Below are 144179 nucleotides of genomic sequence, written 5' to 3'. Positions count from 1 at the left end.
AGGGCCGTGGAGGCAGGGAATATCAAGTTCCTGCTGGGGCTGGAGCCGGGTGGGTTGGGGTGGGAGGACAGCGAGATCCCCCTGGGGCCGGCTGGGGGAGGGAGGAGCGTGAGCTTCTGTGCCCCACCCCAAAAGGGGTCAAATTTAAATTCATGTGCATGCCCCTGCGAAGTGGCAAGTGATTCTTCAGATGGTTCTAAACAGATTGAACAAACCGCCTACTAGTATTAGAGGGGAAATGAAACTGCAAAAAAGATGTGGATTAACTCCTGGATTAACCCCTTTGGGATTTAGAAGCCCATTGCTCTGTTTTTTATCCCAATCCTTCCACATCTGTCCAGGCTATTCCAACTGAGGGCTTGGCTACACTTGCAAGTTGCAGCGCTGGTAGAGGCTTTCCAGCGCTGCAATAAGTAACCGTCCACACCTGCAAGGCACATCCAGCGCTGCAACTCCCTGGCTGCAGCGCTGGCTGTACACCTGGCCAGGTTGGCGTGTAGCGATTGCAGGGCTGGTGATCCAGCGTTGCTCATCAAGTGTGGACACACACCAGCGCTTTTATTGGCCTCCAGGGAATAAGGAGATATCCCAGAAAGCTTTTAACTAAATTACTCTCTTTGTTTTGTTATGCAGCCTCTCTTTGTTTTGTTGTGAACTCCGATTGGAGCTCTGAGCTCCGTTGAACTGCTTATCTAAAAAACAAACACTGATCACAGCAAACAGGAGTGTAGTGAGGCGGCCTGGCTCCCGGCCGCACCTGAGAGAGAGGAACCAGAACAGCCACCTCAGTGGGCGGAGCCACCACCACCTGTCCCCGCCCCCCCGGAAGTCAAGGGGCGGGACAGGAAGTATAAAGGCCCGGACCCAACGCTCAGTTGTAACCCGGCGGCCGGAGAGGACAGACGCTCCGGACCGCGCTCCTGCTGGACCGAGCCTTCCCCGAGCCAGGTATCCGGAGGAGGACTGGCCGAGCCTGCCCCGACCCAGGTACCCCGAGGAGCCATTTGAGCGCTACCCCGAACCGAGTCCTGAGGAGCAGCCCGAGCTAGCCAGCCCTCCACCCAGCGAGGAGCCCATGGTGTGGGACCCAGCGCCCGACCCCAGGGATGAGCAGGTACCCATAGAGGGGGAAATGGAGTGTAGCCCGGGGGTAGCCGACCCCTGTCCGGCTGTAGGCACCGAGGTGCCCATGTCAGTGTGTTGCGGTCAGGACCCCACTGACCAGCGGCAGTGATAGCCGCTAATAGGGCCCCGGGCTGGGACACAGTGGAGTGGGTGGGCCTGTGTCCCCCCTGCCACCCCACTCACGGGTGGCAGTCTCCCCCTCACACCAGCGCGCAGGCACAGAGGCCTGCACTTGTCTGATTGTTACTGCTCAGCTCCTGATGCAAGGACCTGAGCCCTGATCTCTTATTGTTGCTCAGCTCCTGGGACAAGGACCTGAGCCCCTTAAACTATTGGGTGTTGCCCCGCCCTGACCTAGGGCTTGGGCTTACTGACTATTGTTGCTTCTCAGCTCCTGATGCAAGGACCTGAGCCCTGAACTCTTATTGTTGCTCAGCTCCTGGTGCAAGGACCTGAGCCCTGAACTATTATTGCTGCTCAGCTCCTGCTGTAAGGATCTGAGCCTAGAACTGCTGTGTTGCTACCCCGCCCTGACTGAGGGCCTGGGCTTGCTATTTTCTCTGAGTGCTCAGCTCCTGTTGCAAGGCCCTGAGCCCCTTAAACTATTGTTTGTTGCCCCGCCCTGACTGAGGGCCTGGGCTTCCTGACTTTGTTATTGCTCAGCTCCTGCTGCAAGGACCTGAGCCCCTTGAACTATTGTTTGCTGCCCCGCCCTGACTGAGGGCCTGGGTTTATCTCACTGACTCTGTGCCGCTCAGCCCCTGACTGAGGGTCTGAGCTTAGAACTGTTATTTGCTGCCCCGCCCTGACTGAGGGCGTGGGCTTTATATGACTGCTTGCCTTTTGTTCCGCCCCTGCCTGAGGGGCGGAACCCCTGGACCTTCGGAGACTGATCACGAACTTAGGCCGTGTAGTGAAGCGGCCTGGCTCCCGGCCGCACCTGAGAGGGCCGAGCCCCCGCACCGGACTGTTACAAGGAGCTATCTGTACCTGTCTGTGAACGATCAAATGAGAGGCAGGGAGTGAATGTTTGCTTGACAGAGAAACAGCGTTGGAGGCAGGCTGTTTGCAATTAAGACCAAGGGTTCGCGAAAATTTTGTGATTTTTCAATCCAGGAAGCTAAACTGTTGGCTCCAAAAATCCACTCTCTCTCTCTTCCCCGCTCCCTGTCACAGTACACCACCCTCCACCCCCCTCTTTTGAAAAGCACGTTGTTGCCACTTGAATGCTGGGATAGCTGCCCATAATGCAGCACTCCCAACAGCGCTGCAAATGTTGCAAATGTGGCCACACACCAGCGCTGGTAGCTGTTAGTGTGGCCACACACCAGCGCTGCTCCTACACAGCTGGATGACGAGCGCTGCAAACTACCAGCGCTGCAAACCATAAGTTTAGCCAAGCCCTGACACTTCCGCAGGGTTTGGGCTTGCTAAGAGGTACTGGGATAATATAAAACAGCCTGACAACAAAGCAAATGTGATTACTCACCTCAAAAACGCTTCTAGCTAGTCTCCCAGAAGCCTGCAAGGAAATTGATGGGAGTTAATTGCTGCTGCTCTTTCTCCAATGCCATCAGAATTCCCTCTCATTGTCCATAGCTTAAGCACACCACGGCTATGCTAGCAGCGCCGTGTCAGTATGGTGATCCCAGCGTACTACTGCACTTTTGTCGGTGTAGCTTATTCTAGCTGTCTATGAGCAAAATGATCTAGAATGCAAATGCACGATTTTGCTGCTATGAAAGTATCTCCACTAGGGCCATTTGCTAGCAAAGCCACTTCAGTCTGATGTCAAATATCTTCGGTCCCCAAACCAACACGGCTTTTCCAGCAGAAGTCTGTGGTGTTGAGATATCTCCAGACAGCTCTGTGATGGGCAACGTTCCCACTGCCCTTCTTTCTCTGTGCTGGGATTAATCTCAGGAGTTTTACAGTTTCCCTACTTCTCGGGATAAGAATTCAAACTGGTTAGAATTATTACAAAGGAATTATTTTCTTGATAGACCTCCTGCATAGCACAGGGCACAGAATCTCACCCAATAGGATAATCAGATGTCCTGATTTAGTAGACACAGTCGTGAAATTTGGGGCTTTTTCTTATATAGGCACCTATTACACCCCGCCCACTGTTCTGATTTTTCACACTTGCTTTCTGGTCACCCTGTCACCCAATGATTCCTGCATGTAGCCCATAACTTCTGTTGTATTTCGAGCATGCCTTTTCTGAACATATCCCATCGAGATTTAAAGACTTTCGGTGATTTAGGCCCTATCTCCATTACCATTTTTCTTGGCAAAATGTATGTGGCCCGGGGTGTGAAAAAAACACCCCCCTACGTGACATAAGCTTTCCCAGCACAAACAGCAGTGTGCACAGCGCTATGTTGGTGGGAGAGCTTCTCCGGCGGCTCATTGGGGGTGGTTTCATTACATTGATGGGAGAGCTCTCTCCCGTCTGCATAGAGCGGCTACACGAGGGATCTTACAGTGGCAGAGCTGCATCGGTACAGCCATGCTGCTGTAAGGTCTGTGGCATAGACCTTGTCAGAGACTCCACCGCATCCTGGGTTAATCGTTCCAAAGATTAACTAAAACTGTTAAAATTAGCACCTTCTCTCTTGATTCAGTTTGTCTAGCTTCGGTTTTAGCTTATTGGATCTTTTCTTCCTTTCTTTGATTAAAGAGCCATCTCCCGACAGAAGTCCCTTCCCCCTGCAGTTATGTGTATACCAGGATCGAGTCACCTCTTAACTGTCTCTGTGGTCAATTAAATAGATTGCGCTGCTTGTCTTTGGACTCCCTGGGCTCTCTCAGCTAGCCTGACCTCTGAGCCCACCTCTGGAGGCCAATGGCCTTCCTATGCTTAATCTGATTTAAAGGTCCCAAACTAATGTAAAAGCCCCAAAGAAGAGTAAATTCTGAATACTCCCACCCAGGCTTTGTTCAAATCGTCCATCAAACTACAGGAAAAAAGCAAGTTACTAAAACATTAATTACTCGTTGCTGATCTTTCTCTGGCAGCAGTGAAATGAAAATGATGCCCTCAAAGGAACTGGACTCCTTCATTTAGTCTGATCGATCACTGTTAAATGAGACTTTACAGACACTCAGAGTCAACTGCCTCTGGAGTATCTTTTGGCAGAGCACCACCAGCAGGGCTCAGTGTGCCCCCAAACTGCTAGGCAGACAAAGGCAGGAGTGATTTAGTGCTGCTCTTTCTCCTATATCATTTTTTATGATGCTTGTTTTGGGGCAGTGGCTGAGCCAGGCAGCTTTTGGGGTGGGAAATTTCCGAGCTACCTGGTCGATTTCTGCCCTCCCTTCTATTCAAATATTTCCTAGATCCCCACGTCCTTCATTGGCTTCCATGTCATGAACCCTCTTTTTTCAAATGGGCTAAATTCTATACTGGTGTAAACTGGCATTTCTCTATTGATTTCAGTGGCGCGAGGCCGATTTACATCTGCTGGGGTGCTGCTCCCTGGTGTGGTTGAGACCATGGATACGATTGTCCCTGGTGATGCTATTATCCCCACTCCAGATGTGCAGAATGAGAGGAGTCCCAGTGAATCACAGCTGCCAGTGTGTCTGAAAAGTGGTTCTTATCATGGCGGTAAAGAGCAGAGCCCACAGAGACCTAAGAAATGAGCTCTGGGGATAATGGGAGAACTGACACTGCAAAGAACACCTGGATTAACTCTGACACCCCCCTCTGGGATATCCCCGTCTGACACCCTGTACTGAAATATCTCGTTGATGCCCCCACTTGCATGTTTCATTATCTGCCATGTTAGGAAACTCTTTTTCAAGTGGGCCCAGTTCTATACTGGTATAAACTGCCACTACTCTATTGACTTCGAGGGAGAGAGGCTGACTTCCACATGCTGGGGACCTGCTCCAGTGTATAGTTAAGCGTGTGTTTGTGACTGTTGTGACAATGTTCTGTGCTTGACACCATGGGTCCTGCATTTCCTGATGGATGTTTGCTAGCCTCAGAGGCTCACTGTGATCCTCCACGTAGCCCTTTTCTCTCTAGAGGCAAGGGTCACAGCTTACTGAGCCATTTTCATAAGCCAGCAAGGGAGGTGAGGAGAACCCTCCCTCGCATATTCTCTGTTGTCTCCCAGTCTCAATGATTAATCAAGGAGGGAAGGGGGCAGGGCCGGCTCCAGACCCCAGCGCGCCAAACGCGTGCTTGGGGGGCGGCGTGACGCGGGAGGGCGGCAGGCAGCTCCGGTGGACCTCCCGCAGACGTGCCTGTGGAGGGTCCGCTGGTCCCGCGGCTTCTGTGGAGCATCCACAGGCACGTCTGCAGGAGGTCCACCGGAGCCGCGGGACAGGCGACCGCCAGAGCGCCCCCCGCGGCGTGCCGCCCTGCTTGGGGTGGCGCAATTCCTAGAGCCGCCCCTGAAGTGGGGAGCCCAGGCCCGCCCTCTACTCTGGGCTCCAGCCCAGGAACCCTAAAATTAGCAGCTGTGGTAGCTGACTTTTTGAAAATAGGATGTGTACCATTCCCTGGGCCATTTCCCCATAGCAGACCCCACTCAATACCTCCTTCACCATTACCTCCGGGCCTCCTTCCTTACACCTGATATGGATTCGTACTGCTTCGTTCCTCCAACAGTGTCTCACTGACTAACTGGGAGGCTTTTAACTAATTCCAGCCAGCCCTTGATTGTCCCAATCAATCTAACTATCTCCGCTGCCTTCTAGAAGGATCTTAATTGGCGATCTTAACAGGTGTCTTGATTAACCTGGAGCAAATGCCATTTGGTTACCATGGTACCAGGGATTTGTTTAGCCTGGCGCTGACATACCTGTTCCTCACCACTTTACTGTAGCCATCTGGCCTTGCCCCATCACGTCGTCCATGGTGATACTATTATCCCAAGCCCCTGGAGCCGAATGACAGGATTCCCAGCGAATCACAGCTCCTGGTATGTATGATTCCAACTAGCAGGGGTGTGCGCATGGGGAGGCGATCAGGGTCACAACCCCCTCCCCTCCCCCCAATAATCATTGGGGGCACAAAACTTCTCCGCCCCAGGGCCGTGGAGGCAGCGAATATCAAGTTTCTTCTGGGACTGGGGCCAGGTGAAGGGAGGGGGGCAGTAAGATCCTCCCAGTGCTGGGTGGGGGAGGAAGGAGAGTGACCTTCAGTGCCCCCCCAGGGGTCAAATTTAAATTCCTGCACACGCCCCTGCAAAGTGGCAAGTGATTCTTCAGATGGTTCTAAAGAACAGGCCCACAGAGATGGTGCAAACCGGCTACAAGTATTCTAGGGGAAATGGAACTGCAAAAAACATCTGGATTAACTCCTGGATTAACTCCTTTGGGATTTAGAAACCCATTGCTCTGTTTTTGTCCCAATCCTTGCACATCTGCCCAGGCTATTCCAACTGACACTTTGCAGGGTTTGGGCTTGCTAAGAGGTGCTGGGATAATATAAGACACCCTGACATCAACACAAATGTGATTGTTCACCCCATAAACGCTTCTAGCTAGTCTCCCAGAAGCCTGCAAGGAAATTGCTGGGAGTTAATTGCTGCTGCTCTCTGTCCATAGCTTAACCACACCACGGCTACACTAGCAGCGCCGTGTCAGTTTGGCGTTCCCAGCGTACTACTGCACTTTTGTCAGTGTAGTTTTTCTAGCTGCCTCTGTGTGAAACGATCTCTATGGCAAATGCACGGTTAAACTGCTATGAATATGTCTCCACTAGGGCAATTTGCCAGCACAGCCATGTCGGTCAGAGATGAAATATCTTCAGTCCCCAGAATGACACCACTATGCCAGTAGAAATCTGTAGTGTAGACATGTCTCCAGACAGCACTGTGATGGGCAATGTTCCCACTCCCCTTCTTTCTCCGTGCTGGGATTAACCTCCATAGTCTGGCAGTTTCCCTACTGCTCGGAATAAGAATTCAAGCTGGTTAGAATTATTACAAAGGAATTTTTTTCTAGACTGACCTCCTGCATAGCACAGGGTACAGAATCTCACCCAATAGGGTGACCAGATGTCCCAATTTTAATGGAGACAGTCCTGATATTTGGTGCTTTTTCTTATATAGGCACCTATTACCCCCCACACTCTCTGTCCCGATTTTACACACTTCCTGTCTGGTCAACCTATCACCCAATGATTCCTGAGTCTAGCCCATAACTTCTGTTCTATTTCGAGCATAACTTTTCTGAACATATCCCATCGAGATTTAAAGACTTTCAGTCATTAAGGCCATATCTACACTACCATTTACATCGGCAAAATTGATGTCGCTCAGCGGTGTGAAAAAAATACCTCCCTGAGTGACATACGTTTCGCCAGCACAAACAGCAGTGTGCACAGCGCTATGTTTGTGGGAGAGCTCCTCCGGCGGCTCGTTGGGGGTGGTTTCATTACATCAATGGGAGAGCTCTCTCCCGTCAGCACAGAGCGGCTACACGAGCTGTTACAGTGCCACAGCTGCCTGGGTACAGTCATGCCGCTGTAAGGTCTCTGGCATAGACATTGTCAGAGACTCCACCACATCCTGGGTTAATCGTTCTGATGGTTAATTAATGCTGATAAAAGTTTTCACTTTCCTTCTTGATTCAATTTGCCTGGCTTCAGTTTTAGGTTATTGGATCTTTTCTTCCTTTGTTTGATTAAAGAGCCATCTCCCATCAGAAATCTCTTCCCCCTGCAGTTACGTGTATACCAGGATCAAGTCACCTTTTAACCGTCTCTATGGTAAATTAAATAGATTGCGCTGCTTGTGTTTGCACTCCCCAGGATCTCTCAGCTACCCTGACCTCTGAGCCCACCTCTGGAGGCCAATGGGCTTCCTATGCTTAATCTGATTCAAAATCTGATTTACGGGTACCAGGCTAATGTACAAGCTCCAAATTAGAGTAAATTCTGAATACTCACAGGAACACCCCCTCCAAATCATCCATCAACTTACAGGAAAAAAGCAAGTTACTAAAACATTAATTTCTTGTTGCTGCTCTTTCTCTGGGAGCAGGGAAATGAAAATGATGCCCTGAAAGGAACTGGACTCAAACGGCTGCTGGTTGGGAAACGGGAGCCAGTGTGGTCTGGTGAAAAGGGAGCTGGGCTGGGAGACAAGAGCTTGGAGATTTCTTCTGTTATTCCCTCTCAAATGACATGTGGCAAAATTAATCTGATAGTGATGGAGTCAGCCTAGGTATCCTTGATAGGATACAATTTACAGTGAGTTCCTAGGACTGTTGCCAAGAGCAGTGCATTCCGTGTCATTTCGGAAGGATCTCCTGTGAGATATTTAGTGGGTACCCAAAGGAACTGTGGGACACTTCATGCCTGTCCAGTGGACTTGTAGAAGATGAGATCATCCTCCCATGGAGCCATGGAAATTCTCATGAGGTCCTCAGTTTGGATGGGCATGTATCCCAAAACTCTTGGGATAGCTCCCAGGTGCAATGCATTCTGGGTAATGTCATCAACCCCCTTTCAAGATATTTCATGGGTGCCCAAAGGAATTGTGGAGAGGACAACCTCCCATCAACCCTGGCAATCTCATACAAACCTTCCAAATATGTGTTCACCTGGAGACCCTCTGAGGTAGCTCCCAGCAGAAGTGCCTCTGAGTGATATCAAAAAAGCCTCATTATTACCCCAGGGACCATGGGAGAGGGAGGTCAACCTGCTATAAGCCTCTGGAGATTTTCCTAAGCCCTGTGGAATGAGAGGACTTTCCATGCTGCCTTTGCAACATGGGCAAATGCAGCCAATGCTCCTCGGAGGCAAACGTTACCAGACATCATGGCGTATTGATTCCAGTGCTTCTCTGGACAATTTACACCAATGGGAAACTGGACCCGTTGATTCATACAAAACAACGTCAATTATACATGAACTAGGATCAGGGCTGGCTCCAGGCACCAGAGTAGCAAGCAGGTGCCTGGGGCGGCCAATGAAGAGGGGCAGCACATCCGGCCATTCGGCGGCAATTCAGCGGCGGGGACTTCACTCCCTCTCGGAGTGAAAGACCTGCCGCCAAATTGCTGCCAATCGCGATCTTGGCTTTTTGTGTGCGTGTGTGTGCTTGCAGCAGCAAAAACACTAGAGCCGGCCCTGACTAGGGAAGTGCCCCAACATCATTCTCATCCACTGGTGGAAACCAAGAGCTAATCCTTGGTAAAGCTCTGACATTCCAAGGCTGCAAATCTGTTATACAAGGCTGGACTGATGGGAGAAAAGGGTTCAGGAGGGCAGTTGTGTGGGGAGCTTTACCAGCAAAGGGTTCGGCTGTTAGTCAGCAGCAACACAGAATGCTATTGAGGCAAAGCATGACATCAAACTAACTGAAACGGGGTCCATTCACTGATGTGTGTGAAGCTACATCGCATGGAGAGGTAACCTCTGCTACTTACGCTGTTGTCGTCAAAGCTGCCATCTCCCACGTTGCCGGTGTTTACGCTACCAGAGCCCTGCAAGTTGAGTAATGTTTATTATGTTTATTGTGTAACGATGATTTATAGCATCTGGGGATGTGGTGTGTTGATTTCAGTTATGTGTATACCAGGAACAAGTCACCTCTTAACTGTCTCTGTGGAAAATTAAATAGATTGCGCTGCTTGTGTTTGGACTCCCCAGGCTCTCTCAGCTAGCCTGACCTCTGAGCTCACCTCTGCAGGCCAATGGGCTTCCTATGTTTTGTGATTAATTTAATCAAGAGTGTTGTCAAGCTTAAGATGAACAACAGCATTGCCAGTGTTAGGCCTAAAACTTCCGGAAGCTTTATAAAATGAGCTTTGCAAAATGATCTTTAAAAAGCAAGCTTGGCAAAATTAAGCTGCAACTTGTGGTCAAAAGATGCCTACAACCAGACAGCATGTTATGTTGACTCCTGTATGGTATAATAGGTCATGGCCCCGGGTACGGCTTATTGAAACCACCTTTGGAACTTGTGGTTAAGAGACGCTGCAGCCAAAAAACAAATTCCTATGTGGGTTTGATGGGCTAAGCCTTTAGGCATAGGTCATCGAGATAACCTCACCCACAATCAAGCCAATAGCCCATTTAGAGGTAAGTTACCTAGAAAACTAAGGAAAAGCACAGTTGAGGCAGTGGGCTATATAGAAGTAAGCTATCTCCTTGAGCATAACTTATAAACTAAAACAATAATTGGTTACAAAAAAATAAGTAAGCATGAATTATACAGCCAAAGAGATAACACTAAATTTGGACTAACCTGATTGGTTGACCTGCTTCAAAGCACAGCGGGCGGATGAGGTTAAATGTGAAAAAACTCAGAGGTGTGTATGTGTGTGTCTCGGGTTGAGAAGTTATTCTCTTTAATCAGTCTGATCCGCACCCCCTGAACCCAGGAAACCTGAACTGCACCGACTATCTGCACCTGGCCATTGCAAAGAGCGGTCGACTAAAGGGAAACGTATTCTCAGCAGGGTAAAGTTTTAAAGTAAAATAGTCTGGTTGCGTGCAAAATAAGGTAACAGAGTAAAGAAGTCTTGGTTGCTCGAGCTGTTTTGATCTCAAGTTGTACTGATACTATAGTATTAAAAAATGGTAGTGTTGGGATAATTTAATGCCAGATTATATTAATGCTGCAGTATTAAAAATAGTAGTAAAAGTTTACTTATACTTGTGCTTGTCTTCTGTGTTGCATTTCTAGCCGTAAGTCATTAAAAGCCTTTCTTGAGAAATAATCAGTAGTTCTCATTTCTTTATACGGACACCACTTAGCCTCATTACATCTGTGTTGGGTGGTGGGAAACAGTGATCACCCAGAGCCCCATTTGGGCCCTGATGTTTGTCTCCTTCTTCCTATATCTCCGCATGTTTAATCTGACTTAAAGGTACCAGGCTAATGTAAAAGTGCCAAAGGAGAGTAAATTCTGAATACTCACAGCCACGCTCCGTCCAAATCGTCCTTTAGGCTACAGGAAAAATGCAAGTTACTAAAACATTAATTCCTTGTTGCTGCTCTTTCTCTGGGAGCAGGGAAATGAAAATGATGCCCTGAAAGGAACTGGACTCAAATGGCTGCTGGTTGTGAAACAGGAGCCAATGTGGTCTGGGGAAAAGGGAGCTGGGCTGGGAGACAAGAACTCGGGGATCTGTTCTGGGCTCTGCTGCTGACTTTCCCAGTAACTTTAGGTGAGTCACTTCCCCTCTCTGTGCCTTTCTTTCTTCTCTTTGCCTTCCTTCATTTTGTCTGATTGGTCACAGCTAAATGCACCAGAATCACTTTTCAGACTCTCAGAGTCAACTGCCTCTGGAGTATCTATGGGCAGAGCACCACCAGCAGGGCTCAGTGTGCCCACAAACCGCTAGGCAGACAAGGGCAGGAGTGATTTAGTGCTGCTCTTTCTCCGATCTCGTTGAAATGATGCTGGTTTCGTGGCAGTGGCTGAGCCAGGCAGCTTCTGGGGTGGGAAATTTCCCAGCTACCTGGTCAATTTCTGCCCTCCCTTCTATTGAAATATCTGCTAGATCCCCACTTGCTGCACTGGCTTCCATGAGAGGAAACCTTTTTTTCAAATGGGCTAAATTCTATGCTGGTGTAAACTGGCATTTCTCTGTTGATTTCAGTGGCGCGAGGCCGATTTACATCTGCTGGGGAGCTGCTCCCTGGTGTGGTTGAGACCATGGATATGATTGTCCCTGGTGATGCTATTATCCCCACTCCAGATGTGCAGAATGAGAGGGGTCCCAGTGAATCGCAGCTGCCAGTGTGTCTGACTCCACTGGGAACTCGTTCTTATCATGGCGGTAAAGAGCAGAGCCCACAGAGAACCTGCAGGGATATTAAAGAAGGTACTAACAGTGATTCCCCCAAGTGACAGTGACCCCCCAGGTTCACCAAGTACAAAAATCTTTTAAGTTCTTATGTTGAAACTTGTAAGCTCCTGTCTGCAGAAAACACTGATTGTATCTGTCCTGTGAAATTACTATTACTATGTAAAACTTACAAACAAGTTAATTGACTTTGTTCTTGAAGTAAACACTATGCTAGCCTTAAGCTGGAATTGATACAATGTAAACAAACAGACTCCCACCCTCTGTAATTAAAGGGCCGGGAATCTCATAGGAATTAACACACACCCCAAAAGTGGTGGAGACAGTAAATTAAAATATGGTTAAGATATGGAATGTATGTTGATGAATGTTTGATGTATGGGAATGGTTAGGGAGGTGCCAGCCTGGAAAGGATCCATTGGCCGAAAAATGTGTCAAGTGGACCACCAGATAACCCCCGGAGGGTAAACTGGGATCCACCCCAAACACCTGGAAGGAATGCGCTTTCTTAGATAGTGTGGCGCCACCAGGAATGTGCCATCTGCTAATTGAGCCAACAACAGCAGGATGAAACGGTTCCCATAGACTAACATAGGAATTAATTCCTATAAAAAAGGACTCTAAAAACTGAGAATTTTGAGTCTCTGGTTCTGCAGCCAACCTCCAGGAGCATCAGGTGCATCTGACACAAACTCGGCTCCATCCTCATGACCAAGATACCTGGCCAGTAACTTGGCATGAGCAACTTCTAGGCTAATGAGAACACCTGACTCTAATTAACCTGTAAAGAGTCAGGTGAGGCCATTCAGTTAATGTGACCACCTGACTCTAATTAAGGCCCTGCTGATACTATAAAAAGGGCTCACTCCAGTCAGCCAGGGGAGTCAGGGAGCCAGAGGAGAGGAAGTGCGGCTGAAGGGCTGGTTACTGAAGACACCCTCAAACCATCGTTAAGGGAGCCCTAAGGTAAGGGTGAAGAAGGGAGAAGCAGGAGAGCTGTGGGGAAGTGGCCCAGGGAAATGTAGCAACTCTGGCAGTGAAAGGTTGGCTGCCAACAACTGCTACCATTAGGGTCCCTGGGGTGGAACCCGGAGTAGAGGGCGGGCCCGGGTTCCCCCCAACCCACCACTACAGGAACAGCTCCTGGGAGGGGAAGTCAGGTCCCTGTCAGGACAGGAGGCTGAACAGAGACTGTGGGAGTTCTCTCCCCTACCTCCTTGCAGCCTATGATGAAAAGGGCTCAGTAGACTGTAACTCTGGCCCTAGAGAGAGAAGGGCTCCGTGGAGGGTCACAGTGAGCCACTGAGGCAGCGTAAACCGCCTAGAAGTGCAGGACCCACGGGAGCAAGGTCCGAGCTCTGCCACAATGTGTGTGTGTGTGTGTGTGTGTGTGTGTGTGTGTGTGTGTAAGGAATAAGTAGTGATAGGAATGAGTAGTTAAACAATGTTGTTTATTTTTATCTTTTGCCTTATTATTATATTTACAATAAATGTGGCATCTTTGCCTTATCCCTTTTAATAAGGTCCTGCTGGTTTTTATTATATTGGTATAACAAACCAACAAACCGGCTACTGGGATAACGGGAGAAGTGACACTGCAAAGAACACCTGGATTAACTCTGACACCCCCTCTGGGATTTAGATCCTGCGCTTTCTCCAATAGCATCAACATGTAACGGATTCCCTCACATTGTCCAGAGCTGAACCGCACCATGGCTACGCTAGGAGCACCTTGTCACTACAGCTATCCCGGTGCACTTCTATCACTGCAGCTTATTCTAGTCCCCCCTGAGCAAAATAAGCTATTTAAACAACAGGACGGTTTTGCTGCTATAACTGTGTCTTACACGAGGGGCTTTTGCCAGCACAGCCAGGGACCAACTGGCAGGCTGTGCGAATGGGGGGCAATCAGGGTCACAGCCCCACCCCCCAATAATTATTGAGGGCACAAAACTTCTCTGTTCCGAGGCCGCGGAAGCAGGGAATATCAAGTTCCTGCCAGGGCTGGGGGCCGGGTAGAGGGAGGGGGGCAGCAAGATCCTGCCAGTGCTGGGTGGGGGAGGGAGGAGAGTGAACTTCTGTGCCCCCCACCCAAAAAGGGTCAAATTTAAATTCCTATGTATGCCCTTGCAAAGTGGTAAGTGATTCTTCAGACGGTTAGCAATGTATCTTCAGGCTCCCCCACTACTTAACACGGCACTCAGTGATCTCAGCTCAGTAATTTTAGCTCTTTTTAGTGGTTTCAGCTCTTAGTGATTGCACATCTGTCCAGGCGATTCCAACTGACACTTCCGCAGGGTTTGGGCTTGCTAAGAGGGGCTGGGATAATATAAGACACCCTGACATCAATGCAAATGTGATTACTCACCCTGAGAAGGCTTCTAGCTACTCTCCCAGAAGCCTGCAAAGAAATTGCTGGGAGTTAAGTGCTGCTGCTCTTTCTCCAATGCCATCAAAATTCCCTCCCACTGTCCATAGTTTAACCACACCACGGCTACACTAGCAGCGCCGTGTCAGTATGGCGATCCCAGCGTACTACTGCACTTTTGTCGGTGTAGCTTTTTCTAGCTGCCTCTGAGCGAAATGATCTCTATGGCAAATGCACGGTTATGTTGCTATCAATGTGTCTCCACTAGGGCAATTTGCCAGCACAGCCCTGTCAGTCAGAGATCAAATATCTTCAGTCCCCAGACTGACACCACTATGCCAGTAGAAATCTGTAGTGTAGACATGTCTCCAGACAGCTCTGTGATGGGCAACGTTCCTGCTGCCCTTCTTTCTCTGTGCTGGGATTAACCTCCAGAGTCTGGCAGCTCGGAATAAGAATTCAAGCTGGTTAGAATTATTACAAAGGAATTTTTTTCTAGACTGACCTCCTGCATAGCACAGGGTACAGAATCTCACCCAATAGGGTGACCAGATGTCCCAATTTTAATGGAGACAGTCCTGATATTTGCAAAAAGAACAGGAGTACTTGTGGCACCTTAAAGACTAACAAAGTCCTGATATTTGGTGCTTTTTCTTATATAGGCACCTATTACCCTCCCACCCTCTGTCCCGATTTTTCACACTTGCTGTCTGGTCAACCTATCACCCAATGATTCCTGCATGTAGCCCATAACTTCTGTTCTATTTCGAGCATAACTTTTCTGAACATATCCCATCGAGATTTAAAGACTTTCAGTCATTAAGGCCATATCTACACTACCATTTACATCGGCAAAATTGATGTCGCTCAGCGGTGTGAAAAAAATACCTCCCCGAGTGACATACATTTCGCCAGCACAAACAGCAGTGTGCACAGCGCTATGTTGGTGGGAGAGTTTCTCCGGCGGCTCGTTGGGGGTGGTTTCATTACATCGATGGGAGAGCTCTCTCCCATCTGCATAGAGCGGCTACACGAGAGATATTACAGTGGCAGAGCTGCATCGGTACAGCCATGCCGCTGTAAGGTCTCTGGCATACACATAGCCAGAGACTGCACCACATCCTGGGTTAATCGTTCCGATGGTTAATTAATGCTGATAAAAGTTTTCACCTTCCTTCTTGATTCAATTTGTCTAGCTTCAGTTTTAGGTTATTGGATGTCGTCTTCCTTAGTTTGATTAAAGAGCCATCTCCAATCAGAAATCTCTTCCCCCTGCAGTTACGTGTATACCAGGATCAAGTCACCTTTTAACCGTCTCTATGGTAAATTAAATAGATTGCGCTGCTTGTGTTTGCACTCCCCAGGATCTCTCAGCTAGCCTGACCTCTGAGCCCACCTCTGGAGGCCAATGGTCTTCCTATGTTTTATCTTATTTAAAATCTGATTTACGGGTACCAGGCTAATGTACAAGCTCCGAAGGAGAGTAAATTCTGAATACTCACAGCCACGCCCCCTCCAAATCCTCCATCAATTTACAGGAAAAAAGCAAGTTACTAAAACATTAATTTCTTGTTGCTGCTCTTTCTCTGGGAGCAGGGAAATGAAAATGATGCCCTGAAAGGAATTGGACTCAAACTCCTGCTGGTTGGGAAACGGGAGCCAGTGTGGTCTGGTGAAAAGGGAGCTGGGCTGGGAGACAAGAACTTGGAGATTTCTTCTGTTATTCCCTCTCAGATGACATGTGGCAAAATTAATCTGATAGTGATGGAGTCAGCCTAGGTATCCTTGATAGGATACAATTTACAGTGAGTTCCTAGGACTGTTGCCAAGAGCAGTGCATTCCGTGTCATTTCTAAGGATCTCCTGTGAGATATTTAGTGGGTACCCAAAGGAACTGTGGGACACTTCATGACTGTCCAGTGGACTTGTAGAAGAAGAGATCATCCTCCCATGGAGCCACGGAAATTCTCATGAGGCCCTCAGTTTGGATGGGCATGTATCCCAAAACTCTTGCGATAGCTCCCAGGTGCAATGCATTCTGGGTAATGTCATCAACCCCCTTTCAAGATATTTCATGGGTGCCCAAAGGAATTGTGGAGAGGACAACCTCCCATCAACCCTGGCAATCTCATACAAACCTTCCAAATATGTGTTCACCTGGAGACCCTCTGAGGTAGCTCCCAGCAGAAGTGCCTCTGAGTGATATCAAAAAAGCCTCATTATTACCCCAGGGACCATGGGAGAGGGAGGTCAACCTGCTATAAGCCTCTGGAGATTTTCCTAAGCCCTGTGGAATGAGAGGACTTTCCATGCTGCCTTTGCAACATGGGCAAATGCAGCCAATGCTCCTCGGAGGCAAACGTTACCAGACATCAAACTAGCTGAAACGGGGTCCATTCGCTGATGTGTGTGAAGCTACATGGCATGGAGAGGTAATCTCTGCTACTTACGCTGTTGTCGTCAAAGCTGCCATCATCCACGTCGCCAGTCTTTAAGCTACCGGAGTCCTGCAAGATGGAGAATGTTTATTATGTTTACTGTGTAACACCTATAGGGGTCCAATAGATATTCCATCGACCCAGTGGGCCATGGAGAATTTATAGCATCTGGGGATATGGCGTATTGATTCCAGTGCTTCTCTGGAGAATTTACACCAATTGGAAACTGGACCCGTTGATTCATACAAAACAACATCAATTATACATGAACTAGGATCAGGGCTGGCTCCAGGCACCAGAGTAGCAAGCAGGTGCCTGGGGCGGCCAATGAAGAGGGGCAGCACATCCGGCCATTCGGCGGCAATTCAGCGGCAGGGACGTCACTCCCTCTCGGAGTGAAAGACCTGCCGCCAAATTGCTGCCAATCGCGATCTTGGCTTTTTGTGTGCGTGTGTGTGCTTGGGGCAGCAAAAACACTAGAGCCTGCCCTGACTAGGGATCTGCCCCAACATCATTCTCATCCACTGGTGGAAACCAAGAGCTAATCCTTGGTAAAGCTCTGACATTCCAAGGCTGCAAATCTGTTATACAAGGCTGGACTGATGGGAGAAAAGGGTTCAGGAGGGCAGTTGTGCGGGGAGCTTTGCCAGCAAAGGGTTGGGCTGTTACAGAATGCTATTGAGGCAAAGCATGACATCAAACTAGCTGAAACGGGGTCCATTCACTGATGTGTGTGAAGCTACATCGCATGGAGAGGTAATCTCTGCTACTTACGCTGTTGTCGTCAAAGCTGCCATCTCCCACGTTGCCGGTGTTTACGCTACCAGAGCCCTGCAAGTTGTGTAATGTTTATTATGTTTATTGTGTAACGATGATTTATAGCATCTGGGGATGTGGTGTGTTGATTTCAGTGCTTCTCTGGACAATTTACCCCAGTGGGAATCTGGCCCCATTGGTTACTATGAAACTACAGCAAATTTAGATGAACTGGAGATCTTCACCAACTTCCTTCTCATCCACTGGTGGAAACCAAGAGTTAATTCTTGGTAAAGCTCCAACATTCCAAGGCCGTAAATTTGTTATACTAGTCTGGACTGATGGGAAAAAAGGCTTAGGATGGCATTTGTGTAGAGAGATTTGCCAGCAAAGGGTTGGGCTGTTAGTGAGCAGCGATACAGAATACTTTTGAGGCAAAGCATGATAGTCCGATAGGAAAGGTGACCGCTGATAGTCACCCGCTGACCAGAACTTGTTAGCAAAACATACTGTTCAGCTCCACACCAGGGTTTCAGGGGTTGTATCACTGAGTAATTAAAGAATTGACACACCCAATCAGAACAATGAGCCAGTCTATCTTAATATCCCTGCCTCAGCTGGGGCATAGAAATGAGTCCTTCTCCCATGAGGCTCCTTTAACCTACTTAGTGTTCACATGGGATGGGGACCTTCTGAAGTAGCTCCAAGCAGCAGTTTCTTCTGGGTGAAATTGGAAATCCGCTTGTAGCATATTTATAGGAATGCAGGGGAATTGTGGCAAAGGTAGTCATCCTGCCATAGTCCTGTGGAGATTTTTGTAAGCTCCCTGCAGCAGGTGGAATTTCTACATTGCCTTTGTAACATGGAAATGCTCCTTGCTTGGTAACCTTACCAGACAAGAAACCAGCTGTAGCAGGGTTGATTGGCCTGATATGTATAAAGCTACATGACGGGAGGAGGGAATCACTGATATTTATGCTGTTGTCATTAAAGTTGCTATCACCCATTTTGTCCTTACTGAAGCTACCAGAGCCCTGTAAGATGACGGGTATTTATTATGTGTATTGCGGTCTCTTCTAGAGGCCCCCTCCTGATTATCCATTGACCAAATGGAGCTACAGACAATTTACATCATCTGGGGGAGCTGGCCTTTTTGACTCCAGTAGTTGTAAGGGACATATACAACAGCTTGACCCTACTTCCAACATCATTCTACCCAATCCTGGAAACCTGTTCGGCCCCCCACCAGGCTACCAGAGGTCACGTCATGCAGTAACTTAAGAACTGCTGCTCCCGATGAGACCGATGGGCCAGTGTAGCCTTATATCCTGCCGGGGCTGAAACAGAGGAACGGGCCCCTCAAGTCTGGTATCCTGCCTCCTACATGGGCCCGTTTTGCAGTGCTGCCCTCATGGTGTGTCTGTGCAGCACCTGGCATAAGTGTCCTGATTGCAGTTGGGTCCAGGTCTGTCCCTCGCTCTCTGTCTGTTGAACAATGAATCCTCACCAGAGTGTGGGCAGGGAGTGTCTCTCCTGTGTCAGGGCAGTGCCCAGCAAAACGGGGTCCTGATTTCAGATGGACCCTCTAAGTGCTACTGTAATATAAATACTAGGTACATCATCTCACCAGTGGAGCTGCTCTGGGGCTCTCCAGGGAGAGGAGCCCGATGAGGAAAGCGGCCACGTACGACACCTTCATCTTCGCGTCTTTTCTCTCTCTGGAGCAGGGTTGTTTCTGGTCTGGCACGCTGAGTGGGAGATGGCAGGGCTGAGCACTGTATTTATACTGTATGCTGGGCTGGGCACTGCACACCCCATTGTTCCAACCCCTGATAACGTGATTGCCATGAGAGACAATTGTTTCCTCCTCCTCCCCTAGATCCTCCCATTCCTCCTTACCCCTGTCACACCCTCATTCCCTCTTAATCTTTCTTCCACCACATCCTGTGGTAGCCCAGACTTTCATCCACCACATCCTGTGGTAGCCCAGACTTTCATCCACCACATCCTGCTGTAGCCCAGACTTTCATACTCACTTTCTCATTCTGCAGCAGTCCCAGGTTTTTGAGACTCGAGAGAGGCTGAGTGAGGTCAGGCCGCAGGAAACAGGTCACAACCCCGGCGGTCGTTGGCCTGGAGCACACATCTGAAAATGGGAAGTAGGTTCCTAAGTCGCCCAGGCACTTTGTGTTGATATAATTGAAGGGATACAACTCCCCTAATGGTATTGCTTATTAGCATACAGAATTATTATGCAAGCTGTGTCTACATTACTGCCTACATCGGCAAAACGTATGTCACTCAAGGGTGTGAATATTCCACCCCCGAGTGACATAAGTTACACTGACATAAGCACTAGTGTGCACAGCGCTACGTCAGCGGGAGAGTTTTTCCTGCTGAGAGTTTTTCCTTTTCACGGGAGTGGGTTTTTTATGCTGGCAGGAGAGCGTCTTCACCACACATAAGTGTAGACATGGCCTAATTGTTCCTTCTCACTCCTGGAGTGAAGTGGTTTCATGAGACTGTGACGTTGCCCTCTATATGTTTATGGAAATATGCTTATGAGTGTTAATATGACATAACTGGAATGTGCTTTGTGCTAGATATGCCATGTAACATATCTTTTCAAAGGTTATGATTTCCTGAATATATTCATCCGATTTGTAGGCATGTATCATTTTTATATCTGAAGTTAGGAGTGTTGGCTCCATGTTTGTATTTGAAGTGTTTGCCCTAGAGTAAACATAAGGGAGGTTTGGGCAACATATTGTGAAGGGACAATTCAAGTATTGGGAGTGCTTAACTAACAATGAACTTGTAGAGACATTAATCCACATCTGAGCTTTCCCGGGAACGTTCAACCTAATATCTAAACAATGGCGTCAGCCTGCAAAACGCTGAATCATTCATGGACATGTGACTTGCCCAGGGGGCTACAAACTCCATCTTGTTGCTGTGATTTTGCACAGAAGAATAAAGGGGTTTCCATCCACAAGAGAGAGAATATAAAAGGCCCTGGAAGCCTCTCCATTTTTGTCTTCAGGTGGCTCAAGAGACAGCCTCTCCGCCCCAAAGAGATGCCTGAAAGAAACTGGAAAAAAAGGACTGTAACTACGGGGGTTGAGTGATTGCTGGACCCAGGCCATAAACTACAACGTTGGCCTCAAAAGGATTGTACCTGAGATAACATCTAGGGTGAGAAGTTAGTATTTGTAACTAGAGCCTTAGTGTATTAAGTTAGCCTTGCGTATTTTGTTTTATTTTGCTTGGTAACTTACTTTGCTCTGTCTGTTATTACTTGAAACCACTTAAATCCTACTTTTTATACTTAATGAAATCACCTTTGTTTATTAATTAACCCAGAGTAAGTGATTAATACCCGGGGGAGCAAACAACTCTGCATGTGTCTCTATCAGTGTTATAGAGGGTGGACAATTTATGAGTTTACCCTGTATAAACTTTATACAGAGTAAAATAGATGTATTTGGGGTTTGGATCTCATTGGTACCTGGGTGTCTGGGTGCTGGAGACAGGAGCACTTCTTAAGCTGTTTTCAGTTAAGTCTGCAGCTTTGGGGGCATGGTTCAGATCCTGGGTCTGTGTTGCAGCAGGGTAGCATGTCTGGCCCAACAAGTCATGGTTCTGGAGGCCCAAACTGGCAGAGAAAACGGGCTCAGAGGTAGTCTCAGCACATGAGGAGACAGTCCCAAGGGGGTCTCTGTGACTGAACTCATCACAGTGGCGTAGTCGGCAGGATCTGTGCACAGCTGATTGCTTTGAGATACTGGTAGTGATTGTAAGTGAGTTTTGAGTGTGGTGGCTGGAGAACAAACAAAGTGGTTACTGGTTTATTATTTTCTGTTTGTTTATTTCTGGTAAGTGAAATAAGCACAAAAAAGCAGGAAAATGACTACCAGTGAATCATCTACAAAACTAGAGCTGGCCAGACTGGAAGCGGAAGAGAAGGCAAAGGACAGTGAGTTTCACATGAGGCTAAAAAGAAGCAAAGGCAGCCAGGGAGGAAAGAGCCATGGACTTAAAAGACAAGGAAATTGAGGCACAGAAAGCTGCCCAGGAGGAGAAGGAAAGGGAGAGGCAACATGCTCAGGAGGAGAAGGAACGAGAGAGGCAGCTAGTCCTGGAGCTAAAAGACAGAGAAATAGAGGACCAAATTGAGACCCAGAAGCATGAACTGGCTTTAATAGGGTGGAAGAGACAGAACCCTTCAGCAGCTGGCTCTGCTTCCCCCAAAACCCACAAATGGGAACAATTATGGCCGCAGTATGATGAATCCAGTGATATTGCTGAATATTTCATCACCTTTGAGAGACTGTGCACTCTCCATGTGATTCCTGAAGATCAAATATTACTACTCGAGTTGCAAAATTGACTGATTCTTCAAACTGTGGTAAATTTAAGGAGCTGGTTTTGAAACAGTTTCAGATTACACCTGCAACCTACAGGGTTAAATACAGGAATCTTAAGAGGGGATCTTAAGAGGGGATCAGTCTTCACGGCTGAGGATGTTAGGGAGATTCCCAAACCTGAGCTGGCTTTTGTAGGTGACAAATCTGAGGAACTGTCACAGATTGAAGTGTCACTAGAGGAGGTTTTGGAATTAATTGATAAACTCAACATTAACAAGTCACCGGGACCAGATGGCATTCACCCAAGAGTTCTGAAAGAACTCAAATGTGAAGTTGCGGAACTATTAACTAAGGTTTGTAACCTGTCTGATTGACTGATTCTTCAAACTGTGGTAAATTTAAGGAGCTGGTTTTGAAACAGTTTCAGATTACACCTGCAACCTACAGGGTTAAATACAGGAATCTTAAGAGGGGATCTTAAGAGGGGATCAGTCTTCACGGCTGAGGATGTTAGGGAGATTCCCAAACCTGAGCTGGCTTTTGTAGGTGACAAATCTGAGGAACTGTCACAGATTGAAGTGTCACTAGAGGAGGTTTTGGAATTAATTGATAAACTCGACATTAACAAGTCACCGGGACCAGATGGCATTCACCCAAGAGTTCTGAAAGAACTCAAATGTGAAGTTGCGGAACTATTAACTAAGGTTTGTAACCTGTCCTTTAAATCGGCTTCGGTACCCAATGACTGGAAGTTAGCTAATGTAACGTCAATATTTAAAAAGGGCTCTAGGGGTGATCCCGGTAATTACAGACCGGTAAGTCTAACGTCGGTACCGGGCAAATTAGTTGAAACAATAGTAAAGAATAAAATTGTCAGACACATAGAAAAACATAAACTCTTGAGCAATAGTCAACATGGTTTCTGTAAAGGGAAATCGTGTCTTACTAATCTATTAGAGTTCTTTGAAGGGGTCAACAAACATGTGGACAAGGGGGATCCGGTGGACATAGTGTACTTAGATTTCCAGAAAGCCTTTGACAAGGTACCTCACCAAAGGCTCTTACGTAAATTAAGCTGTCATGGGATAAAAGGAAAGGTCCTTTCATGGATTGAGAACTGGTTAAAGGACAGGGAACAAAGGGTAGGAATTAATGGTAAATTCTCAGAATGGAGAGGGGTAACTAGTGGTGTTCCCCAAGGGTCAGTCCTAGGACCAATCCTATTCAATTTATTCATAAATGATCTGGAGAAAGGGGTAAACAGTGAGGTGGCAAAGTTTGCAGATGATACTAAACTGCTCAAGATAGTTAAGACCAAAGCAGATTGTGAAGAACTTCAAAAAGATCTCACAAAACTAAGTGATTGGGCAACAAAATGGCAAATGAAATTTAATGTGGATAAATGTAAAGTAATGCACACTGGAAAAAATAACCCCAACTATACATACAGTATGATGGGGGCTAATTTAGCTACAACAAGTCAGGAAAAAGATCTTGGAGTTATCATGGATAGTTCTCTAAAGATGTCCACGCAGTGTGCAGAGGCGGTCAAAAAAGCAAACAGGATGTTAGGAATCATTAAAAAGGGGATAGAGAATAAGACTGAGAATATATTATTGCCCTTATATAAATCCATGGTACGCCCACCTCTTGAATACTGTGTACAGATGTGGTCTCCTCACCTCAAAAAAGATATTCTAGCACTAGAAAAGGTTCAGAAATGATTAGGGGTTTAGAGAGGGTCCCATATGAGGAAAGATTAAAGAGGCTAGGACTCTTCAGTTTGGAAAAGAGAAGACTAAGGGGGGACATGATAGAGGTATATAAAATCATGAGTGATCTTGAGAAAGTGGATAAGGAAAAGTTATTTACTTATTCCCATAATACAAGAACTAGGGGTCACCAAATGAAATTAATAGGCAGCAGGTTTAAAACAAATAAAAGGAAGTTCTTCTTCACGCAGCGCACAGTCAACTTGTGGAACTCCTTACCTGAGGAGGTTGTGAAGGCTAGGACTATAACAATGTTTAAAAGGGGACTGGATAAATTCATGGTGGCTAAGTCCATAAATGGCTATTAGCCAGGATGGGTAAGAATGGTGTCCCTAGCCTCTGTTCGTCAGAGGATGGAGATGGATGGCAGGAGAGAGATCACTTGATCATTGCCTGTTAGGTTCACTCCCTCAGGGGCACCTGGCATTGGCCACTGTCGGTAGACAGATACTGGGCTAGATGGACCTTTGGTCTGACCCGGTACGGCCTTTCTTATGTTCTTATGTTCTTATGATCTGGATTAAGTAATGGGGCCTACTTAAATGAAATGAGAGATTTGTTAGACAAGTGGGTGAGGGGAAAAGGTATTACAAGCTTTGAAATAATGTGTGATTTGGTTACTCTGGAGCAGTTCCTGAATATGTGCAGTGATGATGTAAAACAGTATTTGTGGGAGAAATAGGTGGATGCAGTGGGAGAATTAGCTGAGTTTGCAGACTCTTACAAGTAGTCACAAGCTGCAATTAAATATAAACCACTGGCAAAGGGAAACCACTTGTCCCAAGTCTCCTGTACAAGCAGAGGAGCCCAAGAGGTGCTATCATTGTAAGGCCACTGAGCACCTGAGGAATAAATGTCCGAGGCTAAGTGGGAACAGGCAGCAGGTAACACATGAAGCTGCTGCTTCTCAGAGCACAGGGGTATCCTGGGCTACTGCCTCTTTCCAGGCAGGATTTGTAAAGGTTGCTTCTACACAGCCAAGCAGTGAGCCTGTGCATGCTGTGAAGCTTAATGGCAAAGTGCTCCAAGGATGGAGAGACACTGGTGCAGAAATTTCTCTGGTCAGGAGGGACCTGATCCAGGAGAAGGATTTGTTATCAGGAAAAATGGGAGAATTAGAACTGGTGGGAGGTGACAAAGTCCTTGCACCTTTAGCTAAGGTACACATGGACACTGGTGATTAGCAGCCTGAACTGACTGTTGCAGCGGTGGCACACAATTTTGCACCGTTTCTACTGAGGAATGATTTTTTGGATGTGGCAGAATCTGTCCCAGGGTTTGTTAGCAGCGAGAAGGAATCTTGTGCTGAAAATCCCAGAAGGGAGGATAAAGTCACAAGTGCTGCTGGGGGAATAGTAGAGTGTTTCTTTAATTCCTCGGTAGCAGCAAGGGTGGTCGTAAGCAGTTTCTGCAGCCCTGGGCTCAAGGCAGGTCCCTGCAGGAAGGGCAGGATACAGCCAGCTCTTTTCTGTGACCATCTCCTTGGAGGAAGGGGAATGTTTCTCCTTGCAACAGGGAGGCCGTCCCAACTGCTGACTGCCAGGAAGTTGCAGCTCAGCATGGGACAGGTCCTGCTCTGGGATTCACAGAGACACGAATCCCGGAGATGTTAGTTGGGGTCCTGGTGACCACTGTGGTGGGAAGGGGGTTGTAGCTGGAAGCAAGCCCAACCTGAGTGAAAGGGGGGATTTTGCTGGCCAGTGAATTGTCTGTCCTAGGTGGATCAGGGTCACCTTCCCTTTTGGGGGACACAGGGGTGTCTGTGTCAGAGGGAAGCCCAGAGAGAAAAGTCCAGATGGAAGGTGAGGGGGAACAGGAGGGTCTGCCCACCTTTTGTAGGGAGGCTTTTCCCCTGAAGGAGGGTGAAGGATCTGCATTTAAATGCCAGACCCCTCACCTGTGGGTCAGGTTTTAAGGGAGGACTGGGGGTCAGATCTCCTGGAGGAGAGAGTCCTCGCAGCTGACCTTTTGGGAACAGAGAGTGGGGTGACAGAGGGGATCTTACCAGTCCAAAGGTCTCCATTAAAAATGTTGTTCCTGCTACCCTTGTAAAAGATAAGTCTGTCTCTTCAGGTCTGGGGAAAGAAAAATGTTGCATTTGGGAAGCTTCACAAGGGAGTGGGGTCCAACCCAAAGAAATTCCAGAGGGAGGGGTCGAGGGCAGGCAGGGCTGCGGTGCATCCTTTCCTCACCAAAACCTCAAACACATGCCTGAGTTGAGAGCCTTCCCCAGAAAGGCAGGAGAGTCTGTGTCTAAGCCCCTATCATGGTACACAAAGGGATTAAAAAATGCAGTGGACACTGGGCAAGCCAGGCTGTGTGAACGGAATCTGTCCATCATAGAATGGCTATCAAGAGAAAGGAGTTAATACTGCAGAAAGGTTGCGGGGTCACATGCCACATGTTCCCCATCCCCTGGCTCAGACCCAGCTCTCATCCAGCTCCCCCTGGGGCTCCCACAGCCTCCCCGCCCAGGGCAGCAAGCAACGGGTCACCCCAACTCCCCCCTGCCCTTCCCTGCCACATAGCCGGCAGCCGGCAAGGGCAGGGGAAGGAGCAGCCCTGCTCAGAGCACGTCTAGCTCGGGGGCTGCAGAGGAGGCAGCAGGAGCGGTGGGCAGGTGGCGCCGAGTGCCTCAGTGTCGATCTGGGACAATGACCTGGAAGACACCACGAGTGTAACGTGCCGAGGGATTTCGCTCTTACACTCCTGAGAGCTCTGAGGAACTGCACCCGGACACTCTAAACCATCCGTGTCAAGGCAGGTATCAAACCGCTCCCTTCGGGGGAATGTGGGACATTGTGCTTGGAAAGGAGACGGTCTCACTGCTGCCATACGTAACGTTTCTGGGCTGCTGCAGCTTCCGGGGTGCAAGATGCCCCTTCCCGCTCTGCTGCTGTGCAGGGGAGCTATAAACTAGGGGTGGCAGATTATTGCTTAAAATACCTCCTCCCCCACTTATTTTTTTTTTACAAATTCCTTTGTCGATTGCAGGCAAAACACAGGAATTACCCCCATACTTTCCTGTGTTTTTGTTTTATAGGCAGGCCAGCTTTCAATGGCTTCTGCTTTCTAAGGGTTTAGGGGAAATTATTCCATTGTTTAGTTATTAAATGTATGAGGTGGTGTACCTCAGTTTTTATTAAAGTTCAATATTAAAGATATTGTGTAAAATTGTTATGCTTATAAGAAGCACATGGGATCTTTTTCAGGGGAAAAGACAATACGCCACGTTTATTGAAGACACAATTAGCATATTCATTCAATCACACCACACACACACACACACACACTCTCCCGCCAGTCGAAACTGTAGTTACCAGTTCAGAGTCTAGATCAACCTAGTGGCCAGCTAGGTTCATCACGGGTAGGGAGAACCGGGTTCTGTTGGTTGCAACACGATGCTCCAGGGAAGTCTTGGCAGGATGAACCCAAAGTTTCATGGCAAGGCATCCTGTTTATATTGTGATTTTTTTTATTGGGATTAATGAGTATTGCACCGTTATGCTGTAATTAATTTTTGTTTGACGAGTGCTTGGTTGTTTTTTTTTAAATATTTTGGTTTTTTATTACTTTTTTAGGGAGTTGTTTTATGCTGGTTTTCATCACAGTTATTTTGTTTTCATTGACAGGCGCCTGTTTTATTTTTAGAGTTGTTAATTTGTCTTTTTTGATGTTTTAATAGGGGCGTGTTGGAGCCTCCGGGCACCCTTGCGTTTGTCTCTAGTTCCTTCCTGGTTCAGTAATGGCCTTGAGAATTATTTTTAACCCATGTTCCTTATTCACACACAAAACAGAATAAATTTACACCGAACATTTTGAACAGGGACATCAAGTTGCAATGCAAAAGAAAAACACTCATGGCGTTCTTTTACTTACTTTAAAATGTTAAACCTGCAACAAAGTGGTGACCCTCAATGGTCTGTTACTGCCTTGAAATTAGCTCAGATACAGAATTATACAAAATTCAAACATGAACTCCTCCTACTACACAATCACACCTCACTGAGACACAGATTATTCAGCAACCTCAACCCAATCACCCCTCACTGACACACAACCCCCCGACACTACCTCCCACCCCAATCACCCGTCACTAAGACAAAGATTCCCTAGACAAAACCCTCCCGAATCACCTCTCACTGAGACACAGACTCCCAGAGCCACCCCACCCCAATCACCCCTCACTGAGACACAGACCCCCCCGGCCACTCCACCCCAATCACACCTCACTGAGACACCAATCGCCCCCCACAGCCACCCCTCACCCCAATCACCCTTTTACTGAAAAATAGATCATCCCATTCACCAATGCCTCTGAGAAATATACTCACCAACCAGGCCCTGCCCTGTCACACAGTGAGAGACAGTCCCTGCCCCAGCTGAGATCAGGCCCTGTTGTGCCAGGTGCTGTACAGACACCCCCCATAGCTCTCCTCCCACATACAGCGCCTCCTCCTCACCCCGCCCCTGTCTGTTGTGGCCCCTGAGCTCACGGAGTTGCTAGCTCAGGCGATAGCAGCTCTCACTCCCCCAGACAGCCTCTCTCGGGGTGTTCGCACAGGCAGTGGGACGGTGGCTGCGGGGCCCTGTAACACGCCTCACAGGGTGTCTGGGCAGGACCTGTAGCTGAGGGCTTGGGGTGATAGAGCAGCAGGAGGCTGCACTGGCTGAACTGATGGAGCAGGCGTGAGGCCTGCAGCAGGAGCTGGTTCCAGTCCTCAGTGTGAAGTGGGCAGAATGTGCGTCACCCACAGGCTGCATGCAGATCTAGGTTCCCTTCATGGCCAGGTCACCTGCTGAATCATCTGCCGAGTTTCCTGGAACTGAGCGAGAGGGAGGGAAAGAACCCAGCTGTGTAATGTGCCAAGGGATTTTGCTCCTACACCCCTGAGAGCTTTGAGGAACTGCACCCGGACACCCTAAATCATCCATGTCCAGACAGGTATCAAACCGCTCCTTTCTGGAGAATGCGGAACGTTGCGCTTGGAAAGGAGACGGTCTCACTGCTCCCATAGGTGATGTTTCTGGGCTGCTGCAGCTCCCGGGGTGCGAGATGCCCCTTCCCGCTCTGCTGCTGTGCAGGTTCCCAGCGTGGGGGAAACACCAAACCCTTATTTTGGCTGGCTGTTGTCTGGGGTAGAGCCGACCCTCTCCTCCCGCCATTGTCACGGCTCCTCTCCAGCCCTTGGCAGTCTCTGGGGACGATAATCTCGCTCAGTGTCTCTCAGCCCTTTCCGTCCCAGCGTCCCGCTGCCATCCAGCTGGGACCTGCATGCTGGGCGGCTAACGACCCCGGGATACTGGCAGGCTCTTTTCTGCAGAGAATGGTGCTGCCTGGGGAAAGGGCTGAACTCTGTGGCCGGGGAACAACTCCCACCGCGCAGAGCACAGACTAGCAGAGCCCCCAGCCTGGGCTGAGATCCATGGGCCGGGCCTAGTGGACCCCACGACCTTCCCCCTCATGGCAAATTTCAGCAATTTCAGATTGTGCCCCAAATGCGAACCAAGCTGGGTTTTGAGCTAGTGCCAATGGCTAGACCCAGTCTCCAGAACATCCTCCTGGATTCCAATGATGAGGCCCCAGTAGCCTGGTCTCTGTCGGCCTCTCTTGGGCAGGGGGGCTGCAGGCTGCAGCACGCTGGGTCTGGCAAGCTCCAGCCTCTGCTGCCCTTCGCCCCTGTCACAGAGCTTCTGGCGATGAGCAGAGAGCGGGCGTCTGCACAGCTTTATTTGGACCCTGCCTGCAGTACCTTTGGCCACCATGGGCTGTTGGCGTGAAGTTGGTTTCTCTTCTCTTCTGCCTGTGACAGGGGCCATCAGGGGAGAACGACTCCAACCTCCATCTGTGTGTTACACAAGCAGCCCACAGAGGAGCCCCTCACTCTCAGAGACCCCATCTGCCTCTGATCTGGGCAGCCTGGAGAGGGGAACCCGGGTGCCTGGGGCTGGCGCTAAGTCTGCACCCACTTGTGCACCGTTAGCAACAACAGGAGATAGGGATGAATGCTTCATTTCTACCCCAGGGGTTCTGTGTCCGGGGGGAAGCAGGAATTCTCTGCAATGTCTTTCTGGATGCGATGCCTGGCAAGGACTGACTTGTCTAGGGGTTGCTAGCCAGCAGGTGCCAAAGGGTTAAACAGCCGGCTGTGGGCAGAGTAGGAGAATGAGGGGGTCTGTGCCAGGTCTGGGCTGGGAGGACGGGTCATTAAAGGACTGACAGAAACCCACCGTGATGTTCCCCTGGTATTATCTGGACCGGTGATCTTCCAGGTCACTCCAATCCTTAACTCTGGGAGCCAGCCTTACCCTGCTCTGCTGTGAGACCCCCCACGCCTCGGTTCTCACAGAGGGAGTGCGCCAGAGTGAGGGTCATCGTGTTCAGGATGTTGGAGGTTTTCTATATGATCTGCTCACTCTGTGTATTTTTCCTGCTTAAGTAAAGGGCAATAGTGTGTTAGGATCCTATGCCAAGTCTGTCTGTGTTATTCATGCCTTATACATAAGGTCAGAGGGGACAATAGTAATCATCTAGTTTGACCACCTATATAGCCCATGCCATAAAACTCCCCCAAAATCATTACCAAAGCAAATCTCTCAGAAAAATATCCAATCTTGATTTTCAATTTGCCTGGCTTGGAGAACCCACCATGACCCTTGACAAATTGTTCCAATGGATAATTACTTGCACTGTTAAAAAGTATGTGCCTTGCTTCCGATCTGAGTTTGTCTGGTTTCAGCTACGAGTCGTTGGATCATGTCACACCTTTCTCTGCTAGACTGAAGAGCTCGTTGTTAAATATTTGTCCCCCTTGTAGGTACTTATCGGCTGTCATTAAGTCACCCCTTAACCTTCTCCTTGGTAACCAAAGTATATTGAGTTCCCTGAGTCTTGCACTATAAGGCCTGTGTTTTAATCCTTTAATCACCCTTGTGATGTGCTACATCTTATCTTGGGCCCCCCGAGAGAGTTAAACTGTACGGCTTGTGTTGTGTGTGTAAGCAGAGTCAGGATGAGCTCTACCCTCACATCTGGTGGTGAATTATGGGGAGTGTGGAAAGAATTTCAAGGAGTGGCAAAGATTCGCATTGCAATAGCCCACGGCAGCCTGGGATGGTTATTTTGACAGCTGGGATCCCCAATTCCTTTGTTATTGGGGCAGGAAGGAAAAAAAGTGCTGTCACCCTAATTCTGTGAGTGAGGAACTATGAGACTGCTTTATGACAGAAATGACTCAACCTACATTAAATAGCACTTGCTAGACAAGGGACATGGGTTCCAAAACCCAGTGAATTGAGAGAGGGTGGGGAGTGGTGTGTGTATCTGATGGCATGGGTGCCTTTTGAGGGCTTGGAGCACCAATTGCACATCCTCCTCCCTCCACTGTTGAAGAGCAGAGCTAATTTTGAATCCTTTAGGAGTCCATCTAGAGGCTGCTGACCTGAATTAATGTTGGGCCAATGGTGCACCTGCACGGGGGCTCCCCTGCTACAAGCTGAAACCACTAAAAGCTGAAATTACTGAAAGAGCTGAGCTTACTGAGCTGAGATCATGGAGTGTTGTGTCAACTAGTGGGGGGAGCCTGAACATCTATCGCTAAGCGGCTGGCAGAGCAGAGCAGTCTGCAGCACGTTGGAGCAGCCCATGGAGCAGTGAGCAGTGTGGAGCTGTTTCTGGGGATGGCTGATGCGGTTCACAGGTCGGCAGGAGGAGTGGCACAGCTGGTGGAGTGGAGCCAGTCATGGTGAAGGCTGCAGCAGAACTCCACGGAGAGGAGGAGCAGCCGGCCCTGGCCCACGTAAGGTGCCCCTTAACACCCTGTGTGTGCCCCCCCCATTTCCACCCAGGCTGGGGGGGTGAAACTCTGCAGATAAACTTTTGAACTCTGGGGTGGCATTGACCAGAGACAGAGACTTTTGGGTTGTTGGACTTTGGGGTGATTGGACTTAAGACCCTACGGGGGAAAGGACATTGCCAAATGTACTTGGAGGTGGGTTTTTGCTTATGGTTTGTGTATAATCCTGTTTGTGGTGTCTCTCCAACGTGATGCCGCATTGTTTCCCTCCTTTATTAAAAGGATTTTGCTACACTCAGGTTCCGTGCTTGCGAGTGGGGAAGTATTGCCTCCTAGAGGCGCCCAGGGGGGGTGGTAGGTAATTGTCCTAGGTCACTGGGTGGGGGCTCGAGCCGGTTTTGCGTTGTGTTATTGAAACGGAATCCCTAGATACTGAACCCGGCCCTTGTTGCTGCCAACTCAGAGGGGCAGAAGGGTTACATGTGTTCAGTGGGATTCTGAGAGAGGGTCTGTTTAAGATACAGCGTAAGTTGAGGGGGCAGCACTGATACCGGGGGGTGGGGGTTGGACTGCATTGCAACTCTCAACAGGGGGTGCTTGAGAGAGGATCAGCACCTCATAGGGAGGGACCTCCAGACGGGCAGTGCCTGGGCTCTGTTCAGACCCCAGCGGCTTAAAATATGGAAGGCAGCTGCTGGGTCTCCCTACAGCAGTCTGGTGAGTGGCCAAGAGGGGGCACTCAATCCGAGCTGTGACAGCTGCTCCCTAACAGGTTGTGTGGGTGTTGCCGCTTGTGCTGTCACAATCCAGGAGAGTGAGGAGAGGGGCTCTGGAAGGAGCTACCACTGTTTTCCCCAATAGTGTTCGACAGCCGCCCGTCCTGAAATGATCCAAACAGCAGCCCTGCATCCATGTGTTTTGCAAAACATATTGTTCTACTGCCCTAGGCTGGGATTTTCAGACAGGGCTAAGGAAGTTAGGTGGCCAGGTCCTTTTATCTTTTTACACCTTTAGGGCTGGTCCACACTAGCACTTTAAATCGAATTTAGCAGCGTTAAATCGAATTAAGCGGGCACCCGTCCACACCAGGAAGCCATTTAATTCGACATAGAGGGCTCTTTAGTTCGACTTCGGTACTCCACCTCGACAAGGGGAGTAGCGCTAAATTCGACATGGCTATGTCGAATTAGGCTAGGTGTGGATGCAAATCGATCTTAGTAGCTCCGGGAGCTATCCCACAGTGCAACACTCTGCTGACGCTCTGGACGCCAGTCCGAGCTTGGATGCTCTGACCAGCCACACAGTCAATGCCCCTGGAAAATTTGAATTCCTTTTTCTGTCTGGACAGTTTGAATCCCATGTCCTGGTTGCTCATCGGGGCGAGCTCAGCAGCACCGGCAACGATGCAGAGTTCTCCACCAGAGGAGTCCAGCGTGCACCTGTCCACACCAGGTCCCCAGCATGGACTGACCGGGAAGTCTCGGATCTGATTGCTGTGTGGGGCGATCAGTCTGTGCTTTCGGAGCTGCGCTCCAGCAAACGGAATGCAAAGACTTTTGAGAAGGTCTCCAAAGCCATGACAGACAGAGGATACAGCCGGGATACAACGCAGTGCCGCGTGAAAGTCAAGGAGCTCAGACAAGGCTACCAGAAACTCAGAGCGGCAAACGGACGCTCCGGAGCCCAGCCCCAGACATGCCGCTTCTACGAGGCACTGCATGCCATTCTCGGTGGGTCTGCCACCACTGCCCAACCAGTGACTGTGGACTGAGAGGATGGGATACTTTGACGGACTGTTCCTCGGAGATGTTCGCGTATGGGAAAGTTTAAGAGGACGAGGCAGTCGACAGCGCTTACAACACAGATTTCCCTGACATCCAGGATCTCTTCGTCACCGTCAATGAGATCCCCTACCAACACTCCCCACCCTTAACCACGGACCCTGATTCAGGAGAAGGATCAATCGGTAACTGCTTCAAACATGTTAACATTTATTTTTAAATAAACTGGGAAAACAACTAGGCGAACACAAGGTCTATGTACAGGTGGATGCAACTATCATCTTCCTCTGACATCTCCAGGAAGCTCTCCAGGAGGTAATCGCCAAGCCTCTGCATGAGGTTCCTGGGCAGGGCTTGCTTATTGGGTGCCCCTAGGAAGCACACTTTTCCACACAACGCTCTCAGCTGGAACTCGGGGACCAGCGCCTTCACGAGCATGGTAGCATATGCCCCAGGGTTGTGTTGGCTTTCCTCCAGCATGCGCGCTCTCTCTCTCCGTGACACTCTCCTCAGTGTGATGTCGCGCGCAGACTCCTGCATGTAATTAGAGTAATTTGTGTACCATTAGTAATGGTTGTGCTTAACTGTTCCTTTGCATAACAAGAAGTGTCACTGTACAGCCACGTGTAGGAGGCTGCAGAGTGGGAAAATACAGGGATCTCTAACAGGGAACGGCCGCGAGGGGCTGCAACAGGGGTACCGATTCTGCTTTCATGTTTGCCTGCAGCAGGAGGACAGTGCTGTAGATGCAACTTAAAGCTGCAAAAAAAACTGGGCTTACCATGCCTGGCCGCTCCATGGATTCTTCTTTCCTGCCCCACTTCTCTGGTCTGCAGTGCAATACCAGAGGCAATGAAAACGAACCCAGAGAAATTGAACTTTCCCCGAATGAGTGCTCATGAGAGAGGTGCTGTGCTTGCTCTTGTTCACACACACTGAGTAGACTTTGTTTCTTTTCTGATCAAAAATATCTCTCTATGGAATTCACTCACTTTTTCCCGTCACACAGGTGCAACTGTATCCCTACCTGATCCAGGCACCTTGTCGATGTTCTGCAGCACCGCAGGAAGGAGGACGGAGCTCCCCTTCACTGCATCTGCGACCGCCGTCCCCCGCCGCAAAGTCCAATCCCACCATCACCCAAAATGACTAGAGGAAGGGGCACCAGGGGCCGTGAAAAATGTTAATGCACCACAGCAGAGTGCTAAACTTACAAAACGCTCTCAGTACCTTACTTTTGAGAAGTCCTTCCCTTAATGTGCTGTTCATTATAAAAAGTTTTTATTTTTTGGTAATTTCTTTTCCCGTCAGGTTTCTTTGCAGAATACTTTCCGTGAAGGGGGGAGAATGGTTTGGGAATTGCATAGGACTTTCACCGTTAATAGTGGTACAGATCTGGGGGCAAGATCAACAGCTGGTCACTCACAGAGTGCAGCCTCTAGTCACCCTGGTCAGTCTGTGGGGTGATTTTCATGTTCTGCTCATAGGCGGAAGGTGCCCGGCGCCAGGTATATTTGCAGGTGGGTCTCTCCACCGGCCATGCCTGGATCGTGCCCTGTCCCACGCGGGTCTCCCCCAGCCCCGTCAATTCCCTGCCTGGAGCAGGTACCAGCCCCCACCTGCCACCCCTGCCCCGGCGTGTTGTCTCACACCCCCCCCCCCCGCCGCGCTGCGTCCCTGTCTCACAATAGAGAGGCTACCCACAGAAATGCTGTCTGCTGCCCCAGGGTCATTGAGCATGCCATCCACAAGTGGCAAGGCAGGTTGCCCTCACCCTGCCCTTCTATCGTAGCCCTGAGCCTCTACAATGCATCAAACCATCAGCCCCCAGCCCGCAACCCCCTACACCTCCTCCCCATTATCACACACCACTCACACCTTCCTACACCCCCAACCCCCAGCCCAGAGCCTGCACCCAGAGCCTGCATCCGTCGCAAAGCCTGCACCCCTCACCCATTCCTGCACACGCACCTGTACCAGTCCTCACCACAGAGACCGCTGTACGAGCAGGAGCCTATCAGTCCTATAGTCTAGAAGCGGTCTCTACATCACTGAACACCCAACCCAGCACAGTCACCGTCCCTGTGTCAACCCTTTCACGCGAAGTCAGTAGTCCAGAGAAGGTTGTTGCTGAACAATGCTCTATTAACTTTATTTGTACACGTGTGTTGGAAGGGGGCAAACGGGGTGAACAGGATATGAAACCGTGGAGGAGAGTCAACAGAAACTTGGTAAAGAAACAGGGGCAGGTTCCGCTTCTCTATACACAAAGTTAATAGTCACAGGTTACCCTGCTCGCTGAGGAACCTGGCTTTCAAAGCCTCCCGGATGCACAGCGCTTCCCGCTGTGCTCTTCTAATGGCACGGGTGTCTGGCTGAGCATAATCAGCAGCCAGACGATGTGCCTCAAGCTCCCATCCCGCCATAAACGTCTCCCCCTTGCTCTCACACAGATTGTGGAGCACACAGCAAGCTGCAATGACAATGGGGATATTGTTTTCGCTGAGATCCGAGCGAGTCAGTAAGCTCCTCCATCTCCCCTTCAGACGTCCGAAAGCACACTCCACCACCATTCTGCACTTGCTCAGCCGGTAGTTGAAGAGTTCCTTGTCAGTGTCCAAGGCGCCTGTATAGGGCTTCATGAGCCAGGGCATTAGCGGGTAGGCTGGGTCCCCGAGGATCACTGTAGGCATCTGCACATCCCCAACATTTATTTTGTAGTCTGGGAAGAAACTACCTTCCTGCAGGCGTCTAAACAGACCAGAGTTCTTGAACAATCGCGCGTCATGAACCTTGCCCGGCCACCCGACGTTGATGTTGGTAAACCGTCCCCTATGGTCCACGAGTGCTTGCAGCACCATGGAAAAGTAGCCCTTGCGGTTTATATACTGGCTGACCTGGTGGGCCGATCCAAGGATAGGATTGTGAGTCCCATCTATAGCCCCACCGCAGTTTGGGAATCCCATTGCGGCGAAGCCATCTATGACAACCTGTACGTTTCCCAGGGTCACCACCTTCGAGAGCAGGAGATCAACGATTGCGTGGGCTACTTGCATCACAGCAAGCCCCACGGTAGATTTGCCCACACCAAAGTGGTTTGCTACTGAGCGGTAGCTGTCTGGCGTTGCAAGTTTCCAGAGGGCTATGGCCACTCGCTTCTGCACAGTCAGGGCTGCTCGCATCCGGGTGTCCTTGCGCGTCAGAGCAGGGGACAGCAAGTCACACAGTTCAAGGAAAGTGCCCTTACGCATCCTGAAGTTTCGCAGCCACTGCGATTCATCCCAGACCTGCAACACTATGCGGTCCCACCAGTCTGTGCTTGTTTCCCAGGCCCAGAATCGACGTCCCATAGCATGAACATGACCCATTGCCACCATGATCTCCACGGCGCGACGTACCGTGCTTTCTGAGAGGTCTGTGCCACTCTGAGACTTCATGTCCTCACCACGCTGCCATTGCCTTCTCGACCGAGTACTCAACATCTCACTGTGGAAGAGGTGTTCGATAAGGTGCGAGGAGTTGACAACGGCCATAAGTGCAGCGATGATCGCAGCGGGCTCCATGGTCGCAGTGGAGTGCTGTGGCGTCCGCGCTGTCACTTATAACAGGAAACGTGCACAAACTGATTTCCCGCCGGCGGGAGTGACGGTTGAATGATGACAGTTACCCAAAACCACCCTCGACACAGTTCCCCCCCCCCCAGCATGCATTGGTGGGAAATCCCAGCATTCCAATGGGCGGCGGGGAGTGCGGGAACTGTGGGATAGCTTCCCACAGTGCACTACTTCAAAAGTCGATGCTTCGCCCGTTACTGTGGACTCACACAGTCGAATTACTGTATTTATTGTGGATACACAACTTCGACTACATTAGGTCGATTCCAGAAATTCGAATTAAGATGAATCGAAATAGTCTTGTAGTGTAGACGTACCCTTAGTCTCCTTTGAAAAATACCACTCTAATGTCTTTTTTTTTCCTGAAAAGATTTTGTTTGTCCTGTGAAGGATGAATAATGCTGGTCCCGGAGTAGAGAGGGGGAGTGGATGAGGCTGAGAAGCCAGTGGAAGGGGCTGAAACCTGAAATAATTTAGAACAAGTTAAACCTTTTCATAAGTTTGTGCCATAACTTGTGTCCTTTGAAGAAGCAAGACTGAGGTGCAGTTTCTGGGTTGTTTTGATGGCAGCGACTGCCTGTGTGATGTTCAGGCCAAAAGAGTGTAACTGTTCGGGAAAGGGTTTGTTTTACGGAGTGCAGGGAGACATCTCCAGACCTCTGGGGAGTATGTGCTGGAACATCTACCCTGAAAGGAAAATTGCCACTTGTTCTCCCAGCCACAGCCCTGGGAACTGTCGCTCTGGAGCTCCTTTCCTTCCTGCTCCCTTGGATTTGTGAATTGCTCAATTATTTATTTTTTCTCGGTGCTTCCCAACCGAGGGAGAGGGAAGGATTCTGGAGAGCACAACCTGTTCCCCCTGCCTCACCTGCACAAAGTTCAGAATTCCCCAACAGAAATGACAGCACTTGGGCCTGGTCTAAACGTGAGGCCGTTCACCTCAACCTAATTCTGTCAGTGTCCACACTGCAGCCTTGTCCCGCTGATGAAAGTGCCCCACTACAGCGACATCATAACCCCACGAGAGGCGTAGCACTTGTGTTGGTGTAGTTACGGTGACGCAGTGTCTGTGAAAACACTGTGTTACTTATATCAGCTGTTTGCTGTCTTGAGCCCGGCTACCCCCGGTTCCCCACTCCCAGCCAGGCTGCTGCCTGGAGGCTCCCTGGAGGGGAGCTGCAGGGAACCGAGAGCTTTGTCTCTCAGCCTCCCACACTGCCCCTCTCTAGTGTGTGGAAGCGCTGCTGGTGAGGACACGCACCACCGACAGGAGGAGGGTAGTGTGGACATCAGCCACCACAGTAATTACTAACATACGCCTGAAGTGTAGACATGCCCTTGGAATGAAGCAAATCCCGTGCCAGTCTGCAAGTAAAATTAATTTACAGAGAAACATTTAAACAAGAAACAATCCCAAAGCTTTTTGTGCAGTTGCATTTATTTTATTTTTGCAAAGCTCTTGGCATTCCCCAGGGAAACAGAGGGATAGAGCTCTTTGCCCTCTGTTACATCTAAAGACACCACAATCAATGAACAGCACAGTAATTAGTTAGAGTCCCAATCAGTATGATTTATGATTCTCATGTGGCCTTTGATTGGTCAGGAGAGGTGAGAGGTGAGAGGCAGCAGCACGGGAAGCGTAATGGCATCGTAGCCGGTTCATCAAATCTGGTTTCATCAGTGTGTCTTATTAATCGATCATTCCAGGGTCTGCAGGGCCAGGGAGAGATGGCAAACAGCAATTACAGTCCCAGTAATCCACTGGGAATTAGACAAGTACCCTCCCCCATACCCTGAAGTAATTCCACCCGTTTCCATCCCCAGCCAGCTGGGTGCATTTTTCATCAGTTCCCTTTGCAAACTGTGTTATTGATAGACTGGGAAAGGGAGTTAGAGAGGAGTCATAGCCTCACCGATCAGCTCCTCCCTCTGCCCCAGCAGTGTGCAGCGGTGTGCAGGAGGTGCTGGGGGCAAAGGGGTGGGAGCAAGGGTGGTGCACGCTTGGGGGAAGGGGTGAGTCTGGCAAAAGCCCCTAGTGCAGACTTCACTTCAGCTTAGGTGAGTCACTTCCTCTCTCTGGGCCTTTCATTCTTCACTTTGCCTTCCTTCATTTCGTCTGATCGGTCACTCTTAAATGTACCAACATCACTTTATAGACACCCAGAGTCAACTGCCTGTGGAGTATCTATGGGCAGAGCACCACCAGCAGGGCTCAGTGTGCCCCCAAACCACTAGGCAGACAACGGCAGGAGTGATTTAGTGCTGCTGTTTCTCTGATATCGTTGAAATGATGCTGGTTTCGTGGCAGTGGCTGAGCCAAGCAGCTACTGGGGAGGGAAATTTCCCAGCTACCTGGTTGATTTCTGGCTTCCCTTCGACTAAGTTCTATTCTGGTGTAAACTGGCATTTTTCTATTGACTTTCAAGTTATATATTGACTTCAGTGGCGCGAGGCTGATTTACATCGGCTGGGGAGCTGCTCCCTGGTGTGGTTGAGACCATGTATATGATTGTCTGTGGTGACACTATTATCCCCACTCCAAAGGTGCAGAATGAGACAATTCCCAGGGGATCACAGCTCCCAGTGTGTCTGACTCCGCTGGGAAGTGGTTCTTATCTCCATTCTAGAGAACAGAGCCTAGAGAGGCCCAACAAACCGTCTATTGGGATAATGGGAGAACTGACACTGCAAAGAACTCCTGGATTAACTCAGACACCCCCCTCTGGGATTTAGAAGCCCATTGCTCTGTTTTTTGCCTTAATCCTTTCACATCTGTCTGGGCTTTTCCAGGTGACCACTGGGCTCAGCCTTGGGGCTTGAGAAGAGGTATTCAATAATATAAGACAGCTGGACAGCAAAACAACTGTGAATACTCACCCCAGAGACGCTTCCAGATACACTCCCAGAAGCCTGAAAGGAAATTGGTGGGAGTTATTTGATCCTGCTCTTTCTCCGGTACCATTACATTTTAACTACTTCACTCACATTTCCCATAACTGGACCACACCATGGCCACACAAGCAGCACCTTTTCAAAGCCAATTGTATTTGGTGTATTTTTGGACAGAGCACCGTCATTTTCCCTCTATGTGTGTGTCTTTCTTCTTCTCTCTGCCTTCCTTCATTCGGCTGACCAGTCACTGTTTTACCTACCAGAATTGTTTAGGGGAGTCAAAGCCAACTGGGTTTGGTGTGTTTATGGACAGAGCACCAGCAACAGGCCTGAGTGTGCCCCCGAACCGCTAGATAGAAAAAAGTCAGGAGTTCTTTAATGCTGCTCTTTCTCCAATATCATTGAAGTGATGCTGGTGTCATCATAGTGGCAGTGGCTGAGACAGGAAGCTCCTGCGGTGGGACATTTCCCTGCCATGCAGATGATTTCCACCCTCCCTCCCTCTGAACTATCTCGTACATCCCCACTTGAACGCTTCATTATCTGCCATGTGAGGAAACCCCTTTGAAATGGGCCAAATGCTATGCTGGTGTTACCCGGCATTACTGTATTGATTTCAGTGGTGTGAGGACGATTGACATCTGCTGGGGAGCTGCTCCCTTGTGTAACTGAGACCATGTAGATGACTCTCCATGGTGATACTACTATCCCCGCCCCAAAGGTGCAGAATGACAGCATTTGCAGCCAATCACAGCTCCCAGTGTGTATGACCCCACTAGGGAGTGATTCTTAACACGGGTATAAAGAACAGATCCCACAGAATCTCCAGAAAATGGCTACTAGTAGAACAGAAGAATTGAAAAAGCAAAGAACATCTGGATTGATTCAGACACACCCTTTGGGATTTAGAAACCCATTGCTTTGTCTTTTGCCCCAATCCTTGCACATCAGACCCACACCACTATGCCAAGGAAAATCTGCAGTGTAGACGTGTCTCCAGACATCTCTGCGCTGGGCAACATTCCCACTGCCCTTTCTCAGTGCCGGGATTAACGTCCAGAGTTTGGGGGCTTTCCTTATTGCTCAGGATAAGAATTAGAACCAGTTCAAGTTTTTTCACATGAATTTATTTATTTATTTGGAAAAAAAGTGGTCAATTGTTTTTCAATTTTTTAGAACATAAGAACATAAGAACGGCCGTACCGGGTCAGACCAAAGGTCCATCTAGCCCAGTATCTGTCTACCGACAGTGGCCAATGCCAGGTGCCCCAGAGGGAGTGAACCTAACAGGCAATGATCAAGTGATCTTCCTCCTGCCATCCATCTCCATCCTCTGATGAACAGAGGCTAGGGACACCATTCTTACCCATCCTGGCTAATAGCCATTTATGGACTTAGCCACCATGAATTTATCCAGTTCCTTTTTAAACATTGTTATAGTCCTAGCCTTCATAACCTCCTCAGGTAAGGAGTTCCACAAGTTGACTGTGCGCTGCGTGAAGAAGAACTTCCTTTTATTTGTTTTAAACCTGCTGCCTATTAATTTCATTTGGTGACCCCTAGTTCTCGTATTATGGGAATAAGTAAATAACTTCTCCTTATCCACTTTCTCAAATCACTCATGATTTTATATACCTCTATCATATCCCCCCTTAGTCTCCTCTTTTCCGAAGCTGAAGAGTCCTAGACTCTTTAATCTTTACTCGTATGGGACCCTCTCCAAACCCCTAATCATTTTAGTTGCCCTTTTCTGAACCTTTTCTAGTGCTAGAATATCTTTTTTGAAGTGAGGAGACCACATCTGTACACAGTATTCGAGATGTGGGCATACCATGGATTTATATAAGGGCAATACTATATTTTCCGTCTTGTTCTCTATCCCCTTTTTAATGATTCCTAACATCCTGTTTGCTTTTTTGACCACCTCTGCACACTGCGTGGACATCTTCAGAGAACTATCCACAATGACTCCAAGATCTTTTTCCTGACTCGTTGTAGCTAAATTAGCCCCCATCATATTGTATGTATAGTTGGGGTTATTTTTTCCAATGTGCATTACTTTACATTTATCCACATTAAATTTCATTTGCCATTTTGTTGCCCAATCACTTAGTTTTGTGATAGCTTTTTGAAGTTCTTCACAATCTGCTTTGGTCTTAACTATCTTGAGCAGTTTAGTATCATCTGCAAACTTTGCCACCTCACTGTTTACCCCTTTCTCCAGATCATTTATGAATAAATTGAATAGGATTGGTCCTAGGACTGACCCTTGGGGAACACCACTAGTTACCCCTCTCCATTCTGAGAATTTACCATTAATTCCTACCCTTTGTTCCCTGTCTTTTAACCATTTCTCAATCCATGAAAGGACCTTCCCCTTTATCCCATGACAACTTAATTTACGTAAGAGCCTTTGGTGAGGGACCTTGTCAAAGGCTTTCTGGAAATCCAAGTACACTATGTCCACCGGATCCCCCTTGTCCACATGTTTGTTGACCCCTTCAAAGAACTCTAATAGATTAGTAAGACATGATTTCCCTTTACAGAAACCATGTTGACTACTGCTCAATAATTTATGTTTTTCTATGTGTCTGACAATTTTATTTTTAACTATTGTTTCAAGTAATTTGCCCGGTACCGACGTTAGACTTACCGGTCTGTAATTGCCGGGATCACCTCTAGATCCCTTTTTTAAATATTGGTGTTACATTAGCTAACTTCCAATCATTGGGTACCGAAGCCGATTTAAAGGACAGGTTACAAACCTTAGTTAATAGTTCCGCAACTTCACATTTGAGTTCTTTCAGAACTCTTGGGTGAATGCCATCTGGTCCCGGTGACTTGTTAATGTTGAGTTTATCAATTAATTCCAAAACCTCCTCTAGTGACACTTCAATCTGTGACAGTTCCTCAGATTTGTCACCTACAAAAGCCAGCTCAGGTTTCGGAATCTCTCTAACATCCTCAGCCGTGAAGACTGAAGCAAAGAATCCATTTAGTTTCTCCGCAATGACTTTATCGTCTTTAAGCGCTCCTTTTGTATTTTGATCGTCAAGGGGCCCCACTGGTTGTTTAGAAGGCTTCCTGCTTCTGATGTACTGAAAAAACATTTTGTTATTACCTATGGAGTTTTTGGCTAGCCGTTCTTCAAACTCCTCTTTGGCTTTTCTTATTACACTCTTGCACTTAAGTTGGCAGTGTTTGTGCTCCTTTCTATTTGCCTCACTAGGATTTGACTACCACTTTTTAAAGGAAGTCTTTTTATCTCTCACTGCTTCTTTTACATGGTTGTTAAGCCACGGTGGCTCTTTTTTAGTTCTTTTACTGTGTTTCTTAATTTGGGGTATACATTGAAGTTGGGCCTCTATTATGGTGTCTTTAAAAAGGGCCCACACAACTTGCAGGGATTTCAGTTTAGTCACTGTACCTTCTAATTTTTGTCTAACTAACCCCCTCATTTTTGTATAGTTCCCCCTTTTGAAATTAAATGCCACAGTTTTGGGCTGTTGAGGTGTTCTTCCCACCACAGGGATGTTGAATGTTGATGTATTATGGTCACTATTTCCAAGCGGTCCTGCTATAGTTACCTCTTGGACCAGCTCCTGCGCTCCACTCAGGATTAAATCTAGAGTTGCCTCTCCCCTTGTGGGTTCCCGTACCAGCTGCTCCATGAAGCAGTCATTTAAAGTATCGAGAAATTTTATCTCTGCATTTCGTCCTGAAGTGAAATGTTTCCAGTCAATATGGGGATAATTGAAATCCCCCACTATTATTGGTGTCATAAATAAACATATAAGGGTTAAGGTCTCTTTTCCCTGGAAAGGGTTAACAAGCTCAGTAACCTGAGAAACACCTGACCAGATTACCAATCAAGGAACAGGATTATTTTCAAATCTCTGTTGAGGGATGCCTTTGTCTGTGTTCCTTGTTTGCTCAGAGCTCTCTTTGGATCTAAGAGAGGTCAGTCATGTCTCCAAGTTCTCCTGGAGTAGTTTCCACTATTTAATAGTGAGTATTAATTAGAAAGGCGGATTAGTCTTTTGAGTTGCTTTCTATATTTGCAATTGTGTGTTTTGCTGAAGGAAATTCTTTATTCCTGTTTGCTTTTACTTTGCTTTCACTGAGAAAGAAAGGGGGAGAGGGGATTCTCTCCAGAGATTGATAAGTTTAGACCCTGTATTGTTCCATCTTGGTTACAGAGACAGTGACTTTTCTTTTTTACTCTTTAATAAATTCTTTTCTATTAAGGACTTGGTTGACCTTTCTTTGGGTGGATTCTCAAGGAAAGGGGAGGGGGAGGTATCCCTCTGTAGTTAAATCCCGGTGTCTCTCCTAGGAAAAGGGAGGGGGGAGGAAGCAGGGGGGAATGGTTTATTTCTCCTGGATGTAAGAACCCCATGGATTTGGGGCTCTTGGAATCCCCTAGGATTTTGGGGAAGGATTGTGTCTCAATCCACATTTCCTGATTGAGTGGTGGCAGCTTTTACTAGATCTAAACTAGGATTTTAGTTTAGAGGGAAACCAGTGCAGGTCCCCACATTGGAACCCAACAGCTCCAAGTGGGGGTGAGACCTATGACAATTGGGTTCTTAATTTTGATAGCCTCTCTAATTTCCCTTAGCATTTCATCATCACTATTACTGTCCTGGTCAGGTGGTTGATAATAGATCCCTAATGTTACATTTTTATTAGAGCATGGAATTTCTATCCATAGAGATTCTATGGAACATGTGGATTCGCGTAAGATTTTTACTTCATTTGAATCCACATTTTCTTTCACATATAGTGCCACTCCTCCCCCCGCACGACCTGTTCTGTCCTTCCGATATTTGTACTCCGGAATGATTGTGTCCCATTGATTGCTCTCATTCCACCAGGTTTCTGTGATGCCTATTATATCAATATCCTCCTTTATCACAAGGCACTCTAGTTCACCCATCTTATTATTTAGACTTCTAGCATTTGTGTACAAGCACTTTAAAAACTTGCCCCTGTTTATTTGTCTGCCCTTTTCTGATGTGCCAGATTCTTTTTTATGTGACTGTTTATCATCTGACCCAGCCCTTTCATTATACTCTCCAGTCCTCTGCTCCTGACTATAACCTGGAGATTCTCTATCATCAGACTCTCCCCTAAGAGAAGTCTGTGTCCGATCCACACGCTCCTCTGCAGCAGTCGGCTTTCCCCCATCTCCTAGTTTAAAAACAGACAAAATCAGAAATGAAAAAGATCTGCAATTTCCTCATATAACATTGCAACCCTCTTTCCTAAGTTTTCACTCCTTATTTCCCTCTGGCTAAAGCTGTCTGAAAAATTGTATGTTTTCGGACATTTTCCACACAAAATAATTGCCTGTGTCCAAATTTTTGAAAATGTTTTGAAAGTGTTTTTTTAAAGAGAAGCTGAAAAATTCTCCCCGTTACTTTCTCACTGAAAAGGGGAGGTTAAACCTGGGGGAAGGGGTGTGTGAAGAGAGATGGATGAATAAGAACCAAAACTTTCCCCATGTTTTGGTTTTAATTCTTTTTGTTAAAACATCAGCAAAAAATGGAAAACAGGATTAGAATTTGAGCTGGTTGGAATTTTTCCAAATGAAAAAAGTTGCTGATTGTTTTTCAAATTTTCCACCCTCCCTCCCACTGAAATATCTCGTAGATTCCCCCACTCACATGTTTCATTGTCTGCCATGTTAGGAAACTCTTTTTCAAGTGGCCCAAATTCCGTTCTGCTGTAAATTGCCGCTACTCTGTTGACATCAGTGGAGAGAGGCTGACTTCCACATGCTGGGGATCTGCTCCATTGTATAGTTAACAGTGTGTTTGTGATTGTCCATGGTGATACTATTAGCCAGCACAGCCATGTCGGTCAGAGATCAAATATCTTCAGCCCCCAGACCGACACCGCTATGTCAGCAGAAGGCTGTAGTATACACATGTCTCCAGACAGCTCTGTGATGGGCAACGTTCTCACTGCCCTTCTTTCTCAGTGCTGGGATTAACCTACAGAGTATGGCTGCTCGGGATATGAATTCGAGCTGGTTAGAATTATTACAAAGGAATGTTTTGTCTAGATTGACGTCCTGAATGACACAGGGCACAGAATCTCACCCAATGATTCCTGCATCTAGTCCATAACTTCTGATCTATTTCAAGCATAACTTTTCTGAACATATCCCATCAAGATTTAAAGACTTTCAGTGATGAAGGCCATATCTACACTACAATTTAGGTCAGCAAAACTTGATGTCGCTCAGCGGTGCAAAATAAATACCCCCCCGAGTGACACACATTTCGCCAGCATAAGCGGTAGTGTGCACAGCATTATGTTGGTTTGAGAGTTTCTCCCGCCGCTTGTTGGGGGGTGGTTTAATTACATTGACCGGAGAGCTCTCTCCCGTCGCCATAGAGCGGCTACATGAGACTTTCCCAGTGACGTTAGATGAGTCGCTTCCCCTCTCTGTGCCTTTCTTTCATCTTCTCTTTGCCTTCCTTCGTTTAGTCTGAAGGGTCACGGTTAAATCCACCACAATCACTTTACAGACTCTCAGAGTCAAGTGTCTTTGGAGAGCAACACCAGCAGGGCTCACAGTGAATTTTTTTCTACACTAACCTCCTGCATAGCACAGGGCACAGAATCTCACCCAGTGATTCCTGCATCTAGCCCATAACTTCTGTTCTATTTAGAGCAAAACTTTCCAAAAGATAGACCATCGAGATTTAAAGACTTTCGGTCATTAAGGCCATATCTACATTACCATTTACGTTGACAAACTTACGTCGCTCAGGGGTGTGGAAAAAATACCCGCGTGAGTGACATACATTTCGCCAGCATGAACAGCAGTGTGCAGAGCGCTAGGTTGGTGGGAGAGCTTGGACTCCCCGGGCTCTCTCAGCTAAGCTGACCTCTGAGCCCACCTCTTGAGGCCAAAATGGGCTTCTTACGTTTCATCTGTCTTAAAACTAATGTAAAATCTCCAAAGTAGAGTAAATTCTGAATACTCACAGCCACGCCGCCACCAAGTCTTCCAGGAAGATACAGGAAAAAAGCAAGTTACTAAAACATTAATTAATCATCGCTGCTCTTTCATCGGGGGAGAGAGGCTGATTTCAACATGCTGGGGATCTGCTCCAGTGTATCTGGAATGGGTTACCTAGGGAGGTGGTTACCTAGGGAGGTGGTGGAATCTCCTTCCTTAGAGGTTTTTAAGGTCAGGCTTGACAAAGCCCTGGCTGGGATGATTTAGTTGGGTTTGGTCCTGCTTTGAGCAGGGGGTTGGACTAGATGACCTCCTGAGGTCCCTTCCTACCCTGAGATTCTATGATTCTATGATCGTTAAGGGTGTGTTTGTGATTGTCCATGGTGATACTATTATCCCAAGCCCCTGGAGCCGAATCACAGCATTCCCAGCAAATCACAGCTCCCGGTATGTATGAATCCAACTAGCAGGGGTGTGCACATGGGAGGGCAATCAGGGACACAGCCCCCTCCCAATAGTCATTGGGGACAGAAAACTTCTCTGGGACCAGGGCCGTGGAGGCAGGGAATATCAAGTACCTGCTGGGGCTGGAGCCGGGTGGGTTGGGGTGGGAGGACAGCGAGATCCCCCTGGGGCCGGCTGGGGGAGGGAGGAGCGTGAGCTTCTGTGCCCCACCCCAAAAGGGGTCAAATTTAAATTCATGTGCATGCCCCTGCAAAGTGGCAAGTGATTCTTCAGATGGTTCTAAACAGATTGAACAAACCACCTACTAGTATTAGGGGGGAAATGAAACTGCAAAAAAGATGTGGATTAACTCCTGGATTAACCCCTTTGGGATTTAGAAGCCCATTGCTCTGTTTTTTATCCCAATCCTTCCACATCTGTCCAGGCTATTCCAACTGAGGGCTTGGCTACACTTGCAAGTTGCAGCGCTGGTAGAGGCTTTCCAGCGCTGCAGTTAGTAACCGTCCACACCTGCAAGGCACATCCAGCGCTGCAACTCCCTGGCTGCAGCGCTGGCTGTACACCTGGCCAGGTTGGGGTGTAGCGATTGCAGCTCTGTTGATCCAGCGCTGCTCATCAAGTGTGGACACACACCAGCGCTTTTATTGGCCTCCAGGGAATAAGGAGATATCCCAGAAAGCTTTTAATTAAATTACTCTCTTTGTTTTGTTATGCAGCCTCTCTTTGTTTTGTTGTGAACTCCGATTGGAGCTCTGAGCTCCGTTGAACTGTTTATCTAAAAAACAAACACTGATCACAGCAAACAGAAGTGTAGTGAGGCGGCCTGGCTCCCGGCCGCACCTGAGAGAGAGGAACCAGAACAGCCACCTCAGTGGGCGGAGCCACCACCACCTGTCCCCGCCCTCCGGAAGTCAAGGGACGGGACAGGAAGTATAAAGGCCCGGCCCCAACGCTCAGTTGTAACCCGGCGGCCGGAGAGGACAGACGCTCCGGACCGCGCTCCTGCTGGACCGAGCCTTCCCTGAGCCAGGGATCCGGAGGAGGACTGGCCGAGCCTGCCCCGAGCCAGGTACCCCGAGGTAGACGTACCGAGCCTTCCCCGAGCCAGATATCCGGAGGAGGACTGGCCGAGCCTGCCCCGAGCCCGGTACCCCGAGGAGCCGTTCGAGCGCTACCCCGACCCGAGTCCTGAGGAGCAGCCCGAGCTAGCCAGCCCTCCACCCAGCGAGGAGCCCATGGTGTGGGACCCAGCGCCCGACCCCAGGGATGAGCAGGTACCCATAGAGGGGGAAATGGAGTGTAGCCCGGGGGTAGCCGACCCCTGTCCGGCTGTAGGCACCGAGGTGCCCATGTCAGTGTGTTGCGGTCAGGACCCCACTGACCAGCGGCAGTGATAGCCGCTAATAGGGCCCCGGGCTGGGACACAGTGGAGTGGGTGGGCCTGTGTCCCCCCTGCCACCCCACTCACGGGTGGCAGTCTCCCCCTCACACCAGCGCGCAGGCACAGAGGCCTGCACTTGTCTGATTGTTACTGCTCAGCTCCTGATGCAAGGACCTGAGCCCTGATCTCTTATTGTTGCTCAGCTCCTGGGACAAGGACCTGAGCCCCTTAAACTATTGGGTGTTGCCCCGCCCTGACCTAGGGCTTGGGCTTACTGACTATTGTTGCTGCTCAGCTCCTGATGCAAGGACCTGAGCCCTGAACTCTTATTGTTGCTCAGCTCCTGATGCAAGGACCTGAGCCCTGAACTATTATTGCTGCTCAGCTCCTGCTGTAAGGATCTGAGCCTAGAACTGCTGTGTTGCTGCCCCGCCCTCACTGAGGGCCTGGGCTTGCTATTTTCTCTGTGTGCTCAGCTCCTGTTGCAAGGCCCTGAGCCCCTTAAACTATTGTTTGTTGCCCCGCCCTGACTGAGGGCCTGGGCTTTCTGACTGTGTTATTGCTCAGCTCCCGCTGCAAGGACCTGAGCCCCTTGAACTATTGTTTGTTGCCCCACCCTGACTGAGGGCCTGGGCTTCCTGACTTTGTTATTGCTCAGCTCCTGCTGCAAGGACCTGAGCCCCTTGAACTATTGTTTGCTGCCCCGCCCTGACTGAGGGCCTGGGTTTATCTCACTGACTCTGTGCCGCTCAGCCCCTGACTGAGGGTCTGAGCTTAGAACTGTTATTTGCTGCCCCGCCCTGACTAAGGGCGTGGGCTTTATATGACTGCTTGCCTTTTGTTCAGCCCCTGCCTGACGGGCAGAACCCCTGGACCTTCGGAGACTGATCACGAACTTAGGCCGTGTAGTGAAGCGGCCTGGCTCCCGGCCGCACCTGAGAGGGCCGAGCCCCCGCACCGGACTGTTACAAGGAGCTATCTGTATCTGGCTGTGAACGATCAAATGAGAGGCAGGGAGTGAATGTTTGCTTAACAGAGAAACAGCGTTGGAGGCAGGCTGTTTGCAATTAAGACCAAGGGTTCGCGAACATTTTGTGATTTTTCAATCCAGGAAGCTAAACTGTTGGCTCCAAAAATCCACTCTCTCTCTCTTCCCCGCTCCCTGTCACAGTACACCACCCTCCACCCCCCTCTTTTGAAAAGCACGTTGTTGCCACTTGAATGCTGGGATAGCTGCCCATAATGCAGCACTCCCAACAGCGCTGCAAATGTTGCAAATGTGGCCACACACCAGCGCTGGTAGCTGTCAGTGTGGCCACACACCAGCGCTGCTCCTACACAGCTGGATGACCAGCGCTGCAAACCGTAAGTGTAGCCAAGCCCTGACACTTCCGCAGGGTTTGGGCTTGCTAAGAGGTACTGGAATAATATAAAACAGCCTGACAACAAAGCAAATGTGATTACTCACCCTGTGAAGGCTTCTAGCTAGTCTCCCAGAAGCCTGCAAGGAAATTGATGGGAGTTAATTGCTGCTGCTCTTTCTCCAATGCCATCAGAATTCCCTCTCATTGTCCATAGCTTAACCACACCACGGCTATGCTAGCAGCGTCGTGTCAGTATGGTGATCCCAGCGTACTACTGCACTTTTGTCGGTGTAGCTTATTCTAGCTGTCTCTGAGCAAAATGATCTATAATGCAAATGCACGATTTTGCTGCTATGAAAGTATCTCCACTAGGGCCATTTGCTAGCAAAGCCACTTCAGTCTGATGTCAAATATCTTCGGTCCCCAAACCAACACAGCTTTTCCAGCAGAAGTCTGTGGTGTGAGATATCTCCAGACAGCTCTGTGATGGGCAACGTTCCCACTGCCCTTCAACTGAGATGAGACTCTGCCTGTTGGTATGCATACTTCCAACTTTTCATGTTCTCTGTATGTATAAATATCCCCTGTCTGTGTGTTCCATTCTATGCATCCGAAGAAGTGAGCTGTAGCTCACGAAAGCTCATGCTTAAATAAATTTGTTAGTCTTTAAGGTGCCACAAGTACTCCTGTTTTTTTTGCGGATACAGACTAACACGGCTGCTACTCTGAAACCTTACACTGCAAAGAACACCTGGATTAACTCTGACACCCCCCTCTGGGATATCCCCCTCTGACACCCTGTACTGAAATATCTCGTAGATGCCCCCACTTGCATGTTTCATTATCTGCCATGTTAGGAAACTCTTTTTCAAGTGGGCCCAGTTCTATACTGGTATAAACTGCCACTACTCTATTGACGTCGGGGGAGAGAGGCTGACTTCCACATGCTGGGGACCTGCTCCAGTGTATAGTTAAGCGTGTGTTTGTGATTGTTGTGACAACGTTATGTTCTTGACTCCATGGGTCCTGCATTTCCTGATGGTTGTTTGCTAGCCTCAGAGGCTCACTGTGATCCTCCACGTAGCCCTTTTCTATCTAGAGGCAAGGGTCACAGCTTACTGAGCCATTTTCATAAGCCAGCAAGGGAGGTGAGGAGAACCCTCCCTCGCACATTCTCTGTTGTCTCCCAGTCTCAATGATTAATCAAGGAGGGAAGGGGGCAGGACCGGCTCCAGACCCCAGCGCACCAAGCGCGTGCTTGGGGGGCGGCGTGCCGCGGGAGGGCGGCAGGCGGCTCCGGTGGACCTCCCGCAGACGTGCCTGCGGAGGGTCCGCTGGTCCCGCGGCTTCGGTGGAGCATCCGCAGGCACGTCTGCAGAAGGTCCACCGGAGCCGCGGGACCAGCGACCGCCAGAGAGCCCCCCGCGGCGTGCCGCCCTGCTTGGGGTGGTGCAATTCCTAGAGCCGCCCCTGAAGTGGGAAGCCCAGGCCCACCCTCTACTCTGGGCTCCAGCCCAGGAACTCTAAAATTAGCAGCTGTGGTAGCTGACTTTTTGAAAATAGGATGTGTACCATTCCCTGGGCCATTTCCCCAAAGCAGACCCCACTCAATACCTCCTTCACCATTACCTCCGGGCCTCCTTCCTTACACCTGATATGGATTCGTACTGCTTCGTTCCTCCAACACTGCCTCACTGACTAACTGGGAGGCTTTTAACTAATTCCAGCCAGCCCTTGATTGTCCCAATCAATCTAACTATCTCTACTGCCTTCACCCACGAAAGCTCATGCTGCAAAATGTCTGTTAGTCTATAAGGTGCCACAGGATTCTTTGCTACCTTCTAGAAGGATCTTAACTGGCTATCTTAACAGTTGTCTTGATTAACCTGGAGCAAATGCCATTTGGTTACCATGGTACCAGGGATTTGTTTAGCCTGGCGCTGACATACCTGTTCCTCGCTACTTTACTGTAGCCATCTGGCCTTGCCCCATCACGTCGTCCATGGTGATACTATTCTCCCAAGCCCCTGGAGCCGAATGACAGGATTCCCAGCGAATCACAGCTCCTGGTATGTATGATTACAACTAGCAGGGGTGTGCGCATGGTGGGGCCATCAGGGTCACAACCCCATCCCCTCCCCCCAATAATCATTGGGGGCACCAAACTTCTCCGCCCCAGGGCCGCGGAGGCAGCGAATATCAAGTTCCTACTGGGACTGGGGCCAGGTGAAGGGAGGGGGGCAGTAAGATCCTCCCAGTGCTGGGTGGGGGAGGAAGGAGAGTGACCTTCAGTGCCCCCCCAGTGGTCAAATTTAAATTCCTGCACACGCCCCTGCAAAGTGGCAAGTGATTCTTCAGATGGTTCTAAAGAACAGGCCCACAGAGATGGAGCAAACTGGCTACAAGTATTCTAGGGGAAATGGAACTGCAAAAAACATCTGGATTAACTCCTGGATTAACTCCTTTGGGATTTAGAAACCCATTGCTCTGTTTTTATCCCAATCCTTGCACATCTGCCCAGGCTATTCCAACTGACACTTTGCAGGGTTTGGGCTTGCTAAGAGGTGCTGGGATAATATAAAACACCCTGACATCAACGCAAATGTGATTGTTCACCCCAAAAACGCTTCTAGCTAGCCTCCCAGAAGCCTGCAAGGAAATTGCTGGGAGTTAGTTGCTGCTGCTCTCTGTCCATAGCTTAACCACACCACAGCTACACTAGCAGCGCCGTGTCAGTACGGCGATCCCAGCATACTACTGCACTTTTGTCGGTGTAGTTTTTCTAGCTGCCTCTGTGTGAAACGATCTCTATGGTAAATGCATGGTTAAGCTGCTATGAATGTGTCTCCACTAGGGCAATTTGCCAGCACAGCCATGTCGGTCAGAGATGAAATATCTTCAGTCCCCAGACTGACACCACTATGCCAGTAGAAATCTGTAGTGTAGATATGTCTCCAGACAGCTCTGTGATGGGCAATGTTCCCACTCCCCTTCTTTCTCCGTGCTGGGATTAACCTCCAGAGTCTGACAGTTTCCCTACTGCTCAGAATAAGAATTCAAGCTGGTTAGAATTATTACAAAGGAATTTATTTCTAGACTGACCTCCTGCATAGCACAGGGTACAGAATCTCACCCAATAGGGTGACCAGATGTCCCAATTTTAATGGAGACAGTCCTGATATTTGGTGCTTTTTCTTATATAGGCACCTATTACCCCCCACCCTCTGTCCCAATTTTTCACACTTGCTGTCTGGTCACCCTATCACCCAGTGATTCCTGCATGTAGCCCATAACTTCTGTTCTATTTCGAGCATGCCTTTTCTGAACATATCCCATCGAGATTTAAAGACTTTCAGTCATTAAGGCCATATCTACACTACCATTTACATCGGCAAAATTGATGTCGCTCAGCGGTGTGAAAAAAATACCTCCCTGAGTGACATACGTTTCGCCAGCACAAACAGCAGTGTGCATAGTGCTATGTTGGTGGGAGAGCTTCTCCCGCCGCTCATTGTGGGTGGTTACATTACATCAATGAGGGAGCTCTCTCCTGTCGGCACAGAGCGGCTACACAAGAGATCTTACAGTGGCAGAGCTGCATTGGTACAGGCGTGCCGCTGTAAGGTCTCTGGCATACACATAACCAGAGACTCCACCACATCCTGGGTTAATCGTTCTGATGGTTAATTAATGCTGATAAAAGTTTTCACCTTCCTTCATGTTTCAATTTGTCTAGCTTCATTTTTTGGTTATTGGATCTTTTCTTCCTTTCTTTGATTAAAGAGCTATCTCCCATCAGAAATCTCTTCCCCCTGCAGTTACGTGTATACCAGGATCAAGTCACCTTTTAACTGTCTCTACGGTAAATTAAATAGATTGCACTGCTTGTCTTTGGATTCCCCAGAAGCAGCAAAGAATCCTGTGGCACCTTATAGATTAACAGACGTTTTGCAGCATGAGCTTTCGTGGGTGAATACCCACTTCTTCAGATGCAAGAAGTGGGTATTTACCCACGAAAGCTCATGCTGCAAAACGTCTGTTAGTCTATAAGGTGCCACAGGATTCTTTGCTGCTTCTACAGAACCAGACTAACACGGCTACCCCTCTGATATTTGGATTCCCCAGGATCTCTCAGCTAGCCTGACCTCTGAGCCCACGTCTGGAGGCCAATGGGCTTCCTATGCTTAATCTGATTCAAAATCTGATTTACGGGTACCGGGCTAATGTACAAGCTCCAAAGGAGAGTAAATTCTGAATACTCACAGGAACACCCCCTCCAGATCATCCATCAACTTACAGGAAAAAAGCAAGTTACTAAAACTTTAATTTCTTGTTGCTGCTCTTTCTCTGGGAGCAGTGAAATGAAAATGATGTCCTGAAAGGAACTGGACTCAAACGGCTGCTGGTTGGGAAATGGGAGCCAGTGTGGTCTGGTGAAAAGGGAGCTGGGCTGGGAGACAAGAACTTGGAGATTTCTTCTGTTATTCCCTCTCAGATGACATGTGGCAAAATTAATCTGATAGTGATGGAGTCAGCCTAGGTATCCTTGATAGGATACAATTTACAGTGAGTTCCTAGGACTGTTGCCAAGAGCAGTGCATTCTGTGTCATTTTGGAAGGATCTCCTGTGAGATATTTAGTGGGTACCCAAAGGAACTGTGGGACACTTCATGCCTGTCCAGTGGATTTGTAGGAGAAGAGATCATCCTCCCATGAAGCCCTCAGTTTGGATGGGCACATATCCCAAAACTCTTGGGATAGCTCCCAGGTGCAATGCATTCTGGTTGATGTCATCAACCCCCTTTCAAGATATTTCATGGGTGCCCAAAGGAATTGTGGAGAGGACAACCTCCCATCAACCCCGGCAATCTCATACAAACCTTCCAAATATGTGTTCACCTGGAGACCCTCTGAGGTAGCTCCCAGCAGAAGTGCCTCTGAGTGATATCGAAAAAGCCTCATTATTACCCCAGGGACCATGGGAGAGGGAGGTCAACCTGCTATAAGCCTCTGGAGATCTTCATAAGCCCTGTGGAATGAGAGGACTTTCCATGCTGCCTTCGCAACATGGGCAAATGCAGCCAATGCTTCTGGGAGGCAAACGTTACCAGACATCAAACTAGCTGAAACGGGGTCCATTCACTGATGTGTGTGAAGCTACATAGCATGGGGAGGGAATCTCTGCTACTTACGCTGTTGTCGTCAAAGCTGCCGTCACCCACGTCGCCAGTCTTTACGCTACCGGAGTCCTGCAAGATGGGTAATGTTTACCGTGTAACACCTATAGGGCTCCAATAGATATTCCATAGACAATTTATAGCATCTGGGGATGTGGTGTATTGATTCCAGTGCTTCTCTGGACAATTTACACCAATGGGAAACTGGACCCGTTGATTCATACGAAACAACAGCAATTATACATGAACTAGGATCAGGGCCGGCTCCAGGCACCAGAGTAGCAAGCAGGTGCCCGGGGCGGCCAATGAAGAGGGGCAGCACATCCGGCCATTCGGCGGCAATTCAGCGGCGGGGCCGTCACTCCTTCTCGGAGTGAAAGACCTGCCGCCGAATTGCTGCCAATCGCGATCTTGGCTTTTTGTGTGCGTGTGTGTGCTTGAGGCGGCAAAAATGCTAGAGCCGGCCCTGACTAGGGATCTACCCCAACATCATTCTCATCCACTGGTGGAAATCAAGAGATAATACTTGGTAAAGCTCCGACATTCCAAGGCTGTAAATTTGTTATACAAGTCTGGACTGATGGGAAAAAAAGCTTAGGATGGCATTTGCATAGAGAGATTTGCCAGCAAAGGATTGGGCTGTTAGTGAGCAGCGATACAGAATACTTTTGATGCAAAGCATGATAGTCCGACAGGAAAGGTGACCGCTGATAGTCACCGCTGACCAGAACTTGTTAGCAAAACATACTGTTCAGCTCCCCACCAGGGTATCAGGGGTTGTATCACTGAGTAATTAAAGAATTGACACACCCAATCAGAACAATGAGCCAGTCTATCTTAATATCCCTGCCTCAGCTGGGGCGGAGAAATGAGTCCTTCTCCCATGAGGCCCCTTTAACCTACTTAGTGTTCACATGGGATGGGGACCTTCTGAAGTAGCTCCAAGCAGCAGTTTCTTCTGGGTGAAATTGGAAATCCGCTTGTAGCATATTTATAGGAATGCAGGGGAATTGTGGCAAAGGTGGTCAACCTGCCATAGTCCTGTGGAGATTTTCGTAAGCTCCCTGCAGCAGGTGGCATTTCTAAATTGCCTTTGTAACATGGAAATGCTCCTTGCTTGGTAACCTTACCAGACAAGAAACCAGCTGGAGCAGGGTTGATTGACCTGATATGTATAAAGCTACATGACGGGAGGAGGGAATCACTGATATTTATGCTGTTGTCATTAAAGTTGCTATCACCCATTTTGTCGTTATTGAAGCTACCAGAGCCCTGTAAGATGAGGGGTATTTATTATGTGTATTACGGTAACTTCTAGAGGCCCCCTCCTGATTATCCATTGACCAAATGCAGCTACAGACAATTTACATCATCTGGGGGAACTGGCCTCCTTGACTCCAGTAGATCTACGGGGCATTTACAACAGCTTGGCCCTGCTCCTAACATTATTCTACCCAACCCTGGAAACCTGTTCAGCCCCCACCAGGCTACCAGAAGTCAGGTCATGCAGTAACTTAAGAACTGCTGCTCCTGATGAGACTGATGGGCCAGCATAGCCTGATATCCTGCCAGGGCTGAAACAGAGCAATGGGCCCCTCTAGTCTGGTATCCTGCCTCCTACATGGGCCCGTTTTGCAGTGCTGCCCTCATGGTGTGTCTGTGCAGTACCTGGCATAAGTGTCCTGATTCCAGTTGGGTCCAGGTCTGTCCCTCGCTCTCTGTCTGTTGAACACCTGGCACAATAAATCCTCACCAGAGTATGGGCAAGGACTGTCTCTCCTGTGTCAGGGCAGCGCCCAGCAAAACGGGGTCCTGATTTCAGATGGACCTTCTAAGTGCTACTGTAATATAAATAATAGGTACATCATCTCACCAGTGGAGCTGCTCTGGGGCTCTCCAGGGAGAGGAGCCCGATGAGGAAAGCGGCCATGTACGACACCTTCATCTTTGCGTCTTTCCTGTCTCTGGAGCGGAGTTGTTTCTGGTCTGGCACGCTGAGTGGGAGATGGCAGGGCTGAGCACTGTATTTATACTGTATGCTGGGCGGGGCAGTGCCACCACCTTGTTCCAACCCCTGATAACGTGATTGCAGCGAGAGCCAATTGTTTCCTTCTCCTCCCCTAGTCCCTCCCATTCCTCCTTCCCCCGTCACACCCTCATTCCCTCTTAATCTTTCCTCCATCACATCCTGCTGTAGCCCAGACTTTCATCCACCACATCCTGCTGTAGCCCAGACTTTCATACTCACTTTTTCATCCTGCAGCAGTCCCAGGTTTTTGAAACTCGAGAGAGGCTGAGCGAGGTCAGGCCGCAGGAAACAGGTCACAACCCCGGCAGTCGTTGGCCTGGAGCACACATCTGAAAATGGGAAGTAGGTTTCTAAATCACACAGGCACTTTGTGTTGATATAATTGAAGTGGTACAACTCCCCTAATGGTATTGCTTATTACCATACGGAATTATTATGTAAGCTGTGTCTACATTACTGCCTACATCGGCAAAACATATGTCACTTAAGGGTGTGAATATTCCACCCCCGAGTGATGTAAGTTACACTGACATAAGCACTAGTGTGCACGGTGCTACATCAGCGGGAGAGTTTTTCCTCCTGAGAGTTTTTCCTTTTCACGGGAGTGGGTTTTTTATGCTGGCAGGAGAGCGTCTTCACCACACATAAGAGTAGACATGGCCTAATTGTTCCTTCTCATTCCTGGAGTGAAGTGGTTTCATGAGACTGTGACGTTGCCCTCTATATGTTTATGGAAATATGCTTATGAGTGTTAATATGAATAAACTGGAATGTGCTTTGTGCTAGATATGCCATGTAACGTATCTTTGCAAAGGTTATGATTTCCTGAATATATTCATCCGATTTGTAGGCATGTATCATTTTAATCTCTGAAGTTAGGAGTGTTGGCTCCATGTTTGTATTTGCAGTGTTTGCTCTAGAGTAAACAAAAGGGACTTTTGGCCAACATATTGTGAAGGGACAATTCAAGTATTGGGAGTGCTTAACTAACAATGAACTTGTAGAGACGTCAATCCACATCTGAGTTTTCCTGGGAATGTTCAACCTAATACATAAACATTGGCGTCAGCCTGAAAAACGCTGAATCATTCATGGACATGTGACTTGCCCAGGTGGCTACAAACTCTGTTTTGTTGCTGTGATTTTGCCCAGAAGAATAAAGGGGTTTCCATCCACAAGAGAGAGAATATAAAAGGCCCTGGAAGCCTCTCCATTTTTGTCTTCAGGTGGCTCAAGAGACAGCCTCTCCACCCCAAAGAGATGCCTGAAAGAAACTGGAAAAAAAGGACGGTAACTACGGGGGTTGAGTGATTGCTGGACCCAGGCCATAAACTACAATATTGGCCTCAAAAGGATTGTACCTGAGATAACATCTAGGGTGAGAAGTTAGTATTTGTAACTAGAGCCTTAGTGTATTAAGTTAGCCATGCGTATTTTGTTTTATTTTGCTTGGTAACTTACTTTGCTCTGTCTGTTATTACTTGAAACCACTTAAATCCTACTTTTTATACTTAATGAAATCACCTTTGTTTATTAATTAACCCAGAGTAAGTGATTAATACCCGGGGAGCAAACAACTCTGCATGTGTCTCTATCAGTGTTATAGAGGGTGGACAATTTATGAGTTTACCCTGTATAAACTTTATACAGAATAAAACAGATTTATTTGGGGTTTGGATCCCCTTGGTGTCTGGATGCTGGAGACAGGAGCACTTCTTAAGCTGTTTTCAGTTAAGTCTGCAGCTTTGGGGGCGTGGTTCAGATCCTGGGTCTGTGTTGCAGCAGGGTAGCATGTCTGGCTCAACAAGTCACAGTTCTGGAGGCCCAAACTGGCAGAGAAAATGGGCTCAGAGGTAGTCTCAGCACATCAGGAGACAGTCCCAAGGGGGTCTCTGTGACTGAACTCATCACAGTGGCGTAGTCGGCAGGATCTGTGCACAGCTGATTGCTTTGAGATACTGGTAGTGATTTTAAGTGAGTTTTGAGTGTGGTGGCTGGAGAACAAACAAAGTGGTTACTGGTTTATTATTTTCTGTTTGTTTATTTCTGGTAAGTGAAATAAGCACAAAAAGGCAGGAAAATGACTACCAGTGAATCAGCTACAAAACTAGAGCTGGCAAGACTGGAAGCGGAAGAGAAGGCAAAGGACAGTGAGTTTCAAATTAGGCTAAAAAGAAGCAAAGGCAGCCAGGGAGGAAAGAGCCATGGACTTAAAAGACAAGGAAATTGAGGCACAGAAAGCTGCCCAGGAGGAGGAGGAAAGGGAGAGGCAACATTCTCAGGAGGAGAAGGAAAGAGAGAGACAGCTAGTCCTGGAGCTAAAAGACAGAGAAATTGTTATATCCTTGGCGGGAGCCGGTTTAGGAAGAAATCAGTTGAGGCCAGAGAGCTGACAGCTAACAAAACCACCATTTTATTTACAGACACAGAGAGCTCACTCAGCCGGCTGAAGCTGGCTGAGCTAACCCATAATAATCTAACTCAGTTGCCATAGCAACAAAAACCATGACAACCAAATACACAACATATTCCTCCCCCCGTAATAAGAACATCCCCTAAATAAGACACACACTAGACTAGAGAAGGAGGGTAGACTGCCTCCATTCCCGGCTAACCCCTGGGGATTATTTTGCCCCATACCCGTGGGTTCGCCCTAGCTAAAGATCCAGCCGATGAGGAGGCCTTCTGTCTCTAGGTGGATTACGGTGAACTTCTGGAGTTATTGCCCACGAAAGCACTAGGGGCTCAGGGTCCGCAGCACGAACGGGTAAGGAGGTGGTATCAGCTCGTGCTGGGCAAAGGGGTATCTCAGCCGCCGGCAGTAATGGAGGAGAACAGTCAGGAACAGGTGACTCGTGATTCGGTGCCTCACCAGAAGAGGTGAAGTCAGACCCCTCAACTGCAGATGGGTCCTGAGGACTGGCATGACCTGGCAACAGCTGATCTACATGTCGCCGCCAGGTAAGATTCTCTGCAGTCCGGACTGTGTAGGAAACAGGTCCTGTTTGAGTGATGAGTGTGGCCGGGACCCATTTAGCTCTGGAAGTATAATTCCGAGCCAAAACTGGCTGTCCCGGGCTAAAGGTTCGGTCTTTTGCTCTGGGTGCCCGTCTGATGACTTGATATTGCTGCTGATGTTGCACAATTTGTCGGGGTTCAGAAGGTTTCAGCAGATCAAAGCAAGTGCGCAGCTGTCGTCCCATCATTAGAAAGGCCGGAGATGCGTGGGTCGTAGCATGAGGTGTGTTTATCCAGGCACTTTTCAATGGAGTGTTGTCCCCTTGCTGATTTCAAAGCGTTTTTCATTGTCTGCACAAATCTTTCAGCTAATCCGTTGGTGGACGGATGATATGGTGCTGACGTGATGTGGTGTATCCCATTTGCCTTCATAAAATTTTGAAACTCCTGAGAAACGAACTGCGGTCCGTTGTCGCTCACAAGTTGTTCTGGCAGACCAAAACGACTAAAGAGTCCTCGTAGTTTTTGGATAGTACTCTCTGCAGAAGTGGACTGCATTATAGAGACTTCTGGCCATTTAGAATGGGCATCTATTGCCAGCAAGAACATGCTTCCTTCAAGGGGGCCAGCAAAGTCAACGTGAATACGTTGCCACGGGTTTTCAGGCCAGTCCCATGGGTGTAGGGGTGCCCACAAGGGTGCATTCCTCACACCCTGACATGACATACAAGCTTTTGCCTTCTCTTCAATAGCGCTGTCCAATCCAGGCCACCAAAAATAGCTTCTTGCGATTTCCTTCATGCGCACTATTCCACAGTGCCCGGAATGTAGCTGTTCTAACATCTGTGATCTCAGTGGTGGTGGAATAATGACACGTCTCCCCCACAACAAACAACCAGATTGGACCGATAACTCCATCCGCTTGGACATGTAGGGAACAAGGTCGGACGAGACCGGAGAGGTTTGTCGAGTTTTTCCATGCATCACCAGGTCCATAACTTGGGACAATACTGGGTCAACGCGAGTTGCCTTCTTTATCTGAGTAGCAGTGATGGGTGTATTCTCTACCTGTTCAAAGTAGAAGATTTCCTTTTGGGCACTATCTTGGTGTTTGACCGGCAAAGGCAACCTGGAGAGGCCATCTGCATTGCCGTGCAGAGTGGATTTCCGATATTTGATTTCATATGTGTGTGCTGAAAGTAACAATGCCCAACGTTGCTTACGACTAGCAGCTAATGGGGGAATGCCTGTGTATTGATGTCAGAGGTCGATGGTCTGTGAGAAGAGTAAACTTTCGCCCAAACAGGTACTGATGAAATTTCCGAATTCCAAAAACAATTCCTAATGCCTCACGTTCGATTTGGGCGTAGTTAGTTTCTGCTTTGCTTAGAGTGCGTGAAGCAAAAGCAATAGGTCTCTCCTCTCCTGAAGGCATAATATGTGACACGACTGCTCCCACTCCATAAGGGGAAGCGTCGCAGGCCAATTGCAGTGGTAAGGATGGATCAAAGTGCATTAGCACTTCAGAATTTAGCAATGCATCCTTAGCTTTGTTAAATGCAACATCACAGGCTTCAGTCCATTTCCAGGCCTTTTTCTGCCCAAGGAGCTCATGAAGTGGTTTTAGCAGTGTGGCTAACTGTGAGATGAACTTTCCATAATAGTTCAGGAGTCCTAGTAACGAGCGCAGCTGGCTTACATTTCGAGGTGGGGGAGCCTCCACAATAGCTTTAACTTTTGCAGGGGCCTTATGAAGACCTGCAGAATCAATGATGTGTCCCAAATATTCAACAGAGGGCTTGAAGAATTCACACTTGTCTTTGCGAACTCGTAGGCCATACTCTTCCAGTCTTTGTAGGGTAGCCTCTAAATTCTTTAAGTGATCCTCTTCATTTCTTCCAGTGACCAGGATATCATCCAGATAGCACTGAACTCCTGACAAGCCACACAAGATCTAGTCCATAGCCCTCTGGAACAGGGCGGGAGCAGATGTTATTCCGAAGGGTAGGCGACAGTATCGATAAAGCCCCTTATGAGTCGCAATAGTCAACAGCTCTTGGGACTTTTCATCGACGTGCATCTGTAAATATGCTTGACTCAGATCAATCTTACTGAACTTTTGTCCCCCAGCCAGGCCTGCGAAGAGGTCATCGATGCGGGGAAGCGGGTATTGCTCTGCACACAACACTGGGTTTACCGTGACTTTAAAATCACTGCAAATCCGGAGAGAGCCATCTTTCTTCACGATTGGAATGATAGCAGTGGCCCAGGAGCTATGGGTAACTGGTATTAGGACTCCATTGGTGACCAGGCGCTCCAGGTCTGCTTCAACTTTTGGCCTGATGGCATATGGCACAGTTCGGGCTTTCAGATATTTTGGTGGACTGCCAGGTTTAATGTTCAATGTCACAGTGATTCCCTTCATACTTCCCAAATCATCTCCAAAAACAGCAGCATGTTTCCTTAGTATAGGGGTTAGACTGGTTTCTTCTTTAGTCATCCGGTGCACTTCTGCCCAGTTCAGTTGAATCTTCCCAAGCCAAGACCTACCCATTAGGGCTGGGTAGTTACCTCTCACCACAAACAGTGGCAATTTAGCAGCCTGTCCATTGAGTTCCACCTTAACATCAATAGTGCCCAACATGGGCACAGCTTCTCCCATATACGTCTTCAGAACAGTTTTTGTTGCCTTAAGCGGAAGATGCTGTAGCTTTTCTTTATACACAGTCTCTGAGACCAGCGAGACAGCTGCACCGGTGTCCAGTTCCATGCGTATAGGTTTGCCATCCAATAACGGGGTTACCCAGTATTCATGTGAGCCCATTGCCAAAGACAAAACATGCAGTAGCACTTCCTCTTGCGATGAGGTGTCACCTTGATCATCCTGGGTCTGCTCTAGGGTATGCAGGGTTCCTCTTTTTGTCGGCCAGACCACAGGCCTCTTTTTCTTTTGTTTACAGGCACACTCAATATGTCCCTTTTTGCCACAGCGTCGACACACCAGGTCCTTACACCAGTATTCTGATGCCTGGTGACCCGGCTTACCACAGCGGTAACATTCTTGACTCTGCACAGTTTTGTGGGTCGGTTCTTGTGACACTTTTTGCACCCTAGGGGATGCACCAATGTATTGCACCTCCCTTGTAGCCAGTTCCATGGAGACAGCAATATCAACAGCCTTCTGTAAGATAAGCTGAGCCTCTGTCAGTAGGCGCTTCCGTATAGCTTCACTGTAGAGGCCACACACTAACCTGTCACGCAGGGCATCATTTAACATTTCTTTAAATTCACAGTGTTCTGCTAGCTTTTTTAAAATGGCTAAAAATTGTACAACTGTTTCATCTTCCTTTTGGTCTCTTTTGTGGAACCTATATCTTTCAGCAATTACCAGTGGTTTTGGGGAAAAATGGGACACCAGGATTTCCACAATGTCACTGTAAGATTTAGTTGCTGGCTTAACAGGGTGTAGTAAGCTGCGTAGCAGGGAGTAGGTTTTAGCCCCTACAACACTTAAGAATATTGGCACCTTCTTCGCTTCTGTAATGTCATTTGCAATAAAAAAAGCTCAAAACGCTCAGTATACACATGCCACTGCTCTATATTCTCATCAAAAGGTTCCAGTGGCCTGGTCAGAGTAGCCATGATTTTAGTTTCACTTTCACAGTCAGTGCAAACAAGCAGCTTTTTTGTTTGTTTGCTCTTTACCTTGACTTCTACTTCCTTCTGTTACTGGAGCAGCACCGGAATCCCATCCTCGTCGCCACTTGTTATATCCTTGGGGGGAGCCGGTTTAGGAAGAAATCAGTTGAGGCCAGAGAGCTGACAGCTAACAAAACCACCATTTTCTTTACAGAGACAGAGAGCTCACTCAGCCGGCTGAAGCTGGCTGAGCTAACCCATAATAATCTAACTCCGTTGCCATAGCAACAAAAACCATAACAACCAAATACACTACAGAAATAGAGGACCAAATTGAGACCCAGAAGCATGAACTGGCTGTAATGGGGTGGAAGAGACAGAACCCTTCATCAGCTGGTTCTGCTTCCCCAAAAACCCACAAATGGGAACAATTATGGCCGCAGTATGATGAATCCAGTGATATTGCTGAATATTTCATCACCTTTGAGAGACTGTGCACTCTCCATGTGATTCATGAAGATCAAATATTACTACTTGAGTTGCAAAATTGACTGATTCTTCAAACTATGGTAAATTTAAGGAGCTGGTTTTGAAACAGTTTCAGATTACACCTGCAACCTACAGGGTTAAATACAGGAGTCTTAAGAGGGGATCTGGATTAAGTAATGGAGCCTATTTAAATGAAATGAGAGATTTGTTAGACAAGTGGGTAAGGGGAAAAGGTATTACAAGCTTTGAAGTAATGTATGACTTGGTTACTCAGGAGCAGTTCCTGAATATGTGCAGTGATGATGTAAAACGGTATTTGTGGGAGAAAAAGGTGGATGCAGTGGGGAATTAGCTGAGTTTACAGACTCTTACAAGCAATCACAAGCTGCAATTAAACATAAACCACTGGCAAAGGGAAACCACTTGTCCCAAGTCTCCTGTACAAGCAGAGGAGCCCAAGAGGTGCTATCATTGTAAGGCCACTGAGCACCTGAGGAATAAATGTCCGAGGCTAAGTGGGAACAGGCAGCAGGTAACACATGAAGCTGCTGCTTCTCAGAGCACAGGGGTATCCCGGGCTACTGCCTCTTTCCAGGCAGGATTTGTAAAGGTTGCTTCTACACAGCCAAGCAGTGAGCCTATGCATGCTGTGAAGCTTAATGGCAAAGTGCTCCAAGGATGGAGAGACACTGGTGCAGAAATTTCTCTGGTCAGGAGGGACCTGATCCAGGAGAAGGATTTGTTATCAGGAAAAATGGGAGAATTAGAACTGGTGGGAGGTTGCAAAGTCCTTGCACCTTTAGCTAAGGTACACATGGACACTGGTGATTAGCAGCCTGAACTGACTGTTGCAGCGGTGGCACACAATTTTGCACCGTTTCTACTGAGGAATGATTTTTTGGATGTGGCACTATCTGTCCCAGGGTTTGTTAGCAGCGAGAAGGAATCTTGTGCTGAAAATCCCAGAAGGGAGGATAAAGTCACAAGTGCTGCTGGGGGAATAGTAGAGTGTTTCTTTAATTCCTCGTTAGCAGCAAGGATGGTCGTAAACAGTTTCTGCAGCCCTGGGCTCAAGGCAGGTCCCTGCAGGAAGGGCTGGATACAGCCAGCTCCTGTCTGTGACCATCTCCTTGGAGGAAGGGGAATGTTTCTCCTTGTAACAGGGAGGCCATCCCAACTGCTGACTGCCAGGAAGTTGCAGGTCAGCATGGGACAGGTCCTGCTCTGGGATTCACAGAGACACGTATCCCGGAGATGTTAGTTGGGGTCCTGGTGACCACTGTGGTGGGAAGGAGGCTGTAGCTGGAAGCAAGCCCAACCTGAGTGAAAGGGGGGATTTTGCTGGCCAGTGAAGGGTCTCTCCTAGCTGGTAGCTGTGAGCCCACAGCTGGATCAGGGTCACCTTCCCTTTTGGGGGACACAGGGGTGTCTGTATCAGAGGGAAGCCCAGAGAGAAAAGTCCAGATGGAAGGTGAGGGGGAACAGGAGGGTCTGCCCATCTTTTGTAGGGAGGCTTTTCCCCAGAAGGAGGGTGAAGGATCTGCATTTAAAGGCCAGACCCCTCATCTGTGGGTCAGGTTTTAAGGGAAGACTGGGAGTCAGATCTATGGGAGAGGAGAGCTGACGTTTTGGGAACAGAGCATGGAGTAACTGAGGGGATCTTACCAGTCCAAAGGTCTCCATTAAAAATGTTGTTCCTGCTACCCTTGTAAAAGATAAGTCTGTCTCTTCAGGTCTGGGGAAAGAAAAACGTTGCGTTTGGGAAGCTTCACAAGGGAGTGGGGTCCAACCCAAAGAAATTCCAGAGGGAGGGGCCGAGGGCAGGCAGGGCTGCGGTGCATCCTTTCCTCACCAAAACCTCAAGCACATGCCTGAGTTGAGAGCCTTCTCCAGAAAGGCAGGAGAGTCTGTGTCTGAGCCCCTATCATGGTACACAAAGGGATTAAAAAATGCAGTGGACACTGGGCAAGCCAGGCTGTGTGAACGGAATCTGTCTGTCATAGAATGGCTGTCAAGAGAAAGGAGTTAATACTGCAGAAAGGTCGCAGGGTCACATGCCACATGTTCCCCATCCCCTGGCTCAGACCCAGCTCTCATCCAGCTCCCCCCGGGGCTCCCACAGCCCCCCCGCCCAGGGCAGCAAGCAACGGTTCACCCTTACTCCCCACTGCCCTTCCCTGCCATGCAGCCGGCAGCCAGCCGGGGCAGGGGCAGGGACAGCCCTGCTCAGAGCACGTCTAGCTCAGGGGCTGCAGAGGAGGCAGCAGGAGCGGTGGGCAGGCGGCGCCGAGTGCCTCAGTGTGGATCTGGGACAATGACCTGGAAGACACCGCGAGTCCATGGGGCAGAGGAGCCAACAGGGCCTGAACTGTACCAGAGCCCCTGCCCCTGGGCATCTGCTGAGGGTGCAGAAGGGGCGAGCAGGGTCCCATTGGCTCAAGACGTGTCCGTGGGAGGCCGTGAAACCCTCAGTGTGAAGGGGGCAGAACGTGCGTCACCCACAGGCTGCGTGCGGGTCTGGGTCCCTTCATGGCCGGGTCACCTGCTGAGTCACCTGCCGAGTTCCCTGGAACTGAGCGAGAGGGAGGGACAGAACTGAGCTGTGTAACGGGCCAAGGGATTTTGCTCTGACAGCCCTGAGAGCTCTGAGGAACTGCAGCCAGACACTCTGCACCCTCTGTGCCCAGGCAGGTACCAAACCACTCCCTTTGGGGGAATGGAAAGGAGACGGTCTCACTGCGCCCACAGGTGATGTTTCTGGGCTGCTGCAGCTCCCGGGGTGCAAGATGCCCCTTCCCGCTCTGCTGCTGTGCAGGGGAGCTATAAACGGGGGGTGGCAGATTATTGCTTAAAATACCTCCTCCCCCCCTTTTTTTTAAATAAATTCCTTTGTCAATTGCAGGAAAAATAGAGGAATTACCCCCATACTTTCCTGTGTTTTTGTTTTATAGGCAGGCCAGCTTTTAATGGCTTCTGCTTTTTAAGGGTTATGGGGAAATTATTCCATTGTTTAGTTATTAAATGTATGAGGTGGAGTACCTCAGTTTTTATTAAAGTTCAATATTAAAGATATTATGTAAAAATGTTATGCTTATAAGAAGCACATGGGATCTTTTTCACGGGAAAAGACAATACACCGCATTTATTGAAGACACAATTAGCATATGCATTCAATCACACCACACACACACACACACACACACACACACACACACACACTGTCCCGCCAGTCAAAACTGTAGTTACCAGTTCAGAGTCTAGATCAACCTAGTAGCCAGCTAGGTTCATCACGGGTAGGAGGAACTGGTTTCTGTCGGTTGCAACACGATGCTCCAGGGAAGTCTTGGCAGGACGAACCCAAAGTTTCATGGCAATTCATCCTGTTTATACTGTGATTTTTTTTTATTGGGATTAATGAGTTTTGCACCGTTATGCTGTAATTAATTTTTGTTTGACGAGTGCTTGGTTTTTTGTTTTTTTTTTACTTTTTTTTTATTACTTTTTTAGGGAGTTGTTTTATGCTGGTTTTGATCACAGTTATTTTGTTTTCATTGACAGGCGCCTGTTTTATTTTTAGAGTTGTTAATTTGTCTTTCTTGACATTTTAATAGGGGTGTGTAGCAGCCTCCGGGCACCCTTGCGTTTGTCTCCAGTTCCTTCCTTGTACATCTGGTTCAGCAACGGCCTTGAGAATTATTTTTAACCCATGTTCCTTATTCACACACAAAACAGAATTAATTTACACAGAACATTTTGAACAGGGACATCAAATTGCAAAAGAAAAACACTCATGGTGTTCTTTTACTTACTTGAAAATGCTAAACCTGCAACAAAGTGGTGACTGTTACTGCCTTGAAATTAGCTCAGATGCAGAATTATACAAAATACAAACATGAACTCCTCCTACTACACAGTCACACCTCACTGAGACACAGATCATTCAGCAACCTCAACCCAATCACCCCTCACTGACACACAACCCCCCCCACTACCTCCCACCCCAATCACCCGTCACTAAGACAAAGATTCCCTAGACAAAACCCTCCCGAATCACCCCTCACTGAGACAGACTCCCAGAGCCACCCCACCCCAATCACCCCTCACTGAGACACAGACCCCCCTGGCCACCCCAACCCAATCACACCTCACTGAGACACCGATCGCCCCCCACAGCCACTCCTCACCCCAATCACCCTTTTACTGTAAAATAGATCATCCCACTCACCAACGCCTCTGAGAAATATACTCACCAACCAGGCCCTGCCCTGTCACACAGTGAGAGACAGTCCCTGCCCCAGCTGAGATCAGGCCTTGTTGTGCCAGGTGCTGTACAGACACCCCCCATAGCTCTCCTCCCACATACAGCACCACCTCCTCCTCACCCCGCCCCTGTCTGTTGTGGCCCCTGAGCTCACGGAGTTGCTAGCTCAGGCGATAGCAGCTCTCACTCCCCCAGACAGCCTCTCTCGGGGTGTTCGCACAGGCAGTGGGACGGGGGCTGCGGGGCCCTGTAACACACCTCGCTGGGTGTCTGGGCAGGGCCTGCAGCTGAGGGCTTGGGGTGATAGAGCAGCAGGAGGCTGCATGGCCTGAGCTGATGGAGCAGGCGTGAGGCCTGCAGCAGGAGCTGGTTCCACTCCTCAGTGTGAAGGGGGCAGAATGTGCATCACCCACAGGCTGCGTGCGGATCTGGGTTCCCTTCACGGCCAGGTCACCTGCTGAATCATCTGCCGAGTTTCCTGGAACTGAGCGAGAGGGAGGGAAAGAACCCAGCTGTGTAATGTGCCAAGGGATTTTGCTCCTACACCCCTGAGAGCTTTGAGGAACTGCACCCGGACACCCTAAATCATCCATGTCCAGGCAGGTATCAAACCGCTCCTTTCTGGAGAATGCGGAACGTTGCGCCTGGAAAGGAGACGGTCTCACTGCTCCCATAGGTGATGTTTCTGGGCTGCTGCAGCTCCCGGGGTGCGAGATGCCCCTTCCCGCTCTGCTGCTGTGCAAGTTCTCAGCATGGGGGAAACACCAAACCCTCATTTTGGCTGGCTCTTGTCTGGGGTAGAGCCGACCCTCTCCTCCCGCCATTGTCACAGCTCCTCTCCAGCCCTTGGCAGTCTCTGGGGATGATAATCTCGCTCAGTGTCTCTCAGCCCTTTCCGTCCCAGCGTCCCCCTGCCATCCAGCTGGGACCTGCAGGCTGGGCGGCTAACGACCCTGGGATACTGGCAGGCTCTTGTCTGCAGAGAATGATGCTGCCTGGGGAAAGGGCTGAACTCTGTGGCCGAGGAACAACTCCCACCTCTCAGAGCACAGACTGGCAGAGCCCCCAGCCTGGGCTGAGACCCATGAGCCGTGCCTAGTGGACCCCACGACCTTCCCCCTCAGGGCAAATTTCAGCAATTACAGGTTCTGACCCGAATGGGAACCAAGCCGGGTTTTGAGCTAGTGCCAATGGCTAGACCCAGTCTCCAGAACCTCCTCCTGGATTCCAATGACCAGGTCCCTGCAGCCCGGTCTCTGTCGGCCTCTCTTGGGCAGGGGGGCCGCAGGCTGCAGCACGCTGGCTCTGGCAAGCTCCAGCCTCTGCTGCCCTTTGCCCCTGTCACAGAGCTTCTGGCGATGAGCAGAGGGCGGGCGTCTGCACAGCTTTATTCGGACCCCGCCTGCAGTACCTTTGGCCACCATGGGCTGTTGGCGTGAAGTTGGTTTCTCTTCAGGGTAGATGAAGTGGCTGTTAAGTGGCTCCCCTCTTTTCTCTCGGAGTCAGCCTAGAGTATGGTACTAGCCACTAACCCCTCTGCCTCCAGTGACCCTGTGGGGTCTGGGCTGACCCCCACTCTGTGTGTGCTTTAAGGGACGGGGAGCTGACCTGAATCTCAGAGAGTGACGGGGACCCCGTCTGCCTGTGACAGGGGCCGTCAGGGGAGAACGACTCCAACCTCCATCTGTGTGTTACACAAGCAGCCCACAGAGGAGCCCCTCACTCTCAGAGACCCCATCTGCCTCTGACCTGGGCAGCCTGGAGAGGGGAACCGGGGGGCCTGAGGCCAGTGCTAAGTCTGCACCCACTTGTGCACCATTAGCAACAACAGGAGATAGGGATGATGCTTCATTTCTACCCCAGGGTTTCTGTGTCTGGGGGGAAGCGGGAATTCTCTGCAATGTCTTTCTGGATGAAATGCCTGTCAAGGACTGACTTGTCTAGGGGCTGCTAGCCAGCAGGTGCCAAAGGGTTAAAAAGCCGGCTTTGGGCAGAGCAGGAGTATGAGGGGGTCTGTGCCAGGTCTGGACTGGGAGGACGGGTCATTAAAGGACTGACAGAAACTCACTGTGATGTTCCCCTGGTATTATCTGGACCGGTGATCTTCCAGGTCACTCCAATCCTTAACTCTGGGAGCTAGCCTTACCCTGCTCTGCTGTGAGACCCCCCACGCCTGGGTTGTCACAGAGGGGGTGCGCCAGAGTAAGGGTCATCGTGTTCAGGATGTTGGAGGTTTTATATATGATCTGCTCGCTCTGAGTATTTTTCCTGCTTAAGTAAAGGGCAATAGTGTGTTAGGATCCTATGCCAAGTCTGTCTGTGTTATTCATGCCTTATACATAAGGTCAGAAGGGACAATTGTAATCATCTAGTTTGACCACCTATATAGCCCATGCCATAAAACTCCCCCAAAATCATTACCAAAGCAAATCTCTCAGAAAAATATCCAATCTTGATTTACAATTTGCCTGGCATGGAGAATCCACCATGACCCTTGACAAATTGTTCCAATGGACAATTACTTGCACTGTTAAAAAGTATGTGCCTTGCTTCCGATCTGAGTTTGTCTGGTTTCAGCTATTAGCCGTTGGATCATGTTACACCTTTCTCTGCTAGACTGAAGAGCTCGTTGTTAAATATTTGTCCCCCTTGTAGGTAATTATCGGCTGTCATTGAGTCACCCCTTAACCTTCTCCTTGGTAACCAAAGTATATTGAGTTCCCTGAGTCTTGCACTATAAGGCCTGTGTTTTAATCATTTAATCACCCTTGTGATGTGCTACATCTTATCTTGGGCCCCCCGAGAGAGTTAAACTGTACGGCTTGTGTTGTGTGTGTAAACAGAGTCAGGATGAGCTCTACCCTCACATCTGGTGGTGAATTATGGGGAGTGTGGATAGAATTTCAAGGAGTGGCAAAGATTCGCATTGCAATAGCCCATGGCAGCCTGGGATGGTTATTTTGACAGCTGGGATCCCCAATTTCTTTGTTATTGGGGCAGGAAGGAAAAAAAGTGCTGTCACCCTAATTATGTGAATGAGGAACTATGAGACTGCTTTATGACAGAAATGACTCAACCTACATTAAATAGTACTTGCTAGACAAGGGACATGGGTTCCAAAACCCAGTGAGGAGAGAGAGGGTGGGGAGTGGTGTGTGTATCTGATGGCATGGGTGCCTTTTGAGGGCTTGGAGCACCAATTGCACATCCTCCTCTCTCCACTGTTGAAGAGCAGAGCTAATTTTGAATCCTTTAGGAGTCCATCTAGAGGCTGCTGACCTGAATTAATGTTGGGCCAATGGTGCACCTGCACGGGGGCTCCCCTGCTACAAGTTGAAACCACTAAAAGCTGAAATTACTGAAAGAGCTGAGCTTACTGAGCCGAGATCATGGAGTGCTGTGTCAACTAGTGGGGGGAGCCTGAACATCTATCGCTAAGCGGCTGGCAGAACAGAGCAGTCTGCAGCACGTTGGAGCAGCCCATGGAGCAGTGAGCAGTGTGGAGCGGTTTGTGGGGATGGCTGACGCGGTTCACGGGTCGGCTGGAGGAGCGGCACAGCTGGTGGAGTGGAGCCAGTCATGGTGAAGGCTGCAGCAGAACTCCACGGAGAGGCGGAGCAGTCGGCCCTGGCCCACGTAAGGTGCCCCTTAACACCCTGTGTGTGCCCCCCACGCATTTCCACCCAGGCTGGGGGGGTGAAACTCTGCAGATAAACTTTTGAACTCTGGGGTGGCACTATCAGAGACAGAGACTTTTGGGTTGTTGGACTTTGGGGTGATTGGACTTAAGACCCTACGGGGGAAAGGACAGTGCCAAATGTACTTGGAGGTGGGTTTTTGCTTATGGTTTGTGTATAATCCTGTTTGTGGTGTCTCTCCAACGTGATGCCGCATTGTTTCCCTCCTTTATTAAAAGGATTTGCTACACTCAGGTTCCGTGCTTGCAAGTGGGGAAGTATTGCCTCCTAGAGGCGCCCGGGGCGGGGGTGGTATGTAATTGTCCTAGGTCACTGGGTGGGGGCTCGAGCCGGTTTTGCATTGTGTTATTGAAACGGAACCCCTGGATACTGAACCCGGCCCTTGTTGCTGCCAACTCTGAGGGGCAGAAGGGTTACATGTGTTCAGTGGGATTCTGAGAGAGGGTCTGTTTAAGATACAGCGTAAGTTGAGGGGGCAGCACTGATACCGGGGGGTGGGGGTTGGACTGCATTGCAACTCTCAACAGGGGGTGCTTGAGAGAGGATCAGCACCTCATAGGGAGGGACCTCCAGACGGGCAGTGCCTGGGCTCTGTTCAGACCCCAGCGGCTTAAAATATGGAAGGCAGCTGCTGGGTCTCCCTACAGCAGTCTGGTGAGTGGCCAAGAGGGGGCGCTCAATCCGAGCTGTGACAGCTGCTCCCTAACAGGTTGTGTGGGTGTTGCCGCTTGTGCTGTCACAATCCAGAAGAGTGAGGAGAGGGGCTCTGGAAGGAGCTACCACTGTTTTCCCCAATAGTGTTCGACAGCCGCCCGTCCTGAAATGATCCAAACAGCAGCCCTGCATCCATGTGTTTTGCAAAACATATTGTTCTACTGCCCTAGGCTGGGATTTTCAGACAGGGCTAAGGAAGTTAGGTGGCCAGGTCCTTTTATCTTTTTACACCTTTAGGGCTGGTCCACACTAGCACTTTAAATCGAATTTAGCAGCGTTAAATCGAATTAAGCGGGCACCCGTCCACACCAGGAAGCCATTTAGTTCGACATAGAGGGCTCTTTAGTTCGACTTCGGTACTCCACCTCGACAAGGGGAGTAGCGCTAAATTCGACATGGCTATGTCGAATTAGGCTAGGTGTGGATGCGAATCGATCTTAGTAGCTCCGGGAGCTATCCCACAGTGCAACACTCTGCTGACGCTCTGGACGCCAGTCCGAGCTTGGATGCTCTGACCAGCCACACAGTCAATGCCCCTGGAAAATTTGAATTCCTTTTTCTGTCTGGACAGTTTGAATCCCATGTCCTGGTTGCTCATCGGGGCGAGATCAGCAGCACCGGCAACGATGCAGAGTTCACCAGAGGAGTCCAGCATGCACCCGTCCACACCAGGTCCCCAGCATGGACTGACCGGGAAGTCTCGGATCTGATTGCTGTGTGGGGCGATCAGTCTGTGCTTTTGGAGCTGCGCTCCAGCAAACGGAATGCAAAGACCTTCGAGAAGGTCTCCAAAGCCATGACAGACAGAGGATACAGCCGGGATACAACGCAGTGCCGCGTGAAAGTCAAGGAGCTGAGACAAGGCTACCAGAAACTCAGAGCGGCAAACGGACGCTCCGGAGCCCAGCCCCAGACATGCCGCTTCTACGAGGCACTGCATGCCATTCTCGGTGGGTCAGCCACCACTGCCCCACCAGTGACCGTGGACTGAGAGGGTGGGATACTGTTGACGGACTGTTCCTCGGAGATGTTCGCGTATGGGAAAGTTTAAGAGGACGAGGCAGTCGACAGCGCTTACAACACAGATTTCCCTGACACCCAGGATCTCTTCGTCACCGTCAATGAGATCCCCTACCAACACTCCCCACCCATTACCACGGACCCTGATTCAGGAGAAGGATCAATCGGTAACTGCTTCAAACATGTTAACATTTATTTTTTAAATAAACTGGGAAAACAACTAGGCAAACACAAGGTCTATGTACAGGTGGATGCAACTGTCATCTTCCTCTGACATCTCCAGGAAGCTCTCCAGGAGGTAATCGCCAAGCCTCTGCATGAGGTTCCTGGGCAGGGCTTGCTTATTGGGTGCCCCGAGGAAGCACACTTTTCCACGCAACGCTCTCAGCTGGAACTCGGGGACCAGCGCCTTCACGAGCATGGTAACATATGCCCCAGGGTTGTGTTGGCTTTCCTCCAGCATGCGCGCTCTCTCTCTCCGTGACACTCTCCTCAGTGTGATGTCGCGCGCAGACTCCTGCATGTAATTAGAGTAATTTGTGTACCATTAGTAATGGTTGTGCTTAACTGTTCCTTTGCATAACAAGAAGCGTCACTGTACAGCCACGTGTAGGAGGCTGCAGAGTGGGAAAATACAGGGATCTCTAACAGGGAACGGCCGCGAGGGGCTGCAACAGGGGCACCGATTCTGCTTTCATGTTTGCCTGCAGCAGCAGGACAGTGCTGTAGATGCAACTTAAAGCTGCAAAAAAAACTAGGCTTACCATGCCTGGCCGCTCCATGGATTCTTCTTTCCTGCCCCGCTTCTCTGGTCTGCAGTGCAATACCAGAGGCAATGAAAACGAACCCAGAGAAATCGAACTTTCCCCGAATGAGTGCTCATGAGAGAGGTGCTGTGCTTGCTCTTGTTCACACACACTGAGTAGACTTTGTTTCTTTTTTGACCAAAAATATCTCTCTATGGAATTCACTCACTTTTTCCCGTCACACAGGTGCAACTGTATCCCTACCTGATCCAGGCGCCTTGTCGATGTTCTGCAGCACCGCAGGAAGGAGGACGGAGCTCCCCTTCACTGCATCTGCGACCGCCGCCCCCCGCCGCAAAGTCCAATCCCACCATCACCCAAAATGACTAGAGGAAGGGGCACCAGGGGCCGTGAAAAATGTTAATGCACCACAGCAGAGTGCTAAACTTACAAAACGCTCTCAGTACCTTACTTTTGAGAAGTCCTTCCCTTAATGTGCTGTTCATTATAAAAAGTTTTTATTTTTTGGTAATTTCTTTTCCCGTCAGGTTTCTTTGCAGAATACTTTCCGTGAAGGGGGGAGAATGGTTTGGGAATTGCATAGGACTTTCACCGTTAATAGTGGTACAGATATGGGGGCAAGATCAACAGCTGGTCACTCACAGAGTGCAGCCTCTAGTCACCCTGGTCAGTCTGTGGGGTGATTTTCATGTTCTGCTCATAGGCGGAAGGTGCCCTGCGCCAGGTATATTTGCAGGTGGGTCTCTCCACCGGCCATGCCTGGATCGTGCCCTGTCCCACGCGGGTCTCCCCCAGCCCCGTCAATTCCCTGCCTGGAGCAGGTACCAGCCCCCACCTGCCACCCCTCCCCCAGCGTGTCGTCTCACACACACCCCGCCGCGCCGCATCCCTGTCTCACAGTAGAGAGGCTACCCGCAGAAATGCTGTCTGCTGCCCCAGGGTCATTGAGCATGCCATCCACAAGTGGCAAGGCAGGTTGCCCTCACCCTGCCCTTCTATCGTAGCCTGAGCCTCTACAATGCATCAAACCATCAGCCCCCAGCCCGCAACCCCTACACCTCCTCCCCATTATCACACACCACTCACACCTTCCTACGCCCCCAACCCCCAGCCCAGAGCCTGCACCCAAACTCCGTCGCAAAGCCTGCACCCCTCACCCATTCCTGCACACGCACTTGTACCAGTCCTCACCACAGAGACCGCTGTACGAGCAGGAGCCTATCAGTCCTATAGTCTAGAAGCGGTCTCTACATCACTGCACACCCAACCCAGCACAGTCACCGTCCCTGTGTCAACCCTTTCACGCGAAGTCAGTAGTCCAGAGAAGGTTGTTGCTGAACAATGCTCTATTAACTTTATTTGTACACGTGTGTTGGAAGGGGGCAAACGGGGTGAATGGGATATGAAACTGTGGAGGAGAGTCAACAGAAACTGGGTAAAGAAACAGGGGCAGGTTCCGCTTCTCTATACACAAAGTTAATAGTCACAGGTTACCCTGCTCGCTGAGGAACCTGGCTTTCAAAGCCTCCCGGATGCACAGCGCTTCCCGCTGTGCTCTTCTAATTGCACGGGTGTCTGGCTGAGCATAATCAGCAGCCAGACGATGTGCCTCAAGCTCCCATCCCGCCATAAACGTCTCCCCCTTGATCTCACACAGATTGTGGAGCACACAGCAAGCTGCAATGACAATGGGGATATTGTTTTCGCTGAGATCCGAGCGAGTCAGTAAGCTCCTCCATCTCCCCTTCAGACGTCCGAAAGCACACTCCACCACCATTCTGCACTTGCTCAGCCGGTAGTTGAAGAGTTCCTTGTCAGTGTCCAAGGCGCCTGTATAGGGCTTCATGAGCCAGGGCATTAGCGGGTAGGCTGGGTCCCCGAGGATCACTGTAGGCATCTGCACATCCCCAACATTTATTTTGTAGTCTGGGAAGAAACTACCTTCCTGCAGGCGTCTAAACAGACCAGAGTTCTTGAACAATCGCGCGTCATGAACCTTGCCCGGCCACCCGACGTTGATGTTGGTAAACCGTCCCCTATGGTCCACGAGTGCTTGCAGCACCATGGAAAAGTAGCCCTTGCGGTTTATATACTGGCTAGCCTGGTGGGCCGATCCCAGGATAGGATTGTGAGTCCCATCTATAGCCCCACCGCAGTTTGGAAATCCCATTGCGGCGAAGCCATCTATGACAACCTGTACGTTTCCCAGGGTCACCACTTTTGAGAGCAGGAGATCAACGATTGCGTGGGCTACTTGCATCACAGCAAGCCCCACGGTAGATTTGCCCACACCAAAGTGGTTTGCTACTGAGCGGTAGCTGTCTGGCGTTGCAAGTTTCCAGAGGGCTATGGCCACTCGCTTCTGCACAGTCAGGGCTGCTTGCATCCGGGTGTCCTTGCGCGTCAGAGCAGGGGACAGCAAGGAAAGTGCCCTTACGCATCCTGAAGTTTCGCAGCCACTGTGATTCATCCCAGACCTGCAGCACTATGCGGTCCCACCAGTCCGTGCTTGTTTCCCAGGCCCAGAATCGACGTCCCATAGCATGAACATGACCCATTGCCACCATGATCTCCACGGCGCGACGTACCGTGCTTTCTGAGAGGTCTGTGCCACTCTGAGACTTCATGTCCTCACCACGCTGCCGTTGCCTTCTCGACCGAGTTCTCAACATCTCACTGTGGAAGAGGTGTTCGATAAGGTGCGAGGAGTTGACAACGGCCATAAGTGCAGCGATGATCGCAGCGGGCTCCATGGTCGCAGTGGAGTGCTGTGGCGTCCGCGCTGTCACTTATAACAGGAAAGGTGCACGAACTAATTTCCCGCCGGCGGGAGTGACGGTTGAATGATGACAGTTACCCAAAACCACCCTCGACACAGTTTCCCCCCCCCCAGCATGCATTCGTGGGAAATCCCATTATTCCAATGGGCGGCGGGGAGTGCGGGAACTTTGGGATAGCTTCCCACAGTGCACTACTTCAAAAGTTGATGCTTCGCCCGTTACTGTGGACTCACACAGTCGAATTACTGTATTTATTGTGGATACACAACTTCGACTACATTAGGTCGATTCCAGAAATTCGAATTAAGATGAATCGAAATAGTCTTGTAGTGTAGATGTACCCTTAGTCTCCTTTGAAAAATACCACTCTAATGTCTTTTTTTTTCCTGAAAAGATTTTGTTTGTCCTGTGAAGGATGAATAATGCTGGTCCCGGAGTAGAGAGGGGGAGTGGATGAGGCTGAGAAGCCAGTGGAAGGGGCTGAAACCTGAAATAATTTAGAACAAGTTAAACCTTTTCATAAGTTTGTGCCATAACTTGTGTCCTTTGAAGAAGCAAGACTGAGGTGCAGTTTCTGGGTTGTTTTGATGGCAGCGAATGCCTGTGTGATGTTCAGGCCAAAAGAGTGTAACTGTTCGGGAAAGGGTTTGTTTTACGGAGTGCAGGGAGACATCTCCAGACCTCTGGGGAGTATGTGCTGGAACATCTACCCTGAAAGGAAAATTGCCACTTGTTCTCCCAGCCAGAGCCCTGGGAACTGTCGCTCTGGAGCTCCGTTTACAGACTTTTCCTTCCTGCTCCCTTGGATTTGTGAATTGCTCAATTATTTTTTTTTTCTCGGTGCTTCCCAACCGAGGGAGAGGGAAGGATACTGGAGAGCACAACCTGTTCCCCCTGCCTCACCTGCACAAAGTTCAGAATTCCCCAACAGAAATGACAGCACTTGGGCCTGGTCTAAACATGAGGCCGTTCACCTCAACCTAATTCTGTCAGTGTCCACACTGCAGCCTTGTCCCGCTGATGAAAGTGCCCCACTACAGCGACATCATAACCCCACGAGAGGCGTAGCACTTGTGTTGGTGTAGTTACGGTGACGCAGTGTCTGTGCAAACACTGTGTTACTTATATCAGCTGTTTGCTGTCTTGAGCCCGGCTACCCCGGTTCCCCACTCACAGCCAGGCTGCTGCCCGGAGGCTCCCTGCTTCCCGTTCAGGGAGTCAAGAACCCCGGGCAGCTGGCCCCTGGTCTCACTGGGGGTGACGGGGTGGGGGAGGCAGCTGAGCTCCTCGAGGGGAGCTGCACGGAACCGAGAGCTTTGTCTCTCAGCCTCCCACCCTGCCCCTCTCTAGTGTGTGGAAGTGCTCCTGGTGAGAACACGCACCACCGACAGGAGGAGGGTAGTGTGGACATCAGCCACCACAGTAATTACTAACATAGGGCTGAAGTGTAGACATGCCCTTGGAAAGAAGCAAATCCCGTGCCAGTCTGCAAGTAAAATTAATTTACAGAGAAACATTTTAAAAAGAAACAATCGCAAAGCTTTTTGTGCAGTTGCATTTATTTGTATTTTTGCAAAGCTCTTGGCATTCCCCAGGGCAACAGAGGGACAGAGCTCTTTGCCCTCTGTTACATCGAAAGACACCACAATCAATGAACAGCATAGTAATTAGTTAAAGTCCCAATCACTATGATTTATGATTCTCATGTAGCCTTTGATTGGTCAGGAGAGGTGAGAGGCAGCAGCACGGGAAGCGTAATGGCATCGTAGCCGGTTCATCAAATCTGGTTTCATCAGCGTGTCTTATTAATCAATCATTCCAGGGTCTGCAGGGCCAGGGAGAGATGGGAAACAGCAATTACAGTCCCAGTAATCCACTGGGAATTAAACAAGTACCCTCCCCCATACCCTGAAGGAATTCCACCCCTTTCCATCCCCAGCTAGCTGGGTGCGTTTTACATCAGTGCCCCTTGCAAACTGTGTTATTGATAGACTGGGAAAGGGAGTCAGAGAGGAGTCAGAGCCCTGCCGATCAGCTCCTCCCTCTGCCCCAGCACTGTGCAGCGGTGGGCAGGAGGTGCTGGAGGCGAGGGAGTGGGAGCGAGGGTGGTGCACGCTTGGGGGAAGGAGTGAGTCTGGCAAAAGCCCCTAGTGCAGACTTCACTTCAGCTTAGGTGAGTCACTTCCCCTCTCTGGGCCTTTCTTTCTTCTCTTTGCCTTCCTTCATTTCGTCTGATCGGTCGCAGCTAAATGCACCAGAATCACTTTATAGACACTCAGAGTCAACTGCCTCTGGAGTATCTATGGGCAGAGCACCACCAGCAGGGCTCAATGTGCCCCCAAACCACTAGGCAGACAAGGGCAGGAGTGATTTAGTGCTGCTCTTTCTCCGATATCGTTAAAGGATGCTGGTTTCGTGGCAGTGGCTGAGCCAAGCAGCTACTGGGGTGGGAAATTTCCCAGCTACCTGGTTGATTTCCGGCTTCCCTTTTACTGAAATATTTCTTACATCCCCACATAATTCATTGGCTTCTATGTTAGGAAACCATTTTTTTAAAATGGGATAAATTCTTTTCTGGTGTAAATGGGCATTTCTCTGTTGACTTCAGTGGCGCAAGGCCGATTTACATCTGCTGGGATGCTGCTTCCTGGTGTGGTTGAGACCATGTATACGATTGTCCCTGGTGATGCTATTATCCCCACTCCAGATGTGCAGAATGAGAGGGGTCCCAGTGAATAGCAGCTGCCAGTATGTCTGACTCCGCTGGGAACTGGTTCTTATCATGGCGGTAAAGAGCAGAGCCCACAGAGACCTAAGAAATGAGCTCTGGGGATAATGGGAGAAGTGACACTGCAAAGAATACCTGGATTAACTCAGACACCCCCCTCTGAGATTTAGAAGCCCATTGCTCTGCCTTTTGCCTTAATCCTTTCACATCTTTCTAGGCTTTTCTGGCTGACCACTGGGCTCAGCACCGGGGCTTCTGAAGAGGTTCTGTGATAATATAAGACAGCCTGACAGCAAAGCAACTTTGAATACTCACCCCTGGAACTCTTGCATATAAGCTCCCAGAACCCTGCAAGAAAATTGCTGGGAGTTACTTGATTCTGCGCTTTCTCCAATACCATCAAAATGTAACGGATTCCCTCACATTGTCCATAGCTCAACCACACCATGGCTACGCTAGGAGCACCTTGTCACTACAGCTATCCCGGTGCACTTTTATCGCTGCAGTTTATTCTACTCCCTCCTGAGCAAAATAAGCTATGCAAGCAAAAGCACAGTGTTGCTGGCATAACTGTGCCTTACATGAGGGGCTTTTGCCATGTCAGCCAGGGACCAAACATCTTCCTACCCCAGACCAACACCACTATGCCAGGGGAAGTCTGTCATGTAGACATGTCTCCAGACAGCTCTGTGATGGGGAACATTCCCACTGCCCTTCTTTCTCGGTGCTGGGATTAACTTCCAGAGTTTGGCAGTTTCCTGGCTCCTCAGGATAAGAATTGGAGGTGGTTGGAATTTTTCCAGATGAAAAAAGCTGTTGATTGCTTTTCAAATTTTCCACCCTCCCTCCCACTGAAATATCTCGTAGATGCCCCCACTCACATGTTTCATTGTCTGCCATGTTCAGAAACTCTTTTTCAAGTGGGCCCAATTCTATTCTGGTGTAAACTGCCACTACTCTGTTGACGTCAGGGGAGAAAGGCTAACTTCCACATGCTGGGGACCTGCTCCATTGTATAGTTAAGAGTGTGTTTTTGATTGTCCTTGGTGATATTATTATGCCAAGGCCCTGGAGCAGAATGAAAGGATTCCCAGCGAATCATTGCTCCGGGCATGTATGATTCCAACTAGCAGGGGTGGGAGGGCAATCAGGGTCACAGCCCCGCCCCCATAGTCATAGGGGACAGAAAGCTTCTCTGGGACCGGGGCCGTGGAGGCAGGGAATATCAAGTTCCTGCCGGGGCTGGGGCCGGGTGGGTTGGGGTGGGAGGACAGCGAGATCCCCCTGGGGCCAGCTGGGGGAGGGAGGAGCGTGAGCTTCTGTGCCCCACCCCAAAAGGGGTCAAATTTAAGTTCCTGCGCACGCCCCTGCGAAGTGGCAAGTGATTCTTCAGATGGTTCTAAAGAACAGGCCCACAGAGATGGAACAAACCGGCTACTAGTATTAGAGGGGAAATGAAACTGTATAAAACATCTGGATTAACTCCTGGATTAACCCCTTTGGGATTTAGAAGCCCATTGCTCTGTTTTTTATCCCAGTCCTTGCACATCTGCCCAGGCTATTCCAACTGACACTTCCGCAGGGTTTGGGCTTTCTAAGATGGGCTGGGATAATGTAAAACAGCCTGACAACAAAGCAAATGTGATTACTCACCCTGAAAACGCCTCTAGCTACTCTCCCAGAAGCCTGCAAGGAAATTGCTGAGAGTTAATTGCTGCTGCTCTTTCTCCAATGCCATCAGAATTCCCTCTCATTGTCCATAGCTTAACCACACCACGGCTACGCTAGCAGCGCCGTGTCAGTATGGTGATCCCAGCGTAATACTGCACTTTTGTCGGTGTAGCTTATTCTAGCTGTTTCTGAGCAAAATGATCTCTATGGCAAATGCACGATTTTGCTGCTATGAAAGTATCTCCACTAGGGACATTTGCTAGCAAAGCCACTTCAGTCTGATGTCAAATATCTTCGGTCCCCAAACCAACACCGCTTTTCCAGCAGAAGTCTGTGGTGTAGAGATGTCTCCAGACAGCTCTGTGATGGGCAACGTTCCCACTGCCCTTCTTTCTCCGTGCTGGGATTAATCTCCAGAGTTTTACAGTTTCCCTACTGCTCGGGATAAGAATTCAAGCTGGTTAGAATTATTACAAAGGGATTTTTTTCTTGATTGACCTCCTGCATAGCACAGGGCACAGAATCTCACCCAATAGGATGATCAGATGTCCTGATTTTTTAGAGACAGTCGTGATATTTGGGGCTTTTTCTTATATAGGCACCTATTACACCCCGCCCACTGTTGCGATTTTTCACACTTGCTCTCTGGTCACCCTATCACCCAATGATTCCTGCATGTAGCCCATAACTTCTGTTCTATTTCGAGCATGCCTTTCTGAACATATCCCATCGAGATTTAAAGACTTTCGGTGATTAAGGCCCTATCTCCATTACCATTTTTTTTGGCAAAATTTATGTGGCCCGGGGTGTGAAAAAAACACCCCCGTACATGGCATAAGTTTTCCCAGCACAGACAGCAGTGTGCACAGCGCTATGTTGGTGAGAGAGCTTCTCCCGCCGCTCGTTGGGGGTGGTTTCATTACATCGATGGGAGAGCTCTCTGCCCTCTGCATAGAGCGGCTACACGAGAGATCTTACAGTGGCAGAGCTGCATCGGTGCAGCCATGCCGCTGTAAGGTCTCTGGCATAGACATTGTCAGAGACTCCACCACAACCTGGGTTAATTGTTCCAAAGGTTAACGAATACTGTTAAAATTAGCACCTTCTCTCTTCATTCAGTTTGTCTAGCTTCGGTTTTAGCTTATTGGATCTTTTCTTCCTTTCTTTGATTAAAGAGCCATCTCCCGTCAGAAGTCCCTTCCCCCTGCAGTTATGTGTATACCAGGATTGAGTCACCTCTTATCTGTCTCTGTGGTAAATTAAATAGATTGTGCTGCTTGTCTTTGGACTCCCTGGGCTCTCTCAGCTAGCCTGACCTCTGAGCCCATCTCTGGAGGCCAATGGCCTTCCTATGCTTAATCTGATTTAAAGGTCCCAAACTAATGTAAAAGCCCCAAAGGAGCGTAAATTCTGAATACTCACAGACACGTCCCCTCCAAGTCCTCCATCAACCTACAGGAAAAAAGCAAGTTACTAAAACATTAATTACTTGCTGCTGCTCTTTCTCTGGGAGCAGGGAAATGAAAATGATGCCCTGAAAGGAACTGGACTCAAACGGCTGCTGGTTGGGAAACGGGAGCCAGTGTGGTCTGGTGAAAAGGGAGCTGGGCTGGGAGACAAGAGCTCGGGGATCTGCTCTGGGCTCTGCTGCTGACTTTCCTGGTGACTTTAGATGAGTCGCTCCCCCTCTTTGGGCTGTTCTTTCTTCTCTTTGACTTCCTTCATTTCATCTGATCGGTCACTGTTAAATGCACCAGAATCACTTTACAGACTCTCACAGTCAACTGCCTCTGGAGTATCTTTTGGCAGAGCACCACCAGCAGGGCTCAGTGTGCCCCCAAACCGCTAGGCAGACAAGGGCAGGAGTGATTTAGTGCTGCTCTTTCTCCAATCTCATTGAAATGATGCTGGTTTCGTGGCAGTGGCTGAGCCAGGCAGCTTCTGGGGTGAGAAATTTCCCAGCTCCCTGGTTGATTTCCGGCTTCCCTTCTACTGAAATATTTCTTACATCCCCACATGCTTCATTGGCTTCTATGTTAGGAAACCATTTTTTTTAAATGGGGTAAATTCTATTCTGGTGTAAATGGGCATTTCTCTGTTGACTTCAGTGGCACGAGGCCGATTTACATCTGCTGGGGAGCTGCTCCCTGGTGTGGTTGAGACCATGGATACGATTGTCCCTGGTGATGCTATTATCCCCACTCCAGATGTGCAGAATGAGAGGGCTCCCAGTGAATCACAGCTCCCAGTGTGTCTGACTCCACTGGGAAGTGGTTCTTATCTCCATTCTAGAGAACAGAGCCTAGAGAGGCCCAACAAACCGTCTATTGGGATAATGGGAGAACTGACACTGCAAAGAACACCTGGATTAACTCTGACACCCCCCTCTGGGATTTAGAAGCCCATTGCTCTGACTTTTGCCTTAATCCTTTCCCATCTGTCTGGGCTTTGCCAGGTGACCACTGGGCTTAGCCTTGGGGCTTGAGAAGAGGTATTCAATAATATAAGACAGCTGGACAGCAAAACAACTTTGAATACTCACCCCAGAGACGCTTCCAGATACACTCCCAGATGCCTGAAAGGAAATGGGTGGGAGTTATTTGATCCTGCTCTTTCTCCAGTACCATTACATTTTAACAACTTCACTCACAATTCCCATAACTGGACCACACCATGGCCACACAAGCAGCACCTTGTCAAAGCCAACTGTGTTTGGTGTATTTATGGACAGAGCGCCATCAACAGGGCTGAGTCGGCCCCCGAACAAAACAAATGTGATTACTCACCCTGGGAAGGCTTCTAGCTAGTCTCCCAGAAGCCTGCAAGGAAATTGCTGGGAGTTAATTGCTGCTGCTCTTTCTCCAATGCCATCAGAATTCCCTCCAACTGCCCATAGGCACCTATTACACCCCGCCCACTGTTGCGATTTTTCACACTTGGTTTCTGGTTACCCTATCACCCAATGATTCCTGCATGTAGCCCATAACTTCTGTTCTATTTCGAGCATGCCTTTTCTGAACCTATTCCATCGAGATTTAAAGACTTTTGGTGATTAAGGCCCTATCTCCATTACCATTTTTCTTGGCAAAATTTATGTGGCCCAGGGTGTGAAAAAAACACCCCCCTACATGGCATAAGTTTTCCCAGCACAGACAGCAGTGTGCACAGCGCTATGTTGGTGGGAGAGCTTCTCCGGCGGCTCGTTGGGGGTGGTTTCATTACATCGATGGGAGAGCTCTCTCCCGTCGGCATAGAGCGGCTACACGAGAGATCTTACAGTGGCAGAGCTGCATCAGTACAGCCATGCCGCTGTAAGGTCTCTGGCATAGACATTGACAGAGACTCCACCACATCCTGGGTTAATCATTCCAAAGGTTAACGAATACTGTTACAATTAGCACCTTCTCTCTTGATTCAGTTTGTCTAGCTTCGGTTTTAGCTTATTGGATCTTTTCTTCCTTTCTTTGATTAAAGAGCCATCTCCCGACAGAAGTCCCTTCCCCCTGCAGTTATGTGTATACCAGGATCGAGTCGCCTCTTAACTGTTTCTGTGGTCAATTAAATAGATTGTGCTGCTTGTCTTTAGACTCCCCGGGCTCTCTCAGCTAGCCTGACCTCTGAGCCCACCCCTGGAGGCCAATGGCCTTCCTATGCTTAATCTGATTTAAAGGCTAATGTAAAAGCCCCAAAGGAGAGTAAATTCTGAATACTCACAGACAGATCACCTTCATGGCTTAAATCAGCCTGGAAGAAAAAAGAAAACAGTTCATGAAACGTTAATTCCTTGTTGCTGCTCTTTCTCTGGGAGCAGTGAAATGAAGATGATGCCCTGAAAGGAACTGGACTCAAACGGCTGCCGGTTGGGAAATGGGAGCCAGTGTGGTCTGGTGAAAAGGGAGCTGGGCTGGGAGACAAGAGCTCGGGGATCTGTTCTGGGCTCTGCTGCCAAACTTCCCAGTGACTTTAGATGAGTCACTTCCCTTTTCTGGGCCGTTCTTTCTTCTCTTTGCCTTCCTTCATTTCGTCTGATCGGTCACTGTTAAATGCACCAGAATCACTTTACAGACTCTCAGAGTCAACTGCCTCTGGAGTATCTGTGGGCAGAGAACCACCAGCAGGGCTCAGTGTGCCCCCAAACCACTAGGCAGACAAGGGCAGGAGTGATTTAGTGCTGCTCTTTCTCCGATATCGTTGAAATGATGCTGGTTTTGTGTCAGTGGTTGAGCCAGGCAGCTACTGGGGTGGGAAATTTCCCAGGTCCCTGGTTGATTTCCGGCTTCCCTTCTACTGAAATATTTCTTACATCCCCACGTGCTTCATTGGCTTCTATGTTAGGAAACCATTTTTTTAAAATGGGGTAAATTCTATACTGGTGTAAACAGGCATTTCTCTGTTGACTTCAGTGGCACGAGGCCGATTTACATCTGCTGGGGAGCTGCTCCCCGGTGTGGTTGAGACCATGGATACGATTGTCCCTGGTGATGCTATTATCCCCAGTCCAAAGGTGCAGAATGAGAGGGGTCCCAGTGAATCGCAGCTGCCAGTGTGTCTGACTCCGCTGAGAAGTGGTTCTTATCACCATTGTAGAGAACAGAGCCGAGAGAGGCCCAACAAACCATCTACTGGGATAATGGGAGAACTGACACTGCCAAGAACATCTGGATTAACTCTGACACCCCCCTCTGGGATATACCCCTCTGACAACCCCTACTGAAATATCTCGTAGATGCCCCGCTTAGATGCTTCATTGTCTGCCATGGTAGGAAACTCTTTTTCAAGTGGTCCCAATTCTATTCTGGTGTAAACTGCCAGTACTCTATTGACGTAGAGCGAGGCTGACTTCCACATGCTGGGGACCTGCTCCATTGTATAGTTAAGAGTGTGTTTCTGATTGTCCATGGTGATACTATTATCCCACGGCCCTGTGGAGCTGAATGCCATGGAGGCAGGGAATATCAAGTTCCTGCCCGGGCTGGGGTCGGGTGGAGGGAGGGGGGCAGCGAGATCCTCCCGGGGCCGGGTGGGGTAGGAAGCAGAGCGAGCTTCTGTGCCCCCCACACCCAAAAAGGGTCAAATTTAAATTCCTGCACACGCCCCTGCGAAGTGGCAAGTGATTCTTCAGATGGTTCTAAAGAACAGGCCCACAGAGATGGAACAAACCGGCTACTAGTATTAGAGGGGAAATGAAACTGGAAAAAGCTCCTGGATTAACCTCTTTGGGATTTAGAAGCCCATTGCTCTGGTTTTTGTTCCAGTCCTTGCACATCTGCCCAGGCTATTCCAACTGACACTTCCGCAGGGTTTGGGCTTGCTAAGAGGTGCTGGGATAATCTAAAACAGCCTGACAACAAAGCAAATGTGATTACTCATCCCAAGAAGGCTTCTAGCTAGTTTCCCAGAAGCCTGCAAGGAAATTGCTGGGAGTTAATTGCTGCTGCTCTTTCACCAATGCCATCAAAATTCCCTCTCACGGTCCATAGCTTAACCACACCACAGCTACACTAGCAGCGCTGTGTCAGTATGGCGATCCCAGGGTACTACTGCACTTTTGTCGGTGTAGCTTATTCTAGCTGTCTCCGAGCGAAATGATCTCTGTGGCAAATGCACGGTTTTGCTGCTATGAATGTGTCTCCACTAGGGCCATTTGCCAGCACAGCCATCTCGGTCTGAGGTCAAATATCTTCAGTTCCCAGACCGACACGGCTTTTCCAGCAGAAGTCTGTAGTGTAGAGATGTCTCCACACAGCTCTGTGATGGGCAATGTTCCCACTGCCCTTCTTTCTCTGTGCTGGGATTAACCTCCAGAGTTTGGCAGTTTTCTTACAGCTCGGGATAAGAATGAGCTGGTTGAAATTTTTAGCAATGAATTTTTTTCTAGACTGACCTCCCGAATGACACAGAGCACAGAATCTCACCCAATGATTCCTGCATCTAGCCCATAACTTCTGTTCTATTTAGAGCATAACTTTCCTAAAGATATCCCATCTAGATTTAAAGACTTTCAGTAATTAAGGCCCTATCTCCATTACCATTCTTCTTGGCAAAATTTATGTGGCCTGGGGTGTAAAAAAAACACCCCCCTACGTGACATCAGTTTTCCCAGCATAAGCGGTAGCGTGCACAGCGCTAGGTTGGTGGGAGAGCTTCTCCCACCGCTCATTGGGGGTGGTTTAATTACATCGATGGGAGAGCTCTCTCCCGTCTGCATAGAGCGGCTACACGAGATGTTACAGTGGTACAGCTGCATTGGTACAGCTGTGCCGCTATAAGCTCTCTGGCGTAGACACAGCCAGAGACTCCACCACATCCTCGGTTAATCGTGCCAATGATTAATGAATACTGTTAAAAATTAGCACCTTCTTTCTTGATTCAATTGGTCTAGCTTTGGTTTTAGATTATTGGATCTTGTCTTTCTTTTGTGATTAAAGAGCCATCTCCCATCAGAAGTCTCTTCCCCCTGCAGTTATGTGTATACCAGGATCAAGTCACCTCTTCACTGTCTCTGTGGTCAATTAAATAGATTGCGCTGCTTGTCTTTGGACTCCCTGGGCTCTCTCAGTTAGTTTAACTTCTGAGCCCACCTCTGGAGGCCAATGGGCTTCCTATGCTTAATCTGATTTAAAGGCTAATGTAAAAGCCCCAAAGGAGAGTAAATTCTGAATACTCACAGACAAATCAACTTCATGGCTTAAATCAGCCTGGAAGAAAAAAAAACAACTATTACTAAAATATTGATTACTTGCTGCTGCTCTTTCTCTGGCAGCAGTGAAATGAAAATGATGCCCTGAAAGGAACTGGACTCAAACGGCTGCTGGTTGGGAAACAGGAGCCAGTGTGGTCTGGTGAAAAGGGAGCTGGGCTGGGAGACAAGAGCTTGGGGATCTGTTCTGGGCTCTGCTGTTGACTTTCCCAGTGACTTTAGATGAGTCGCTGCCCCTCTCTGGGCCGTTCTTTCTTCTCTTTGCCTTCCTTCATTTACTCTGATCGGTCACAGCTAAATGCACCAGATTCACTTTGCAGACACTCAGAGTCAAGTGTCTTTGGAGAGCACCAGCTAGGCTCAATGTCAATTTTTTTCTACACTGACCTCCTGAATGACACAGAGCAGAGAATCTCACCCAGTGATTCCTGCGTCTAGCCCATAACTTCTGTTCTATTTCGAGCATAACTTTCCTAAAGATAGCCCATCGAGATTTAAAGACTTTCGGTCATTAAGGCCATATCTACATTACCATTTACGTTGGCAAAACTTACGTCGCTCAGGGCTGTGAACAAAATACCCCCGTGAGTGGCTTACGTTTCACCAGCAGAAACAGTAGTCTGCAGAGCGCTAGGTTGGTGGAGAGCTTGGACTCCCCCGGCTCTCTCAGCTAACCTGGCCTCTGAGCCCACCTCTGGAGGCCAATGGGCTTCCTATGCTTAATCTGATTTAAAGGCTAATGTAAAAGCCCGAAAGGAGAGTAAATTCTTAATACTCACTGACAAATCACCTTCATGGCTTAAATCAGCCTGGAAGAAGAAAAAAACTTTTACTAAAACATTAATTCCTTGTCGCTGCTCTTTCTCTGGGAGCAGTGAAATGAAAATGATGCCCTGAAAGGAACTAGACTCAAACATCTGCTAGTTGGGAAATGGGAGCCAGTGTGGTCTGGTGAAAAGGGAGCTGGGCTGGGAGACAAGAGTTCGGGTATCTGTTCTGGGCTCTGCTGCTGAACTTCCCAGTGACTTTTGGTGAGTCACTGCCCCTCTCTGGGCCTTTCTTTCTTCTCTTTGCCTTCCTTCATTTCAGCTGATTGGTTACTGTTAAATGCACCAGAATCACTTTACAGACTCTCAGAGTCAACTGCCTCTGGAGTATCTATGGACAAAGCAGATGAAAAATAAAAAAAACCCGTCATGGGCTATTTTTAAAACTAGAAGAAAAAGAAGAATCTCGAAGCTCTTTTATTTAATCTTCTCTCTCTTCCTGAGAAGAGCTGAGAGTCTTTCCTGGACTCTTACTCAGGTTAGGAGGAGATTTCCAAAAGCTCAGTGAGCAGTTCTGCAGTATCGGACACAGTATCTTTGTGGTGACACGTCACTGGATAAGGAGGCAGGAGAGCTCGGGTCTAGTTCCAGCTCTGCCGCTGACAACGGCAATGAAAACTAGCAGTGTTTGGATGCTTACCCATAGGTGTGGTAGCGCGCTGCTTTCCTCTGGGCAAAGGACGGAGAGGAGGAGAGTGGCAGCCATGATCTGGAGCTTCATCTTGGATTCTGTTTGGTTCTTCCAGGTCCTGCTGGCTGCCGGGTTTAGCAGCTGTATTTATACAGTGTGTCGTATCTGACCTTACAAGCTTGATTGCCCAAATTTAATGCCGGCATTATCGAGGAGACCAATCGCCTTTATCAATCAGGAAAGGTCAGAGATTTCATTTGTCACTAAATTCCACCATATGGAATCAACTCCCTGCTTCCAAAGGCTGGGAGCCAACTTCAGGCTGAAGAATGAATTGTATTATTCCCCTCTATGATGGGTCTTGAGATGACTCATCTTAGTGTCAGAGTACAGGCCAAATTGTGCTTTAGCTGCACCTTTTATTCCCACCCCTACACCTGAAGGCTGGTAACAGGCAGGGAACATGGTTCATAATAAGCTTCATTTAAATTATGCCCTTTACCAGATTGTAACACCAAGAAAGGCACCAGGGGCCGAGTCTCCATTTAGTGTGAATTGGCCACTTCTCCACTGGAGTCAATGGGGATGGTTCCCCTTCTCTTGCAAGTCAGCTGTTGCTATGTTGGAGTCACTGGGGCCAGAATCCCAGTTGGTGTAAATTGCTCCATGGAAGCCAATGGGACAGACCTTCCTCCAGGGTAAACCACCGAAGCTCCATTGGAGACATTGGGACCAGTTCCTCAGCTCATGTCAATTGGCCGTTCCCCACAGGCTTCAATGGGGCAGAGCCCAGCTTGTGTAGAGGGGCCATACGTCCACTGAAGCCAGCAGGGCTATGCTGATCCTTCCCAGCTGAATTCTAGCCCTGAGCCTGTTATTGTTATTATCTGAGTGACAGTAATGCTTAGAGGACCCAACCAAGTTCAGGGTGGCAGAGTACGCACTAGTCTGGGAGTCAGGAGACGTGGGTTAAATTCTCAGCGCAGCCACCGACTTGCTGGATGATCTGCGGCAAGTCAATTCTCTCTTTGAATGCCTGCCCTCTGTCTGTTTTGTCTTATTAGAGTCTAAGCTTTGTGTGGCAGGGTGTGTCTCTCGCCGTGTGTGCAGCGCTGGCACACCGGGGTCCTGATCTCAGCTGGGCAGAGACTGTGTTTTACTGTGTGTCTGTGCAGCACCTGGCACAATGGACCCTGATCTCGGTCACATCCGGTCGGTGCCGGGTTAATAGAAATTATAACAAAAACCTACAGCAGGGAAGTCTGTGAGAGATCAGCTACTCTGAAAACCTGGCCCAAGTGGGGACGGCTACAAACAGAGCAGTGGTTCTCAACCTATTTATCAATGTGGGGCACATATGCAGTGTGTTACGTGGGCCGAGGTTGAGAACCACTCCCCCAGCCTCTCCCCAGACCCTGATGCCCAGTGCCCCCACCCAGAGACTTCTCCACAGAGCGGGGTCAGGAGAGGAGCTCTGGGCACGTGGGGCCGGAGAACTGGGACCCCGGATCCAACCGCACATCAGGGCAGCCAGGACCCCGGACCCTGCTGTGCAGGGCTGGGCGGCCTTTAGCACACAGCTGGGCCACAGCTGTGTGCTAATTGGGCTGCCTTCAGGTTGAGAACCACTGAAACAGAGTTAGGGTGACCAGATGTCCCAATTGTATAGGGACAATTCTGATTTTTGGGTATTTTTCTTATATAGGCTCCTATTACCACCCCCCCCCCGCCTCCTGTCCCGATTTTTCACATTTGCTGTCTGGTCACCCTAAACAAAGTCAGCCAAAATCTGTGGCCAACTTGGGAATGTATTGGCCCTTTAGCTTCCAAGCGAGAGGGCTGGACTCTGGAAGAGTCACCAAGGCTATTAAAGGGGATGGGAGTCAGGATTCCTGAGTTCTCTCAACCCTACCATAATTATGCTACGCATGTTATAGGCTACATTCGAGTGGGTTGGTAGCACCAAGCTAGAGATGTGAATTGGGGTCGGTAGGGATGGCTGACATGGACTCTCTCTGACACAACCCCGTCTCTGAAGAGCCAGCACCCGCTCCCTGCCCCACACAAGCTCTGGAAGGCGACGTGTCCCTTGTGCTTTGTGTGCCCGAGTTGGCGTGAGGAGCATGTTCTGTCATTCAGGGACCTGAACAGGTGCGTATTGTTCCTCAGCTGGGCTGCTGACTTGTTCTGAAGCTCAAGAAGAACAATCCAAAGCCCTTATCTGCTCTTATCAGCAGGAGATGTACGGCTGCCAGAGATGAACAAGAGGAGGTGTTCTCAAGACTGGTTTCTAGGAAGAGTTCTTGCATCAGAGGAGATGGCAGGGTGATGTCGCCTCACAGAGGGATTTGCCTCTGGTGACAAGTTAAATGTCCCATGAGGCAAAGTCAAAGAGGAGCCTCACAAGCTCTTTGTTGCTTTAACGTTGTTTCCTGATTGTGACAAGTGAGCCGAGATGGACCCAACAGGAAGAGTCTTTGTCTTTCCAGATAGGTGTGTGAGGTCATGCAGCGTGAGCTGCTCTGCATTTGTGACCCTATCACAAGAGAGAGAGAGAAAAGGCCCAGCATGAGGCCCCTGGGTTCTGTTTTATATCCTTAATCCGTGTGCTTGGAGAACACAAGTCCAGGCCTGTCTGGTGGGAACTGCTGAGTCACAAGGTGAAGCAACACCCCGGTGTGTCTCCTGCGAGTGAGTCATGGAATTGTAACTCCTCTGCTGGACAATGGCTGGTGATGTCTGTAAGCACCCACCCAGACGTTGGTTTCCTCCCTTGTCATTGTCTCTGGAGAGCTAGTATCCAGGTGCTTCCCAAAGCCACAGCATATTTTAGCGAAAACCATACAACACAATTCTTATAATTTCATATGCATTGATGATATACATATTTAGATAGAACAGTGGGTTGCAGCACATCATAACCTGATACCTCACATGGGATGATTTCTATGCAATATCACAATTATATATAAATGAGGAATATCGGGGTAACAGGGCGCTCCCCCGAGCTATAGAGTGTCTCAGGCACAACGGGGCCCTGATCTCAGCTGTGCAGCGCCCGGCACAATGGGACATCAGTCTCAGTTGGGGTCTCTAGGTGCTAGGTTAACATAAATTATAACAAATGCTACATCACTGAAGTCAGTGAGAGAGCAGCACCTGTGAAATCCTGGCCTAAGTTGGGATAGTTACAAACCGAGTCAGACAAAATCAAAGGCCAACTTGGCAAAGCATTGGCCTGTATCTTCCATGCCAGACGGATGAACGGCTATTAAAGAGGATGGGAGTCAGGACTCCGCAGTTCTGTCAACTCTGCCATAATTATGCTGGGCACTGCACAAACACTGAGTGAGAGACAACCCCTGCCGCCAAAGGGTTTACAGTGTACGTGGCCAAGGGAAGGATTATTATCCCCACTTTGCAGACTAGGGGAAACTGAGGCTCAGAGCGAAGCAGTGACTTGCCAGGGTCACACAGGGAGTCTGTGGGAGAGATGGGAATTAAACCCAAATCTCCAGTGTGGTGATCCTGCCTTATCTACAGCCTAATATCAGGGCTCAGAGAAGTAGATTCTCAGTGACACAAACCACTGACAGTGATTGCATTTTACAGTCACTTTAAATGTTCCCTTTACACTGGCAGAGAGGTAAAGAGGCCTTGGTATATCTGAGGCTCCGCTACGTAACAGTGGGTTGGTAGCCCCACTCTAGTTAAGATTGAGATGCGGTTTGGGTTCCACACGCCAAGGAGCGGCTGACATGGACACTCTCTGACACAACACCGTCTCTGAAGAGCCGGCACCCGCCCGCCGCCCCACACAAACTCTGGAAGGCGATGTGTCCCTTGTCCTCTGTGTGCCCGAGTTGGCGTGAGGAGCATGTTCTGTCATCCAGGGATCTGAACAGGTGCGTATTGTTCCTCCGCTGGGCTGCTGACTTGCCCTTATTAGCACGAGGCGGACGGCTGCCAGAGATGAACAAGAGGAGGTGTTCTCAAGGCTGGTTTCTAGGAAGAGTTCTTGCATCAGAGGAAATGGCAGAGAGATGTCGCCTCACAGAGGGGTTTGCCTCCGGTGACAAGTGAAATGTGCCGTGAGGCAAAGTCAAAGAGGAGCCTCACAAGCTCTTTGTTGTTCTGTGGTTGTGACATGTGGATAGTGACAGACACACTAGGTAGGTGTGCGAGGTTATTGAGGGTGAAAGGCTAAGCTGCTCTGTCAGGACCACGTCTACATCTGGTGTGAGTGGGCCATAGCCGCATTGGAGTCAATGAGGCCAGACCCCCAGCTGGTGTGAATGGACCATAGCTGCATTGGAGTCAATGAGGCCAGACCCCCAGCTGGTGTGAATGGGCCATAGCTGCATTGGAGTCAATGGGGCCAGACCCCCAGCTGTGTGAATGGGCCATAGCTGCATTGGAGTCAAGGGGGCCAGACCCCCAGCTGTGTGAATGGGCCATAGCTGCATTGGAGTCAAGGGGGCCAGACCCCCAGCTGGTGTGAATGGACCATAGCTGCATTGGAGTCAATGGGACCAGGCCCCAGCTAGTGTAAATAGGCATAGCTCCATTGAGTCCAAACCGTCTGAGGGCCCTGTTGCAGGGGAGTTTGCGGTCTGCGTTAATCTCCCTTACTAGAATCTGTACTTGGGGCAGAGCTGCTCCCTGAGAACTGGGCACTTGTGTTTGAACTGAGATTACTGAGAGAGGGGTTTGTCTGTGTGCTGTTTGTGACCATCTCTGTTCCAGTGCTGGTGTATAGTGTGTAATATACAAGTGGCACTAGGAAGATACCCAGATTCTGGACCACTGATTTCTTTTCCAATGAGAAGCTGACCTGTGAGAGCCCAACATCTGCTTTTTCTTGGCTGAATGCCCGATGACTTTGGGCAGCTCATTCCCCCTCTTTGTCCATTTGGGTGTGTCTACACTGCAGTCGGGAGGTGTGGTCGGAGCACAGGGAAGCATACCTTTGCTAGCTTCAATCTATAATAGCACAGATGTGGTAGTGTGGGCTAGCAACCCAAGTGAGTACCCAGGCTTGCTGGTGACCTTCAAGCTGCCAGAGTCCTCCAAGAAGAAGATGGAGGGTGGGTATTCATTGTCTGCATTACGGTACCGCCTACAGATCCCTACCTGAAATCCCATTGACTCCAAGAGAATTATGGCTGATTTACACCAGCTGGGGATCTGGTCCTTTGACTCCAATAAAGCTAGGGACCATTTACACCAGCTGGGGAATCTGGTCCTTTGACTCCACTGAAGCTAGACACCATTTACATCAGGTGGGGATCTGGACTCATCATCATTTTCAGCAACTCCTGGAAACCTACAGATAATCCTGAGAAAATCTATTACATCCCAAGGAGCATAAGAATCGTCATTCCAGATAAAACCAATGGGTTAATCTGCCCTGGTATCCCTGCCCTCCTCCCTGAGCTGGAACAGAGCAATAGGCCCTTCTAGTCTGATATCCTGTCTCCTAAAGTGGCCAGGATTCCACTGGTGCCTCATCTGTACCAGAGACAGAGTTAATATCACCTCCCTGCTACTGTAGCTGCTAAACTCTAGCGAGAGACCTTCTCAGGGCGAGATAGTCACATGGACAAGCGGCTCTCCATTGTTATTCTGCAAGAAAAATGCTGTGTGATATTCCCACTCCAAGGCACAACGCAGGTTTACTCTGATAGCAAAGAGGTAGCCAAGGCATCCTTGACTGCAAAATATTTCCTGAGTTTCTGCGACAGTTGCCGAGAGCAGTGCGTTCTGGGTGATTCCTGAAGGCCTTTTTGCGTGATATGTTATTGGATGCCCAAGGGAATTGTGGTGATATGAATCTCCCCTCAGTTGCAGGAAAACTCCCATAACCCCTGGAGCCTACTGCTTGTTCACTTGGTGATGTAGCTTGCAGCAGCAGTGCCTTCTGGGTGATATCGGAAAGCCTCTCGTAGCAGTCTTCGCAGCTGCCCGGGAGGAGTGTGGGAGAGGAACTCAACCTGCCATAAGCCCTGGGAGATGTTCATAAGCCCCCTGGAGCAGGTAACGTTTCCAAACTGCCTTCACAACACGGTAACAGCTCAGCAAATATGCCTTGCTTAGCAAACTTTTAACCAGACATGAAACCAGGTTGTCCTGATGTGTGTGCATCTGTGTGACATCCAGAGGGAATCTCTGTTGCTTAAACACTCTTGTTGTTGTTGCCTGCTATATTGCCACTGAAGTTCCCGGAGTTCTGCAAAAAATAAGATTGAAGGGGAGGCATTTATTATTTGTATTGTGGTAACACTTAAAGACCCCTAAGTGAGATCCCATTGACTCAATGGAATTACACTGATTGACACCAGCTGTGAGTCTGGCCCCATGCACATTCTCATCCACTCCTGGAAACCCACAGATAATCCTCAGAAAAAGTCATATGTCCCAGGGCTGCCTAATTCCTGGCACCAAGCCCGATCGATGGAATTCTGGGAGGCAGGAGGGACAGTTTCATAGCTGGCTTTGCCAGCAAAGGAGTGGGCAGTTAGTGCAGCGATGCACGAAACCATTGAGGCAGTGCTTGATAGTGGAAAGATAACTGCTGATACTCACCGATCCTGCCCCATTTGGGTATTTCTGCAACAGCGGAAAGAAAAGATGGGTGCGAATAACATTCATTTTCAGCAGTCCATGAAGGTATCAGAACTTCTGTCACTTATAGAATTGTAGGGAAGGAAACTCCAGAGGTCATCCAGTCCCCTGCACTCGTGGCAGGACTAAGTATTATCTAGTCTATTCCTGACAATGTTTGTCTAAACTGCTTTTAAAAATCTCCAATGATGGAGATTCCACCACCTCCCTAGACAATTTATTCCAGAGCTTAACTATCCTGACAGGAAGTTTTTCCTAATGTCCAACCTAAACCGTCCTTGCTGCAATTTAAGCCCATTGCTTCTTGTCCTAAGGAACTTAGGAACATAAGAACTGCCTCACCAGATCAGACCTACGGGCCAATCTGCCTTGGTATCCAGTGATGAGCTGCCAAAATCTGAAGAACCGGTTCCCTACCGGGTTTTCGGTGGCACGGCTCTGGCAGGTGAAGGACCCGCCACCAAAGACCCAGTAGAGAACCGCCCGGTGAGTACACCCCCCACATCCAACCCCCACCCATGTCCTGCCCCCAACTGCCCCCCTCAGAAACTGCAACCCATAAACCTCCCCCCAGCTCCTTGTCCCACGACCACTCCTTCCCGAGACCCCCAACCCTAACTGCCCCCCAGGACCCCACTCCCTACCCAACTCACCCTGCTCCCTGTCCCCTGACTGCCCTGACCCCATCTACCACCACCCCGACAGAACTCCGGAAATCCCACGCGGCGCCTACCCAACCCCCGTCCCATCCCCTGACCAGCCCCCAAGAACCTCTGCAGCATCCAACCTCCCGGCTCCCTGTCCCTGCCTTATCCAACCCCCCGGGTCAGAGCCATAGTGCTTACCACTGCCGGGGTCGGAGCCACACCGCCTGGAGCTGGGGCCTTGCTCCGGGCTGGAGCCGTGCGGATGGTGTCAGGGCCAGGGCCAAGCCCAGAGCCGGAGTTGGGGCCTGGCCCAGGCTGGAGCCGTGTGGCCAGAGTCGGGGCCGGGGCCGGAGTCGGAGTCGGGGCCGGGGCCGGAGTCACGCTGTGCCGCCAGAGTCGGGGCCAGAGTCGCACCGTGCGGCCGGAGTCGGGGCCAGAGTCGCACCGTGCCGCCAGAGTCGGGGCTGACCCACACGAAGCCTGGATCCCTCCTCGCGCCCCCCACCCCACCCCCACCCCAGAGCAGGGGAGGAGGAGAAGAAGCCGGGGGAAGCATCAGGGGAGGAGGCAGAGCGAGGTGAGCTGGGGCCGGGGGCAGGGAGCTGCCAGAGCTTTTAAATTTAAAAGCCTTTTTAGAACCAAGTATCAGAGGGGAGCCATGTTAGTCTGGATCTGTAAAAGCAGCAAAGAGTCCTGGGGCACCTTATAGACTGACAGACGTTTTGGAGCATGAGCTTTCGTGGCTGATACCCACTTCGTCGGCTGCATCCCACGAAAGCTCATGCTCCCAAACGTCTGTTAGTCTATAAGGTGCCACAGGACTCTTGGCTGCTGTTAGAACCGGTTGTCCTGCGCCGGAAAACCGGTTCTAAAAGGGCTTCTAGATTTAACAACCGGCTCCAGCTCAGCATGGCTGGTGTCCCTCCTGCCTCTCACACGGCAAGGGGGCCAGTCTGGCCTCCTGCCCCCTGCCCTGGCCAGCAGCAGCAGTTCTAGGAGTAGGGGCACAAAGCTCCCCCTAGTGGGCAATGTTGGAACATCATGGGGGGAGGTTTTCTCCTAACTCCCTTTGTGTAAGGCGGCGTGTTGGTTGCTAGATCCCAGTACCAAAAGAAAGGGGAGGGGTCGATGGGAACTCAGGACCCTGAGACTGACAGTTCCCAGGAACAATGGGGAGAGGCCAATGCTCCAGGTCAGCCTGATGGACAGGGTGGGCAGGCTCATCAGGCAGTCAGCAGTTGGGGGCCCCTGGGCCCTTATAAATCACCCGGGCCCCTGGGCAATTGCCCCCTTCCCTCCCCCTCGCCCCCTGTTGGCGGGGCCTGGTTAGAGCAGAAAACTGAATTGGCAGCCCTGAGCCTTGCGGATGAACATTGCCTCCTAACGGGTCTGTCTCTGCAGATAGGCACAACCACAAGGAAGATTTCTGCTAGGAAGCGCTCTCTAGACTGCCTCTAATCCAGTGGCTCTGACCTTTTCCAGAGCACTGGACCCTTCCAGGAGTCGGATTTGTCCTGTGTACCCCCAAGTTTCACCTCCCTCAGAAACGACTTGCAGACAAATCAGACGTAAAAATACAAAAGTGTCACAGCCACTAGTACTGAAAAATTGCCGACTTTCTCATTTTTACCATATAATTATAAAACAAATCATTTGGAATATAACTGTTGTACTTGCATTTCAGTGTGTAGTATATAGAGCAGTATAAACTAGTCATTGTCTGTATGAAATTGTAGTTTGTGCTGCCTTTGCTAGTGCTTTTTGTGTAGCCTGTTGTAAAAACAGGCAAATGTCTAGATGAGTTGATGCACCCCCTGGAAGATCTCTGTGTACCCCCAGGGGTACCCATACCCTGGTTGAGAATCACTGCCCTAATCACCATTCACACAGCATGGCTCACTGACCCCCTCTGGTGGCTGGACCACAGTGGCTTAGCTGGCTTCTTATTCCCGTACAGTAGAGACTCATGCTTTTATATGCTCGGGTACCTTGTAATGGGACATCCTTGGACGGGTCATTACCAGTGGGCATTAGATTTTAACAAAATACATTGCATCAGTCTGAAATGAAAACACATTTAAATGGAATTCAAGTTGAATTCATCTGGCAGCTAATGACAATCCCCTGAAGACCGTTGGTGGCTGTAAGGTATATACTGCCTGAGCGAAAAGAGTCATAGCTGTTAAATAAAAGTCAGTAACCAACTAAGTAGTGTCGGTGTTGCCCTGCCTCTTGGAGGCGCAAATTCACACCTCCTAAGTGTGACCAGACAGCAAGTGTGAAAAATCAGGACAGTGTCTGGGGGGTAATAGGCGCCTATATCAGAAAAAGCCCTGAATGTCTGAACTTTCCCTATAAAATCGGGATATCTGGTCACTCTAAGTGTGAATCACATCTGCATTTTCTTTAGATTTTATGGTGGACCCCAGCTTTTCTGGCAAAATTTTATTCCCAGACACTCCCCACCCCAATCACCTCTCAATTGGACACAGATCCACCCCTTGGGGAAGGCTGCAGGGACAGAGTCCTGTGGGATAAGGGATTCCAGTACCGGGAATGGGATCCCCCAGGGGAAGTAGAACTGTGGGGAATCAGGAGGCAGCTGGTGGTGCCCCAGAAGTATCGCTACAGGCTATTGTACCTGGCCCATGATGTCCCTCTCTTGGGACACCAGGGGATCCAGCACCCCAGGCAGCAGCTGCTGCTGAACTTTTACTGGCCTGGGGTCTGTGACACCATCCAGCAGCACTGCAGGTCCTGCAACCCCTGCCAGAGGGTGGGGAGGGCCCGGGATAAGGGTGAAGCTCCCTTGAGACCTCTGCCCATCATAGAGCCAGAAGGTGGCTATGGACATAGCAGGGCCCCTCAGCAAGGTGACCCAATCGGGGAAGAAATACATCCTTTTGGTGATGGATTTCGCCACCTGCTACCCAGAGGCAGTGGCTCTGTCCTTCACTGAGGCAGACACCATGGCAGACAGCATGGAAGACGCGCTGCTGATCATCTTCAGCAGAGTGGGGGTCCCAAGCTAGGTCCTTACAGACCAGGGGTCCAATTTCATGTCAGCCCTGCTCCGGGGCTTGTGGGAGAAATGTGGGGTCTGGCCCACCTGGGCCTCTGCATATCACCCTCAGGCTGGTGGAGAGATTTTATGGGACCCTGAGGATGATGCTGAGGACTTTTATGAATCAGCATCCGCAGGACTGAGACAAGTACCTGCCCCACCTGCGGTACGGGGAAGTGCCCCAGGAATCCACAGGATTCTTCCCTTTCGAGCTGCTGTATGGAAGGAGAGTGAGGGGACCCCTGGACCTGGAGTAGGGACGTTCGGAAGGGGAAGGGGGAAGACCCACCTCGTGGATCTCTTCCCTGAGGTGGGAGCCAATCCCCCCATCAGGTGTCCCCTGTTCAGAGTCACTGGGAAAACAGCCCAGAGCCTGGAGAGAGAGGTCAAGGACATCTTGGCTTTAGAGGTGATCCAGCCATTCAGCAGCCCACGGGCCTCACCTGTGGGGCCGGTCCCCAAAAAAGATGGGTCAATCTGGTTCTGTGGGGACTATGGGAAGCTTAATGCCATCACCATGTCAGATGCTACCCCATGCCTAGGCCTGGTGAGATTCTAGACAAGCTGGCGGGCAGGGGGGGCTCATTACCTCTCTACTATGGATCTCACCAAGGGCAACTGGCAGGTGCCTTTGGACCCAGATGCCAGGTTGAAAACTGCCTTCAACACCCCTTTGGGGCTCTTTGAGTTCCTGGTCCTGCCTTTCGACCTCAAGGGGGCGTCGGCCACCTCCCAGCGCCGGGGGGGTCGGTTACTGAGGGGGATGCAGAACTTGGCCCTGGCGTGCATTGACGATATCTGTGTCTTTAGCCAGACCTGGGAGAAACACGTGTCCCAGGTGAAGAGGGGGCTGGGCTGACTCAAGGAGGCAGGAGTGACGGTAAAAGCTGGAAAGTGTAAGGTGGGGATGGTAGAGGGGTCGTACCTGGGCCACAAGGTGGGGAGCGGCTGCCCAAGCCTAGAGCTGGCCAAGGTGGAGATGACCAGAGATTGGCCTGTTCCCCAGACCAAGAAACAGGTCCAGGCCTTTACCGGGCTGGTGGGGTACCACCGGGGGTTTGTACCCCACCCTAGCTGTCCCCATCACTGAGCTATGTGAGAAGGGGAAGCCAGACGAGGTGGTCTGGGCCGAGCAGGGCCAGAGGGCTCTCCCTGCGCTGACGGAGACTCTAATCCAGGGCCCGATAAATCTGTTAAACCCAGACTTTGCCAAGTCCTTTTCAGTGTTCACTGACGCCTCAGACGCAGGGCTGGGCACGGTGCTGATGCAGGCCGATGCTAAGAGGAGAGACACCCCATCGGGTACCTGAGCAGGAAGCTGCTGCCCCGGGAGCAGAACTATGTGGCCACAGAGAAGAAATGCCTGGCCATGGTGCAGGCCCTTAAAAAGCTGTGGCCGTATCTATTTGGGCCGTGCTTTCCTGTGTACACTGACCACTCTCCTCTGACGTGGCTGCATCAAATGCAAGGGGCTGATGCTGAGCTGCTGGTGACAGAGATACCTGGTCAGAGGGTGACCAAGGTCAAGATGGGGGCTCTTACCCAAGAGAGCCAGAATCACAGCCCTCCAGACTGGAGCGCTGGGAGAAGATCCGATCCCAGTTTGAACCCCAGGGGTTTTGGGGTGGCAAAGGGGCGCGGGCCGCATAAACCTTCCCACATGCGGCCTGCGAGTGCCATCAAGCACATCCGACCTAAGGGAGGGCGCGAAACTGAAAGGCCCTGGTGTAACTTCCTCCAAGGAATGGGAGAGGTGCTGGGGCATCCATGGGAACGTTGGTGGGTTGGAACTTCCCCAGGTCACCAGCTAAAGTGACCCTGCTCAGTTCAGTCTCAAAAGGGGGAAGAGATGTGATGAAGTGGGAATGTTCTTAATGTTTCATCTGAATACTGTTTGTGTTGTGTATTTGGTTGTCATGGATTTTGTTGCTATGGCAACTGAGTTAGATTATTATGGGTTAGCTCAGCCAGCTTCAGCCGGCTGAGTGAGCTCTCTGTCTCTGTAAATAAAATGGTGGTTTTGTTAGCTGTCAGCTCTCTGGCCTCAACTGATTTCTTCCTAAACCGGCTCCCCACAAGGATATAACAAGTGGCGACGAGGATGGGATTCCGGTGCTGCTCCAGTAACAAAAGAGAGTAGAAGTCAAGGTAAAGAGCAAACAAACAAAAAAGCTGCTTGTTTGCACTGACTGTGAAAGTGAAACTAAAATCATGGCTACTCTGACCAGGCCACTGGAACCTTTTGATGAGAATATAGAGCAGTGGCATGTGTATACTGAGCATTTTGAGCTTTTTTTTATTGCAAATGACATTACAGAAGCGAAGAAGGTGCCAATATTCTTAAGTGTTGTAGGGGCTAAAACCTACTCCCTGCTACGCAGCTTACTACACCCTGTTAAGCCAGCAACTAAATCTTACAGTGACATTGTGGAAATCCTGGGGTCCCATTTTTCCCCAAAATCACTGGTAATTGCTGAAAGATATAGGTTCCACAAAAGAGACCAAAAGGAAGATGAAACAGTTGTACGATTTTTAGCCATTTTAAAAAAGCTAGCAGAACACTGTGAATTTAAAGAAATGTTAAATGATGCCCTGCGTGACAGGTTAGTGTGTGGCCTCTACAGTGAAGCTATACGGAAGCGCCTACTGATAGAGGCTCAGCTTACCTTACAGAAGGCTGTTGATATTGCTGTCTCCATGGAACTGGCTACAAGGGAGGCGCAATACATCGGTGCATCCCGTAGGGTGCAAAAAGTGTCACAAGAACCGACCCACAAAACTGTGCAGAGTCAAGAATGTTACCGCTGTGGTAAGCCGGGTCACCAGGCATCAGAATGCTGGGGTAAGGACCTGGTGTGTCGACACTGTGGCAAAAAGGGACACATTGAGTGTGCCTGTAAACAAAAGAAAAAGAGGCCTGTGGTCTGGCCGACAAAAAGAGGAACCCTGCATACCCTAGAGCAGACCCAGGATGATCAAGGTGACACCTCATCACAAGAGGAAGTGCCACTGCATGTTTTGTCTTTAGCAGTGGGCTCACATGAATACTGGGTAATCCCGTTGTTGGATGGCAAACCTATACGCATGTAACTGGACACCGGTGCAGCCGTCTCGCTAGTCTCAGAGACTGTGTATAAAGAAAAGCTACAGCATCTTCCGCTTAAGGCAACAAAAACTGTTCTGAAGACGTATACGGGAGAAGCTGTGCCCATGTTGGGCACTATTGATGTTAAGGTGGAGCTCAATGGACAGGCGGCTAAATTGCCACTGTTTGTGGTGAGAGGTAACCACCCAGCCCTAATGGGTAGGTCTTGGCTTGGGAAGATTCAGCTGAACTGGGCAGAAGTGCACCGGATGACTAAAGAAGAAACCAGTCTAACCCCTATACTAAGGAAACATGCTGCTGTTTTTGGAGATGATTTGGGAAGTATGAAGGGAATCACTGTGACATTGAACATTAAACCTGACAGTCCACCAAAATATCTGAAAGCCCGAACTGTGCCATATGCCATCAGGCCAAAAGTTGAAGCAGACCTGGAGCGCCTGGTCACCAATGGAGTCCTAATACCAGTTACCCATAGCTCATGGGCCACTCCTATCGTTCCAATCGTGAAGAAAGATGGCTCCCTCCGGATTTGCGGTGATTTTAAAGTCACTGTCAAACCAGTGTTGTGTGCAGAGCAATACCCGCTTCCACGCATTGATGAAGTTTCATCAGTACCTGTTTGGGCGAAAGTTTACTCTTCTCACAGACCATCGACCTCTGACTTCAATTTTTGGACCCTACACAGGCATTCCGCCATTAGCTGCTAGTCATATGCAACGTTGGGCATTGTTACTTTCAGCACACACATATGAAATCAAATATCGGAAATCCACTCTGCATGGCAATGCAGATGGCCTCTCAAGGTTGCCTTTGCCGGTCAAACACCAAGATAGTGCCCAAAAGGAAATCTTCTACTTTGAACAGGTATAGAATACACCCATCACTGCTACTCAGATAAAGAAGGCAACTCGCGTTGACCCAGTATTGTCCCAAGTTATGGACCTGGTGATGCATGGAAAATCTCGACAAACCTCTCCGGTCTCTTCCGACCTTGTTCCCTACATGTCCAAGTGGACGGAGTTATCGGTCCAATCTGGTTGTTTGTTGTGGGGGAGACGTGTCATTATTCCACCACCACTGAGATCACAGATGTTAGAAAAGCTACATTCCGGTCACTGTGGAATAGTGCGCATGAAGGAAATTGCACGAAGCTATTTTTGGTGGCCTGGATTGGACAGCGCTATTGAAGAGAAGGCAAAAGCTTGTATGTCATGTCAGGCTGTGAGGAATGCACCCCAGTGGGCACCCCTACACCCATGGGACTGGCCTGAAAACCCGTGGCAACGTATTCACGTTGACTTTGCTGGCCCCCTTGAAGGAAGCATGTTCTTGGTGGCAATAGATGCCCATTCTAAATGGCCAGAAGTCTCTATAATGCAGTCCACTTCTGCAGAGAGTACTATCCAAAAACTACGAGGACTCTTTAGTCATTTTGGTCTGCCAGAACAACTTGTGAGCGACAACGGACCGCAGTTCGTTTCTCAGGAGTTTCAAAATTTTATGAAGGCAAATGGGATACACCACATCACGTCAGCACCATATCATCCGTCCACCAACGGATTAGCTGAAAGATTTGTGCAGACAATGAAAAACGCTTTGAAATCAGCAAGGGGACAACACTCCATTCTAAAGCGTTTGGATATCATTTTACTTTCCTACAGAAACACACCTCATGCTACGACCCACGCATCTCCGGCCTTTCTAATGATGGGACAACAGCTGCGCACTTGCTTTGATCTGCTGAAACCTTCTGAACCCCGACAAATTGTGCAACATCAGGAGCAATATCAAGTCATCAGACGGGCACCCAGAGCAAAAGACCGAACCTTTAGCCCGGGACAGCCAGTTTTGGCTCGGAATTATACTTCCAGAGCTAAATGGGTCCCGGCCACAGTCATCACTCAAATAGGACCTGTTTCCTACACCGTCCGGACTGCAGAGAATCTTACCTGGCGGCGACATGTAGATCAGCTGTTGCCAGGTCATGCCAGTCCTCAGGACCCATCTGCAGTTGAGGGGTCTGACTTCACCTCTTCTGGTGAGACACCGAATCACGAGTCACCTGTTCCTGACTGTTCTCCTCCATTACTGCCGGCAGCTGAGATACCCCTTTGCCCAGCACGAGCTGATACCACCTCCTCACCCGTTCGTGCTGCGGACCCTGAGCCCCTAGTGCTTTCGGGTGCAATAACACCAGAAGTTCGACGTAATCCACCTAGAGACAGAAGGCCTCCCCATCGGCTGGATCTTTAGCTAGGGCGAACCCACGGTTATGGGGCAAAATAATCCCCAGGGTTTAGCCGGGAATGGAGGCAGTCTACCCTCCTTCTCTAGTCTAGTGTGTGTTTTATTTTTGGGATATTCTTATTGGGGGGGAGGAAAATGTTGTGTATTTGGTTGTCATGGTTTTTGTTGCTATGGCAACTGAGTTAGATTATTATGGGTTAGCTCAGCCAGATTCAGCCGGCTGAGTGAGCTCTCTGTCTCTGTAAATAAAATGGTGGTTTTGTTAGCTGTCTGCTCTCTGGCCTCAACTGATTTATTCCTAAACCGGCTCCCCCCAAGGATATAACAGTGTGGGTGCCTCGGTTTCCCCTATGCATTTCTTAAGTCTCTAGGTGGTGGGATAAGGGGGTGTGATTGGTGCAGAGCCCTACGCAGGTGTGATGGTGTCTGCACAGAGAATGGCCGAAACCCTGTCTCCTGGCAACTGATGGCCTGGGCCCCTCCCCTGCAAGGTGCCAGCTGAAGGTGTTGGAGAACAAAGAGATCAGGTGGCCTCCTGGCCCGGGAAAGAGACAAAGGCCAGAAGAGGGGCTGGAGGGGGTGTCAGTTTGGAGCTGGCTGCGGAGACAGGGGAAGTCCCAGAACCGGGGTCTGGGCTCCCCACCCCGCAAGATGGACCTGACTGAGGGGCCCTGTTCTCTGTACCTACAAGCTCTGTTTTAAACCGTGTTCCTGTCGTCTAATAAACCTTCTGTTTTACCGGCTGGCTGAGAGTCACGGTGAATTGCAGGAAGTGGGAGGGTGCAGGGCCCTGACTGCCCCACACTCCGTAACATCAACCACCCCAATCACCCCTCACTGAGACACAGACCCTCCCCAGCCACCCCCGCTCCAATCACCCCTCACTGAGACACAGATCCCCCCAGACACCCCCGCCCCAATCACCCCTCACTGAGACATAGACCCTCCCAGCCAAGCCCCACTCCCATCACCCCTCAACTGAGATACAGACCCCCCGCAGGAACCCCCAGCCCAATCACACCTCACTAAGACAAAGATCCCCTAGACACCCCCTCCCCAATCACCTCTCACTGAGAAACAGACCTCCCCAAGCCACCACTCACCCCAATAACCCCTCAGTGAGATACAAGCCCCCAGCACCGCCCCCACCACTATCACCCCTCAATGTCACAAAGACGAACGATTCACCACCCGCCCCGATCACCCCTTAATGAGACACAGACCCCCCCAACCACCCCTCACTGAACTACAGATCCCCCCCAAACACCAAACACCCCAATCACCCCTCATTGAGAAACAGACCCCCCCGGCAACTCCCACCCCAATCACACCTCACTGAGACACAGACCCCCCTCCAGCAACCCCCATCCGATCACCCTTCACTGAGAAACAGACCCCCCCAGCCACCCCACATCCTATTTACCCCCCATTGAGACACAGACACCCCCTGCCACCCCCACCCCAATCATCCCTCTCTTAGACACAGACCCCCCAGACACCACCCAACCCAATCAGTCCTCACTGAAACAGAGGTTACCCCCCTTCCTTTCCCCTGCCTTTTTCATTAATAATTAGATGCAAATTCAACTTGAAAATTATGTTTATTGTTGCAAAGCAGCAGGAGAAGCTGGGGCAGGGTCTGTGTCAGGCAGCTGGCTGGGGAGGCTCTGATGGACACGGAGTCACTGTCCTGGCCCCTCTGGGGTGTCTGCAGCCTCCTGGTGACACACGGTGGGGAGATGGGCTCTCGCCCACGGGCTCTGACTGCATGTCACTGGCGGTGCCTTTCCCTGGGGCCGCAAAGGCAGGGACCTCAGTGCGGCAGTGGTGAGGGGCTCCCGCTCCATGGGTCAGCTCTGGGGTGCTGAGTCCAGGGCCGGGGACAGTGGCTGGGACAGGTTCTTTCTTCCTCCCATCGTCTCAGCTGGGTTGATTCTGCTCCTGTCGCTCAAGGGGTCAGCGCTCATTGTGTGCTCTGGGAGAGGTCGCAGGGTCAGGCAGGGTCTGCAATCAGCGCCAATCATCACCAGGGCAGGGAGTGAATCCTCTTCTAGGGAACAGGTGGGGACCTGGAGCCATTCCTCTGTGTGCAGGGAAGAGGAACTTTCTCACCCATTTTCATTGCAGCATCATTTCCCTGGCATTCATCATTGATTTGCCAATGGAGGTTAACTTCACAGCTGTGAAATTCTGCACCTCGTCTCCTTTCAGCAGGATCCTCTTCTCTCCAATGCAGTTTTCATCATCGAAGAAGACCACAGCTCCCTCAGTAACTTTGAGAGAAAAATACTTCTCCGATAGTTGATCTATCTTACTTTGAAATGACTCCTCTGTGCCCTTGAAAAAAGGGTAAGGATAAAAGGTGATATTGGAGATGTCGATTCCCCCATTGATCCTGCGCACAGATTTGATGAACCCACCTTTGAGCGTTGTGGGGAATGGTTGCTCGTTTCCTACCCTGAGGATTTTGAAGTCCCCTCCATAACAGGTAGAATCAAAGAAGACCCAGGGATCTCCCACCACAGTGATGCTCTGGACTTTGGACACAGTAAATTCCTTGGATATAAATGGGTCGTCTCCATAGATTGTCATAGGAGGTCCTGAGTACATCTGAAATCTGACAAAATTTGCCATGCTGTTCTGCCGTGCTGTCAAACAGAGTTCGGAGTCACTGGATGCTCAGATTGGAAATGTTCCTTCCCCAGCAGCCAAACTGCACTTATATAGTCTCCTTTGCTCCGGGGGATGAGGTTTGCTAGCCTGGGGGAAGGTCAGGGCATGGGCTGGGCTTCCTAGGAAAGAGGAGGGACCGGGTGCCTTCACGCCCTGGAGATTTTTGATCAGCACAAGTCATGTCCTTGTACAAACAAAGCCTGTCCCCGAACTCTCCTCAGGAGGGGGCAGATTTGGGTTCTGTTTGAGCAGCGACGCTGCCAGAGTAGCTGTGTGGCATTGCAGAGAACCACGCCAGGGCGATGCCCCAAGGAATTCTCTATAACTGGCACCCACCGAGCACCCAGGATCAATCCATCCAGCTCCAGGGATTCCTTCTGCTGCCTGGTGGGTACGACAGGACATCCTGAAATACTAAACTTCACACCATTGTGGATGTATCACACGCTGGGCTCCCACAGCTCAGACCAATGGGTTGTGTTATGAGCTGGATTGGACAGGACACAGAGGCCTCAAAGATCAGAGGGAACCATTATGCCAGGCACTGCAGAGTCACACAGTGAAAAACAGACCCTGCCCTACTGAGATCAGGCCCCGTTGTGCCAGGCGCTGTACAGACACCCTCCTCCTGCTCCATCGGCCAGCGCCACAGCAGGCAGTGGAGTCACTTAGCGCCCGTGGGCCGGGTTCGGGGGGATGAGAGCAGGTGTAAGGGGATCAAAGGGAGTCGAGCTGCACTGGAGCCATTCCACCAAGGGGCCGGGGGAAGGGCTCAGCTGCACCCTCTGAGTCCCCCATCACATCACGCAGGGCCTGGCCTGTCACTCGGGGCCTGCCCCTCCGATGACCCATGGCCCATTCTCAGGGGCTGCAGGGATAGACACAGGGATCCCTCCCTGAGGCAGCGAAGGGCAGGGGAGACGGTCATTGTTACGACACCTTCCTACGTGTGCCTGCCCCGCTCGTGTCCCCTCTGCTCCCTGTGGGACTCAATAGCCTCCCAGACGCCTTGTCTGCAGCTCCCACTCGCTTTCCCTGAGGTGCCAGGTGCTCATGTGGGGGAACATCAGCCCCTTGTCTTGGCTGGCTCTTGCCTCGGGTAGAACCGACCCTCTCCTCCCGCCTCGTCACGACTTCTCTCCAGCCCTCGGCAGTCTCTGGGGACGATAATCTCGCCCAGTGTCTCTGAGCCCTTTCCGTCCGAGCATCCCCCTGCCATCCAGCTGGGACCTGCAGCCTGGGCGGCTAACGACCCTGGTGTCCTGGCAGGCACTTGTCTCCAGAATTTGGTGCTACCTGGGGAAAGGGCTGAACTCTGTAGCCAGGGAACAGCTCCCACCACGCAGAGCACAGACTGGCAGAGCCCCCAGCTTGGGCTGAGACCCATGGGCCGGGCCTAGTGGAGCTATTGCTGCAGGCTGGCCGCAGATGGAGGCCTCAGTTCATGCTCCGCTCACACTTTCGAGGTTCTCTCAGCAGCCCTGAGGGGGAGGCAGGGGGGTTACGATCCCCTGGGTGGGGTCCAGGTTGGGACCCTGCGAGCCAGCCCAGTGGGGTCCCAGCTCCCTAGGCCGACACCCAATGATGTTACTGCAGAAAGGTCGTGGGGTCACATGTTCCCCATCCCCTGGCTCAGGCCCAGCTCCCATCCAGCTCCCCCTGGGGCTCCCACAGCCCCCCGGCAGCAAGCAACAGGTCACCCCAACTCCCCACTGCCCTTCCCTGCCATGCAGCCGGCAGCCAGCAGGGGCAGGGACAGCCCTGCTCAGAGCACGTCTAGCTCGGGGGCTGCAGAGGAGGCAGCAGGAGCTGTGGGCAGGCGGCGCCGAGTGCCTCAGTGTGGATCTGGGACAATGACCCGGGAGACACCACGAGTCCGTGGGGCAGAGGAGCCCCCAGGGCCTGGACTGTACCAAAGCCCCCTGCCCCGGGCATCTGCTGAGGGTGCAGAAGTGGCGAGCAGGGTCCTATTGGCTCAGGACGTGTCCGTGGGAGGCCGTGAAATCCTCGGTGTGAAGGGGGCAGAACGTGCGTCACCCACAGGCTGTGTGCGGCTCTGGGTTCCCTTCATGGCCGGGTCACCTGCTGAGTGACCTGCAGGGTTTCCTGGAACTGAGCCAGAGGGAGGGACAGAACCGAGCTGTGTAACGTGCCAAGGGATTTCGCTCCCACCCCCGACGCCCTGAGAGCTCTGAGGAACTGCACCCGGAAACTCTAAACTATCCGTGTCCTGGCAGGTATCAAACCGCTCCCCTCTGGGGAATGCCGGACGTGGCGCTTGGAAAGGAGACGGTCTCACTGCTCCCGTATGCAACGTTTCTGGGCTGCTGCAGCTCCCGGGGTGCGAGATGCCCCTTGCCGCTCTGCTGCTGTGCAATGGGGGAGGTATAAACTGGGGAAGTCTCTCCCCAGCCTCCCAGGGCCCTAAACCCCTCGACGTGCCCGGAATCCCCCTGGCAGCACTGGCTGTGATGTTCCCAGGCTTGCAGCCCTACAGCACCCTGGACCTACAGGCTCTGGCCTCCAGGGCAGCGGGACAAGTGGGCAGCCCCAAAGTCATGGACCCAGGGCACGCAGGGTCTGGACTCTAGAGCAGCCTGTCACAGACTCACAGTTCCTGCCCATTTTTGGCTCAGTGCGGTGCCTCGGGGGAATCCCCTTCAGTGCAACAGCCCTTCTCGGGGGTCCACTCTCTCTCGGGGGTTAAGCCTTAGGCCCCTCCACCTCCTGGAACCGCACCTCTCCGAGCTTTCGGCCTTTCTGTCTCTCACCGTGGGCCCCCTCAGGGACTCCACCCGCTCTGGACACCTGGGGCCTCCACTCCCAGAGGGAATAATGCCCCCTGTTCTCTAGCCCAGAGCGACTCTCAGCCAGCGTAAAACAGGAGGGTTTATTGAGCATCTAAACACAGCACAGGAAACTCTCAGGGCCTCAGCCCTGGCCTCCCTCAGCACCATACATCTACGTCTGTCCCGCCTCCAGGTGGCCTCTGGCTGCTCTCTCCTCCTAGTCTAGAAAACCCCTTCTTCCAGATGGGCATCCAATGTCACCGTCCCCTAAGTCCCGCCTCTGTCCTTTGTCTTCTGTCCCAGGTAAATGTAAGCAGAGTCAGGATGAGCTCTACCCTGACATCTGGTGGTAAATTATGGGGAGTGTGGAAAGAATCTCAAGGTGTGGCAAAGTATTTGCATGGCATAAGCCCATGGCAGCATGGGATGTTTATTTTGACAGCTGGGATCCCCAATTTCTTTGTTATTGGGGCAGGAAGGAAAAAAAGTGCTGTCACCCTAATTATGCGAGTGAGGAACTATGAGACTGCTTTGTGACAGAAATGACTCAACCTACGTTAAATAGTACTTGCTAGACAAGGGACATGGGTGCCAAAACCCTGTAAATGGAGAGAGGTTGGGGTGTGTGTCTTCTATGAGGAAGGCCTGGAACAGCTATTGCACAGCTGCCTACTTCCACTGTTAATAGAGCAGAGCTTATTTTGATTCGTTTAGGAGTTCATTTAGAGGCTGCTGAGCTGAATTCACATTGGGTCAATAGTGCACCAGCACTGGGGCTCCCCTACTAAGAGCTAAAATCACTAAAAAAGCTGAACTTACTGAGCTGAGATCACTGAGGGCTGTGTTAACTAGTGGGGGAGCCTTTAGATCTATTGCCAAGCAGCTAGCAGAGCGGAGCAGTTGGCAGCGTGTTGGAGTAGCCAATGGAACAGTGAGCGGAGTGGAGCGGTTTGCGGAGAGGGCTGACGCGGTTCACGGGTCGGCTGGAGGAGCGGCACAGCCGGTGTAGTGGAGCTGGTCATGGGGAAGGCTGCAGCAGATCTCCATGGAGAGGTGAGGCAGTTGGCCTTGGCCCACAAAGGTGCCCCTTTACATCCTGTGTTTCCCCCCCACCCATTTCCACCCAGGCTGGGGGGGGTAAAACTCTGGAGATAAACTGTTGAACTCTGGGGTGGCACTGACCAGAGACTTTTGGGTTGTTAGACTTTGGGATGATTGGACTTAAGACCCTAAGGGGGAAAGGACAGTGCCAAACATACTTGGAGGTGGGTTTTTGTTGCTTATGGTTTGTGTATAATCCTGTTTGTGGTGTTTCTTCAACGTGATGCCGCATTGTTTCTCTCCTTTATTAAAAGAATTTTGCTACACTCAGGTTCCGTGCTTGCGAGTGGGGAAGTATTGCCTCCTAGAGGCGCCCGGCGGGAGGGGGTGGTAGGTAATTGTCCCAGGTCACTGGGTGGGGGCTCGAGCCAGTTTTGCATTGTGTTATTGACACGGAACCCCTGGATACTGAACCCGGCCCTTGATGCTGCCAGCTCTGAGGGGCAGAAGGGTTACAAAAACAAGCTTGCCTGGGCCTCCTCTCCTCTCAGCCTCTCCTCTCATCCGTCCTTTGTTCTCCACTGGTTGGAACCAGCTGGTCAGGTCACCGGGGTCCTCTCTCTGTAGCCCATTTTCCTCTCGCTGGCCAGAACCAGCTGTGGCTCCCTAGCTGGGCCTCTGGGTCACCAGTTGCTGGGTATCTATTCTCCAGGCCCCGCCAGCCACCTCCCAACCCAACCACACTCAATGAGACACAGACCCTCCCAGACACCCTCAACACCAGTCAACTCTCACTTGGGCACAGATCCCCCCCCAGCCACCCCCATCTCAATCTCCCCTCACTGAGATGCAGATCATCCAGCAACCCCCACCCCAATCACTTCTCACTGAGATACAGAACCCCCGCAGCCTCCTCCCAACCACAATCACCCCTCAATGATACAAGACCTTCCCCCATTCACCACCCATTCCAATCACTCTTCAATGAGACACAGACCTCCCCAGACACTACCCACCAAATCACCTCTCAGTTGGACGCAACCCCCACCCCCGGCCACCCCCAGCCACCCCACTGCAATTGTTATGCTTATAAGAAGCTCGCAGGATCTTTTTTAGGGAAAAAAGCAATACTCCACATGTATTGAAGATATAACAATTAGAATATGGATTTAATTACACCACACACACACTGTCCCACCAGTCAATGTTATAGTTACCAATCTAGAGTCTGGACTGATTTAGTGGCCAGTCAGGTTGATCACGGGTAGGTAGGAACCGGGTGCTGTTGGTCTCGACACGGTGCTCTGGGGAAGTCTTGGCAGGACGAACCCAAAGAGTCATAGCAAAGCACCCTGTTTATATAGTGATTTTTTAATTGGGATTAATGAGTTTTATTAAGCTTTAAGGGAGTTATTTTATGCAGGTTTTGATTATAGTTATTTCGATTTTATTGACAGGTACCTGTTTTATTTTTAGAGTTGTTAATTTGCCATTTTTTGACGTTTTAATAGAGGCGTGTTGCAGCCTCCGGGCACCCTTGCGTCTGTCTCTGGTTCCTCCCAAGAACATGTGGTTCAGCGATGGCCTTTACACTTATTTTTTAACACACATTCCTTAGTCACACACAAAACAGAATCAATTTACACCAAACATTTTGTACAGGGACATCAAGTTGCATTGCAAAAGGAAAACACTCGTGGTGTTCTTGTACTTACTCTAAAATGCTAAACCTGCAACAAAGTGGTGACCCTCAAAGGTCTGTTACTGCCTTGAAATTAGCTCAGATACAGAATTATACAAAATACGAACATGAACTCCTCCTACTACACAATCACCCCTCACTGACACACAGACCCCCCTCCCACTACCCCCCAACACAATCACCCCTCACTTAGACTCAGATCCTCCAGCAACTCCCACCCTCCGGGCAGCAAGCAACAGGTCACCCCAGCTCCCCACTGCCCTTCCCTGCCATGCAGGGGGCAGCCAGCAGGGGCAGGGGCAGGGACAGCCCTGCTCAGAGCACGTCTAGCTCGGGGGCTGAAGAGGAGGCAGCAGGAGCCCCCAGGTACCGAAGCCCCCTGCCCCAGGCATCTGCAGAGGGTGCAGAAGGGGCGAGCAGGGTCCTGTTCTCTCAAGATGTGTCCGTGAAATCCTCGGTGTGAAGGGGGCAGAACATGTATCACCCACAGGCTGTGTGCAGATCTGGGTTTTCTTCATGGCCTGGTCACCTGCAGAGTCTGCCCAATGGTTCCCTGGAACTGAGTGGGAGGACAAGAAAGAATCGAACTGTGTAATATGCAAAGCTGTGTAATCGCCCCTGAGAGCTCTGAGGAACTGCACCCGGCCACTCTGCACCCTCTGTGTCCAGGCAGTTATCCAACCGCTCCCTTCTGTGGAATGCGGGTGTCACGGAGTCCCTCGGCGATGCTCTGGAACTGCTCCCCACAAAAGCCGGTCAGGACTTTGGGGAGCCTCCTCTCCCTTGGAGCAGACTTTTTCAGGGCAAGAAGCTCACACGTCTTCACCTCCTGGGTCTTTCCTTGGAGCATTCAGCATCCTCTGCCCCTCCGTGTGCTTCCCCCAGCGAACCCGCCCCAGCGGGGTCCTGCACCCCCACTTTGCAGTCAGACGTGACTCTCAGCCAGCCAGTAACACAGAGGTTTATTCAATGACAGGAACAGGGTCTAAAACAGAGCTTCTAGGTACTGCGAACCAGACCCCTCGGCCGGTCCTTTCTGGGGGGCAGTGAGCCAGACCCACACGTCTGCATTTCACTCCTCGTCCCCAGCCAGCTCCAGACTGAAAACCCCTCCAGCCCCTCCTCTCTGGGCTTTGTCTCTTTCCCGGGCCAGGAGGCTACCTGACCTCTTTGTTCTCCCACACCTTTAGCATCCCCTTGCAAGGGAGGGTGGGAGGGCCTGGCCATTAGTTGCCAGGCGACAGAGGGTCGGCCAGGAACTGAGGCCCCCCCACAGTATTTAGAGGGAACATTAAGAACAGCCCCCCTTTGTCACAGAGCGACATTGCTCTAGGGCAGTGGTTCCCAAACTTTAACAACCTGTGAACCCCTTTCACTAAAATTTCAACTCTCGCGACCCCCCTCCTAAAAATGAATATTTCCAGGGATTTTCTCCTTTACCTGAGTACAAATGATAAAAGCCGTGATCTTGGAAATATAACATTTGTTTTTATGACATACTTCTTACACACTATTTATTATTAATTATTATTTTTCATTACAGTATGGGGGGGAGGGATAGCTCAGTGGGTCTGAGCATTGGCCTGCTAAACCCAGGGTTGTGAGTTCAATCTTTGAGGGGGCCACTTAGGGATCTGGGGCGAAAATTGGTCCTGCTAGTGAAGGCAGGGGGCTGGACTCAATGACCTTTCAAGGTCCCTTCCAGTTCTAGGAGATTGGTATATCTCCAATTATTACATTATGAAAATGGCCCGATTCTTCCAAGATCTCACTTCCACAACTTGTATCACATTGAAGAAGCCTGTTATCAGACAAGGCTCTTATGGTTCATCAAGGGGTAGCAGATGTGAAACAGCAGGAAGGTATTTAAGAAGCCAACTCACAGAGTTCCTCCTCCACAAGCATTCAGGGCTTGAGCAGTCCAGGCAAACAACACACATTACAACAAAGCTTAAACTTCTTCTTCAAAATAATTTTAAAACAAGACTGGCTGCCTATTGAATTTTAATAACAGCAGAAAATATCCACCTCCCCTTTCCATTTCTTATAGAGTCTTGAAGTTTAATTCTCCTCAGTGTGATAGAGATGCTTGCTTTGATCTGCTCAGCTCTTAGAAGTCCAGGGGATCCAGGCTTCTGGTCCTGTGCTTCTCAGGGTCATAGAATCATAGAATCTCAGGATTGGAAGGGACCTCAGGAGGTATCCAGTCCAACCCCCTGCTCAAAGCAGGACCAAACCCAACTAAATCATCCCAGCCAGGGCTTTGTCAAGCCTGACCTTAAAAACCTCTAAGGAAGGAGATTCCATCACCTCCTTAGGTAACCCATTCCAGTTCTTCACCACCCTACTAGTGAAAAAGTTTTTCCTAATGTCCAGCCTAAACCTCCCCCTCTGCAACTTGAGACCATTACTCCTTGTTCTGTCATCTTCTACCACTGAGAACAGTCTAGATCCATCCTCTTTGGAACCCCCTTTCAGGTAGTTGAAAGCAGCTACCAAATCCCCCCTCATTCTTCTCTTCTGCAGACTAAACAATCCCAGTTCCCTCAGCCTTTCCTCATAAGTCATGCGCTCCAGCCCCCTAATCATTTTTGTTGCCCTCCGCTGGACTCTCTCCAATTTATCCACACCCTTCTTGTAGTGTGGGGCCCAAAACTGGACACAGTACTCCAAATGAGGCCTCACCAGTGCTGAGTAGAGGGGAATGATCACATCCCTCGATCTGCTGGAAATGCCCCTACTTATACAACCCAAAATGCCATTAGCCTTCTTGGCAACAAGGGCACACTGTTGACTCATATTCAGCTTTTCGTCCACTGTAACCCCTAGGTCCTTTTCTGCACAACTGCTGCCCAGCCATTCGGTCCCTAGTCTGTAGCAGTGCATGGGATTCTTCCATCCTAAGTGCAGGACTCTGCACTTGTCCTTGTTGAACCTCATCATATTTCTTTTGGCCCAATCCTCTAATTTGTCTAGGTCCCTCTGTATCCTAGCCCTACCCTCCAGCGTATCAACCACTCCTCCCAGTTTAGTGTCATCTGCAAACTTGCTAAGGGTGCTGTCCACACCATCCTCCAGATCGTTAATGAAGATATTGAACAAAACCCCAGCACCAATCCTTGGGGCACTCCACTTGATACCGGCTGCCAACTAGACATGGAACCATTGATCACTACCCGTTGAGCCCGACCATCTAGCCAGTTTTCTATCCACCTTACCGTCCATTCATCCAGCCCAAACATCTTTAACTTGCTGGCAAGAATACTGTGGGAGACTGTATCAAAAGCTTTGCTAAAGTCCAGAAATAGCACATCCACTGCTTTCCCCTCATCCACAGAGCCGGTTATCTCATCATAGAAGGCAATTAAGTTAGTCAGGCATGACTTGCCCTTGGTGAATCCATGCTGACTGTTCCTGATCACTTTCCCCTCCTTTAAGTGGTTCAGAATTGATTCCCTGAGGACCTGTTCCATGATTTTTCCAGGGACTGAGGTGAGACTGACTGGCCTGTAGTTCCCTGGATCTTCCTTCTTCCCTTTTTTAAAGATGGGCACTACATTAGCTTTTTTCCAGTCATCCGGGACCTCCCCCAATCGCCATGATTTTTCAAAGATAATGGCCAATGGCTCTGCAATCTCATCGGCCAACTCCTTTAGCACCCTCGGATGCAGCGCATCCGGCCCCATGGACTTGTGCTCGTCCAGCTTTTCTAAATAGTCCCGAACTACTTCTTTCTCCACAGAGAGCTGGTCACCTCCTCCCCATACCGTGCTAGGGACAGCTCTGTCCCCTATTAGGGAATTTTTCCCCAAGAACCCCCTCTAACAATTCATGAACCCCAGTTTGGGAAGCACTGCTCTAGGGGCACAGGTGTCCTCCCCAGGCCCTGCATGCTCCCATACACGTTGTTTCCTTTCTGCTGCAGCTCCCAGGGTGCAAGATGCCCCTTCCCGCTCTGCTGCTGTGCAATGGGGGAGGTATAAACTGGGGAAGTCTCTCCCCAGACTCCCAGGGCCCCAAACCCCTCAAAGTGCCTGGAATCCCCCCGGCAGCACTGGCTGTGATGTTCCCAGGCTTGCAGCTCTACAGCACCCTGGGCCTACAGGCTCTAGCCTCCAGGGCAGCAGGACAGGTGGGCAGCCCCCGAGTCACAGACCCCAGGGAAGGCAGGGACTGGGCTCTAGGGCAGCTCCAGAGTCACAGACCCCACGACCTTCCCCCTCATGGCAAATTTCAGCATTTCAGGTTCTGTCCCAAATGGGAACCAAGCCGGGTTTTGAGCTAGCGACTCCTCCCGGCAGTGGAATCCCCGTTCCCCACACAGATCTGGCAGCCGGGCCTGCTCCTGTTCACAGCTGGGGTCAGACACCGGGAGGATCAGGCACTAGCAGTGCCAGGGATACGTTTGGACCCTGCAGTGCTGGGAGGGGGCTGGGCTGGCGTCCGGCATCGGCAGTGCTAAGGGAGAGCGTTAGGGCACCTCGCCCTGGTACCCACCACTAAGCAATGGCTAGACCCAGTCTCCTATGCCTGGGTTCTCACGGAGGGGGTGCTCCAGAGTGAGGGTCATCGTGTTCAGGATGTTGGAGGTTTTCTCTATGATCTGCTCACTCTGAGTATTTTTCCTGCTTAAGTAAAGGGCAATAGTGTGTTAGGATCCTATGCCAAGTCTGTCTGTGTTATTCATGCCTTATACATAAGGTCGGAAGGGACAATTGTAATCATGTAGTTTGATCACCTATATAGCCCATGCCATAAAACTCCCCCAAAATAATTACCAAAGCAAATCTCTCAGAAAAATATCTAATCTTGATTTACAATTTGCCTGGGATGGAGAATCCACCATGACCCTTGACAAATTGTTCCAATGGATAATTACTTGCACTGTTAAAAAGTATGTGACTTGCTTCCGATCTGAGTTTGTCTGGTTTCAGCTACGAGCCGTTGGATCATGTTACACCTTTCTCTGCTAGACTGAAGAGCTCGTTGTTAAATATTTGTCCCCCTTGTAGGTACTTATGGTCTGTCATTAAGTCACCCCTTAGCCTTCTCCTTGGTAACCAAAGTATATTGAGTTCCCTGAGTCTTGCACTATAAGGCCTGTGTTTTAATCCTTTAATCACCCTTGTGATGTGCTACATCTTATCCCGGGCCCCCTGAGAGAGTTAAACTGTACGGCTCGTGTTGTGTGTTCAGTGGGATTCTGGGAGAGGGTCTGTTTAAGATACAGCATAGGTTGAGGGGGCAGCACTGATACCGGGGTGGTGGGGGTTGGACTGCATTGCAACTCTCAACGGGGGGGTGCTACATTGAGGATCAGTACCTCAAAAGCAGGCATAGGGACTGCAAGACAGGCAGTGCCTGGGCTCTGTTCAGACTCCAGAGGCTTAAAATATGGAAGGCCGCTGCTGGGTCTCCCTGCAGAAGTCTGGTGAGTGGCCAAGAGGGGGCGCTCAATCCAAGCTGTGACAGATGCTCCCTAACAGGTTGTGTTGGTGTTGTTGCTTGTGCTGTCACAATCCAGGAGAGTGAGGAGAGGGGCTCTGGAAGGAGCTACCAATTTTTTCCCCAATAGAGTTCGACAGCCGCCCGTCCTGAAATGATCCAAACAGCAGCCCTGCATCCATGTGTTTTGCAAACCATATTGTTCTACTGCCCTAGGCTGGGATTTTCAGACAGGCATAAGGAAGTTAGGTGGCCAGGTCCTTTAACTCCTTTAGTCTCCTTTGAAAAATGCCACCCTACTTTTTTTTTTTCTGAAACAATTTTGTTTGTCCTGTGAAGGATGAATAGTGCTGGTCCCAGTGTAGAGAGGGGGAGTGGATGAGGCTGAGAAGCCAGTGGAAGGGGCTGAAGCCCAAACTAGTTTAGAACAAATTAAACCTTCTCCTAAGTTTGTGCCATAACTTGTGTCCTTTGAAGAAGCAAGACTGAGGTGCAGTTTCTGGGTTGTTTTGATGGCAGCGAATGCCTGTGTGATGTTCAGGCCAAAAGAGTGTAAGTGTTCGGGAAAGGGTTCGTTTTACGGAGTGTAGGGAGACATCTCCAGACCTCTGGGGAGTATGTGCTGGAACATCTACCCTGAAAGGAAAATTGCCACTTGTTCTCCCAGCCACAGCCCTGGGAACTGTCGCTCTGGAGCTCAGTTTACAGACCCTTTTCCTTCCTGCTCCCTTGGATTTGTGAGTTGCTCAATTATTTATTGTTTCTCGGTGCTTCCCAACCGAGGGAGAGGGAAGGATACTGGAGAGCACAACCTGTTCCCCCTGCCTCACCTGTGTTGGTGTCATATTAGGCCTGAATGAACCAAAGTTATTCTATCCTTGCCCATAGTGCCTCCATGTTAAACTCTAATCGACCTTACAGGCCAGTAACCGAGGATGGAATGTGTAGCAGCTAGTTATCAGTGCAACACTGATACCAGGAGGCAATAATGAGGCCTGCTTGCACCTGGCTAAGGGGTGGGGGGGCAGGATAACAAATCAAAGGGAGTAAAACAAAATAACCGGTCAAGAGAAAGTCACTAACGAGATGATTTGTTTGCTGCCAAGAATGATTTAACCTGCTTAGTGTAATTGCAAGCTGCATAGTGTGCCTGCTACATGGGAACGTAAGGGGGAGGGGGGGAGTAAGGGGGGAGGAGTGTGGGGGTAATGGGAATGCTTAGCTGAAGTTATGTATAAAGAGAGAAAAACCGCTTGTATCTGTGTGCTTGATTTAAGACACCTCTGTCTCCTTGCACAGCATTTGAGATCTCAAATAAACTTTGTCTGCTTCTCCACCTTGGTGTGTTTATTGGAGTGAAGCACACCGGGCAACGAACCACTGTTGCTGTCCTCGGGCCTCTGTGCCGGCAACAGTTTTGGCGTCCCTGGGTGGGCCCGAGGCAAAATTGTGCCTTGCCCGGACTCCTCGAATGGCCGTTGGACGATGGTCAGAGCCGACGCCCAGTGCGCACCGGTGCCTTTACCGGGGGCCTCGGCACAGATGCATCAGGCCGAACTTGGAAGACACAATGGTGCAACGCGCTCGAGTAGTGGAGAAGCTGCTGCGGGCGATGGTGGGGAACCGGTCTCGTGGATAAGGTAGGAACAGTCCAGTGCTGTTAACCTTTTGTTTGCCTGTTAAGATCTGGGGACGCCCAGTGTCTTCCCATAGGTATGGGGCAGGGACAGAGTACAGGCAGGGCACGGTGTACACCCTTAGAATGCATTCTGACGAATTGGAAAGTGTTTTAAACAGATCCATTGACTAAAAGCAAACTGAAAAGGTTCTGTACAGTTGACTGGCCTCAATATAAGCTAGAGAGCCAGGAAAGGTGGCCACTGGAAGGATCACTTAATTATAACATGATCCTTCAATTACTCCTGTTTTGTCAGCGAACAGGTAGCTTCTGAAGCTGTTTGTATGGAGAGCTCTTGTAAAAATCCCCCATCATATGCCCCAGAGCTGCACTGGGAGTAGAACTGTCCGTGGGGACGTCTGTCTCTGTTGGGCTCACACAATCTGAACTTATTGACTGTGCAGCAAGATAAGATGCATCATGGTAATATGAAATAATGGCCTTGGTGTGTGTGTGTGTGTGTGTGTGTATACCAGTGTGAGTGACTGTTACCGGAAGACGCCCAGAGTACCCTGTGAAGCAAAAGCTCGTGACCAGGACTACTCTAATGCAAGCCCGGTAACTAGTGGATCTTTAGGAGATCCGACCCACGGTGGGCTGACTCTGCCTGGCATCGTCCGGCGAGGAAGCTACCTGGGTCTAGGAGTGTGTGAACCCATCTTCCCTCCCCTCTCCTTTCTGTGTGGGCTACTGACAGTCTGATCATCTCACTGGACGCAATCAGAGTAAGCGGCGCTGTCTCCCAGAGACTAGCCGACGCTCTTTGCTGAAGGGAGGTGTAGGAGAGTCATGGTCATCCTCATTAGTCTCTCCTGTGTGAGTGCCCTGTAGGGAGAGATCCTTAGTTTATGTGCTGCTAGCGCGGACAGGGCACCCTCCCTGTTTGTGTAAGTGGAAAATGGGGGAGGGACAGTCTAAACATTACACCTCACCCCCTAAGGGTACCCCAGCATATTACATGTACGTACATTGTGGTCCTAAAACCTGCAGGTATTTAGAGAATTGGAATCTTTACACGCTTGAAGATCCATCTAAACAATGCCCATTAGAAGGTACCTTCAATCTAAATAAGATCATACATCTCAGAGGAGCTTTTAATCACCAAAGAAAAGCCTCTGACACAGTGTGAGCAATTTGTCTAGGAACGGGTTAATTTGAAATTCAGCTTAGCCCAGAGATAAAGAGAAAGTTGCTTAGCGTTCAAGGTCAAGAATCAACACAGACTATGCTAAGTGCAAAGAAAAACTGCTTTCGGCCCCAGCTGGCTGTGGAAAAATAGAGACAGAGGCAAACCAAAGGCAGTACAAGTTACAGAACTGAGATTGCATTTGCAAAGCTTAACTGTTCAGTGAGATCCAACAGTCTTTGCAACCCCAGAGCCGGTGTGGCTTGGTGACACTGGAGAAGCCACAGGCAGCTGACCTGGACTGGAATCTCTGAAAGAGACACCGCAGGAGATTCCAGGGTGTAAAAGAACAGCCCTCCCAAGAGCGGAAGCATGTTGGAAATTCTGGACAAGCTGTATACAGGATAACCTCCCGTCCACCTATTTCCCTTCTGTGAACGTTATACACAGATGTGGCCAGTCTGGACATGTGTGAGTATTGAAGTGGCTTAAGGCTTGGGGCATGCATATTTTTCCTGAGTAATGTGGGAGCGTTCCCAACACTCTCCATTGTTGTTTTATTATTTTTAATGAAGCTTTAAAATTCGGTTATATGGTGTGTTTTATCTTCCCCCAACATCCTGCAGTGTCAGTCTGATCACCTGACATGAGGGATAAATTGGTAACAGAAATTTGTCACAGTTTGGTAAGCAACTGTGAATGGGGGAGCCCTGCAGAATGTACACCATCTATCTGTTTTACCCTTGTTATTTTATGTTTGCTTTGTTTGGTACTGTTGGTGTTATATGTTGAGGATTGCATGATTAAAGGTGAGCCCTAATAGAATAAGGAAACACTATCTGGTTCTGGTTCTGTTCTGTTTAACTGGTTACTGTTGTTTTTCTGCTCTTTTCATTTGGGCATTAGGTGTGTGGGCGGAACTGAACTTCTCGTTCGTAATTCCTCAGGGTGGAAGCCATTGTGTGCGATGAAGCTCTGAGGTTGTATTGAGATCCTTCTGTCCCGCCCCCCCCCCCCTGTAACGGACAGTGTAATAGAAGTAGAAAAATCTGGCTTAGACTGTAATTCCCTCTGTTCTCTGTGTAATTTTCTTTTCTGTTTAAGTGTTAGCCGACAGATAGCCTTTACCCAATGGCCATGTATTTTTGCCCAGGTGGCAAGCCTCACAAGGGAGGACTCGGGTAGTCTTATGAGTAAAAATGTTTTAGGGAAAAGACCAGAAGGGTGGGGGCTAGTTGAGAAGCCCACCCTCCTAGCTAAACTGGTAGTGGAACAAGTTGGTGCCCATGGAAGGGACGGTTCAGAGAAAAGCAGGATCGGGCCCAGGTGGGCAGGCAACAGACAGAGAGATTGGAAAACAGGTTGGAAACTTTTGAGGGTCTAGTGGAAGGAAGGAGTAAGTAAGTGTAAGCATGGGGATTTCAAATACCCAAGAGGATACTTAAAGTGGTGATTTGAGTTAATAAAAGTGGCTGTTGGAAGACAAGCAAGTGATTTAAGGCAGAGTGAAAAGTTAACTCTGTAGTTGCTGGAGGGAACAGCAGTTGAACCTTGTAAAAATGCTAAAGAGAAAAGTTCTTGGTGTCTTTGAAATGTTTGTAAATAAATTCAGGTAAAGAAATTATTAGATTGTAATCATTTGGCTATGAACCATTTAGTTGAATTGTCTAAAGAATGTATATAGTGCTATGTAATTGAAATTGTATTAGGCTCTAAGGGCACTATTAGTGGTGATGTTTTCTTTCAGTGTTTAAAAGCAGGAGTTAAAAGTAAAAAGCAAGCCAAAAAGCATCTGTATTAATGCAAATTATCTAACTGATAAGGTAGAAGCCACTGAAACCTGGGCTGCCTATGAAACACATACATAAAATATGGGGTAATTCCCCTGTTTTGCCTGAAATCAACAAGGGTATTTGTATATTTTAAGCAATGATTGACTGCCCAGAAGGGGTAGACCTCTGTTTTTGTCTTTCAGATAATCAAAGAAAACTAATGCCAGCTGAACAGCATTCAACGTACCATGATTTACTGGCACAGTAAAAATTATGTTTTGTGTTCTATGTTCTGTCTTGTGGTGTTTGTCTTGTGGCCAGAATTGTTGTGTTTAATATTTTCATGGGATGGTCTGGTTTAAAATCAAGCAGAAGGGTTGGATTGAAATGCAGATACTTGTTTTGTTCAACTTAGAATACAAAGTGTTTGGATACATCAGGAAAAATGTGATATACTAAAGTCTAGTACATTTCCTTAAGTAAGAGAAAGAAACATCATTGGCTAGATCTTTTAATTGAAAATTGTTTTTAAAATTTGCACACTAACAGTCTTTGGAAGCAAGGACATGAAAAGTTAACCCACTCCCCATATTATACATGGGATTCTTCTGGCTACCTCAGATTTCTAGCCAGAGGGCTGGGGATGGTGGGAAGCTATTGGACTAGAGGTTATATTGAATAAACTCATCAAAGTGGGTGTGCTTGTCCTGGCTTGTTGTTCCAAAGCTCTGTAATAAGGTTATTTTAGTAGAAGGGTATATGTGGCATACATTAAATAATAAGACTAATGTACTGTATAACGGCAATGTGTATATGTTCATTGTTAACAAAAGGTGTATAAGTAAAAAGTAAAACTTTCCTTTGTAGGTTAAAAAAAAAAAAGAAGCCAAGAAGGGAAAAGGAAAAAGAACGAGTTAACTGAGAAAAAATAGTTAACATGCTCAGTCTAAGGATAAGGCGCTGGCCCCATTCAAGGACACTGCTCACAGCTAAGACTTGGCTAACAACCAAGAAAAAGGAGGGTTTAAATTTGCCCACGCAGTTATGAGATTTGCCAAGCACTAATGAAGTGTGTTAGGTTTCTTTTCTCACAGGTAAAGAAGCACTACCCGAAGACCCTAGCAACCCTGCCACTCCTTGGAACCAGGAGACCGGATCAATGTAAAGGTCCACCAACGAAAGACTGCTTTGGCTCCATGCTGGAAAGGCCCTTATTGAGTCCTGCTGACTACCGACACCGCTGTGAAGTGCCAAAGACTGAGTGCCTGGACCCAGGATTCTCACTGCAAAAAGACCTCTCCACCTCAGAAGAATTCTCCTACTGATGATAAGCCTATTCCTTTTTCTAGTTTTACTGTGCCTTCTGGACAGCAGGGAAAAGGGACAAGGTGACGTGCTGGTTAACCTCTCCCTTGTCCACGGACAAATCTACTGTGCCTTTGAATTTTTCTAAAAGAAGCAAAACCATTACAGGGTGATGTATTCGTAATCTCTCCCCTGTAGAATGCTGAACTACAACTGTTTCGGGAAAGGAGAAGAAACACTCACTCCACTGACATTGCCAAAGTCCAGGAATTCCTGACCAGAAAGGACATTGAGAACTCACCCTGGTGAAAAAAAAAACCAAGGCATTATACACTGGCAGGAAGAAACTTGTGGGACCCATGCTTGGGAATGTGGTATTGATTGGATTTTGGGGTTTATTCTACAGGCTGCGCCCTGTGTTTTGGATAAATCCTTCAGTATGTATTGCCCTCCCTAACTGGATTTTAAATGACATTGCCTTTATCCAGTTTTCAGATCACTTTTACATATCCAGATTGCTCACAAGGGGCTGCCATTAGATTAGCACAACAAAGAGCCTGGGTTATTTCCTATAGAAGAAGAGGGAATTGACCAGATCCCTGTGGGCTGGGGCCAATAGTGCAGCAGTCATTTGAAATATTCTTCAAAGCCGAGAACATGATACGAAATTGGGCCAACTAGAAAGGGCCACTAGCCTTATTTCTGAAGTTCAGCTAACCCAAGTATAGGCTGGAGTTGGTGAGATACATGTCATTTCCACCCTTAGTTCTATGACCCAGAAGTTACTGACAGAGATGGTATTGAATATCACTGAGGCTGGGAAGGCATTGCAGTGGGATCTAGTATGTTTAGAAATTCAGGATTTCCTGAATGACCAGCTGATGGCCATTTGGAGTGATCTTGAGCACCAGACTTGGCTCACTGCCCTTACAGACGCATCTGGAGTACCATCTGGTCTGTGGTCATGAAGACATACTTGGACACTTTCTGGGTGGAAGTGTGAACATTTACAGTGCTCCTTCCAAGCATTTGGACCGGTTAGGGTGGGTGTGGGCTCCCACATACCAAATCCTGCCGGGTCCATGGGGAGGATGAATGTGGAACTGAATATCCCCTCATTAATAACCCCAGCTCCCTAGAGCTTAATTGCTTTTTGTCCTCAAAGTATGAGAAAACTCAGCCAAGTTTGTTGAGTATTCTCAAAGGGGGGAATTGTTGGTGTCATCAGGCATCTGTATTAGGCCTGAATGAACCAAAGTTATTCTATTCTTGCCCAGAGTGCTTCCATGTTAAACTCTAATCGACCTTACAGGCCAGTAACCGAGGATAGAATGTGTAGCAGCTAGTTATCAGTGCAACACTGATACCAGGAGGCAATAATGAGGCCTGTTTGCACCTGGCTAAGGCGGGGGGGCAGGATAACAAATCAAAGGGAGTAAAACAAAATAACTGGTCAAGAGAAAGTCACTAACGAGATGATTTGTTTGCTGCCAAGAATGATTTAACCTGCTTAGTGTAATTGCTAGCTGTATAGTGTGCCTGCGACATGGGAACGGAAGGGGGAGGGGGGATTAAGGGGGGAGGAGTGTGGGGGTAATGGGAATGCTTAGCTGAAGTTATGTATAAAGAGAGAAAAAACACTTGTATCTGTGTGCTTGATTTGAGACACCTCTGTCTCCTTGCACAGCATTTGAGATCTCAAATAAACTTTGTCTGCTTCTCCACCTTGGTGTGTTTATTGGAGCGAAGCACACCAGGCAACGAACCACTGTTGCTGTCCTCGGGCCTCTGTGCCAGCAACACCTGCACAAAGTTCAGAATTCCCCAACAGAAATGACAGCACTTGGGCCTGGTCTAAACGTGAGGCCGTTCACCTCAACCTAATTCTGTCAGTGTCCATACTGAAGCCTTGTCCCGCTGATGAAAGTGCCCTACTACAGCGACATCATAACACCACGAGAGGCGTAGCACTTGTGTTGGTTTAGTTACGGTGACGCAGTGTCTGTGCAAACACTGTGTTACTGATATCAGCTGTTTGCTGTCTTGAGCCCGGCTACCCCCGTTTCCCCACTCCCAGCCAGGCTGCTGCCCAGAGGCTCCCTGCTTCCTGTTCAGGGAGTCGAGAACCCTGGGCAGCTGGACCCCGATCCCACTTGGGGAGACGGGGTCGGGGAGGCAGCTGAGTTTCTGGAGGTGAGCTGCACGGAACCGAGAGCTTTGGCTCTCAGCCTCCCACACTGCCCCTCTCTAGTGTGTGGAAGCGCTCCTGGTGAGGACACGCATCACCGACAGGAGGAGGTCAACTTAGGGCTGTAGTGTAGACATGCCCTGAGAATGGAGCAAATCCCGTTCCAGTCTGGAAGTCAAATTAATTTACTGAGAAACATTTAAAAAAGAAACAATAGCAAAGCTTTTTGTGCAGTTGCATTTATTTGTATTTTTGCAAAGCTCTTGGCATTCCCCAGGGCAACAGAGGGACAGAGCTCTTTGCCCTCTGTTACATCGAGAGACACTACAATCAATGGACAGTGCAGTGATCAGTTAGAGTCCCAATCAGTCCGATTGATGATTCTCATGTGGCATTTGATTGGTCAGGAGAGGTGAGAGGCAGCAGCATGGGAAGCGTAATGGCATCGTCGCCGTGTTCAGCAAATCTGGTTTCATCAGCGTGTCTCTTATTAGTTCATCAGTCCTGGGCCTGCAGGGCCAGAGAGAGATGGCAAACAGCAATTACGGTCCCAGTAACCCACTGCGAATTAGACAAGTACCCTCCCCCATACCCTGAAGGAATTCCACCCCTTTCCATCCCCAGCCAGCTGGGTGCATTTTACATCAGTGCCCTTTGCAAACTGTGTTATTGATAGACTGGAAAAGGGAGTCAGAGAGGAGTCAGAGCCCTGCCGATCAGCTCCTCCCTCTGCCCCAGCAGTGTGCAGCGGTGTGCAGGAGGTGCTGGGGGCGAGGGGGTAGGAGCGAAGGTGGGGTGCACTCAGAGTGGGGCAGCAGGAGATGGGGCAGAGCGGGGACAGAAAGAGGCAGGGAAGGGGCAGGAAGAGGCAGAGCAGGGGTGGGGTCTTGGGGGGAGGTGTGGAGTGGGGGCAGGGCCTGGGTCAGAGCTGGGGGCACATTAGAAAGTCAGCACCTCAAAAATTTAACAACAGTTAACAACAGCAAATGAAAAATAATTATGATTTTGTTTTCTGTTGAAAAACCAAAAAAGGGCCTGGGCTATTTTTGAAACTAGAAGAAAAAAGAACTGGAAGCTGTTTTATTGAATCTTATGACCAGGGGATTTCCGCTCTAGGATTTTCGCTGCCCCAAGCACGGCGGCACGCTGCAGGGGGCGCTCTGGTGGTCGTTGGTCCCGCGGCTGTGGTGAACCTCCCGCAGACGTGCCTGCGGAGGGTCCGCTGGTCCCGCGGCTCCAGTAGACCTCCTGCAGGCACGCCTGCGGATGCTCCACCAGAGCCGCGGGACCAGCGGACCCTCCGCAGGCACGTCTGCGGGAGGTCCACCAAAGCCGCCTGCCGCCCTCCCGCGGTACGGCACCCCAAGCGCGCGCTTGGCGCGCTGGGGTCTGGAGCCGGCCCTGCTTATGACGCATCCTGAGAAGAGATGAGAGTCTTTCCTGAACTCTCCCTTAGGTTAGCAGAGATTCAAAAGCACAACGGGCACTTCTGTACGCAGCACTGTAGGGGGCAGTGTCGTTTAGTGGCTGGGTTACTGGACCAGGAGTGTAGCTGAAACCATGTGTATGATTGTCCCTGGTGATACTGTTATCCCCACCCCAGAGGTGCAGAATCAGCGGGGAGCTGGAGCCGGTTGTTAAATTTAGAAGCCGGTTTAGAACCGGCTGTTAAAGGGCTGGGCATGGTAAGGGGGCCGTGCTTGGGCTGGGAGGAGGGGTTGGATAAGAGGCAAGGAGCGGTTGGAGGGGGCAGAAGTTCTGGGTGCTGGTGGTGGTCAGGGGATGGGGAACAGGAGAGCGTTGGGGTGGCCTGGTTTTCCCAGGCAGTAATTTCAAGGGCCTGGGGCTCCCAGCAGCGGCTGGAGCCCCAGGCCCTTGAAATTGCTGCCAGAGCCCCACTGCTGGAGCCCTGGGGTAGCGGCAGCTGGGCTCCGGGAGCTATTTAAAAAGGGTCATGGCTCCTGCTGCCTCTATGGCCCCGGCCCTTTAAATAGCCACCGGAGCCCTGCTGCCGGAGCCCTGGGGTAGTGGCAGCTGGGGGCTCCGGCATTGATTTAAAGGGCCCGGGGTGATAGCGGCAGCCGAGTCCTGGGCCCTTTAAACTGCTGCCGAAGCCCCCGGCTGCCGCTGCTACCCCGGTGGTGGAGGGGGAGGGCACTTACCGGTACAGGGCAGGCTGGGGCTGGCTCTGACCCCCCATCCCCGCCCCTTCCGCCTGAGGCCCTGCCCCTTCCGAGGGTCAGAGCTGGCCCCAACCCAGCCCCGTACCGGTAAGTCCCTATTTCTCCATTCACCCCTGGGGTCGGGGCAGTAAGGGGACAGGGAGTGGGGCAAGTTGGGTAGGGGTGGGGCCCTGGGAGGCAGTTAGGGTGGGGGTCTTGGGCTTGTACTCACCGGGTGGCATTTAATAACCGGTTCCCTACCGGATTGGCAGTGGTACTTCAGCGGCGGGTCGTTCACTCGCTCCGGGTCTTCGGCGGCACTGAAGGACCCGCTGCTGAAGTGCCGCCGAAGACCCGCTAGGGAGCTGGTTGTTAACATTCTGGCAGCTCATCACTGTGCAGAATGACACATTTGCAGCGAATTACAGCTGCCAGTGTGTATGATCCCACAGGAGCAGCATTTTTCAATGGTTGAAGTTTTTCCAAAAGAATTTTTTTTTTTTTGGCCTGCCCTGCATCTGTCCCCTAACTGCTGGTTTATTTAGAGCATACCTTCTCTAAAGCTATCCCAGCTAAATGTAAAGATTTTCTATGGTTAAGGACCTATCTACATTACCACTTTTCTCAGAAAAAATGTATGTCACTCAGTGGTGTGAAAAAAATACCCCCCTAAGTGACATACCTTTCGCCAGCATAAGTGGTAATGTGCACAGTGCAATGTCAGCAGGAGAGCTTAATTGGGGGTGGTTTTATTACATCGACGAGACAGCTCTCGCCCGTCAGCTGGAGAGATCTTACAGTGGAATAGCTGAACTGGTACAGCTATGCTGATGCATGCTCTCTAGTGTAGACGTAAAGACACTACCACATCCTAGGTTAATTGTTCCAATGGTTAATTAACATAGTTTAAAATTTGCACCTTCTTTCTTGATTCAACTTGTCTAATTTCAGTTTTAGATTATTAGATCTCGTCTTCCTTTGTTTGATTAAAGAGCCATCTCCCATCAGAAATCTCTTCCCCCTCCAGTTACGTGTATACCAGGATCGAGTCACTCTGAACTGTCTCTGTGGTAAATTAAATAGATTGCGCTGCTTGTGTTTGCACTCCCCGGGCTTTCTCAGCTAGCCTGACCTCTGAGCCCACCTCTGCTGGCCAGTGGGCTTCCTATGGTTAATCTGACTTCAATGCACCAGACTAATGTAAAAGTGCCAAAGGAGAGTAAATTCTGAATACTCACAAACAGCCTCCGTCAAAGTCCTCCATAACCCTAGAGACAAAAAGCAAGTTACTAAAACATTAATTCCTTGTTGCTGCGCTTTCTCTGGGAGCAGTGAAATGAGAATGATGCCCTGACAGGAACTGGACTCAAACGGCTGCCGGTTGGGAAATGGGAGCCAGTGTGGTCTGTGAAAAAGGGAGCTGGGCTGGGGGACAAGAGCTCGGGGATCTGTTCTGGGCTCTGCTGCTGACTTTCCCAGTGACTTTAGATGAGTCGCTGCCCCTGGCTGTGCTGTTCTTTCGTCTCTTTGCCTTCCATCATTTTGTCTGATTGGTCACAGTGAAATGCACCAGAATCACTTTTCAGACTCTCAGAGTCAAGTGTCTTTGGAGAGCACCAGCAGCAGGGCTCAATGTGATTTTTTTTTTCTAGACTGACCTCCTGAATGACACAGGGCAGAAAAACTCACCCAATGATTCCTGCGTCTAGCCCATAACTTCTGTTCTATTTCGAGCATAACTTTTCTAAAGATAGCCCATCGAGATTCAAAGACTTTCGGTCATTAAGGCCCTATTTGCACTGCCATTTACGTCGGCAAAACTTATATCGCTCAGGGGTGTGAAAAATATACCCCTGTGAGTGACATACGTTTCGCCAGCAGAAACAGCAGTGTGCACAGCGCTAGGTTGGTGGGAGAGCTTGGACTCCCAGGGCTCCCTCAGCTAACCTGACCTCCGAGCCCACCTCTGCAGTCCAATGGGCTTCCTATGTTTAATCTGAATTAAGGCTAATGTGAAAGCTCCAAAGGAGAGTAAATTCTTAATACTTACACTCAGGCTTCGTTCAGTTCGTCCTTTAGCCTACAGGAAAAAAGCAAGTTACTAAAACATTAATTACTTGCTGCTGCTCTTTCTCTGGGAGCAGGGAAATGAAAACGATGCCCAGAAAGGAACTGGACTGAAATGGCTGCCGGTTGGGAAATGGGAGCTTGTGTTTGCACTCCCCAGGCTCTCTCAGCTAGCCTAACCTCTGAGCCCACCTCTGCAGCCCAGTGGGCTTCCTATGTTTTGTGATTAATTTAAGCAAGAGTGTTGTCAAGCTTAAGATGAACAACAGTATTGCCAGTGTTAGGCCTAAAACTTCCGGATGCTTTATAAAATGGCCTAACCTGATTGGTTGACCGGCTTCAAAGCACGGCGGGCGGATGAGGTTAAATGTGTAAAACCTCAGAGGTGTGTGTGTGTGTGTCTTGGGCTGAGAAGTTATTCTCTTTAATCAGTCTGACCCGCACCCCCTGAACCCAGGAAACCTGAACTGCACCGACTATCTGCACCTGACCAATGCAAAGAGCGGTCGACTAAAAGGAAACATATTCTCGGCAGGGTAAAGTTTTAAAGTAAAATAGTCTGGTTGCGTGCAAAATAAGGTAACAGAGTAAAGAAGTCTTGGTTGCTCGAGCTGTTTTGATCTCAAGTTGTACTGATACTATAGTATTAAAAAATGGTAGTGTCGGGATAATTTAATGCCAGATTATAATAATGCTGCAGTATTAAAAATAGTAGTAAAAGTTTACTTATACTTGTGCTTGTCTTCTGTGTTGCATTTCTTGCCTTAAGTCATTAAAAGCCTTTCTTGAGGAATAATCAGTAGTTCTCATTTCTTTATACGGACACCACTTAGCCTCATTACATCTGTGTTGGGTGGTGGGAAGCAGTGATCACCCAGAGCCCCATTTGGGCCCTGATGTGTGTCTCCTTCTTCCTATATCTCCGCATGTTTAATCTGACTTAAAGGTACCAGGCTAATGTAAAAGTGCCAAAGGAGAGTAAATTCTGAATACTCACAGGCCCTCCAAGTCCTCCATAACCCTAGAGACAAAAAGCAAGTTACTAAAACATTAATTCCTCGTTGCTGCTCTTTCTCTGGGAGCAGTGAAATGAAAATGATGCCCTGAAAGGAACTGGACTCAAACGGCTGCTGGTTGGGAAACCTTAGGCCATGTGGTCTGGTAAAAAGGGAGCTGGGCTGGGAGACAAGAGCTCGGGGATCTGTTCTGGGCTCTGCTGCTGACTTTCCCAGTGACTTTAGGTGAGTCGCTGCCCCTGGCTGTGCTGTTCTTTCTTCTCTTTGCCTTCCTTCATTTCGTCTGATCGGTCGCAGCTAAATGCACCAGAATCACTTTTCAGACTCTCAGAGTCAAGTGTCTTTGGAGAGCACCAGCAGCAGGGCTCAATGTGATTTTTTTTTCCTACACTGACCTCCTGAATGACACAGGGCAGAGAATCTCACCCAGTGATTCCTGCGTCTAGCCCATAACTTCTGTTCTATTTTGAGCATAACTTTCCTAAAAATAATCCATCCACATTCAAAGACTTTCGGTCATTAAGGCCCTATTTGCTCTGCCATTTACGTCGGCAAAACTTACATTGCTCAGGGGTGTGAAAAATATACCCCTGTGAGTGACATACGTTTCACCAGCAGAAACAGCAGTGTGCACAGCGCTAGGTTGGTGGGAGAGCTTGGACTCCCAGGGCTCCCTCAGCTAACCTGACCTCTGAGCCCACCTCTGGAGGCCAATGGGCTTCCTATGTTTAATCTGATTTAAAGGTCCCAAACTAATGTAAAAGCCCCAAAGGAGAGTAAATTCTGAATACTCACAGACACGCTTCGTTCAAATCGTCCATCAACCTACAGGAAAAAAGCAAGTTACTAAAACATTAATTACTCGTTGCTGCTCTTTCTCTGGCAGCAGTGAAATGAAAATGATTCCCTCAAAGGAACTGGACTCCTTCATTTAGTCTGATCGGTCACTGTTAAATGAGACTTTACAGACACTCAGAGTCAACTGCCTCTGGAGTATCTATGGGCAGAGCACAACCAGCAGGGCTCAATGTGCCCCCAAACCGCTAGGCAGACAAAGGCAGGAGTGATTTAGTGCTGCTCTTTCTCTGATCTCGTTGAAATGATGCTGGTTTCGGGGCAGTGGCTGAGCCAGGCAGCTTTTGGGGTGGGAAATTTCCGAGCTACCTGGTCGATTTCTGCCCTCCCTTCTATTGAAATATTTCCTAGATCCCCACGCCCTTCATTGGCTTCCATATCATGAACCCTCTTTTTTCAAATGGGCTAAATTCTATACTGGTGTAAACTGGCATTTCTCTGTTGATTTCAGTGGCGCGAGGCCAATTTACATCTGCTGGGGAGCTGCTCCCTGGTGTGGTTGAGACCATGGATACGATTGTCCCTGGTGATGCTATTATCCCCACTCCAGATGTGCAGAATGAGAGGGGTCCCAGTGAATCACAGCTGCCAGTGTGTCTGGAAAGTGGTTCTTATCATGGCGGTAAAGAGCAGAGCCCACAGAGACCTAAGAAATGAGCTCTGGGGATAATGGGAGAACTGACACTGCAAAGAACACCTGGATTAACTCTGACACCCCCCTCTGGGATATCCCCCTCTGACACCCTGTACTGAAATATCTCGTAGATGCCCCCACTTGCATGTTTCATTATCTGCCATGTTAGGAAACTCTTTTTCAAGTGGGCCCAGTTCTATACTGGTATAAACTGCCACTACTCTATTGACTTCGAGGGAGAGAGGCTGACTTCCACATGCTGGGGACCTGCTCCAGTGTATAGTTAAGCGTGTGTTTGTGATTGTTGTGACAACGTTCTATCCTTGACGCCATGGGTCCTGCATTTCCTGATGGATGTTTGCTAGCCTCAGAGGGTCACTGTGATCCTCCATGTAGCCCTTTTCTCTCTAGAGGCAAGGGTCACAGCTTACTGAGCCATTTTCATAAGCCATCAAGGGAGGTGAGGAGAAGCAACCCTCCCTCGCACATTCTCTGTTGTCTCCCTGTCTCAATGATTAATCAAGGAGGGAAGGGGGCAGGGCTGGCTCCAGACCCCAGCGCACCAAGCGCAGGCTTGGGGGGCGGCGTGCCGCGGGAGGGCGGCAGGCGGCTCCGGTGGACCTCCCGCAGACGTGCCTGCGGAGGGTCCGCTGGTCCCGCGGCTTCGGTGGAGCATCCGCATGCACGTCTGCAGGAGGTCCACCGGAGCCGCGGGACCAGCGACCGCCAGAGAGCCCCCCGCGGCGTGCCGCCCTGCTTGGGGTGGTGCAATTCCTAGAGCCGCCCCTGAAGTGGGGAGCCCAGGCCCACCCTCTACTCTGGGCTCCAGCCCAGGAACTCTAAAATTAGCAGCTGTGGTAGCTGACTTTTTGAAAATAGGATGTGTACCATTCCCTGGGCCATTTCCCCATAGAAGACCCCACTCAATACCTCCTTCACCGTTACCTCAGGGCCTCCTTCCTTACACCTGATATGGATTCGTACTGCTTCATTCCTCCAACAGCGCCTCACTGACTAACTGGGAGGCTTTTAACTAATTCCAGCCAGCCCTTGATTGTCCCAATCAATCTAACTATCTCCACTGCCTTCTAGAAGAATCTTAATTGGCGATCTTAACAGGTGTGTTGATTAACCTGAAGCAAATGCCATTTGGTTACCATGGTACCAGGGATTTGTTTAGCCTGGGGCTGACATACCTGTTCCTCACTACTTTACTGTGGCCATCTGGCCTTGCCCCATTACGTTGTCCATGGCGATACTATTCTCCCAAGCCCCTGGAGCCGAATGACAGGATTCCCAGCGAATCACAGCTCCTGGTATGTATGATTCCAACTAGCAGGGGTGTGCACATGGGGGGGCGATCAGGGTCACAACCCCATCCCCTCCCCCCAATAATCATTGGAGGCACAAAACTTCTCCGCCCCAGGGCCGCGGAGGCAGCGAATATCAAGTTCCTGCTGGGACTGGGGCCAGGTTAAGGGAGGGGGGCAGTAAGATCCTCCCAGTGCTGGGTGGGGGAGGAAGGAGAGTAACCTTCAGTGCCCCCCCACGGGTCAAATTTAAATTCCTGCACACACCCCTGCAAAGTGTCAAGTGATTCTTCAGATGGTTCTAAAGAACAGGCTCACAGAGATGGGGCAAACCAGCTACAAGTATTATAGGGGAAATGGAACTGCAAAAAACATCTGGATTAACTCCTGGATTAACTGCTTTGGGATTTAGAAACCCATTGCTCTGTTTTTATTCCAATCCTTCCACATCTGCCCAGGCTATTCCAACTGACACTTTCCAGGGTTTGGGCTTGCTAAGAGGTGCTGGGATAATATAAAACACCCTGACATCAACGCAAATGTGATTGTTCACCCCAAAAACGCTTCTAGCTAGTCTCCCAGAAGCCTGCAAGGAAATTTCTGGGAGTTAATTGCTGCTGCTCTCTGTCCATAGCTTAACCACACCACGGCTACACTAGCAGCGCCGTGTCAGTATGGCGATCTCAGCATACTACTGCACTTTTGTTGGTGTAGTTTTTCTAGCTGCCTCTGTGTGAAACGATCTCTATGGCAAATGCACAGTTAAGCTGCTATGAATGTGTCTCCACTAGGGCAATTTGTCAGCACAGCCATGTCGGTCAGAGATGAAATATCTTCAGTCCCCAGACTGACACCACTATGCCAGTAGAAAACTGTAGTGTAGACATGTCTCCAGACAGCTCTGTGATGGGCAATGTTCCCACTCCCCTTCTTTCTCCGTGCTGGGATTAACCTCCAGAGTCTGACAGTTTCCCTACTGCTCAGAATAATAATTCAAGCTGGTTAGAATTATTACAAAGGAATTTTTTTCTAGACTGACCTCCTGCATAGCACAGGGTACAGAAGCTCACCCAATAGGGTGACCAGATGTCCCAATTTTAATGGAGACAGTCCTGATATTTGGTGCTTTTTCTTATATAGGCACCTATTACCCCCCCACCCTCTGTCCCAATTTTTCACACTTGCTGTCTGGTCACCCTATCACCCAGTGATTCCTGCATGTAGCCCATAACTTCTGTTCTATTTCGAGCATGCGTTTTCTGAACATATCCCATCGAGATTTAAAGACTTTCAGTCATTAAGGCCATATCTACACTACCATTTACATCGGCAAAATTGATGTCGCTCAGCGGTGTGAAAAAAATACCTCCCTGAGTGACATACGTTTCGCCAGCACAAACAGCAGTGTGCATAGTGCTATGTTGGTGGGAGAGCTTCTCCCGCCGCTCATTGTGGGTGGTTTCATTACATCAATGAGGGAGCTCTCTCCTGTCGGCACAGAGCGGCTACACAAGAGATCTTACAGTGGCAGAGCTGCATTGGTACAGGCGTGCCGCTGTAAGGTCTCTGGCATACACATAACCAGAGACTCCACCACATCCTGGGTTAATCGTTCTGATGGTTAATTAATGCTGATAAAAGTTTTCACCTTCCTTCATGTTTCAATTAGTCTAGCTTCAGTTTTAGGTTATTGGATCTTTTCTTCCTTTCTTTGATTAAAGAGCCATCTCCCATCAGAAATCTCTTCCCCCTCCAGTTACGTGTATACCAGGATCAAGTCACCTTTTAACTGTCTCTACGGTAAATTAAATAGATTGTGCTGCTTCTGTTTGCACTCCCCAGGATCTCTCAGCTAGCCTGACCTCTGAGCCCACCTCTGGAGGCCAATGGGCTTCCTATGTTTTATTTTATTTAAAATCTGATTTACGGGTACCGGGCTATTGTACAAGCTCCGAAGGAGAGTAAATTCTGAATACTCACAGCCACGCCCCCTCCAAATCCTCCATCAATTTACAGGAAAAAAGCAAGTTACTAAAATATTAATTACTTGTTGCTGCTCTTTCTCTGGGAGCAGTGAAATGAAAATGATGCCCAGAAAGGAACTGGACTCAAACGGCTGCTGGTTGGGAAACGGGAGCCAGTGTGGTCTGGTGAAAAGGGAGCTGGGCTGGGAGACAAGAACTTGGAGATTTCTTCTGTTATTCCCTCTCAGATGACATGTGGCAAAATTAATCTGATAGTGATGGAGTCAGCCTAGGTATCCTTGATAGGATACAATTTACAGTGAGTTCCTAGGACTGTTGCCAAGAGCAGTGTATTCTGGGTCATTTTGGAAGGATCTCCTGTGAGCTATTTAGTGGGTACCCAAAGGAACTGTGGGACACTTCATGCCTGTCCAGTGGACCTGTAGGAGAAGAGATCATCCTCCTATGAAGCCCTCAGTTTGGATGGGCACGTATCCCAAAACTCTTGGGATAGCTCCCAGGTGCAATGCATTCTGGGTGATGTCATCAACCCCCTTTCAAGATATTTCATGGGTGCCCAAAAGAATTGTGGAGAGGACAACCTCCCATCAACCCTGGCAATCTCATACAAACCTTCCAAATATGTATTCACTTGGAGACCCTCTGAGGTAGCTCCCAGCAGAAGTGCCTCTGAGTGATATCGAAAAAGCCTCATTATTACCCCAGGGACCATGGGAGAGGGAGGTCAACCTGCTATAAACCTCTGGAGATTTTCATAAGCCCTGTGCAATGAGAGGACTTTCCATGCTGCCTTTGCAACATGGGCAAATGCAGCCAATGCTCCTCGGAGGCAAGCATTACCAGACATCAAACTAGCTGAAACGGGGTCCATTCACTGATGTGTGTGAAGCTACATGGCATGGAGAGGTAATCTCTGCTACTTACACTGTTGTCATCAAAGCTGCCACCATCCACGTCGCCAGTCTTTATGCTACCGGAGTCCTGCAAGATGGGGAATGTTTATTATGTTTACTGTGTAACACCTATAGAGCTCCAATAGATATTCCTTCGACGCAGTGGGCCATGGACAATTTATAGCATCTGGGGATGTGGTGTATTGATTCCAGTGTTTCTCTGGACAATTTACACCAATGGGAAACTGGACCCGTTGATTCATACGAAACAACGGCAATTATACATGAACTAGTGTCAGGGCCGGCTCCAGGCACCAGAGTAGCAAGCAGGTGCCTGGGGCGGCCAATGAAGAGGGGCGGCACATTCAGCCATTCGGCGGCAATCCAGCAGCGGGGCCGTCACTCCCTCTCGGAGTGAAAGACCTGCCGCCGAATTGCTGCCAATCGCGATCTTGGCTTTTTGTGTGCGTGGGTGTGCTTGGGGCGGCAAAAACGCTAGAGCCTGCCCTGACTAGGGATCTACCCCAACATCATTCTCATCCACTGGTGGAAACCAAGAGCTAATACTTGGTAAAGCTCCGACCTTCCAAGACTGCAACTCTGTTATACAATGCTGGACTGATGGGAGAAAAGGGTTCAGGAGGGCAGTTGTGTGGGGAGCTTTGCCAGCAAAGGGTTGGGCTGTTAGTCAGCAGCAACACAGAATGCTATTGAGGCAAAGCATGACATCAAACTAGCTGAAACGGGGTCCATTCACTGATGTGTGTGAAGCTACATAGCATGGAGAGGTAATCTCTGCTACTTACGCTGTTGTCGTCAAAGCTGCCGTCTCCCACGTTGCCGGTGTTTAGGCTACCAGAGCCCTGCAAGTTGAGTAATGTTTATTATGTTTATTGTGTAACGATGATTTATAGCATCTGGGGATGTGGTGTGTTGATTTCAGTGCTTCTCTGGACAATTTACCCCAGTGGGAATCTGGCCCCATTGGTTACTATGAAACTACAGCAAATTTACATGAACTGGAGATTTTCACCTACTTCCTTCTCATCCACTGGTGGAAACCAAGAGTTAATTCTTGGTAAAGCTCCAACATTCCAAGGCCGTAAATTTGTTATACAAGTCTGGACTGATGGGAAAAAAAGGCTTAGGATGGCATTTGCGTAGAGAGATTTGCCTGCAAAGGGTTGGGCTGCTAGTGAGCAGCGATACAGAATACTTTTGAGGCAAAGCATGATAGTCCGATAGGAAAGGTGACCGCTGATAGTCACCGCTGACCAGAACTTGTTAGCAAAACATACTGTTCAGCTCCCCACCAGGGTATCAGGGATTGTATCACTGAGTAATTAAAGAATTGACACACCCAATCAGAACAATGAGCCAGTCTATCTTAATATCCCTGCCTCAGCTGGGGCAGAGAAATGAGTCCTTCTCCCATGAGGCTCCTTTAACCTACTCTGTGTTCACATGGGATGGGGACCTTCTGAAGTAGCTCCAAGCAGCAGTTTCTTCTGGGTGAAATTGGAAATCCGCTTGTAGCATATTTATAGGAATGCAGGGGAATTGTGGCAAAGGTAGTCAACCTGCCATAGTCCTATGGAGATTTTTGTAAGCTCCCTGCAGCAGGTGGCATTTCTAAATTGCCTTTGTAACATGGAAATGCTCCTTGCTTGGTAACCTTACCAGACAAGAAACCAGCTGGAGCAGGGTTGATTGACCTGATATGTATAAAGCTACATGACGGGAGGAGGGAATCACTGATATTTATGCTGTTGTCATTAAAGTTGCTATCACCCACTTTGTCGTCACTGAAGCTACCAGAGCCCTGTAAAATGAAGGGTATTTATTGTGTGTATTACGGTAACTTCTAGACAGGGGCGGCTCTAGGAATTTGGCCGCCCCAAGCAGTCATGCCTGTGGGAGGTGCACCGGAGCCGCGGGACCAGCGGACCTCCCGCACCTGCATCCGAGCCGCGGGACCAGCGAACTGTCCGCAGTCATGCCTGACCCGCCTGCCGCCCTCCCGGGAAAATGCCGCCCGAAGCGCGTGCTTGGCGCGCTGGGGTCTGGAGCCGGCCCTTCTTCTAGAGGCCCCTTCCTGATTACCCATTGAACAAATGGAGCTACAGACAATTTACATCATCTGGGGGAGCTGGCCTCCTTGACTCCAGTAGATCTACGGGGCATTTCCAACAGCTTGGCCCTGCTCCCAACATCATTCTACGCAATCCTGGAAACCTGTTCGGCCCCCCACCAGGCTACCAGAGGTTACGTCATGCAGTAACTTAAGAACTGCTGCTCCTGATGAGACTGATGGGCCAGCATAGCCTGATATCCTGCCAGGGCTGAAACAGAGGAATGGGCCCCTCTAGTCTGGTATCCTGCCTCCTACATGGGCCCGTTTTGCAGTGCTGCCCTCATGGTGTGTCTGTGCAGCACCTGGCATAAGGGCCCTGATTCCAGTTGGGTCCACGTCTGTCCCTCGCTCTCTGTCTGTTGAACACCCAGCAGAATAAATCCTCACCAGAGTGTGGGCAGAGAGTGTCTCTCCTGTGTCAGGGCAGCGCCCAGCAAAAAGGGGTCCTGATTTCAGATGGACCCTCTAAGTGCTACTGTAATACAAATAATAAGTACATCATCTCACCAATGGAGCTGCTCTGGGGCTCTCCAGGGAGAGGAGCCCGATGAGGAAAGCGGCCACATACGACACCTTCATCTTTGCGTCTTTCCTCTCTCTGGAGCGGAGTTGTTTCTGGCCTGGCACGCTGAGTGGGAGATGGCAAGGCTGAGCACTGTATTTATACTGTATGCTGGGCGGGGCAGTGCTACCACCTTGTTCCAACCCCTGATAACGTGATTGCAGTGAGAGCCAATTGCTTCCTTCTTCTCCCCTAGTCCCTCCCATTCCTCCTTCCCCCCGTCACACCCTCATTCCCTCTTAATCTTTCCTCCACCACATCCTGCTGTAGCCCAGACTTTCATCCACCACATCCTGCTGTAGCCCAGACTTTCATACTCACTTTCTCATTCTGCAGCAGTCCCAGGTTTTTGAGACTCGAGAGAGGCTGAACGAGGTCAGGCTGCAGGAAACAGGTCACAACTCCGGTGGTCGTTGGCCTGGAGCACACATCTGAAAATGGGAAGTAGGTTCCTAAGTCGCCCAGGCACTTTGTGTTGATATAATTAAAGTGGTACAACTCTCCAATGGTATTGCTCATTACCATACGGGATTATTATGTAAGCTATGTCTACATTACTGCCTATACTGGCAAAACATATGTCGCTCAAGGGTGTGAATATTCCACCCCCAAGTGATGTAAGTTACACTGACATAAGCACTAGTGTGCACGGCGCTACATCAGCTGGAAAGTTTTTCCTCCTGAGAGTTTTTCCTTTACACGGGAGTGGGTTTTTTATGCTGGCAGGAGAGCGTCTTCACCACACATAAGTGTAGACATGGCCCAATTGTTCCTTCTCACTCCTGGAATCAAGTGGTTTCATGAGACTGTGACGTTGCCCTCTATATGTTTATGGAAATATTCTTATGAGTGTTAATATGTCATAACTGGAATGTGCTCTGTGCTAGATATGCCATGTAATGTATCTTTGCAAAGATTATGATTTCCTGAAAATATTCATCCGATTTGTAGGCATGTATCATTTTAATCTCTGAAATTAGGAGTGTTGGCTCCATGCTTGTTTTTGAAGTGTTTGCTCTAGGGTAAACAGAAGGGAGGTTTGGCCAACATATTGTGAAGGGACAATTCAAGTATTGGGAGTGCTTAACTAACAATGAACTTGTAGAGACGTTAATCCACATCTGAGCTTTCCTGGGAACGTTCAACCTAATATATAAACAATGGCGTCAGCCTGAAAAACGCTGAATCATTCATGGACATGTGACTTGCCCAGGTGGCTACAAACTCCATCTTGTTGCTGTGATTTTGCACAGAAGAACAAAGGGGTTTCCATCCACAAGAGAGAGAATATAAAAGGCCCTGGAAGCCTCTCCATTTTTGTCTTCAGGTGGCTCAAGAGACGGCCTCTCCACCCCAAAGAGATGCCTGAAAGAAACTGGAAAAAAAGGACTGTAACTACAGGGGTTGAGTGATTGCTGGACCCAGGCCATAAACTACAACATTGGCCTCAAAAGGATTGTACCTGAGATAACATCTAGGGTGAGAAGTTAGTATTTGTAACTAGAGCCTTAGTGTATTAAGTTAGCCTTGCATATTTTGTTTTATTTTGCTTGGTAACTTACTTTGCGCTGTCTGTTATTACTTGAAACCACTTAAATCCTACTTTTTATACTTAATGAAATCACCTTTGTTTATTAATTAACCCAGAGTAAGTGATTAATACCTGGGGGAGCAAACAGCTGTGCATGTGTCTCTATCAGTGTTATAGAGGGTGGACAATTTATGAGTTTACCCTGTATAAACTTTATACAGAGTAAAATAGATGTATTTGGGGTTTGGATCTCATTGGTACCTGGGTGTCTGGGTGCTGGAGACAGGAGCACTTCTTAAGCTGTTTTCAGTTAAGTCTGCAGCTTTGGGGGCATGGTTCAGATCCTGGGTCTGTGTTGCAGCAGGGTAGCATGTCTGGCTCAACAAGTCATGGTTCTGGAGGCCCAAACTGGCAGAGAAAACGGGCTCAGAGGTAGCCTCAGCACATCAGGAGACAGTCCCAAGGGGGTCTCTGTGACTGAACTCATCACAGTGGCGTAGTCGGCAGGATCTGCGCACAGCTGATTGCTTTGAGATACTGGTAGTGATTGTAAGTGAGTTTTGAGTGTGGTGGCTGGAGAACAAACAAAGTGGTTACTGGTTTATTATTTTCTGTTTGTTTATTTCTGGTAAGTGAAAAAAGCACAAAAAAGCAGGAAAATGACTGCCAGTGAGGCAGCTACAAAACTAGAGCTGGCCAGACTGGAAGCGGAAGAGAAGGCAAAGGACTGTGAGTTTCAAATGAGGCTAAAAAGAAGCAAAGACAGCCAGGGAGGAAAGAGCCATGGACTTAAAAGACAAGGAAATTGAGGCACAGAAAGCTGTCCAGGAGGAGGAGGAAAGGGAGAGGCAACGTGCTCAGTAGGAGAAGGAACGAGAGAGGCAGCTAGTCCTGGAGCTAAAAGACAGAGAAATAGAGGACCAAATTGAGACCCAGAAGCATGAACTGGCTGTAATGGGGTGGAAGAGACAGAACCCTTCAGCAGCTGGCTCTGCTTCCCCCAAAACCCACAAATGGGAACAATTATGGCCGCAGTATGATGAATCCAGTGAATTGCTGAATATTTCATCACCTTTGAGAGACTGTGCACTCTCCATGTGATTCCTGAAGATCAAATATTACTACTTGAGTTGCAAAATTGACTGATTCTTCAAACTATGGTAAATTTAAGGAGCTGGTTTTGAAACAGTTTCAGATTACACCTGCAACCTACAGGGTTAAATATAGGAATCTTAAGAGGGGATCTGGATTAAATAATGGGGCCTATTTAAATGAAATGAGAGATTTGTTAGACAAGTGGGTGAGGGGAAAAGGCATTACAAGCTTTGAAATAATGTTTGATTTGGTTACTCAGGAGCAGTTCCTGAATATGTGCAGTGATGATGTAAAACAGTATTTGTGGGAGAAAAAGGTGGATGCAGTGGGGGAATTAGCTGAGTTTGCAGACTCTTACAAGCAGTCACAAGCTGCAATTAAACATAAACCACTGGCAAAGGGAAACCACTTGTCCCAAGTCTCCTGTACAAGCAGAGGAGCTATCATTGTAAGGCCCCTGAGCGCCTGAGGAATAAATGTCCGAGGCTAAGTGGGAACAGGCAGCAGGTAACACATGAAGCTGCTGCTTCTCAGAGCACAGGGGTATCCCGGGCTACTGCC

At 49.5% G+C, this 144179-nt stretch overlaps 1 long non-coding RNA gene across 1 annotated transcript; it reads right to left on the bottom strand.

Moving 5' to 3' along the window:
- Window positions 1–39676: 39676 nt before the first annotated feature.
- On the bottom strand, window positions 39677–88625 carry LOC123352065. The gene is made up of 4 exons (XR_006574097.1): window positions 88478–88625; window positions 85524–85553; window positions 84596–84628; window positions 39677–39710 (listed from the first exon to the last, which is right to left on the bottom strand). It is a non-coding gene; the product is annotated as an uncharacterized LOC123352065 (long non-coding RNA).
- Window positions 88626–144179: the final 55554 nt, after the last annotated feature.

Source organism: Mauremys mutica, chromosome 17 (genome assembly GCF_020497125.1).
Source record: "Mauremys mutica isolate MM-2020 ecotype Southern chromosome 17, ASM2049712v1, whole genome shotgun sequence".
Classification (NCBI taxonomy): Eukaryota; Metazoa; Chordata; order Testudines; family Geoemydidae; genus Mauremys; species Mauremys mutica.
The sequence above is the reverse complement of the archived record's forward strand: the minus strand, read 5'-3'. Positions and strand labels throughout refer to the sequence as shown.